At 47.1% G+C, this 144,179-nt stretch overlaps 3 long non-coding RNA genes across 4 annotated transcripts; 1 reads left to right on the top strand and 2 right to left on the bottom strand.

The window, feature by feature from the left end:
* The first annotated feature begins 15,214 nt into the window (after positions 1-15,214).
* On the top strand, positions 15,215-15,840 carry LOC143819199 (uncharacterized). The gene is made up of 3 exons (XR_013224852.1): positions 15,215-15,378; positions 15,498-15,617; positions 15,751-15,840. It is a non-coding gene; the product is annotated as an uncharacterized LOC143819199 (long non-coding RNA).
* A 54,560-nt stretch (positions 15,841-70,400) lies between these two features.
* LOC143819718 (uncharacterized) lies at positions 70,401-92,161 on the bottom strand. Its single transcript, XR_013225059.1, has 3 exons — positions 91,928-92,161; positions 89,731-89,873; positions 70,401-71,051 (listed from the first exon to the last, which is right to left on the bottom strand). It is a non-coding gene; the product is annotated as an uncharacterized LOC143819718 (long non-coding RNA).
* Positions 92,162-104,903: 12,742 nt separating this feature from the next.
* LOC143819988 (uncharacterized) lies at positions 104,904-129,292 on the bottom strand. Of its 2 annotated transcripts, none has more exons than XR_013225190.1 (3): positions 129,198-129,292; positions 113,578-113,675; positions 104,904-105,190 (listed from the first exon to the last, which is right to left on the bottom strand). It is a non-coding gene; the product is annotated as an uncharacterized LOC143819988 (long non-coding RNA). The 2 variants fall into 2 exon arrangements; XR_013225189.1 differs by lacking the exon at positions 129,198-129,292 and adding an exon at positions 114,842-114,945.
* Between the last annotated feature and the right edge of the window lie 14,887 nt (positions 129,293-144,179).

Here is a 144,179-nt window from a genome sequence, read left to right as displayed (position 1 = left end):
GGACGTAGATAAAATTGAATGGGTACAGAGGAGAGCAACGAGAATGATCTGGGCCCAAGGGACCAAGCCCTATGAAGATAGGTTGAGGGACTTGGGAATGTTCAGCCTGGAGAAAAGGAGGTTGAGAGGGGACATGATAGCCCTCTTTAAGTATTTGAAAGGTTGTCACTTGGAGGAGGGCAGGATGCTGTTTCTGTTGGCTGCAGAGGAGAGGACACGCAGTAATGGGTTTAAACTTCAAGTACAACGATATAGGCTAGATATGAGGGAAAAAGTTTTCACAGTCAGAGTAGTTCAGCAGTGGAATAGGCTGCCTAAGGAGGTGGTGAGCTCCCCCTCACTGGCAGTCTTCAAGCAAAGGCTGGATGCACACTTTTCTTGGATGCTTTAGGATGCTCTGGGCTGATCCTGCGTTGAGCAGGGGGTTGGACTAGATGGCCTGTATGGCCTCTTCCAACTCTATGATTCTATGATTCTATCATCTCTACAATTAGATTTATAACAATACACTAGAACTCTGAAATATGACTCTAAAAACTCTAAAATTCCACTTGTAGAATTTATTTTTATTTTTAGGAATGCAGTACCACCTCATGATGTAGCACACATACTTAATAATAATTTAAAAAAAAAACAGCCCATGCCGCTTCAGCACACTGGAATCTCTCAGCCCTGACTGCCTCATGCGGAAGCACTGCCTCATGCGGAAGCACAAATCTGGGGCAGACGAGGTGCAGCAGGTTAATATGTTCCCCTCTGTGGGAGCAGGAAGACTCAGGGTGACCAGCCCTGAACCAGGAACCATGCAGCAGTGCAGTACAGTGCAGTGAGGTGCAGTGCCGTGCCTCCCATGCTGTAACGGTCAGGGTGGGGAGAGGAAGGGCAGGTGACCATAAGCTGCTTTCAGACCACTTTGGCCAGTGAAAAGCGGGGTATAAAAAACAACTCTTCTTCTTGTAGTTGTCAAGTAGAGACAGCATATACTATATAGGTAAATAGTCTGACATATCAAAACAATTCAAGAGAGGAAGGGAAGGCAATTGTAAGCCGCTTTGAGACTCCTTTTGTTAGTGAAAAGCGGGGTACAAAAACCAGCTTTCTGTATTTATTGGCGGGGGGGGGGGGAGGCTGGATGGGAGAGCCTGTGAGGATGGAGCATGGATTAAGCTCTTCGGGCACACTGTAAATTTACCGGTAGCTGCTGCATTTCCCACCCTCGGTTTATATGTGAGTTGATAAATTTGCCCAGATGTTGTGGTGAAATTAGGTGCCTCGGGTTATATGTGGATCGGCTTACGTGTGAGTGTATACTGCAGGGGTAGTCAAACTGCGGCCCTCCAGATGTCCATGAACTACAATTCCCAGGAGCCCCCTGCCAGCGAATGCTGGCAGGGGGCTCCTGGGAATTGTAGTCCATGGACATCTGGAGGGCCGCAGTTTGACTACCCCTGGTATACGGTATATCACAGCACACCAATGTTTTGAAGACCTCTCTAAAAAGAAACGTCTTAAGTAGGTTGGTAGAGAAATCCCAGGAGATTTGGGGTGTGTAGCCTAGAGAGGGTGTGGCTTGGGGAGGGACCTCTGCAGGATGCAGCAGAGATACGATGGTGTCGTGGTTAAGACATGGAGTCTCTAATCCTGGGTTCCCACCCCTCCTCCACATGCAGTCTTGGGCCAATCCCAGTTCTCTCAGAGCTCTCTCAGCCTCCCCTCCCTCACAGGGTGCCTGTGGTGGGGAGAGGAAAGGAAGGTGACTGGTGTTGACAGTCATTTCCACAAGGGAACTGATTTCTATTGTCTTTTTTGATTACTTTATGATGCAGAAATTAACTTCTCAGAATCAGTGTCTTCAGTAGGTTTATTTCTGCATTTCAAGCTGGAGAAAAATGATACAATATATTAAAAGACTCAAGAGTAAATCTGGAAACATCATTAATTCTCACACCTAAGTGAGATGTATGAAGAATTCGGTTTGGCTCAGTGCCTGTTGGGGATAGGGCCTGTATACCGTGCAGCTGCCTTCTCAAGGCAGGAAATCCAGAGTTAATTAATTACAACCTCTCCTTGAAGACCTCAAGTATTGCCTAAGGCAGGGGTCCCCAACCTGAGGCCCCTCTTTCTGTGGGCCCTCCAACCTGTTTGTCTGCTACTATCACTCTCAGGACCTTTTCCCTCAGATCCATAAAGTTCTTCTGCGTCAACAGGTGCCATCTACTGCTGTTCATCCTGCCCCTTTCTTGCCAAAAAAACCAATAGCAACATTGTTTGTTTTGGTCTCCATGGTTCATTCTGTCAGCCCCCCCCCCTCTTGTTCTTATCCTCCATAATAGCATTTTGGCCATTCTAGGTGCTTTGCTAGCCAGCAAAGCTCAGGCACCCAGACCACTCAGCTTTTTAACTCCCCCCCTCCATGAATGACCATGTTGACGCTATATAAAGGAAGGTAAGGTCGCTGTGTGAATGGATTCAGGAGATGTCAGGTCTGCTTTTGCAAAAAAACAAACATACAAAAAACAGGAAAAGGACAGGATGTCATATCAGTTGTGATGTCATATCAGTTGGTCTCCAGGTAGACACTGGAGACCAACTGATATGACATCACAAAGAGCTCACCTGAGTTGCCTGGAGAGGAAGGGATGTTGACACTATGTTGCTAGCAAGAAATGCTAAATGAACTGCATCCAAGGGTACTAAAAGAACTTGTAGATGTCATGTCTGAACCTCTGTCCATTATTTTTTATAATTCTTGGAGAACAGGTGAAGTGCCAGATGATTGGAGGCGGGCAAATGTTGTCCCCATCTTCAAGAAAGGGGAAAAGGAGGATCCAGGTAATTATCGAGCCGTCAGCTTGACATCTGTAGCTGGTAATATTTTGGAAAAAATCATTTTTGTTGCCTGGAGAGGAAGGGAACAAATAATCAAACACTTGGTCCTTAAGCAGCTGGAACTGAGACTCAGCATGGGTTTCACAAGAACAAGTGATGTCAGACCAACCTTATCTCTTTTTTCGAGAAAGTGACTACCTTGCTGGATCAAGGGAATGCGGTGGACATAGTTTATCTGGATTTCAGTAAGGCTTTTGATAAGATTCCACATGATAATCTTGTTCACGTTGGTAAAATGGGGTATGGATCCTAATTCTGTCAGGTGGATCAATAACTGGTTGACAAATCGTACCCAGAGGGTACTTGTTAATGGTTCAGCATCTTCTTGGAAAAGAGTGACAAGTGGAGTACCCCAAGGATCTGTCCTGGGGCCTGTGTTGTTCAACATATTTATAAATCATTTATAAATGATTTGGATGAGGGATTAGAGAGGATACTTATTAAATTTCCAGATGACGCTAAATTGGGAGGGGGTAGCAAACACAACTAAAGACAGCTGAGAAGAAAGTTCCTCATTTAGGTAGGAAAAACCAAATACACCAATGGGGGAGATACATTGAACATGAGTCAGCAGTGACTCAGTGGCTAAAAAGGCAAATGGGATTTTGGGCTGTGTGAAACGGAGTATCATGTCCAGATCACGGGAGGTGATGGTACCGCTTTACTCTGCTCTGGTTCGGCCTCACTTGGAGTACTGTGTTCAGTTTTGGGCATCCCAGTTAAAGAGGGGTCTACAATTACTGGATCAATTAAAGGTAAAGGTAAAGGTAAAGGTTTCCCCTGTGCAAGCACCGAGTCACGTCTGACCCTTGGGGTGGCACCCTCTAGCGTTTTCATGGCAGACTCAATACGGGGTGGTTTGCCAGTGCCTTCCCCGTTCATTACCGTTTACCCCCCAGCAAACTGGGTACTCATTTTACCGACCTCAGAAGGATGGAAGGCTGAATCGACAAATTGTAACCAAAGGGATGACTCTTACTGGCATTGGTGGTGGTGGTGGGGGGATCTCTAAACACAATAGGAGTCAGACAGGGGGCCAACCTCCAGAGAGAAATTGAAGACCAACTGACATGACAGCACAAAGAGCTCACCTGTGTTGGCTGGAGAGGCAGGGACGCCAACTGACATGACATCACAAAGAGCGCACCTGAGTTGCCTGGAGAGGCAGGGATGCCTCGAGAGGAAGGAATGACACTTACTGGCCCTGGCGGGGAGGAGATCGCAAAACACACTAGGAGTCAGACGGGGGGGCAACCTCCAGAGAGACTGGAGACCAACAGTTATGACATCACAAAGAGCTCACCTGAGTTGCCTGGAGAGGCAGGGATGACAACTGACATGACATCACAAAGAGCTCACCTGAGTTGCCTGGAGAGGAAGGGATGACTCTTTCTGGCCTTGGCGGGGTGGTGGTGGTGGATCTCTAAACACAGTAGGAGTCCAGACACAAACTGGAGGCCAAGTGACATGATATCAGAAAGAGCTCACCAGACTTGCCTGGAGAGGAAGGTATACCACTTACTGGCCTTGGGGAGGGGGGAATCTCCAAACACACGGAGTCAGAAAGGGGGACAACCTCCAGAGACAAACTAGAGACCAACTGACATGACATCAGAAAAAACTCACCTGAGTTGCCTGGAGAGGAAGCGATGTCTCTTACTGGCCTTAGCAGGTGGGGGGATCTGTAAACACACTAGGAGTCATACAGGGGGCCAACCTCCAGATAGAAACTGGAGACCAACAGACATGACATCACAAAGAGCACACCTGAGTTGCCTGGAGAGGCAGGGATGCCTATTACTGGCCCTGGTGGGGAGGGGGTTCTCTAAATACACTAGGAGTCAGACTGAGGGCCAACCTCCAGAGAGAAACTGTAGCCCAGCTGACATGGCATCACAAAGAGCTCACCTGAGTTGCCTGGAGAGAGCCTGGAGACTGACATGACATCACAAAGAACTCACCTTAGTTGCCTGAAGACGCAGGGATGCCGCTTACTAAGCTTAGCGGAGAGGGGGGGTATCCCTAAACACAGCAGGAGTCAGACAGGGGGCCAACCTCCAGAGAGAAACTGGAGACCAACTGAAATGACATCACAAAGAGCTCACCAGAGTTGCCTGGAGAGGCAGGGATGCCAACTGACATGACATCACAAAGAGCTCACCTGAGTTGCCTGGAGCGAATGGAATGACTCTTACTGGCCTTGGGGGGGAGGGGGACGACGACTCTAAACACACTAGGAGTAACTGGAGACCAGAAACTGGAGACCAACAGACATGACATCACAAAGAGCTCACCTGAGTTTCCTGGAGAGGAAAAATGACTCTTATTGGCCTTGGTGGAGGGGGGGGGGGGACTCTAAACACACTAGGAGTAAGACAGAAGGCCAACCTCCAGAAAGAAACTGAAGACCAACTGACATGACATAACAAAGAGCTCACCTGAGTTGCCTGGAGAGGAAGGAATGACACGTACTGGCCATGGCGGGACGGGGAGGAGTCTTCTAATACACCTGTGATTGCAGGAGCCGGTGAGTGGCCCCTTGAGTACTCTCTTAGCAGGGAAGTTTATGGGATTCCCCTTCTCACAACTTCCTCTAGCCAAGTTCCCCTCCCTCTGGCTGCCATTTTACTTCTCATGATTGAGACTTGGCTGGCAAGCAGTATGTGCACCCTGCATATAATCTGAAGCCAACTTAATGGCATATCCTCTGTCCCAGGTGGAAGGCTGCCCTCATTCATTCTTTTTGTCTACTTGCTTGTCTATGACAATAATAAAGATCTTTCTGTCATTCTAAGTCTGTCTCCTGCTTTCATAATAAACACTCCATCAGATTTAAAAAATTATCTGTTTTTCAGATATGACATTTATTTAGCCATTACTGTATAATCAGCCATTTATTTTCCCATTCTTAGATGTTTGGACATACAACATAGTTCCATTTTTCCCCATTCACAGATGATTCTAGTCACTGTCACCATATATTCAAATATCTCTTCCAAAACTTTTGGTAATTTGGCAGGAATCATTCCCAATAACATATTCTTGGCTCAGATTCTTGTTGTTGTTGTTGTTAGGTACAAAGTCATGTCCGACCCATCGCGACCCCATGGACAATGATCCTTCAGGCCTTCCTATCCTCTAAATAGTAATGACTGAGGAAGGCACTGGAAAACCACCCCACATTGAGTCTGCCATGAAAACAATAGAGGGTGTCACCCCAAGGGTCAGACATGATTCGGTGCTTGCACAGAGGATACCTTTACCTTTTATCCTCTACGATTCACCTGACAGAATTAGGATCCACACCACATTTTACCAACTTGAATATCATGTGGAATCTGGAAATGTGGAACCTGGGAGCTTTATTCAATACTGGGAGCTTTATTCCTGGGAACCTGGGAGCTTTATTCAATACCTTCCCAACTGCAGCGGCCACCATCTATTTTCTAGTCTCCTATCTGGAGGGAGAGGCCAGTGAATGGAGACTATTGCTCTGGTCTCGGGATAGCCCCTGCTGCTTGGCATGGACTGGTTCTTGACTTATTTTCCAGCATTCCTATGGGAGAAATGAGCAATCAGATTTTCTAAATTGAAGTGCAAAGAACATTTCTGGTGTTGTGCTGCCACCAGGGGCACTTTTGCTAGGGTGTCTGTAAAGGTGGCCACATGCTCCTGCTGCCTGCAGGCATGACATTGGGGTGGCCACCATGGAATTGGAGGGGCTGGATGAGTGTTACCAGGACTTGTCCCTAGCCTTTGCATAAAATGAGTGTAACCAACCCCCCCCCCCAAGTGGCCCACTGACTGGGCCATTGAACTGAAACTGGGGGCTATGCTCCCCAAAGCCAAATTGTACAACATGAGTTCAGTGGAGCTGACAGAGTTCTGAAACCTCACTGAAAAGAACTTGGTGTGTGGGTTCATCCGTCCTGCCACACGGTCCTCTTTACCAAAAAGAAAGATGGGTTTTTGAAACTCTGCACTGACTGTCAAACCATAAATGCGATCTCCAAGATGAATGTCTGCCCTATCCCCCCGTCAGACCTGTTGGGGCTGTTGGGAGAGGGAGTGTTTGCCAAACTGGACCTGAGGGAGGTGTATTTTAGGGTGAGATTTGCCCCTGAGGATGAATAGGAAACTGCTTTTAATACATGGGGCAACCTGAGTATCTGGCCATGCCGTTCGGCTTCATCCCATGCCGTTCAGTTTCACCAGCACCACTGGGATGTTCATGAATGTGATCAACAAGGTCCTACATGACCTACTGTACAAGGTGTTTATCTAGAGTCGTTATCTAATGGCGTGCAAAGGTATATCTGCCCTGGTCCACCTAGGAGCCAGTGCCTTTGACAATTATTGTGCCTGTACAATCCAACACTGAAGAGCAATTAAGGGCAGCGATTGAGTTCTGGGAGCGATTGAGGGCAAAAGAAGAAGGGGACGACAGAGAATGAGGTGGCTGGATGGAGTCACTGAAGCAGTCGGTGCAAACTTAAATGGACTCCGGGGAATGGGAGAGGACAGGAAGGCCTGGAGGATCATTGTTCATGGGGTTGCGATGGGTCGGACACGACTTCGCACCTAACAACAACAAAAATCCAATTCTTCCTTATGCTCCTCATTTTCCTTCAAATAAAGATTAGCTTCAGTTTCATTCCAAATGGCTGGGCTCCTGTCAGTTAATACTGAGGAGAACTGTGGACTGCATTCCTTGGTTTGTGACAATTAATTCCTTCATCTCTAATAGCTTGCTGAGATTTAAATTTCTGAACATTAAGCATATTACCATAGGTTTCAAAATCACTATTATTTCTCATATGCTTAAGATATTTCTTGTATGCTTAAGCTTGTCTTGGGAACATAAGTGGAGAGTTTGGAGGACTCAGTTTTTGTGTAACAACCATGTTCTCACTAATCCATTTCTAATTGTGTGACTTTTTGTCTTGTGCTGAAATAATTTTGCTTGGTTTCTTTATCCATAAATGTAGATCTTCATCTTGGTCTGCTGATTCAAGTTTTACTATTCTTTGTCTTGGCTTTTTAATCCAATCTGCAATCTGGACCAAACCTGCCACTTGATTATATATTTGGAACTGGTAACCCTCCTTGCTTTTTCTCCTGTTGGAATATTTAAAACTTATTCTTAGTTTCTTGTCATTTCAAATAAATGACACTCTTTGCCACTCTGACAACATTTTTTCTTCTACATATATATGTGCGTGTATGTAATATTTGAAATAATAAATTTAATTTGCATTCATTCATTTTGATAGCTGAAATTATATCCAGCAAGGAGATTTTAAAAAATTATTTCCATCTGCATAAACTTGCTTGTATCAATGTCTAAGTCTTCTGATAATTATTTTTGAAAAGATTACAATTTTGTCCAGTCACATTTATCCCCAAGTATTTAATAGAGTCAGTAGCTAATGTGCATTCTTTGCGTTCTCTTTATCAATTCATGCAGACAAATTTCTGATGGCTGCAAGGGATCCTTGAAGGGTCTATTTATGCAGCATTAGTTCAATTAACAATTCTGTCACTTTGGTGGCCCAGGATGTCAATCAAAAGTCTGATTGGGGTGTGAATAATATACATGCCATTTGTGGTGCAATGGACCAGGGAAAAAACTGAAGGAACACATTTGAAATTTACAGTATTTTTATGTCATGCAAGAATAAACAGAAGATAATGGACATTGAAAGCAGACATCATGGGAACTTTTTGACTGCTGTAGCTAACATGGCCATCTCTACCGCGAAGTTACAGGACATTTTTATGTTACACAAATGAGGCAGGGCCATTGAATGCTATTCTCACTTTCCATTTATTTTTGGAAAATCTCGCATGCTTGTCTTCAATGCCAGAAGGTGTTAGCATCCCAGACAAAGGGAGTTGTACATTCATACATTGAGATTCTGGACACACACAAAAAGAGATTCTGGGGCAGACTCTAACTGCCTATCTGAATTTTCTATTAGCAAAGAGAAAAGTTACTAACCCTTAAGGTAGTGAAGATAGATAAGTCACTGCCCTGTAGACAATACTTGATCTGAAGTCCAGTTTTAAATAAATGGGAAACAAGAGGTTTGTGATTTTATCCTTTGCCATCACTATTTCAAAGCAGATGAAATGTGACAGATGCTGAACATGCGCTGAGTTTGCAGAATAGCAGCACGGCAGCATGCTTTTTGTAGGAACAGATAATGCCAGGGCAGAGGCAAGATGGAGGGCTGCTGTTAAAATACATGCAAAGAGCTCAGTTGGGCCTTGTGCAGCCAGCCCTGTGCTCCTGCACCTTTCCCGGAAGGCCAAGTGCTGCTTCCTACGATGCTCTTTGGGCTCAGGAGACGAGGGAGGGAGGCAGCTGCTGCCATGGGGGGGGGGCTGGAGGGGCTGGGTGCTTCTGCCTGGTTGTGACTCAGGTTCTGGGCCGGGTTCCCCAGGCAGTTCTGGTGCTTCTGAGGCGGATACTGTGGGCAGTGGCAGAAGCTCAGGGGCTGATCCCGACAAGACTCTCCGCTCTGCCTCTTCCTCAGAGTCAGGCAGGGTTGCAGCTGGCTGGGGCCTAACTCCTGTTGCCCTGCAAGTGTAGACCAGACCTTCCTACCACTCTGGGGAAACAGAAATTTTAAGACAGGGGAGGGGGAGAAACCAAGAGATGAGTTTAGCCACGGACAGCTTTTGGGAGAGGGGGATAGACAAATGACCAGAACTGGATTGAGCAAGTCAGACCCCAAATAACAGAAAATTTCATCTGAAAGGTTTTACCTTTCTGATTTAAATTAATATCTGGCACAGATTTCAATTAGCTACTTTCTGAAGGCACACCCTTAATTTGTCTAAACTGCTTGCCAATGGGAGTACAACCATTCTTCCATGGTTACTCACCCTAATATATGTGGTAAATCTAGATCAGGGGCAGTCAAACTGTGGCCCTCCAGTTCTCCATGGACTACAATTCCCATGAGCCCCTGCCAGCAAATGCTGGCAGGGGCCCATGGGAATTGTAGTCCATGGACATCTGGAGGGCTGCAGTTTGACTACCCCTGATCTAGATACAACCACAGGAAATGCTTGTTTTAGCTCTCAATTTATGTCTTTCACAGTTACGCCTTGACTTCATTCTTAGGAACGAATTTGGTGAGAACTAATAACTGCAAGAGAATCTGTGGAAAACATAATAGCCATTTGCCCTTGTTCAAACAATCCCACAGGGCTTGTCTAAATGTTACTTTTTCAGGTATGGCAGATGTGAAAATCACTCTCACACGATGGTCCTGCTAATTAATAGAATTGAGAAACTGAAATCTAACCCACAGTTAATTCCATATGCTCAGCCATAGGGATGTGTGATATGTCTCAGATAAGCCTGAAAATACTCAAATCAATGCTGATTCAGGCATTTTTCAGGTCTGCCCAAGTCAGTTGCACATCCTATTAGCTTAAATAAACTGAATCTTTGGGCTTGATTTGGCTGATTTATGACTCACTGGCAGTCTTCAAGCAAAGGTTGGATACACACTTTTCTTGGATGCTTTAGGATGCTTAGGGCTGATCCTGCGTTGAGCAGGGGGTTGGACTAGATGGCCTGTATGGCCCCTTCCAACTCTATGATTCTATGACATTTGTCATAGCTGAAGCATGCAGGAAAAGGAGTATTCCAAGTGTTCCCCTTAGAATTGACTTAATGCTTTCTTCTTGGGGGTGGGAGGGGAGTGGAACCCTCAAAGACATGTTGTCAAGGCCTGTCTGCCCCAATTTATTTCAGTATTTCAAAACAGATCTTGTGGTCCTTTCCTACTGATCCTTCTGTTGCCTAGAAAAATATCCCATACAGCCTGCAGTGGAAAGATGCCAGGGAGAGTTCAGGTGCCTTTCAGGAGCCCATGGGTGGGCATCGCTGAAGAACCAAGACCCATTTGCCTGAGTGTGGCTGGAAGGAGGCCAGCTGGGAGAGGCTGGTTGCTAGGGGCTGATACAGCTCAGTTGGGGACAGTGTACCGCTGGGTTGGCATAGGCAGAGTGAGCACAAGAGCTCCACCCGGCAGAAAAACTCCGAGGTTCAAGAAATATCCTGGATTATAGCCCATGAATCAACATTGTCTGAAATGTGAATCTTCTGGGCCACATGGCCAAAAGATGAAGATACAAAAAGAATAGTGTGAGAATTAGATTCTCACATAATATATACATCTGTAAACATTTTACGCAGCAGCCCTGGATCGTCTGGCCTGTCTGGACAAGGGAGGGTGCCATGGCTGGCCGAGCACCTTGCTCCCTCCTGATCTCCAGGCTCCTTGCTTCCCCCCCCCCCCAAGACATGGGTCTTACAATAACTAGAGCAAGATAGACAGGCAGCCAGACCATCTAATGCCTCTGAAGGGAAGGGAAGGGAAGGAGAAGATTATGCAGATCGATAGACAGACAATTAGACCGTTTAAAGCAGGGGTGGGCAATCTGTGGCCCTCCAGATGCATTTGCTGGCAGGGGCTCATGGGAATTGTAGTCCATGGACATCTTGAGGGCCACAGTTTGCCCACCCCTGATTTAAAGCTTCTTAGGAGAAGGGCAGTAGAAAGATCAGAGGCAGAGAGTCACAGCCACAACCTCACTCCCTAATTTGATTTCTTAATCTTAGCTAGATCAATTTCAGGAAAATTGTACAAAAGCCCCTGGCTTCTTAAAGGCCCAGCAAAATGTATTCCAGCATAAGTTTTTGGGAGACACAGTTTGCCTGGTAACTATTAAGGTGATGTTTGCAGCCAATCTTTGGGCACATTTTCCCAGAAGTCTCATCAAATCCCACAGAAAAGATTGGAAAAACTGGTCGTGCCAATTCAAAGGGAGGGAATGATTACGTCTTAATGTCCTGTTCCCCACCCACAATAATCATTATGGAAAGAAAACTAATCAAGTCTTGCTTAAGGAGACAGAATGAAGTTACACCAACCACAGTTCATTATGCTGTATATTAATATACTCCCAAACTTTGCCTTTAAGTATGAACTGATAATTTTCATTCCACGACACTGTATCTGTTGAAGTGAGTGTGTACATAAAAGCTCATTCCTTGAATAAAACTTCATTGGTCATCAAGGTACGCCTGGATTCTAAACTTGCTTGACCACCACAAAATATGTGGGTTCAAGAACCACATGACACTGGAATTGCTGCATCTCTTTCATTGTGAGAGTGCATGATACAGGAGCACTGAGACTTCACCCTGCAAAATCCCCCTAAGATCGCAACATATAAACATGCAGGGGCCAGCTACTGTGGTGGGCCATTGGCTCAGACTTCTTGATTAATTTAAACTGATTGGCTGTTGTGGTGGTCACAACAGTTAGAGTCCAGGTCTATCCAATCCTACCATGGACCATGTGCTTGGTCCTCTATAGGGTTGCCCATGTGCCCACATGCACAACACTCTTCCCCCCCCTTAAAAAGTCACTGAGCAGATGATGCACAAAGTCCTGCAGGTACCAGGGGGCCATGTGGGGCTCAGGGGGTGCAGTCGGGGCCAGTAAAACAGGGGCAATGGACTGTACCAGTGCAGTGCAGAGGGCTGCTGCTGGGGTTGCAGTGGCTGCACATTAAGCCAGTGGCACCCAGGACATGGCCTCTGTACCTGGTCCATGTGTCTTCACAGCAGGTGGCCTTGTGGAGTCTTTACCTGGTAGGAGATGGTTCTGGTAGCTTGCATGTCCATAGCTAGCATCCATGCAGGACCAGCCCCATAGTTCCAGCCGTAGACTGAGTTGTCTGGGATGAATTGCTGAGGTGCGGTTGCTGGCTCATGCTGGCTGGTATCTCAGATCATGTCATGGTTGAGGTACAGACAGTCCAGGAGGGTACAGAGCCTCCTACCCATGAGTACTCTGCAGGGCTCTTACCTGTTGTCGATGATGGCATAACATGCTGGCATGACAAGACCTGTGAGACTCACAGTTGCCAGTGTTCTTGCATGAGGTGAGAGCGTGAGTCCTTGGTCGGGCAGACCATACATACACCCATGGAAAAATAGAATGGTGCTGAGGTGATGTGGTGGATCAGTCTTTCCTCTAGGAAAGCCTTGAACCCTGTTGAAGCAAACTGTGTCCCGTTGTCCAGTACCAGTGTGTCCAGAAGCCCATGGGTTGCAAATACCCAGGGCCATTTCGCACAGAGCTCAAAGTTGCTATTTGGTTGCCGTTTGTGAAAGCGCTACTTCAAGTAGCGAAATGTAACTAGCCGTGGCCGTAACGCACAGCTGCGGTTTTTGCGGAATTTGGCACTTTCACTTCTCGCCACTTTCGTAACCCACAGGCTTCCGGTTCTCCGTCTAATCGCTACAAAGGAGGTCCCTTTTTAGCGCTTCTGGCCTCCCGTGCCCGTCAATCAAACTGCAGGCACACCTTTGACCTCGACCCTAAAGCCGGACTTGTCGGGGTTCCCTTTTTTTTTAAAAAAACCCAGGAAACCCCGTAGCAACGCGTTATCGTCCAATCATTGGCGCTCTTGGAACGTGTTTTCTATTGTTTTCTATGAACCAGATGCATTGACATGTTTGATTGGTTAATCCCCGCCCACAGTACACGCCCACAGGTTACCTGCTTATATGCACCTGGGCAGACACGCGGTCGGCCTCACTCTTTTGTTTGCGTAGCCTACTGCCCGCAGCACAGGTCAACGTTGCAATGGAGAGGCTTATTTTTCAAATGTTGGCTTACATGCTCGCGGTGGTCCAGCGCATGAATACCGCCTTGTCGCGTCGGACGTCTGCTATCGAGGAGTACCGAGAACGTGTGGCCGGAACGCTGACCAGCCTACCCATTACGACGCTGGCTCATGACTCCCTACAAGCGGCCAAGGACGGACGTGCAGAGCCACTACAACCTCAGTCACTCCCGGGCAAGGAATGTAGTGGAGCGTGCCTTTGGACGTTTGAAGTCACGGTTCCGTTGTTTAATGTCACGACTCCATGTACATATTGACAATGTGACTCCGCTGATAATCGCATGTGTGATTTTGCACAACATATGCGAGGACAAGGGACATAACATCCCCTTCCCTGAGGACGAACCTGAACCTGTAGTCCTTCAGGATACACAGGACATCCCTGAAGCAAGGAGAAAAAGGATATATGCTGAGGGGTGCAAGGTTCGGGACGCCATAGCCACCCACATCTACAGAAACAGGAGGCGTGTTTAATTGTTTTTCCTACTCTGTTGTTGAATAAAGTTTTGTGTTCTTTGTTTAACCTTGTCTTGTGCGGTTTGTGTACTTAGCCAGCAAAAAAACGGGGATTCTCTGGTCCAAAAGCACTTTGACAGCCCTAAATGCTAACTCCCCACTGAAATTGACAAACACAATACGGAAGCGCTGAATGGGGAAAGTTCGGGGAGGCGGGTAGCCAGGAAGTATTGGCGACCCCTGTCAAACCGGAGGATCAATCCACTTATGTTCCAAGTAATAATTTTATTGGTGGGCAGCTTTGATACATTTAAAAAAGGGGTGGTCGATCGGAGCAACGCATGTTCGTTGCTTAACCGTCATTCCGAAGATGCCGAAGCCACGGAAGGGCTCCTTCTGGCAGCGCGCCGAGGCTGAGGCACTTCTGGAGCTTGTGCTCCAATCTAAAAGTGTTGGCCGCCTTATGGCCAGCACCCACTGCCACACCAAGGGTGCTTACCTGGTGTTGGCTTCAAAGCTGAGGGAGAGGGGCTACGTCCGGACCTGGGAGCAGGTCCGGACAAAATTTAAGCGACTTAAGCTGGACTTCCTAAACAGTCTGGAACAGTGGGGGGGGATCCCGCAGCCAAGTGGGAGAACGGTCTTCCACGACCAGATGGTTAAGATATGGGAGAAGGCTGGGAAGCCCCCCCTGGACATGAGGAGGCATATGGGTGAGTGCTGCCCTCGTTGTGTTTTGCCCTTAAACATGCATGGAATGACTAGCTGCCTCTTTCCCCTACTGTCCCCAATGAAATTCGAGAAAGTATTTAGATGCTGTCAACCCCCTCTGACTTGGCCAGCCAGTACTGTAGAACCACTTTGGAGTTTTACCCTTAAACATGCATGGAATGACTAGCTGCCTCTTTCCCCTACTGTCCCCAATGAAATTCGAGAAAGTATTTAGATGCTGTCAACCCCCTCTGACTTGGCCAGCCAGTACTGTAGAACCACTTTGGAGTTTTACCCTTAAACATGCATGGAATGACTAGCTGCCTCTTTCCCCTACTTTCCCCAATGAAATTCGAGAAAGTATTTAGATGCTGTCAACCCCCTCTGACTTGGCCAGCCAGTACTGTAGAACCACTTTGGTTATGCGCTTAGACTCTAACTGTGGTGTGTCCACCAGCTGTGTTTCATCTCTGGTTTGTGTGCTTTTACTTATGATTTGTCTTTTTCTTTGCCCAGCCACACAATCACCATCCAAGCTGGCAAAAGCACCTGAGCGTGAGGAGGGGGAGGAAGAGGGACCTTCCACCTCGGGACAGGCTGCAGGTGAGAGTTTTATGTCTGTGAGGGAGACCCATGTGTGTGTACCCCCATGGAGCCATATGGGAGCCTGATGTGATGCTTCCTTTTGGAGTGTGATCAAATTCTTTGTTTGATTTCTATAGCTGAAACTGTGGAGGCAAGGCTGCGTGCCATGGAGGCAAGAGTGACTTCCCTGGAGGCTCAAGTGGCAGAGCTGAAAGGGGAGATGGAGCAGCAAAGGCAACAGAGGGAGGCGGAAGAACGTAGGTTATGTTCCCCACTGCCCAACTCTTCTCACACTGTGGCTAAGGCCACTTAAAAGTGTATGCATGTAAACTAAAGAAATTTGAAAATATGTGTGGCACTAATGTGTACTTTTTCTCCCTCCCCACACAGTTAAGAAGAAGGAGGATGAGGAACTGTTCCGCCGCAAAGTCCGGGGGTCCGTGGGAAGGTTGAGCAGGAGAGTGAGGGAGATGGAAGGGGCTGGGCAGGGGAGCAGTGGGACCTGAGTTTTGTTTCCTAATATTGTGTTTTGGGGTAGGGGTTGGGGGGGGGCTCCAAGTTTCATTCCCTAATGTTTTTCCCCTGTTAAATTTTTTCCTTTGGTTTAAAAAAAATTGGTTTTCCAGGGGGGTGGGGGGTGGTGGTGCTGGTGGGGCTCCAAGTTTCATTCCCTAATGTTTTTCCCCTGTTAAAATGTTTCTTAAAATAAAATGTTATTGCAAATTTTATTACAAGACTCCAGTGTGACTTCTTAAACTCGCACATATTTCACCCCACACCACACTCCTAAAACTCCTAAAACTAACACCCCTCCAACCTCCAACCCACACAGCAGTACCACAAAATGCACAATCACTAGAGAGGCCGCTTTCGGCCTTGCAGATTCTACAGTAGGGTACACAGAGACAGAGTCCAAAAATATAAACTTTATTCAACAAACAACAAAACACAGATAACATTAAATAGAAAAACTGGGCCAAACTAGGAGGGGGAGTACTTGTCTGCTGGTTTTATTTTTCTCTTTCCGAGAATAGTCCTCCTTCTTGTTTGGGTGGAGGCATTCTGAGAGGGAGTCGGTGGGGTGGGTGCTGGAAGTGGTGGTGTTGGTGTGGGTGGTGGTGGGGGGGTGGGGGCGATTAGTGGAGGGTAGGCCCTTTCCATGACCGCTACAGCCCTCTCCATCAGTCTCCTTATCAGTCGCACCTCCTCCACGCCTTCGCGTAGGATTTGGTTTGTCTCTCTAAGGATTGCCCTCAATTTTCTCCCCTCCTGGGCAATGAGTGTGAGCATTGCTTGGTCAGCGGCCGCGGCACGCCGTGACTCCTCCTGGCAGTGCTCAAGGAGCCTCTCTCCCACGCTTGTCAAGACGGAGACGCGCCTCAGCCTGCCGCGTTCCCTCGTAAGCCTCTCCTCTGCTGGGAGCGCACCTCTAGGTGGTGGGCTGCCTGGAGCCAGGGGTGGTTCCTCCTCCTCATCTGAAAGAACCTCTGTTGGCAAAAAATGAGAAACAAAACTGTTAGTAACATCAATAAAGTCAAAACACACCATGGTGGCCATGGTGTTCTTTTTTGGCCCCGTGTTTTCCTGCCAAGAATTTAAACAATCCCCGGGGAGCACATGGTTATTGTTTGTTTGCCCATGGTGTGCTTTTACTTTTGCCTACTTTCACAGCAAGACTCACAACAATTAAAAGGGAGCACATGGTTAGTGCCTAGCGACATTGTCCTGCAGCTATGGCTCGAAAGGAACAGGTCATGCACGCTCACCATCTTGAATCTGTATCCGCCTGCGCCGGGCAGGAGGTCCAAGCACCCCAGGCTGTTCCTCCTCCTGTGTTCCGGGTATGAAATCTGCAAAAAAAGGAAAAAAAACAGATCTAGGACCAAAGTGTGGCAAAGCCAGCTTCAAAGCCTACACCAGCAACGCAGAGGGACTCTCTCCTTTCTCTTAGCAGTGCTGCTGCCCTGCACAAACAGAAAAGCACAAAGCAGTTAAAACAGGCCCCCCCCCCTATTTTTACTAATACTTACCAATGTTGGTTGATGCCCCCGAATCACTATCCACGTCAGGTGCTGCTGGAGACTCGAGGGGCCCCGTCCCTGGCAACTGTGTCTCTGTGGACAAGAGCAGAAAATAGTGAAAAATGAGCAAGCATACACCATGAACCACAAAGCAAGCTCCCAAAGTAGTGAGCCAAAGTACTGCAGAAGGCCTATGGGCGAGGCATGCAGCAAATATTTTGGGGCTGTTGGTTAAACATGACCGTTTAAAATACTAACCACATCAAGCACTCCACAGCCCACCATCATATAAAATCTTTTAAAAATTAAAATTAAATTATGAAATCAAAACCGTTTCAAATAGTAACCACAGCAAGCACTACACAGCCTACCATGTTATAAAATCTTTTAAAAATTAAAATTAAATTATGAAATCAAAACCGTTTCAAATAGTAACCACAGCAAGCACTACACAGCCTACCATGTTATAAAATCTTTTAAAAATTAAAATTAAATTATAAAATTAAAACCGTTTCAAATAGTAACCGTAGCAAGCACTCCACAGCCTACCATCTTATGCGTTGCAACGAACACACGAGAAAACGATGCCCAAACGTCAGAACACACATTTGCTAAAAAGGAAATATAAAATAAAAAGAAAATTACTTACCGGAGGCAAGGGGCGTTTGCTCAGGATCCTCCTCTGGCTCCCCAGGAACGATGGCGATCAGGTCCAGCGTTACCGATTCCGCGGCTCGTTGCTGGACGGGGGGTGGAGGGCGAAAGCTGGACGAGGTGCCCTCGCCGGGATCCTCCTCAGCGGGTGGTTCCTCGACCTGGGCAGCCGGCTTCCGAACCACCTTAAGGCTCCTCCCGACGCGCTTCGGCCTGCCGGATCCTTCCCCGTCTCCGTACAGCGGGCGCTGCTCCTCAAAGTAGGGGCAGGTCACCTTTTCGTTGCCGGAACCCTTATTATGATTCACGGCACGCATGTACTCCGCCCTCAGTGTTTTGGTTTTGGACCGGCATTCAAGGCCGGTCCTGTTGTGGCCCAGGGCACGCATCCTAATGGCCACTTGTTCGAATACCTCCCTATTCCTGTGCGAGGACTGGAAGGCGTCCTGGATTTTCTCTTCTGAGAAAATCGCGAGCAGGTCCCTGATCTCCGCGTCCCTCCAAGTTGGTCCACGGCCGGTTGCAGGGACGGACGACGCTTGCGAGGAAGATTCCATGGTGCCTTCGCTAGTAGCTGGGCAAAATGGTGGTGCGAGGTGCAGGGTGCAACGGATCATATACCTTCCCGCACACAAAGACCAAGGGACTAGCCGGCTCCTGATTGGTGGAGGGCAGCAGGGGACACGCACATTGGCCACATTAGGTCACATGTCACGTTCAAAACTCCTCGCGCGGGAACAGGATCTGCTCCTAATGGCCAGATTGGCGCCCTTGTTGTTTGACTTCTCGCATGCGCTGATTCGTTTACACGCGAGAAGAGCAGTTTGAACATGCTGCGGGAGCCATTTTAGGAAAATGTCCGCCATTACACAAACGCATGCCGGTGTTCAACCGAGAGCAAGTGCAGCAGTACTCGGCAGTTCCCCAATAATATTCACCAGCCACAGCATAAATCAACCAAACATGACATGTTACTGGCGTACGTTCGTTGGCACGCTCAGAGGAATGTTTTTTAAAATGAACGGGGGACGGCGACTCCGCTTGCCGGAGGTCTACCCGCCAATGGAAGGGGTTGTCCGCACCCAAGCACAACCACGCACCGGGAACCACACAAAGACCCACTACACATAAACCGCCCCTCATGATATCACCTCGAATCATGTCTATTGAACCCCTCTAAGCTAAGCAGGAGACTGCGAGCGGCGACCGTTCGTTGGCACGCTCAGAGGAAAATTTTTTAAAATGAACGGGGGACGGCAACTCCGCTTGCCGGAGGTCTAGCCGCCAATGGAAGGGGTTGTCCGCACCCAAGCACAAGCACGCACCGGGAACCACACAAAGACCCACTACACATAAGCCGCCCCTCATGATATCACCTCGAATCATGTCTATTGAACCCCTCTAAGCTAAGCAGGAGACTGCGAGCGGCGAACGTTCGTTGGCACGCTCAGAGGAAAATTTTTTAAAATGCTCCCTGTACGTTGACTCCGCTAGGACTGGCCGATGGTAGACGGGGTTTTAAGCTTTGGGCAAATTTTGGGAACGTGACGGTGTGTGCCACTGTGCTTGTGAAAAACTCTTGTGGTGTCCGGGCAGAATTTCCGAAAGTGATCGTGCTTGAAAGCCAGTCGCTGTCCCATTGCCTCGTAGATCCCCGCTCGCTCGGAGAAAAAAAAAATGGCGGACAGTTCGCCGGAAGTTTGGAGGACAGGCTCGGGAGGAGGGACTTTGAAGAACCCGCAACAATGGTAACGCACAGGTCTTTAGCGCTACTGTTGCAGATTGGTTGCAGGAGTGTATCGCTATCCGGAGGGTGAATCCAGTTTTCTGGATTCCCCTAAAAGCGCTACAACGAAGCGCTTTTGGCGGGTCGGTTTCAGGATTGTTGCAGATTGTTGACGACGTCGTGCGTTATGGCAAATTAGTAGCGTTTTCAATCGGCAACCATAGTGCTATTTTTAAGCCGTGGGAAATGCCCCTCATAGTACAGCTCTGATGACCGCAGCGGAGGTCACGGTGGAGACAGGAAGCAGCTCTAACCACTTCGAGAGAGTTCATGACCACCAAAAATGTGTGTCCCTGGAACAGCCAGGCAAAATCTATGGGAATCCAGGACCAGGGTTTCTTGGAGGACTGCCATGGCTGCACCAGGGACTGTAGTATTTCCAGCTCCCAGCAAAATTGGCATCCAGGATTCTACCGCCTGATCAATGCCCGGCCACCAAACATCACTACAGGCCAGTGCCTTCATGTGCACAATTCCCAGTTGGCCTTCATGCAGTGCTTCCAAGATTGGCTGGCAAAATTTGAGTGGAACTACCGCTCGATAGAGCCTCTTGTGGCGCAGAGTGGTAAGGCAGCCGTCTGAAAGCTTTGCCCATGAGGCTGGGAGTTCAATCCCAGCAGCCGGCTCAAGGTTGACTCAGCCTTCCATCCTTCCGAGGTCGGTAAAATGAGTACCCAGCTTGAGCTCTGTCTGTTGGGCTATGAAAGATGTAAGATGGAGTCTTGCTTACCCAGTTGAGGATGTGGTTGAAGAGACGGTCTTTCACAGAGTGCGCAACAATGACTGCGGAGCTCAGGAGTGTCTGTGGCAGCAAGTCAATCTGTAGGATGAATGTGGAAGGAGCTGGATCCTCACTGATGTCCAGGCAGCAGCAGGCGGCCAAGAGCATTGGCATGACGAGTTGAGAAGTATAGACCAACGCAACATCATTGGCGACAGGATATGGGGTGTCTGATAGTCGGTCGTGAAGATGCTGAGGAGGGGGTTGTGGTCAGTGATGATAGTAAATCTGTGGTCATACAGATAATCATGGATTTTCTTCCAGATCTCCCAAACTTGCTTAACAGATTATACAAGGGAGCCAACACCTGCTTAGTAATTTCCAGTCTGCTGGTAATTTTTCTGTTTTTATACATATACTAGAAAATAAGCCTGCTGTAAAAAAAAATACAGCAGGCTAGCCATTCCCAACCGCCGTGGCAGAACTCCCCCCCCCCAGAGTGAAGCCGTCCCCCGGCGTTTTTCCATGGGGGGGGGAGAAAAAAGGCTTTCGAGGTGCCAGGCTTTCGCCTCCCCCCAGGGAAAAAGCCTCCCCAGCCCCCCCCCCCCAGGCAAAAAGCCTTTCCAGGGACCTGGGAGCACGATCCCTTCAGATGCTAGTTGCTGATAATGTGCAGCCACTGCAGCCCCCAACAGCAGCCCTCTGCATTGGACTGGTATAGTCCATTGCCCCTGTTTTACTGGCCACAACTGCAGTCCCTGAGCTTCAAGCCCCCCCTCCCCTGCCCAGGGAAAAAGCCTTCCCGGGGCCCAGGGAATGCGACTGCCGAATATGCCGCCCTAGGGAAAAAGCCTTTCCCAGGGCCGGGGAGCGTGATGTGCTCTGTGATGCCTGGGAATGCTCCCCCCAGCCCCCTGGGCCAGGCGATTGGGGGCTGCAGGCCTACCTTCCCGCAAGAGAGGAACGGCCGCCGTGGGGAGAAGGTTTGCCCTCGTGGGGGGTTGGGCGGGTTGGGAGGCGCTTCACACCTCCCAACTCGTCCTTGCCAGGGCAAACAGATTGGCTGTTTGGGGCTGGACTGACAAGCGGAGGGCCTAATCAGGAGGTGCTTCACGCCTCCCGATTGGGCCCTCCGCTTGTCAGTCCAGGGGAAGGGGCCAATGGGCACCCTTCCTCATCCCAGACAGGGCCCGCCCTCAGGGCCCTTACTCTTTTATTTTATCCGCTCCACAGGAGTGGTTAAAGATTAGGAAAAAAACCCACTGCAGTCAGGAATGCAGCAGGCACTAGCGGGGTAGTGAAGTGGGGAGACAAACATACAGAAGGAATGACAGGAAGAAGGACAGAAAGACAGAGAGGCAGGCAGGCGGGTAGAAAGAAAGAAAGAAAGAAAGAAAGAAAGAAAGGAAGGAAGGAAGGAAGGAAGGAAGGAAGGAAGGAAGGAAGGAAGGAAGGAAGGAAGGAAGGAAGGAAGGAAGGAAGGAAGGAAGGAAGGAAGGAAGGAAGCCTCCCTCGTTCCCCCCTTGCCTTCCCAAGGTCTGAAAATAGCGCCACAGCCAGAAGCTGGCACCATTTTAAATTGCCAGGGGAAGCTGGAGAGAGGAGGGAGGACTCCCTCCTCTCCCCCTGCCTCCCTAAGGTCTGAGCGGGGGGGGGGGAGGAGGGAGGCTTTCTTGCCCAAGTGGGAAGACCCCTCCCCCCCGGCTCCCATCGGGCTGGGAAGACCTCATGCCACCTCTGCCCAACGGGAATGGAGGTCCCCACCCCCAGGGCACTTTCATGTGTCCTGGGGATCATCCAGGGACACACTGCTGGCAATGCCTTGCCGGGGTGGAAGGGTGGGGCTGCCAGGACTGTGGGCCCACTGATTTAACAGTGAAGTGCTGTTAAAAGATATATAATTTTATTAAGAAATGCATTAATTATGTTAAAGAGTATATTAATTACACTAAACTATTTAAAAAGAGTATATCACTGCCACATCACAAAAACATTCAATCTGATAACAGAAATAAGTGCTACCAGCCCTCACAGTCCTCCTCAATTGTTTAAAATGAAAGACAACAATACAGATTCTCAGGGCCATTTCGCACGGCTTCAAAATAGCACAATGGTTGCTAATTGGAAACGCTACTAATTTGCCATAACCCACGACGTCGTAGACAATCTGCAACAATCCTGAAACCGACCCGCCAAAAGCGCTTCGTTGTGGCGCTTTCAGGGGAATCCAGAAAAGTGGATTCACCCTCCGGATAGCGATACACTCCTGCAACCAATCTGCAACACTAGCGCTAAAGACCTGTGCGTCACCATTGTTGCTGGTTCTTCAAAGTCCCTCCCCCTGGCTCTCTCCTCCAAACTTCCGGCGAAGCGATCGCCATTTTTTTTTCTCGGAGCGAGAGGGGATAAACGCACCGGCGAGCCTCTTTCTGTTTAGAGGCTTCCCTGGCTTCAGTCCTTCACCTTTAGTCACTAAGCACAAACCACTTAAAAGCCCGTTTGCTGAAATAAAGTCCCTTTATTTTTTACACATAAATTCAGCCGAAAATCGAGCCCGTGAGAAGGGGGGGGGGATTTTTTTTTATCACTCGAGGCAGCGTGCAAACGATCATACAATCAAACGACAGCTCACATTAGGCAGCTGGATGGGTCTCTCCGTAGCAATGAATCTACACAGATTCGTTGCTATGGGTCTGTTTTTTTTTTTAAAAAACCTTTCTTAAAGGGAAAGCGGCTGTTTGGGAGCATGCTAACGGCTGCCCATTGGCTGCTTGACGGCCAGGGGCGGGACGAGCTTGGCAATAGCGCTTCCTTTCTAGCGATTTCTGCCGAGACCGGAAGCCTGTGGGAAACGCTAAAAAACGCAACTGATTCCACTACAAAGCCAGGTGTGCAAAACGACGAATTCCACTATTTTAAATGGCGATTTTTCATTCCGCAAACAATTTGCAACAAAGATCCCCGTGCGAAATGGCCCTCAGAAATTTCTCTTCCAAAACCTGAACTAATTATGTAACAATCTTCCCAATCTGATTTAATTACAATTCGCCTATAATTTAAAGACTGATTTTGTAAATTCCAAATAATTTGATTCTAGAAAGGATATCACTGAGTTCCAAGTGCAAGTAAATGTGTCCAGACTTTGTCCTTTCATTAAGATTGATAGTCTGTCCATTTCCACAAATGAGATTAGTTGAAGCAGCCAGACACCCTGTGAGGTGGGTGAGGCTGAGAGAGCCCTGATGTTCCTGCTTGGTCAGAACAGCTTTCTCAGGCCCAAGGTCACCCAGCCCAAGGTCACCCAGCTGGCTGCATGTGAAGGAGGAGTGGGGAATCAAACCCGGCTTGCCAGATTAGAAGTCAGTGCTCCTAACCACTACACCAAGCTGGGAGAGGCACTTCCCAGCTTCCTGGCCCAGGTGCCACTGCCATGGGGTGCAGATAACTTTCTCTCTGTGGTCTGTGTCAGAGGTGGACTTCTCCTGGCACATGCCAAATATTTGGGAGGCTCCTGGTGGGTGAGTCTCGCTCTGGAGCCATTGAAACGTTCATCACATTGTTGGAAGTAAGAATCAGTATTTATGTATCGAGATTAGTAAGTATATTAGACCAAAATCTTTTAGAATATTTTCATGACCATCACATATGAAAGAAAGAGTCAACCAACTTGGTGTGAGCTTGGTGTGAGTTTGGTGTAAGCCAGCTTGGTATAGTGGTTAGGAGTGCGGACATCTAATCTGGAGAGCTGGGTTTGATTCCGCACTCCCCCACATGCAACCAGTTGGGTGACCTTGGGCTCACCACAGCACTGATAAAGCTGTTCTGACGGAACAGTAATATCAGGGCTCTCTCAGCCTCACCCACCTCACACGGTGTCTGTTGTGGGGAGAGGAAAGGGAAGGCGAATGTAAGCCACTGAGACTCCTTCGGGTAGAGAAAAGAGGCATCTAAGAACCAACTCTTCTTCTTCTTCAGTAATATCAGGGCTATCTCAGCCTCATCTCCCTCACAGGGTGTCTGTTGTGGGGAGACAAAAGGGAAGGTGAATGTAAGCCACTTTGAGACTCAGGTAGAGAAAAGTGGCATATAAGAACCAACCCTTCTTCTTCAGTAATCTCAGGGCTCTCTCAGCCTCACCCACCTCGCAGGGTGTCTGTTGTGGGGAGACGAAAGGGAAAATGAATGTAAGCCGCCTTGAGACTCCTTCGGGCAGAAAAAAGTGGCATCTAAGAACCAACTCTTCTTCTTCAACCTTAAACTTACACTTTCACAATTTGAGGGAAGATTTATACATGTATGACAATATCTTTGGTGTGAAGTATAGTATGTAGAATATTTTGTAATTTTTTTCTTTCAACCTAATACTTAAGAACCTAACTACTGCAACTCAAGTTCTTTCCCAGTCTTCAAAATTAATATTAACTTTAGTTTGTTCAGATTGAGTATCATATTCCTATTTATATATATATTTAATCAAATGCTGTTCTGTACTACAATTTTTTCCCTCCCATACAGTTTCTTGGGCTTCAAACTTTAAAAGTAGCTTATCAATTTTCAATCTTTCTGATAATTGCAAGTATGAATACCAACTACATATTTCTTCTCCCACTGTTATTTCTTCTCTTTTTAATTTTATTTGGTGGCAAATGTAATCTAAAATATCTCCAAAAATTACCCATTCTTTATGTCCAAGAGATTATTTACCAAAGAGAGCCTCATGAAGGGAGAATAAAAAAAAAGTCTTATTTTTCATCCATATCTTATATAGGGCTCCTCTTACATAATGATTCCTAAACTTTCTATTAGCTCTGACTTTCCCATAACCAATATAGCTGTGCCAATCAAGACATAAATTGTGATTTTCCTAATTCATTTAATATTTATCTTTTAATATTACCCAATCTCTCAACCATACAAATGCTGCCACTTTGTAATAAAGTAATAAATTTGGTACTCCTTTTTCTCTATCATCACATACATTTTTAATTTTATCTTTGGTTGCTTTCCTTGCCGAATAAAATTTACCAGTATTTTTTGCCATTCCCCAAATGTGTTTTTGGACATAATAATTGGCAAAGTTTAAAATAGGAAAATCATTTTTGGCAGTATCATCATTTTTACAGCTGCAATTCTACCTAATAAAGAAAGTTGGAGATTCTCCCATTTTTTCATGGAGATCTTAATTTCATTCTAAATTTTAAATAATTTAGCTCAAAAAAGGAGTAGTTTTTATTTGATACACTCCTAATTTTTTAATCTTTTTTTTCAACTTCCATGTTCTAACTATTCAAGTTGTTTCTTAGGCATATTCCAAACCAACATATAAGTTTATTGTTTATTTATTTTGAAAACTGATATTCCCCCAAATAATTTAATTTCTTGAATAAAGGGGGAGTAGATGTTAAAGGGCCTTTTATACAGACCACCTAGTCATCAGCAAATGCATGGATTTTATATTCTTCCAAATTTACTTTCTCTGTTTGTTATTTTTCCCCAATAGTCTAGCCTATCTCCTTGCACACAGCGCTGCTAGACTCTCTCTCTCTGTCTCATTCATTTCTGTCTCCCTTCATCTAATTTTTCCATGTCTCCCACACATACACTTTTCACTGCTTGGTCTCAAGACCTTCTCATCCCTATTCTGCTTGAGGTACAGGTCAAATCTTTGCCTATGTTGACTCTTGGCAGCCCTGGGGATGCCATCCAAAATTAGGTTAGGTGTGTAACTGTGGTTGCAGTAGGTCATTCCCCTCCCCTAGTGGAGAAGCAAGGCTAGCCATCTGTGGGACCCAGATCTCCCTCTGAAATCTTAGCCCCAGTCCAGCATCATCTTGTCAGTTCTTAGAAGCTAAGCAGGGTCAACACAGAGGTAGGCAACATCTCTTGCCTAGAAAACCCTAAGGGGCTGCCATCAATCAGGTGTGACTTAGTAGCCAAAAAAAAAAGAAAGAACAAAAAGAAGAATTAGAGGTGGGGGTATTAAAAAGTTATCTGCTCCAGCACCAAGTAGACAGGTACATCACTGCTGAAGTCCTTTCCCTCTTCAAACCTCACCCTCCTCAGGCTGTAATCTCAAATCTTTGGCATTTCCCAGTCCAGAGTTGGCAATTCCATTAGGAGTACAATTTTTTTAAATGTGTTACTCTGTGACCTGATCCTCAGAGTGTTTGTGTGGGTGCAAAGCAGGATTGTTTCCATCAGGGTTGGGTGCTTCGGCATCCAAAGCGGCTGCTTGTGCCCGAAAGCCAGGGCCGTGTTGGCGCTGGCTGCTTCAGGTGCGAGCGGCCGCTTCCGATGCCGAAGCGCCCAACCCTTGTTCCCATTGCAAGTAACATAGCCGGATGCGCAAAATCTCAGTTTGCAGCCAGCTGTTGTTTTGCCAGTAACCGAAGCTGGAACTCATTTCCACAATAAGTGAGGTGTGGCGCACAACAGTCTCCTTCAGACCAATGAAGCTGCCTTTGCAGCACAACCTCATCTTTTCATCCATGCAGCAGTGAAAATTAAGTGTCACCATCTAATGGTTGGCTTTTCCATTCTCCGGTGTTTTCCTTAGGAAAGGAAACATTATCATAGAATCATAGAATCATAGAGTTGGAAGGGGCCATACAGGCCATCTAGTCCAACCCCCTGCTCAACGCAGGATCAGCCCTAAGCATCCTAAAGCATTTTAACACAGAGATGGAAATAAAGACCACACAATATTTCTGACTCAAGTGGTAGAAGCCAATCTTATTTGCAAAGCTAGCATGGCCTGCTGCATGTCTCTTCCTTGCCTTTGGCATTACAGGCCATGGCTAGGATGGGAAGGACAGTCCCCAAGTGCCCTGATGAAATGATTCCTTCAGATGAGCGGCCGTCCTGGTCTGAAGCAGCAGAACAAAGTTTGAGTGCAGTGGTGTCTGTAAGACCCACACACTTTTCTTCAAACTGTAAGCTTTTTGTGTGCTTTACTTCCGTGCTTTTGGCAGGAAGTGTACGTGCATGTGAAAGCTTACTCCCTTAAATAAAACTTTGTTGGTTTTAAAGGTGCCCCTGGACTCATATTTTGTTCTAAATGATTCCTGTAAGTGTAACCAACCATCTATCCCTTTCAGATGTTTTGTTCTTGCTATATATTGACAACATTACGGATGGCTACAATCAGTCTGTGCCCAGGGAGCAAAAGGTCATGGATTCTTAGCTGTAAGGGACCAGTCATCTGGCCAGCAGCAGGGAGAGGAAGCCTAGAGCAGGGGTAGTCAAACTGCGGCCCTCCAGATGTCCATGGACTACAGTTCCCAGGAGCCCCTGCCAGCATTCGCTGGCAGGGGCTCCTGGGAATTTTAGTCCATGGACATCTGGAGGGCCGCAGTTTGACTACCCCTGGCCTAGAGCCTGCATATTTCTTTGGCAGCCCAAGCAAAAGAGAGAGCTCCAAACACTCGCCCTTCACAGACAAATCCCAGCAGAACACACGGGCAGAAATAGAGGCTCTGCATAGGCTTATTATTATTATTATTTTGATTATTATTATTATTAGATTTATTATTATTATTATTATTATTAGATTTATTATTAGATTTATTTCCCGCCTCTCCCGACAGGCTTGAGGCGGGTCACAATAACTAACCCCATTAAAATTCCCATTAAAACATCAATCTACTAACATGATGGCTAAAAATCCCATCCCTCCCCCAATTATCAAAGAGGTGAAGAGGAAAGGATAGGGGAGTAGCTTACACTCCAACTCCTAGGGGGGGAGCGATGTCCCTGATTCGCTGACCCCAGCCTCAACCATAGACCAGATGGAAGAGCTCCGTTTTACAGGCCCTGCGGAAAGCTGACAAATCCTGCAGGGCCCGCAGATCACCCGGGAGCTCATTCCACCAGGCAGGGGCCAGGCCAGAGAAAGCCCTGGCCCTGGTCGAGGCTAGGCGCGCTTCCTTCAGGCCGGGGACGACCAACAGGTTCTCACCCGCAGAGCGTAAAGCCCTGCGGGGGGCATACATCGGTAGGTGGTCCCTCAGGTATGTGGGTCCCAACCCGCGTATGGCCTTGAAGGTTAAAACCAAAACCTTGAACCGGGTCTGGGCAGCAATTGGCAGCCAATGCAGCTGCCTAAGTACCGGCTGGATGTGGGCCCTCCAAGAGGAGTACCAAGAGGAGTACTTGTTGTTGTTAGGTGCAAAGTCGTGTCCGACCCATCGCGACCCCATGGACAATGATCCTCCAGGCCTTCCTGACCTCTACCATTCCCCGGAGTCCATTTAGCTTGCTCCGATTGCTTCAGTAACTCCATCCAGCCACCTCATTCTCTGTCGTCCCCTTCTTCTTTTGCCCTCGATCGCTCCCAGCATTAGGCTTTTCTCCAGGGAGTCCTTCCTTCTCATGAGGTGGCCAAAGTATTGGAGTTTCATCTTCAGGATCTGGCCTTCTAAAGAGCAGTCAGGGTTGATCTCCTCTAGGACTGACCGGTTTGTTCGCCTTGCAGTCCAAGGGACTCGCAAGAGTCTTCTCCAGCACCAGAGTTCAAAAGCCTCAATTCTTTGACGCTCGGCCTTCCTTATGGTCCAACTTTTGCAGCCATACATTGCAACTGGGAAGATGCCTTGACCAGATGCACTTTTGTTGGCAGGGTGATGTTGGCAGAGGAGCACTACTCTTGGCTAATGAGGATGCCAATCAAGCTAGATAGGTAATCATTGGAGTAGCCTTAGAAACCAAAAGACAAGACTCCCAAGCCCCAGATATGCTTGAATAGAGATTTTTGTGCGCTTCACACATTCATGTGCATTCTCCAAGGGAGGAAACCTTGCCCCTGATCAAGCTTACAAACAAGCACAGAGGGGGTAAGCCCCATATGTGGTCATGTTCAGTTGTCGGGGGCATGGCCATATGAGCCTGGTTCACAACCCATGAACTACCCCATTTTGGCGATTTGCAGAGCCCTATGGGTTGGCTCATGCCAGAGTGGCCTACAGACTTGGACTGAGCTTGAAATGCTGCTCTTCAATTTATTTATTTGTTTGATTGATTGATTTCCAAACCACCCTCTTGGCAAGCTGGCTCAGGGCCGTGTACAAAGTGATATATAAATGCAATGTTTAAAACAAAATGTAAGTTTAAAATTAGTTTAAAAGTAGGTAACACAGAGATTAAAAATTAACAATAAATGTTTCTGCACAACAGTTATTGAGGTTATTCCAAATAGGTCAGGCTGGTCTGGGGATGCATAGACAAATGGGTGACCTTACAGTCTCGCTCACCTTGACTTCCCTCCCAAGGTTAATGTTATGAGGAGAAGGTGGAGAGGAGGGGCCTGATGTGCTAACCCCCCTTAGGTACCGATGGGGTCAAGGCAGAGGAGAGTTGAACTGTTGTGGTAACAATTGACACCCCCCCCAATTCCACTCCCTCCCAGACATGAGAGAAACTAGTGGACCAGGACCACATTGTGACTCCCATAATATCAAGGTTAAATATTATTTTGATATAACTTTAAATACAATAATTACAATATTAGACAAAATGTAATTTTGCTCCCTCCGGGCCGCCAGCAAATCTGCCGCAAAAGTGGCTGATTAGCTTGCGGTTCGGAAAGCCTTCGCGGCCCTCGGGTTGGGGACCACTGCCTCAAGGGACCCTCATCTTTCCTCTGGTGTTTTCATCTGTCTATTAAAATACAATGCTTGTAAGTGTAACCCTGAGTCCACTAGGGGGAGCTAGAGAGTTGGGGCATTCCTTATAAGGAAGAAAAGGCGCAATTTCCCCGGAGAGATCGGAGGCCCTCTCCCCTCAGGAGCACGCCTTTCAAAACCATTAACATTTTAGGCAGGAAAGGTTATTACACTAATTACTGGAAGGGGGGGGTTGTGTTTATATCAACAATTGATTGTTGTTGGGATTATTGGAAATGAATGTTATATGCAATTTCCCCAGAAAGATTGAAGGCCTGAAGCTGTGAGGAGAAGCCCCCTCCCCTCAGAAGCACTCCTTTCAAAACCATCTATTGACATTTTAGGTGAAGAATTCTGCTGCTGTTTGCACCCTGCTGCCTCCCATCTGAATGAAAAGGCCCCGGAGACTTCGGAGAAGACCTTCCAAGACGGCCCAGCTGCCAGTTGGTGCTTCTTCGAGGGACGGCCTGGACCAGGGGTAGTCAAACTGCGGCCCTCCAGATGTCCATGGACTACAATTCCCATGAGCCCCTGCCAGCGAATGGACATCTGGAGGGCCGCAGTTTGACTGCCCCTGGCCTGGACAGAAGTCAGACAGACTGAGGCCCTGATCTGCCCAAAGACAGCAGGCCTGGATGGTTCACTCTTGGTTGCTGTGAGATGTGCTGAATATTGTTCCAAAGGTGGTTGTTGTTAGGTTGTTCCAAAGATGATATCTGTTGAAGTTGGGTTCTAGTTATTTCCATAAATGCAAGTGTCACAAGGTGGGATCACACGGTCATAGATGTGAACTCTCTCCTTTTTGAAATAAAAAAGAAATTATTTTTGATCTTGTTTAAACTGAGGGGGTTACATAAGCATTTTCAGGTTAACATAATTCATAATTCATGCCCAGTTCAAAGCATAAGATGAAAAGAGTATTTGGGGACAAACCAGTTTGCTTCACAGAATGACTACAAGGCAGATCTCCCCAGATCATTTAGATCCTTTGATTTTCATTCTCTGTGAATTGCATGCCAGTCTGAACTATTGGTTCCTCAGGCATTCGTTACAGGGCTATATTTCGCTTAATAATATTCACTTAATAATATGACCTTTCCCCAGAAAGTATTACAATATATATATATTTTATTTTGCCACTGTTTGGTAGTCCTTTGGTGACTTCTTTCTGGAGCTCATTTGCTTTGATTTGGATGATCTGAGAAACATAAAGGAGCTTGTTTTGGTGCTCTTCTTTTTTTCTCAAGGAAAAAGGAGCATTAAATAACTCTGGAGCAGAGCCTACCTCTGTTTAGTCAACACAAAAGGAAGACTTACATTTGAAGTCTATGGGGCAAAAACTCATTCCAAAATAGCAATTAAATTTGGGTTTAAGGTCTGGAATTGTGGGTTACTCCATATTTTGTTTTACTAACTAATTCTCTTTTTCTGACATTTTTGAAGATCAGTGTTTCTGTTTAAGGTCCAGTTGTAGTATAAATAGATGCTCCAACTCTGGTAAGCACTATGCTGCTTCATAAATTATGGAAGGGTACCCAGTAATCTTAGACTATGGCCAATTCTGCATGGGCAGAAAAGGCCAGAAAGAATTGCAAAGAACGCAATTCTTCTAGGAAAACATTGTGTTTCCTGGGGGGACAGATTTCAGTGCCGGAGAAGATCTGGTGCTGAAATGTGTCCCCTGTGAGGACACAGCAAGCTGCGGGCATGCAGCAATGCAGCAACACACCGGTGGCAGCCCGGAGTGGCATTGCTGGTGCTGAATCGGCCTGTGAGAGCTTGTTCTTTCATTTTACTGTGGTTGCTGCTCAGTTGATCCTTGGGAAGTGATGACAAAGTGGGGGTGAGTGGGGAGGTAACGTTGGCCCATGGAGGAGAGGACCCAGTGAAAGTATCTTACTTCCAAAATCTGAAACAAGCATTTCTTTCCTGGGAGCACTGAGGGATTCATTATGGAGATGATAATGAGAAGGCAGCTATCAAAACATCTACATCATTTGCTCAGAAAACCACTTGTGGACTCCCAGGAAAAAAATGTGTTCTCTGATGTCTACACACATAAAACAAGGCTTCAAAGCGAATAAAAATGGTTGGGAAATGAGCCAGTATTGTGAATTACAACATAATGCAGAATTATAGCCAATTAAAGGTATGTTGGTGGCTGTATGTGTCAGCTGTCTCTCTGCTTGGCAGCATCCGGAAAAACAGCTTAGAAGGCCTTTTATTTAGACCGTGTGGGGCTTGGATTGATGTAATGGTTGGGGACAATTTAAAAGCTTTGGCTTATTGAAATAGGTAACATTTTTTAAACTCATAAACCTTCTTTCACTGATATTTTCTTCATATGCCTGTTAGTCTAGACCAGGGGTAGTCAAACTGCGGCCCTCCAGATGTCCATGGATTACAATTCCCATGAGCCCCTGCCAGCGAATGCTAGATCCGCGTTCTACCCCTGGTCTAGACACACCGGGATTGCATTGAGCTGATCCATCAGTACAAAAGGAAAATTGTTGTACATGTTGTTTATTTCTTACTGGCATTTTTGACACTGCAAAGTAAAGACATACCCAGCCAACGTGTTAAGATTTCTGTGTACTGATTAATTTTATGGCAATTCAAAGTACTTCAGTTTTAAATGAATTGTTTGAGTACTAAATTATGCAGTTTTATGATCCGAGAGATAAGCGGGATTCTAAAGATGCCTCTGAGACTCAAGGAAGACCGCAATTGGAGCTCATTATTGCTGGCACATTTAACATGGTTAAAGTAGGGGAAAATAGCCATTAAGTTAATGTAATCGTTAAACTGCATTAATTTGAAAAACTGCTGTGCAAAAATGCTCATATGGAAGGATGGCTTCTTTGTCTTATAATCTCTCTGACACTTCTGAATATTGGGAATGGCTAGGCTTATTACTATTATTATTATTATTATTATTATTTATTCAAGTAATTTAAGGCCTACACCAACTTTATGAAATATACCCTTGATTTGTGCCAGAAGATTAAAAGGGAAGCAGCATTGTATCCTGGAGATTTCATCATAGAGGATTTCTAGATGGCTTCTTCATTCTGGAATAAGATAAACAGAATTGCTGTTTTTATTCTGCTTTCCCCTCCTGCTCTGGTCTTCCTTCACATTTTTAATGGCATCCTTGATAGGGGGTGTCTCATTCCCCCTTTTAATAGCGAAGAAAAATACATAAAGGATTTTTGGAGGGGGGGGAAGGAAGGACCGAGGTTGCTCTTAGGTTACAGTGGAGATTATATTGCAACTTTGGATGCACGCTCACAACGACCTGGCTTGCTAAGTTCTCAGGGTCATCATGGCCTGGTCACATGATTAACATCGGCTATGTTAGAGTTATGTATTACTTTTGTCCTTGCACAGTTGGAGGTATTTATCATGCTAGCACATGCTGAGAATTTATTGAATCACTTAGAGTTCCCAGGCAGCAATCCAGGAATGTGCAAATGTGGTCCAATTAGCACAAACCAAGACAACAACCCTGAAAAGCAGCTCTTGGGTAATCAATGTATGTGTCTTTTAAATGAGGTGAACTCACAGGTGGAGGAAGGCAACAGCTGGGGCAAGGGCATGTGAGAAAATGCACATGCAGAAGATTTGTGACCTTTATGCCACGCTCCTCAGAGCCAGGCAGGCAAATGGCCAGGGCTAGAATAAAGGGACAGTCCATGTAGGCGTCCCTTCCCAGCAGGATTTGCACCATCTCTTTGTAGTTTATAGATGGCTTAACTTTTAGCCAAGTTGTCAGATGAGTTGTAGGGACAGGAGAAACACAGTGAGACTGACCACTGCCCAATGCCCCTAGTTTCCAGCCTCAGTTGTCTGACAGAAACAAATTGTTCCTTTAATTTTGGTGCCATTCACTATTGCAGTCTGAGCAGAAGCATCAGTGCTCACTTTTTACCTGGAGCATCCCCCCCCCACACACACACACACGGAGATACACTGCCCCTAAACGTCATAGTGAGGGGCGGTATATAAATTGAATAAATAAATATATAAATATTGTATCCTGTATTTGTGTTCCTGTATATCACTAGGCTGCCTGTAAGTTTATGCTTCTTATCCAGTTGGGATGACATTCTTGCTAAGGGATCTTCTCTGTGAAATATGGAGATACGGAGTAAATGTCCCCAGTTTAGAGGCAACTGTCAGATTAGAAGCTGCTGCTCTTAACCATTACTTCATGTAGCTCTTTGGACTGTATCAACAGGGGCATCACATCAAAATCACAAGATGTCATAGTCCCATTGTATACGGCACTGGTCAGACCACACTTGGACTACTGTGTGCAGTTCTGGAGGCCTCACTTCAAGAAGGACGTAGAGGAGAGCGACGAAGATGATCTGGAGCCAAGGGACCAAGCCCTATGAAGATAGGTTGAGGGACTTGGGAATGGAGAAAAGGAGGTTGAGAGGGGACATGATAGCCCTCTAAGTATTTGAAAGGTTGTCACTTGGAGGAGGGTAGGATGCTGTTTCTGTTGGCTGCAGAGGAGAGGACACACAGTAATGGGTTTAAACTTCAAGTACAACAATATAGGCTAGATATCAGGAAAAACATTTTCACAGTCAGAGTAGTTCAGCAGTGGAATAGGCTGCCTAAGGAGGTGGTGAGCTCCCCCTCACTGGCAGTCTTCAAGCAAAGGTTGGATACACACTTTTCTTGGATGCTTTAGGATGCTTAGGGCTGATCCTGCGTTGAGCAGGGGGTTGGACTAGATGGCCTGTATGGCCCCTTCCAAATCTGTGATTCTATGATTCTAACCATAATCACTCACCTTACAGTGGGGCTTGTGGTCGACTTTTACAGTCAAGAAAAATAAGAGTCCAGGAGCAGCTTTAAGACCAACAAAGATTTATTCAAGGTGGGAAATTTCAAGTGCAAGCTGTGCATAAATAAATCTTTGTTGGTCTTAAAGGTGCTATTGGACTCTATTTTTGTTGTGCTACTTCAGACCAACACGGCGACCCACTTGAATCTAGTTACAGTCAACTCACTTTAGCATCTGACCATATGCATGGGTGGATTCAAACACTGGACATTGAATGGAATATCCAAAAAGATGATTGCGGATACAAAGATCACTTTCCAGCCACATCACACGCACCCTCCTTCCATTCCTTCTGTCTACTGTTCACGCAGTTTGTCAGTACACGAAACATTAACGTTTCACACTTATTGCAGGCCTTCTCGTCCACAGAACTGACTAGTCAGTAGGAAGCTTATATATTTTTGAAACGGCTTCTCCATTTGATTTATATCATGCTATCATAGCACAACTTTTCTTTTTTATTTTCAGAGGTCCATAGTGTTCATTTTATGTGAAGGAGATAACTGCATATAAGAATTCTTGTAGCTGTTGTATTTTAGGTATGCTGTTTTTATTTGATCGCTGATAAAGGCTGCAACACCAAAACACATCTAGTGATTAGAAGAAAATCAGTTGGTTTTTATATGCCGCTTTTCTATAACTAAAAGAGTTTCAAAGTGGTTTACAATCACCTCTACAATCACCACAACAGACACCTTGTGAGGTAGTTGGGGCTGAGAGAACCCTGATATAACTGAAGAAGAGTTGGTTCTTATATGCCGCTTTTTTCTACCCGAAGGAGTCTCCAAGCGGCTTCCAATTGCCTTCCCTTTCCTCTCCCCACAACAGACACTCTGTGAGAGAGGTGAGGCTGAGAGAGCTCCTGATATTACTGCTCAGTCAGAACAACAAGCTCAAGGTCGCCCAGCTGCATGTGGGGGAGCGGGGAATCAAACCCGGCTTGCCAGATTAGAAGCTGCTGCTCTTAACCACTACTCCATGTAGCTCTTTGTATGCATGTATGCACTGATTTTATTGAGTGTTCCCCCATGTGGGTGCAGGAAGAGGTAGGGCAACCTGCTATGACTAAAACTCCAGCCTGCAGCCTGGCATGAAACCTCCAGTGCATAAACGGTCATCACCAGAATGTAGAGATCAGTTTCCTGGGGAAAAATGGTTTCTTTGGAGGGTGGGCTGTATGGCATTTTACCCAACTGAGGTTCTTCTACCCAAATCCTCCCCTCCCCAGGGCTCAATCCCAAATCTCCAGGAACTTCCTGGTCCATAGTAGGCATCATCACCTTACAACTGTTGTTAAAATTTGGTTGATTCACAAAAGAAATGTCTCATACTTTAGAGAGGGACTTTCATGGATTTCATGCTTCATCCACCCTGTAAAATTGAGTTATCTTGTGTTCCAAATTGTTTATCATGTCTTCCCCTCAAGTACAAGCTTTGGAACTGAAGTTGCTAAAAGAGCTTTTGGTTAAGAAGTCCTCAGGTGAGATCTGATTAAGCCTGTAGCAAAGACTTACTATTTGTCGGCAAACTAGAAGCATCTAGCACTGATTGATTGTTATTTAACAAAAGTACTAAAGTATTTGCATTTTGTCTTTCTCAAGTGCGTGATGCATGAGTTAAGCCAAATGATAATAAATACATGACAGCAAATTCTACAGCCAGTGTCAAAGTAGTCCCTTAATTCAGTCTGTAAAAGCCACTCAATGGATCTTTTGGAAGACCCTAAGGGGAAAAAAATCATGCTGACCCCTTTCCAGACTTCAGGGTCACTGATTGAATTGAGGTTTGGAAATTCCTGGAAATTTCAGAATTTCAGGATGGAACCTGGGGAGGCCAGGAGCCTGAGCACGGTTTAATGCTGTGGAATCCACACTCCAAAGCAGCCATTTTCTCCAGGGAAATAGCTTCCGTCAACTGGAGACTCCAGGAGATCTCTGGGCCCCACTATTCCAGAACCGTGGGAAAGTGCAATAAAGGTGGGGCTCCCATGTATTGATGGTTGTTCCTTAGATTAGTGATCCCCAACCTGTGGGCTGCGGACCACATGTGGTTCGTCGACTAATTGGAGGTGGGCTGCGAAGGTCACCTTCTCCCCCCCCGGCCCTTTACTCCCCCCCCATTTACAACGCACTTCGGGTGTCATCTCATTCCAGAGAAACAAGCTCAGGGTTCCCATTGATTTGTCATTGTCATGAGTTAAAATTTCCATGAAAATAAAATGTTCCTTATGTTCATTGTTGTGGCGTGTCTGAATCTTATTTTGAAGGGATGTTTAGACATTACCATAGCGATCAGAGAGCGTTAGGGCAGTGGTTGAGAGTAGAGGAGTAAACTACCCCCCCTACCGGGCCTCAGTAAAATTGTCAAGCGTTGAGCGGTCTCCGGTGATAAAAAGGTTGGGGACCACTGCCTTAGATAATATGGATAAGTAGAGCAAGTAGTTCAGCAGTGGGGGCCACCCAAGGAGGTGGGGAGCTCCCCCTCACTGACAGTCTTCAAGCAGCTGCTGGACAGATCCTTATCCTGGAAGATTTAGGCTCATTCTGTTTCCAGCAGAGGGTGGGACTAGATGGCCTACACGGTCCCTTCCCACTCTAGGATTCAAAACTAACCAAAAGATATTAACTAGTGAAGGGAGTCATACAAATGGCGTTGATTACTGTGGTATATTTATACGCCACAATATTTTCCTGACTTGGACCTGAAATAACGCAGGAATATGAGTGGAATTAGCATAAAGCTGGTTGACTATATTCTCACCTTCCCCCATTCATCTGGAGGCTTGCAGCATGCTGTTCCAATGTAAGTTAAGAATTGTCTTCAAGAGCAAACCCACATAAAGGCCATAGCAGTAGTCAATCTCTGAGGTTAGGAAAATGTGTGAGGTGAAAGAAGGAGATTTTCATGTACTTTCCTGCTCTCAATGAAAAATAAAGACTTCACAAAGGGGTAACAAATACTGAAAGCTGTATTAAATGTGTAAATATATATTAATGTTGCATTTTCAGTTAAATGGAATTAGAGGGGAAATGGCTGCTAAGCACACCTTGATACAAAAATACATTCCCCCCCCAAAAAAAAAAGTGAATGCAGAACATTTGTATTTTATCACTTACAATTAGGCTTGTCCTCTGCAGCTATATTCAGCATGACAAATGTTCCTCCCCTGGCAGGCTTTTAAGGTCACATTTTGTTCTCTCTGTGCAGAACTGCGATTCAGAAGGGAACGTGCCTCTGAAAGCATCTGCAAAAGACCATTTAGAGAGAAATTTTAAATTGGACATTCAATTAGTGATATGGCAGTGGCAGAAGTGCTTTCAGTATTGGGAAGGAAACATAATGAGAAATAGGGTGCGATTTGCCTCCCGTCTTCACTTCTCTCTCTTTCCCTTTAGGGAGGATAGATAATTACAATGGTCAACCAATGGCTTTCTGTGCAAAACCATCTCTGTGCAACTTAAAAGTGGAGCTTTTCAAAGTGGGGTTGGAGTTCTGGATTTGGCTTTCCCTTTCTTATAAGTTCAACTAGATTTCATCTCTACGCATCCCTATCCCAATGAGCCATTCCAATTACATAATGGGCATTTCAACACAAACTAAAATAACACACTTGGACTGTGTGGCATGGCGGGGTGGTTGAAACTGCCTTCTTTCACCTGTGTGACAGTGCCCCGTAGCTCTCCTTCCTCCCGATCATAGAATCATAGAATCATAGAGTTCAAATACTTAAAGAGGGCTATCATGTCCCCCCTCAACCTCCTTTTCTCCAGGCTGAACGTTCCCAAGTCCCTCAACCTATCTTCATAGGGCTTGGTCCCTTGGCCCCAGATCATCTTCGTCGCTCTCCTCTGTACCCTTTCAATTTTATCTACGTCCTTCTTGAAGTAAGGCCTCCAGAACTGCACACAGTACTCCAAGTGTGGTCTGACCAGTGCCGTATACAATGGGACTATGACATCTTGTGATTTTGATGTGATGCCTCTATTGATACAGCCCAAAATGGCATTTGCCTTTTTTACCGCTGCATCACACTACCTGCTCATGTTTAGTTTACAATCCACAAGTACCCCAAGGTCTCGTTCACACACAGTGTTACCTAGAAGCATATCCCCCATCCAGTAGGTATGCTTTTCATTTTTCTGAACCAGATACAGAACTTTACACATATCTTTATTGCATCTTGTTCTCATTTGCCCATTTTTCCATTGTGTTCAGATCTCGTTGAACTCTGTCTCTATCTTCCGGAGTATTTGCCAGTCCTCCCAATTTGGTGTCATCTGCAAACTTGATGAGTAGTCCCTCCACCCCCTCATCTAGATCATTAATAAATATGTTAAAAAGTACCGGGCCAAGCACCGAGCCCTGAGGTACCCCGCTACTCACCTCTCTCCAGTCTGATGAAAAACCATTGACAACAACTCTTTGAGTGCGTTTCTCTAACCAATTCCCCATCCACTTAACTATCTGAAAATCCAGATTGCAGTCCTTCAATTTATCCATCAGAACATAATGGGGAACCTTGTCAAAAGCTTTACTAAAATCCAAGTAAATGACATCAACCGAATTTCCCCGATCCAGCAAACCTGTTACTTGGTCAAAAAAGGAAACCAGGTTGGTCTGGCAGGACCTGTTGGAGACAAATCCATGCTGACTTCCTTGGATCACCAAATTGTCCTCCAGGTGTTTGCCACTTCCCATCAGGAAGGACAAACCTGGCCTCCCTCTCAGCAAAATATTTCCTAAACAGGGAAGTGGCAGACTTGGATGCTTCAGAGCAAGCTGTAACCCAAGGCTGGGTCTTTGGGATGGGCTGCTGAGTCTCAAGAGGTTGAGGACATTGGTTCCCCTCTGGGAACTCCCTGCAGTTTGCACCTTCCACCAGCAGGGCCCGTTCAGGATCCGGTCTCCGCAAACTCTTTAAAAAAAGCTGATGAAAATGTCCTCTTTTGCGCTCTAAAGTTTGGAATAATCCTAGTTGATGACAATTATGACAGCTTCAGTAGTAGAGGGGTCTTTAAAATGAGATATGTCATAGAGATCATTCGTTTTAAGTAGCCATTTGCGAAATATGTCCTCTTTTTTGCTTTTTGAAATATAATAAAACCCTGTTTATTATGCTTATTATATTATATTATCATCTCTTTTACCTTTTGAGCCCACTATGAGCGCTATGAATAATAGTCTGGGAGCCAATGTGCTACATATGACAGCTAGAAAGGCTCTCAAATCTGCTACAGTTTCCAGAGCGATCAAGGTCCAATCATTATCTTTCTACCTATTGTGTCTCACAGCTGAGGATAAAATGGGAAACAGAGCCTTCCAGAGTCCTTGGAGGAAGCGAGGGGCAAAAATATAATATGTAGCAGTACATGTCCTTCTTTGAAGCAACAGTGTTTTCAGAAGGAAGTGTGTGTGTGTGTGTGTATACACATATACATACATACTTTATGCTTTAATTTATACCCCGACACTCTCGATAGTGTTGCCTTGTGGCGGCTTACAATATAAAACATGATCACAAAATCCCCATAAAACATTAAAACCATATGTTGTGTGTGTGTGCGTGTTTAGATTACGCTTTGCTTATTTCCAGCAGTGTGCATCTGGTTTTATAGGCAAACTAGTAAAAAAGCCCATTGTATGAAGAAGACAATGGGCACTAGCAGGTGGGGACCAGAGCGAGCGGCAGGCGAGGGACAGAGCGAGGGACAGGCTACCTGAAAGAGGAGGCGGGCGGCGGCTCCTCGGCGTCTCGTAGTTTTTGCCGGGGAGTCCCAGGTGTGGTGCGCTGGGCTGTGGCGGCTCCTCTGCATTTTTTTGTTCTTCTGCGGCTTTCCCGGCGGCTCCATTGTGTTCTGGGGCCATGAGGGCAGGGAGCACCCAGCAGCTGCGCTGTGGGCGGCTGCCGGGGCTCCCAGGGCGCCGGCTTGAAGCGGCGAAAGGCTCCTCCAGGGGTTTTTTTTTTCCTGCTGCCTCTCGGCTTGGAGCTGCGAAAGGCTCCTACAGGGTTTTTTTTTCTGCTGGCTCTCGGCTTGGAGCTGCGAAAGGCTCCTACAGGGTTTTTTTTTCTGCGGGCTCTCGGCTTGGAGCTGCGAAAGGCTCCTACAGGGTTTTTCTTTCTGCTGGCTCTCGGCTTGGGGCTGCGAAAGGCTCCTACAGGGTTTTTTTTCCTGCTGGCTCTCGGCTTGGAGCTGGGAAAGGCTCCTACAGGGTTTTTTTTCCTGCTGGCTCTCGGCTTGGAGCTGGGAAAGGCTCCTACAGGGTTAATGTTTTTCTGCTGGCTCTCGTGGGCGTGCCGGCTTGGAGCTGCGAAAGGCTCCTACAGGGTTTTTTTTCCTGCTGCCTCTCGGCTTGGAGCTGCGAAAGGCTCCTACAGGGTTTTTCTTTCTGCTGGCTCTCGGCTTGGGGCTGCGAAAGGCTCCTACAGGGTTTTTTTTCCTGCTGGCTCTCGGCTTGGAGCTGCGAAAGGCTCCTACAGGGTTTTTTTTCCTGCTGCCTCTCGGCTTGGAGCTGCGAAAGGCTCCTACAGGGTTTTTTTTTCTGCTGCCTCTCGGCTTGGAGCTCCGAAAGACTCCTACAGGGTCTGGCCGGCTGCGGCGGCCATTTTCGGCGGCAGCCAGCTGGCGGCGGCGGAGGCGGCGGCTGCTGGCTGTCGGGGGCGGCGGCCATTTTGAGAGGTCCGTTGGAAGAACGGACGGGAGTCCCCGGCAGCCGCGTCAGTCCGCCGGGCAGGGAGCACCCGCCAGCCGCGCATAGCGCGGCTGGTGGGTGCTCCCTTGCCAGTGAAGCAGGGAATGGGGAGCCGCGCTTCGCGCGGCTCCCCATTGCCTGCTTGGGCTGGGATGGACACTTGGAGGGGCCAATTGGACCCCTCCGAGTTTTTATCCCGGACCGGTCCCGCCCTAACTCCTCCCCACCACCCCTTACTCCTTTATACAGTCCGTGGCGCCCGTGGCGCCACGGGCTGTGTACAGATCTTGCTAGTTTTGATAGAAACAACAAAGGGGGGGGGGAACAGCACTTCCGTATAGACCAACCACTACTAAGAACAATCTGTCAGGAGGAATTAGAGCCAAATGTCAATTAAAACTCCTACAAATCAACATGTGCAAAACCTTCCAAAACGTGTTAATGCCAAAGAGTGTCAATAAGGGTTGGAAAAGAAAAGGTTCTTCGTTACCTATGGCAGACCAGCAGATACTGAAAACGTAACTGTCTCTCTGTAAAGCAGGGATAGTCAACCTGTGGTCCTCCAGATGTTCATGGACTACAATTCCCATGAGCCCCTGCCAGTATTTGCTGCTGTAAAGGATAACCGCACAGTGGAGAAAATGCCAACAGATTTAAGCAGCCATCTGCTATAATTACTCACATTGTCTAAAAATAGTTTGCCTGTGAAAGAAACACCACAATTCACAGTTTGATTTTATGGTTTGTTAAAAGAGGAAACTACAGAAACCTTCCTTTGCGTGGGGGGGGGGGAGATAATTATTCTTGAACAGGTAACTGCTTCCTTCTGACTCACAAGGAAGTGATCCAAGGGCTGAGAGATTGCAGGTGAGGAGAGAAATGTAGCAACAGTGACTCATTAATGGATAATTAAGCACAAATTTAACTGTATCGGGTGTGACATCGTGAGGGAATGATTTCATGCTTGGATTTCAGGCCACATTGACTGTGACTGGGGAGAAACATGATCAGATCTCCTCCCGTTCAAAGGCGTCACTGTGGGGATTAATCTTTCCTCTATATTTCCCTGATTAAAATAATTTTCCCAGCCACAATGCCTTTAGGTGGGGTAAGAAAAGAAACAGGCTTTGAGTGACATCCTATAGGGTATCAATGAAATAGCATGGAAGGGTTGAATTAAGTCCTCCCCCTGCGCTCTGGGGTGCCACCTAAACAGCTGCGTTTAAAGTGAAAAGTGTCACAAAATCCAGTCATGGATCTCCTATGTAAATATTGGCAATCCTGACGCTGACCTCAGGACTGTAGATCAAAGAGGCCAGACCAACCTAGTTTCTTTTTTTGACCAAGTAACAGGTTTGCTGGATCGGGGAAATTCGGTTGCTGTCATTTACTTGGATTTTAGTAAAGCTATTGACAAGGTTCCCCATGATGTTCTGATGGATAAACTGAAGGACTGCAATCCGGATTTTCAGATAGTTAAGTGGATAGGGAATTGGCTAGAGAACCGCACTCAAAGCGTTCTTGTCAATGGTGTTTCATCAGACTGGAGAGAGGTGAGTAGTGGGGTACCTCAGGGCTCGGTGCTCGGCCCGGTACTTTTTAACATATTTATTAATGATCTAGATGAGGGGGTGGAGGGACTACTCATCAAGTTTGCAGATGACACCAAATTGGGAGGACAAATTGGCAAATACTCCGGAAGATAGAGACAGAGTTCAACGAGATCTGAACACAATGGAAAAATGGGCAAATGAGAACAAGATGCAATTTAATAAAGATAAGTGTAAAGTTCTGCATCTGGGTCAGAAAAATGAAAAGCATGCCTACTGGATGGGGGATACGCTTCTAGGTAACACTGTGTGTGAATGAGACCTTGGGGTACTTGTGAACTAAACATGAGCAGGCAGTGTGATGCAGCGGTAAAAAAGGCAAATGCCATTTTGGGCTGTATCAACAGAGGCATCACATCAAAATCACAAGATGTCATAGTCCCATTGTATACGGCACTGGTCAGACCACACCTGGAGTACTGTGTGCAGTTCTGGAGGCCTCACTTCAAGAAGGACGTAGAAAAAATTGAAAGGTACAGAGGAGAGCGACGAAGATGATCTGGGGCCAAGGGACCAAGCCCTATGAAGATAGGTTGAGGGACTTGGGAATGTTCAGCCTGGAGAAAAGGTTTGAGTGGATGTGGAGAAGCTTCAGATTGCTGCTGAGATCTTGTGTGATAGACTCCAATACAAAATGGAAAGTTGTTTAATGAGGGAAAGGAGGAATGGGGATGCATGAAGACCAAGGGGGAGGAGGCAATGTAAAAGAAGAACCAGGGAGGAAGGAAAGTGGACCAAGACTCAGAAAGGGGGTCCAAGTTTGGGGAAGAAATTTTCTTCTTCCACAAATCTCTTATTCTGTGATTTGGCCCTTTGTCAAGGGGGGCCCAAAATGACCCCAGTCACTCATGTAATACTAAACATGGCTCCCATCAAAAATAAACTTCCTGCTTTCCTTAAATAAGACTCTTTATTTACATTCTCCTTCTTACAAGGAACTTGCAATTTTCAATCTAAACAACTGCTAATATTTTATTTCCAAAGGGAGAGCAGCCATTTTTCCTCCCGCATGCCTTGAACTGGTTTGTTGGGATTGCAATAGTTGAACGCCTGGACCAGCCTGGGTGCCTACTAACCAGATTCTCATCATGTCTCTGATTTTATTGAAGTCTGCGCTATGAAAATCTTAATACATCTGACTATGAACTTCCTTGGCCCAAAATCTTATAAGGAATTCTAGGAGGACTTGGTCACTCCCCCCAGGATCCCCATCTCCTTCACCCCATCCATCAGCTCTTGCCTGTTGGTCAGTATTGAGTATGGCCGAGCCTCTCATAGGTTCTTCCACTATTTGATAAATGAAATTGTTCACCAGACAAGTCAGAAACTTGCCCTACTCAGGACACTTAGCAGGGTTTGTTTCCCAGCACACATCAGGGACACTGAAGTCGCCCATAATTACATGGTTCTGTTGCCTGGATAGTCTATCAAGCTGCTTAAGGAGGGCAGTGTCCATATCTTCCCCCTAGTTAGGTGGTCTGTAGCAGATGCCAACCACTAAACCCTTTGCTTTTCCCTCCCTTATCTTCACCCAGATACTCTCCAACAAAATGTCACTCTCTTCCTCTAGTATCTCTTGAGAGGCAAGCCCTCTCCTCACATACAGTGCCACTCCACCTCCTCTGCAACCTTTTCTGTTTCTTTTGAACAATTCATATCCATCCACTACTGTATTGCAGTCATGGGAATAATTTCACCAAGTGTCTATAATGCTTACTAAATCATATCTCTCTGCTTGTATGAGAAGTTCAAGCTCTTCCATGCCATGGGCATTGCCTTATAGGCACCTGAAACCTCTTACTCTCATTTCTATTTGACCCATCCTTCCCACTTGGGTCATCGGGATTTGCTTTCCTATATTAGAACCCCTACATTGGACATCTACTTCCCCTTGTGGCTTCAGTTTAATGCACTGTTTATTAATCTCCCCAGGTTCCTGCCAATTGCATTCCTCTCCCATCCTGTGTTAGCAGGCCTTCTTCTAGAAAACCTGTCCCATAGTCCCAGAATCCAAACCCCACCTGCTGGGACCACTAATGTACCCAGCAGTTGACCCCCATTATCTTCAGCTCCCAACACATTCCTCTCCCCCTGACAGGCAGGATTGAAGAGAAAACCACTTGGGCCCCCATTCAATTCAGCTGCCTTTCAAGATCTTCGTAGTCAGTCTTAATATGCACAATTGTGTACATGGAGGTGCCATTTGTTCCCACATGGACCATCACAAACATATAGGGATTCATAGGTTTTATCAGTTTTGGCATCCTGTCTATAATATCTTTAATCTTTGCCCCTGGCAAACAACACACCTCTCAAACTCGGGGGTCAGGCCTTGTCACATCCCATTACATGCCTCTCAGCAGGGAATCACCAATGACCAACACTTTCTTTTTCCTTTGAATGCCTTCTCCTCCTGTCCCCACGCCCTCTTAGGTTTGTCTTTGAATTTGTTTAGGTTCTTTACTCTCGATGCTGCTTCCATCTCCTCTGACAGGGCTTGAAATCTGTTCTTGAGCTCCAATGGCTCAGAGTGCTGTCTCACTCAACGCCTTTGGGCTTGTGTTATAGCAGTGAAGAGGGGCTCCATAGGGAAGTAAATTCCCCCATTCTCCTTTAAACTATTCTCCTCCGCCTTATGCAGGTTTGCACTGCTTCTATCAATGAAATCCTCTCCTTTGCTTGGTATCATGCAGTGTTTTAATCCTCTCCTCCAGGCCCCTAATCTTCTCCTCCAAAAGCCTAACAATTTACACTTATGACAAGTGTAGTCCATCTTGTCTTCCAGGAGGAAAACAAACTGCACACTCCTTGCAGGTGACTGGGCCTTGGATATCCATGTCTTCCAAAAAATAGATTTCTTAACTCTAGAACTCTAGATCAGGGGTAGTCAAACTGCGGCCCTCCAGATGTCCATGGACTACAATTCCCAGGAGCCCTTGCCAGCATTCGCCAGCGAATGCTGGCAAGGGCTCCTGGGAATTGTAGTCCATGGACATCTGGAGGGCCGCAGTTTGACTACCCCTGCTCTAGATCTTCAGGATAAAGTAGTTAGGGTGATCCCCAGGCAAAGAGCCACAGGAGAAGTGTCCTTTGGTTCACACCAAAGGCTTGCACCTCTAACGCACAGGGTCACAGCCCAGCACAGGGCAGGGCTTGTAATCACTCTTTGGCTCACCACCCCCCAGCACATACTTGCTCAGTCTTAACAATACTTAACACAACAAAGCCCACTCTAGCAGGCTACAGAAGCAACCACTCACTTACAAATACTGTCCTCCCTCTCTCCTCCCTCTCTCTCTCACACACACACACACACACAAACAGACACACACACAGAGCTGCCTCAGTTGCAGGAGACAAAAGAAGGGGGGAGGCCCCTTATAATGCTACATCTCTCTACAGACTCCTCTGGCGAGGAGGAGCCATAAGCTGCTTCGCATCCTATTAAAATCACCCCTCATACTAATATGTCTTTGATGTTTAGTACTGCAACACGTCTGTGCTTTTTCATTAACGCCTGTACAAGGTCATTGAAGGACGGTGACAGGAAATACCAAGCTAATGTTGAGGAGAGCCAAAGGAAACCGGATGGGCATATTCATCCAGCTCCCAGCCCTGGCTTCTGTAGCAGGTGTGGCCTGCTAATCCTTGCTTATTCAGGGAAAGTTCCATCCTGTTGGGTAGACTCTTGCCTAGAAACCTGTGGAATATTATTTCCCCTCTCCTGAAAGTTGCCTATAGAAAGGCAAAGAAAAAAATATCTGCAGCTGCCTTCTCTGCTCTCCTCCCCCGCCCAATATATCAACAATAGTTTTCAACAATAAGGAACTGGGAGAAGCAGCTATTTTTTAAGGAATCCGAAAGAAAATGTGCACAGTGGTTTCTATAATGAAAACAAACACAATCAGGAATCTTTGTGTGCAACAAGTCAGCCTTTTCTTATTTGACTACATCAATTGCACATATGCCAGCTGAGCAGTGAGGCGTATGTGTTTTTTCCTTTCCCTTTTCCAAAAATCAGACTTACGGCATGCATAAGCCTTCCAATTAGTTGAAGAGAAGAGGAGAGAAGTGTAGTATTGCTTTAGGTTCTTTCTAGTATCTGCAAAATCGCTTAGGCACTTTGTCGTAATTAGAAACGTGGGTTCCCAGAACATCAGTGCAGTCAGACAAAGGAAATTAAAAAAGTAACAGGGGTGAAAAATTTCAAGATCAGCAATGATCAGAAACTTTTTCAACGTCTAACTTAGCTCTGTTAAAATCAGTAGGTTGTTTCTGAGGCTGCTTTGCTTTGCCTTTAGGAGAAAAGATCCTTGAGCTGGGATCAAAGAGTTCTGTGGGTGGAGTTTGTATGCATCCCACTTTGGAACTTCGCCTAAGAGCCCAAGCACAGGATGCACTTGATACACATCGGGACACGGCTGCCCGGCCCGCCTTATAGTCACCCATTCATCTGGTGGGACTTGCCTGGAAAGCCCTGGGCTGCTCTGAATGGACCCAAACACTTGCAATGGGGCAAAGGGCTTCAGGCCCCCTGCCGTGCTTTTTTCATGTTGTGCAGGAGGAAAGCCTGACATCCTTCCACTCCCCTCACAGCTTCCAAGTGTGTGTGAGTACATGTTGGATCTGGCGGCCAGGTCCCGACTCGCGTGGCATCCAAACTGCAAGCTGTCATAGTCCCCAGAATTCTGCACGGCTCAGGCCACACCTGGAGGGCTGTGGGCAGTTCTGTAGGCTGCAGTTCACAAAGGATGTGGACAGAATTGAGAGGGCACAAAAGAGAGCAACAAGGACCACTTTGGCAAAGAGGAAGCTGAGTGGGGACATGACTGAATTCTTGAAGTATTTAAAAAGAGGGGTCAAGGGGCAATGCCTGTTATTAGCAGAGGATATGACTTACAATAATTGGTTTAAATTAAGGGTGGAAATGTAATAGCTGGATCTTAGGACAAAGTTTCTTACAGTCAGAGTAGTCCAGCAGCAGAATTGGCTGCCTTGGGGTATGGAGAGCTCCCCCTCACTGTCAGTGTTTAAGCAGTGGCTGGATGAGCACATGCAAGCACATAGTCAGTGAAGATATGCATTGTAAGCTGGGCATAGTGACAGGTTTTCAGACACTGCACCAGCTAAAGAAAAAAATTTGGGAGTGTCATTTGCACTTATCACTTTAATTGCTTATTCATTGTTGATTGTATTTGTGTGTTGAATATGAATGTGCGGCTTTTGATAGATGAAATCTGTATTGAGACTGGTAGCATTTATGAGTGTTATTGGCCTTACATACACTGTGAATTTTTGTATGGGGGCGGGGGCAGGGATTGACCAGTTTAGGGTCACTGAAACGAAAGCAAACTGTGCCTTCACAAACATTCATACCTCTTACCCCTTAGCCTAGGGAGATTGTCACTCTCATATATGGGTTCTTAGGGTCCCCAGATTCCAAGCTGCATGAAAATGTGACTCTTTAAGAGAGGAGAATATTTCATAAGCACAATGGGATTATTTGTGCAACGCCAAGGCTTGTTAAGGCTTTCTACAATTCTGCTCCTCAGGTTAGTACGTCAGGTCATTGATTGCCGTCAGATGAACAGAGTTGTCATGTCCCCCCTAGCCACTGGTGGGGCATGAGGGGGGGAGTAGGGGCTGCCAGATTGGCAAACGCTGGCAGGGGCTCATGGGAATTGTAGTCCATGGGCATCTGGAGGGCCACAGGTTGACTACCCCTTCACTAAGGAACCACTCATTCAATCAAGCACACCAGTGACCACCTCTCCTACATAGATGGGACAGGATAGAGTCTTCCACACAAAGCATTCAGAGCTTGGCAGTTGTTAGCTTGGCAGGAATCTCAGGGCTCTCTCAGCCTCCCCTCCCTCACAGGGGGTCTGTTGTGGGGAGAGGAAAGGGAAGGTGACTGGAAGCCGCTTTGAGCATCCTTTGGGTAGAGAAAAGCGGCATATAAGAACCAACTCTTCTTCTTCTTCAGTGATATCAGGGCTTTCTCGGCCTCACCCACCTCACAGGGTGTCTGTTGTGGGGGAGAGGAAGGGAAGGTGACTGGAAGCCGCTTTGAGCCTCCTTCAGGTAGGGAAAAGTGGCATCTAAGAACCAACTCTTCTTCTTTTTCAGTAATCTCAGAGCTCTCTCAGCCTCCTCTCCCTCACAGGGTGTTTGTTGTGGGGAGAGGAAAGGGAAGGTGACTGGAAGCCGCTTTGAGCATCCTTTGGGTAGAGAAAAGCGGCATATAAGAACCAACTCTTCTTATTCTTCAGTAATTTCAGGGCTCTCTCAGCCACACCTCCCTCACAAGGTGTCTGTTGTAGGGAGAGGAAAGGAAGGGATTGTAAGCCACTTTGTGACTCCTTTGGGTAGAGAAAAGCAGCATATAAGAACCAACTCTTCTTATTCTTCAGTAATTTCAGGGCTCTCTCAGCCTCACCTCCCTCACAAGGTGTCTGTTGTAGGGAGAGGAAGGGAAGGGATTGTAAGCCACTTTGTGACTCCTTTGGGTAGAGAAAAGCAGCATATAAGAACCAACTCTTCTTATTCAGTAATTTCAGGGCTCTCTCAGCCTCACCTCCCTCACAAGGTGTCTGTTGTAGGGAGAGGAAGGGAAGGGATTGTAAGCCACTTTGTGACTCCTTTGGGTAGAGAAAAGCAGCATATAAGAACCAACTCTTCTTATTCTTCAGTAATATCAGGGCTCTCTCAGCCTCCCCTCCCTCACAGGGGGTCTGTTGTGGGGAGAGGAAAAGGAAGGTGACTGGAAGCCGCTTTGAGACTCCTTCGGGTAGGGAAAAGCGGCATAGAAGAATCAATTCTTCTTATTATTATTGTTGTTGTTGTTGTTGTTATTATTTCTGAAATATATTTCTATCCAGAGAATGAGGGACCAAAAGAGGTGAGGGTACCAGAACTGCAGAAAGAAATCCAGCTAATTCCCAAAACAAGAATAATTGAAAGCTGAAACAAAGAAGGACTGCACTTTTTAAAAGCTTCGAAGTGCTGTACAAACTGACTGTACAAAGTGCTGTACAAAGGACTGTGAAGGGTCGATTCTTCATAGAAACAGAAAGCCTTGAATGACAGGCTGCTCCAAACAATCTACTTATTTTGCAGTGGCGAAGCAGAGAAAGACTTGAGAGTGTCACGACCCACAGAATGCAGTCCAGAAGCTCACCTTCAGAACTAACAGAACAAAGTCCACGGCAGTAGGGACATAGCTAAAGTTAGTCTTTATTGAACACTCATTACAGGAACAAGCATCATAGGTAGGCACTAATAGAACCAAGGATTGTCGAAGATGGGGAACAAAGGGAAACTGGGACTTTTATAGACTCAGGCTTCTACCTCCCAATACTGTGTGGGAAAACCTTTTACCAGGACAGAACTGTTTTATGAACAAATGTGTTAAAGTTGGAGAGGAGCAGTCTCACAAGGAGGCCAGATTGCCTCAGCTGCCTCTAGCACCTAGTCCAGATGTTTACACCTCAAAGCAAGGATAGAGGGATAATTATTTGCATTTCACAGTGCCTGGGTGAAAGTACAAACGGAACAAGAAGAGAGAAATGAATTGGAGGCTCCCACCCCCAGCCAGGGAGAATATAGGAAAGATTGACATGGCACATGGTAGAGAGTTGCATGTGGAAGAGACAGTCAGATTTCTGTCTTGACTGAAGAGGTTCTGGTTTCAGTCACTTAACTAAGAGTGGTTTAACACAGATAGAGAGTGGGGAAAGTTGGCAAAGAAGTTTGGGAAGTAGATGAAGACGCCCATTCAACCCAAGGAAAGAGGATAGCTCTAGAAATAAAAGAGAATCCTCTACCCAGTTATAAAGGGAGTCTAAAGAGTGCAGAGATCCCTGGTCTGGTGAGGGACTTTAGGGATTTTATTTTATTTTTATTTATTTAATTTATATACCAGTCTCCCAAGAAACCAGCTCAGCAGACTGACCCAAATTTCCATGGCAAAGTGGGTATTCGAACCTGGGTCTCTCAGATCCAACTCCACCAAACCAATCAATACATAGAATCATAGACTCATAGAGTTGGAAGGGACCTCATGTTGGCAAATATGCCATAGAAACAGCTAGCAGAATTGGGGCATGCTAAACTGGCCTTGTTTTGCATGTTTGAGCATTATTAGCAATGTGCTATGTATACAGAACCAAAATCTGAAACTGGTACCTTAAAGACAGCTACAGTCCAGGAATTCCTTAGATCAGATCTCAGCCACTGTGCGGCTTCCTCCATTGCTGGTCCTTTCCACCACTCCCAGCCAGTCCCTCTCTACCATAGCTACCATAGCTACAGATTTATACAGACATGCTATATTTGTGTATGAGCAGACAAGTGCATCCACTCAATGAATAATAAATTAGGATAGTGCTCACCAGTACATGTCAAAACCACATCTGGTTTGCCATTTGTCCATTTATTGGTCATTCATTTTGCTCTTACATCTTTTATTGCTTGTTCTGTTTTCTGTCTATTCAATTGACTACCTTAGAAGTCTTAAGTGTGAATTATCACAGGAGAGGGTTAGTTGGGGGGGGGGGAGACTTTCTGCTCTGCCCCATTGCTATGGTTAAGACTAAACCTGGTCTTGGAGGGTGGTTGTGTCTCTCTGGCTGGTGGAGGAACATTCCAAAATCTTCATGCCCAAATGGACTGGTGGGGGCAGCAAGGGGGAACTGGGAGTTAAAGCAGAGCAGTGGTCGCCTGATGTTAGTCTTAACAAGGATCTCAGTAAGTAAACATCATTGTATTCTACAATAAAGACATTTTTTTGCAAATGGATTCAAATGAGTAGCCATGTTGGTCTGAAGTAGCACAATAAAATCAGAGTCCAGTAGCACCTTTAAGACCAACAAAGATTTATTCAGGGAAGAAGCTTTCGAGTGCAAACACCCTTCGTCAGCCTATGATCTTCTTACATGACAGGGAATATATAGCAAAAATCAGGTCTGTTACATCTGTGTCACAACCAGATACAGCCAATGATAATCCTTTGTCAAAACAGCCAATGAATCCCCTAGAATTCAGTGTACTTTACAGAGAGAAACCAAAGTGTTGCTGGTAGAGAGATCAAAGGCTATCACCTCTCCATATGTTGCTTGCTCCATAGGTAAAGGTAAAGGTAAAGGTATCCCCTGTGCAAGCACCGAGTCATGTCTGACCCTTGGGGTGACGCCCTCTGCTTGCTCCATACAACTGTGCAAATTGCAAATGGAGTGTTCTTATTGAAAGCAATTAGCTGAACTCTCACAGTACCACTGTCATGTCATCAGAGCTTCTATACACATGTAAGTTAAAGCCATTCCGCACAGTGTTAATGTTGCTGAAGTGTTACCATTGTGTAACGCTATTTATTTTTCGTTATTCACGATGTCGTATACAATCTGCAACACTCCTGCAACACTCCCACAAAAATCGCTTCGTTGTAGCGCTTTTCGGGGAATCCACAAAAGAATCCACTTTTGTGGATTCCCCCTTTAAAAACCGCTTTAAAAAAACGCTAGACTCTTGAGAAAAACCTGCAACACATCCGAAAATGACATGTGCAATGCTTCTTTGGCTGAAATCCCTCCACAAGCAATTGTCTGTAAAGTTGCCAAGCACAATACAGCCCCCCATTCAACACTGCCCGTAATTTCAGCCAGAAATAGCACGGGGGGGGGGTACTTTAAGAGCATGTAAATGATTAAGCGCCAGTTCCTATGCCAGCGAAAAAGGTCTTTCTGATACAGCGAATGAACGAATATGCGTTGCTACTGGTGTTTTCGGGTTTTTAAAACACAGTTTTTAAAGGACAGCATGAACACAACAGTTAATTGGCTGTTCTGTTTGATTGACAGCCAGGGGCGGGAGGTAGTGCGGAAAAATAGTGCCTCCTTTGTCACGATTTTGGCGAGACCGGAAACTTGTGCGTTATGAGAACAGTGCTAGTGGGAGAGCCTTTTTTTCGATAGAAATGGCTGTGTGCGTTACCAAGACCTGCCACTATTGATTGCAGTGCTTTTCAATAGCGACCAGATTTAGTAACATTGCCCGTTGTGCGGACTGGCCCACTTGGGTTTCCAGTATTTCCCCTTCTAGAGCTTCTAATTGCTGTGGTTTCCATTGAGTACAAGATTTTGGGAGCTTTGAGTGGATTGCAAATGAAAGAAACAGAATGCAGAGAAGTGAAGAAAACAACAACCCATGGGATGAATTAGTTTTACTTTTGTAGCCCAAAGAAATTTGAGATAATATTCCCAAAATAGATGTTACAGAAGGAAAATATGTGCTCTGCATAAGTGGTGTAAAGATGATTCAGTGGAAACACTGTTTATATTGTTGCCTCTGATGTTTTTGGGCACAGGTTTGTTGCTGAATAGCAGCCAATAAATTATCAAGATGACTAACAAAGAGCCATAGATCTCTATTCAGCTCGTGTTCATAAGGTGAGGTGTATTTTTTCCTTAAAGAACGAAAGAAGTGTGTATGAAGTTTCAGAAAAAAATGGTTCCACCCTGTAACAGACACATGCTGAAAAGCAGCAATTATGTTTCATGAGTCTCTTAAATTGCACGGCAATTTTCAAGTACAATTAACATTTAAAATGAACAATTGAAAGGAAAATTGTACCTCATTGTCTCAACTGGGTTACTCAGATGAGCATTGTCTACGGTGAGACACAGAATGAGGTGGAGTTCTGGCAATGATGTGATACGGTTTGCAAAACCAAGATTACTTGGCGGGGGGAAAGTTCTAAAAAGGGAAGCCAATTGGTTTCTCATTCAGATTAAACTACCCGGTTTAAAAAGAGGAACCGGAGAAGTGTGTGAGCAGGAACATTTCGGAAGGATTCTGCTCAAAGCGTTTCCTGCCACATCATAGCCATTCTCTGCTGAGAAACAAATGGCCAAGGTCTTCGATGGCCCAGACTGGGAAGGATTTCCCAGAGCTCAGGCCAGGCCATTATTTTGCTGTCACATAGGATTGCAGAAACGTTATTGTGATGCTGTACACACAATTCAGTTGAGCCAAGAGGTCTTCCCCCACCCATGGGTGAACGGCACCATTTTTATGTGTGATGAACAGGCACAGTACTAACCGCTACACCAAGCGGGCTCACGAGCCGGTGAACTTTCAGATTCCTTAGAAGCGTATGAGGAGTTCCTCAGTAAGAATATCACAATTGGTGCACAAACTTGTCTTAAAATACTGTCCCTGCTGCCCAATGTATTACCTGCCCCTGGAATGCACACCTGCCAGAACTTTTCATGTGTTGTGGCAGCAACCATTCCTCTCGCCTGCATGCAGCACCACAAGGATGGCCAACAAGCCTGATGGGCACGTCCCTTGAACTGGAGGGGTTCCAAGTGCTCTCTTCGAAGACATCAACCCAAAAAGGCAGAGTGTTTTAAAATAACTGATGTGTGGAATATTCTCTGTTTTGTTCACTGGTTTCTGGAAAATAAATATTATACTAAAAAAAAAACCCTCTAAAGATAATTTTTTTGCATTACCTTCCTGAGATCCTCATCTAGAATATGGATGGGAATTTTTTTCCAGTTGGATTCAGATGTGAGTTATTTTTAACTAGGGGCCAAGCCCATTGCATTCAGGAAAACAACAGGGGCTAGATTGGTGTGCACGCGCGTGTATGTGTGTAAAAGAACTTTGTGGACAGCTTACCCCTCCCCCCAAGACCTGGAAAGGCTGCAGGCTGCAGGCTGGAGTCCCCAGGGAAGGAAACTCATTGGCAAGGGGAAGCTCTCACACAGAAGGTTCTGCAGCCTCCAAGCCTCGGAGGGAAGTGGAAGGAGGAAGGGGAAGCCAGGGGTGGGGGAAAGAAGGCGATTGGTTGGCCACTGGACAGACAGGCAAGCCGGCTGGAGGAGGAGGCACTCAGGAGTGGGGAAGACACCCTGATTGGGTGTTAAGCATATAATCATAGAATCATAGAGTTGGAAGGGGCCATACAGGCCATCTAGTCCAACCCCCTGCTCAACACAGGATTAGCCCTAGCATCCTAAAGCATCCAAGAAAAGTGTGTATCCAACCTTTGCTTGAAGAGTGCCAGTGAGGGGGAGCTCACCACCTCCTTAGGCAGCCTATTCCACTGCTGAACTACTCTGACTGTGAAAAACTTTTTCCTGATATCTAGCCTATATCGTTGTACTTGAAGTTTAAACCCATTACTGCGTGTCCTCTCCTCTGCAGCCAACAGAAACATCATCCTGCCCTCCTCCACGTGACAACCTTTCACATACTTAAAGAGGGCTATCATGTCCCCTCTCAACCTCCTTTTCTCCAGGTTGAACATTCCCAAGTCCCTCAACCTATCTTCATAGGTCCCTTGGCCCCAGATTATCCTCATTGCTCTCCTCTGTACCCTTTCAATTTTATCTACGTCCTTCTTGAAGTGAGGCCTCCAGAACTGCACACAGTACTCCAGGTGTGGTCTGACCAGTGCCGTATACAATGGGACTATGACATCTTGTGATTTTGATGTGATGCCTCTGTTGATACAGCCCAAAATGGCATTTGCCTTTTTTACCGCTGCATCACACTGCCTGCTCATGTTTAGCTTACAATCCACAAGTACCCCAAGGTCTCGTTCACACACACTGTTACCTAGAAGCGTATCCCCCATCCAGTAGGCATGCTTTTCATTTTTCTGACCCAGATGCAGAACTTTACACTTATCTTTATTAAATTGCATCTTGTTCTCATTTGCCCATTTTTCCATTGTGTTCAGATCTCGTTGAATTCTGTCTCTATCTTCCGGAGTATTTGCCAATTTGTCCTCCCAATTTGGTGGCATCTGCAAACTTGATGAGTAGTCCCTCCACCCCCTCATCTAGATCATTAATAAATATGTTAAAAAGTACCGGGCCGAGCACCGAGCCCTGAGGTACCCCGCTACTCACCTCTCTCCAGTCTGATGAAACACCATTGACAACAACTCTTTGAGTGCGGTTCTCTAACCAATTCCCTATCCACCTAACTATCTGAAAATCCAGATTGCAGTCATTCAACTTATCCATCAGAACATCATGGGGAACCTTGTCAAAAGCTTTACTAAAATCCAAGTAAATGACATCAACCAAATTTCCCCGATCCAGCAAACCTGTTACTTGGTCAAAAAAGGAAACTAGGTTGGTCTGGCAGGACCTGTTGGAGACAAATCCATGCTGACTTCCTTGGATCACCAAATTGTCCACCAGATGTTTGCAGATCGCTCCCTTTAATATATGCTCCATTATCTTCCCCACAACAGAGGTCAGACTCACTGGTCTGTAGTTTCCCAGGTAATCTTTCCTCCCTTTTTTGAAGATCGGAATAACGTTTGCTCTCTTCCAGCCCTCCGGGACATCTCCAGTCCTTAAAGGGTTTCTGAAGATGATGGACAACGGCTGTGCAAGTTCTCTGGAAAGTTCTTTGAGTACTCTCGGGTGCATCCGGACCAGGGGATTTGAACTCATCCAGTGCAGCTAAATGCCTCTCGACAACCTCTATATCCATGTTAACCTGCCACCCAGACACTAACCTTTCGCTACGGCCATCTCTAGATGTGCCTAAACACTTTGACCTGTGGGAAAAAACAGATGTAAAATAGGCACTAAGCCTTTCTGCTTTCTCTGCATCTTCCATTAGAGTTTGTCCATCCGCACCCAACAGTGGACCTATTGCCTCCTTTACTTTACGTTTGCTCCTCACATAACTGAAAAATCTTTTCTTGTTACAATGGGCTTCCCTGGCCAATCTTAGCTCACTCTCAGCTTTGGCCTTTCTGATGATTGATCTACAGTGCCTAGTAACCTGTAGGTACTCTTCTTTAGAGCTCTGTCCTTCCCTCCATTTCCTGAACATTTCCCTTTTCTTTTTTAGTTCCTCTTGAAGTTCTCTGTTCATCCAAATAGGCTTCTTAGAGCTCCTGCAGTGTTTTCATCTTTCTGGGATAGTCACTGATTGAGCATGCAATAGCTCTTGTTTGAGTAGCGCCCACCCTTCACATGCTCCCTTCCCTTCCAGCATTCTCATCCATGGTATGACACTCATCATGTCTCTGAGTTTATTAAAGTTTGCCCTATGAAAATCCAACATCCGTGTCTGGCTACAAGCTTCCTTGGCTCCCCATCTCAAAAGGAATTCTATGAGGACATGGTCACTTCCCCCTAGGGTCCCCACCTCCTTCACCTCATCCACCAACTCTTGCCTGTTGGTCAGTATTAAGTCCAGTATGGCTGAACCTCTTGTGGTTCATCTACCATTTGATAAATGAAATTGTCAGCCAGGCAGGTCAGAAACTTGCATGACTGAGGACGCTTTGCAGAGTTTGTTTCCCAGCACACATCTGGGAAATTGAAGTCACCCATGATGACAAGGTCCTGCCGCTTGGATATTTTCTCAAGCTGCTCACAAAGTGCAGCATCCACATCCTCTCGTTGGTCAGGCGGTCGGTAGCAGACACCAACCACCACACTGTTTGTTTTCCCCTCGCTTATTTTCACCCAGATGCTTTCCACTGTAGATATGCTCTCCTTCACTAGAATTTCCTGACAGGTAAGCCCTTTCCTCACATACAGTGCCACTCCTCCACCTCTTCGATCTATTCTGTTTTTTCTGAACAGTTCATATCCATCCACCATTACATTCCAGTCATGAGAATCATTCCACCAAGTTTCTGTGATGCTTACTAGATCATACCTTTCCATCAGCATGAGAAGTTCCAGCTCTTCCTTTTTATTGCCCATGCTTCGGGCGTTAGTATAAAGACATCTGAATCCTTTTACTTTTGGTTCCCTATGAGCTGGCCTTGCCGGTTGGGCTGCCCCCGATCGTTTTCCTTCCATACACTCCCTATGTTGATCGTCTCCTTCCCCTTGTGGCTTCAGTTTAAAGCTCTCCTGATGAATCTCCCCAGGTTCCTGCCAAACACATTCTTCCCCAGTTTCAATAAGTGCAGTCCATCAGGTGCTAGTAGGCCTTCCTCAAGAAAGCCTATCCCATGGTCCCAGAAACCAAATCTCTCCTGCCGGCACCAACTACGCAGCCAGTGATTCACCTCCATTATCTTCCTCTCCCGACGCATTCCTCTTCCCTTGACAGGCAAGATTGAAGAGAATACCATTTGTGCCCCCATTTGCTTGAGCTTCCTCCCTAGATCTTGATAGTCTGTTTTAATAGGAGCTGAGTGGCACTTAAGCCGTGAGACACATTCCTCCTCCAAGGCCTTACCAGAAATATATGGGGAACAGAAGTTTTAAAAACCTTATTCCAATTCTTTAATACAGAATTAACTCTGCCCTGCCATTATGTGGGAGCAAAGCCTCTGTCTTTGCCCTGTCCCTTTTTCGGCCTTCAGAAAGGCCTAGCGTCCTCTGTATTTTAATTTATCTCTTTATTGGAATAATTGATTTGTAGATTTTACTGTAACTTAAGAAAGGTATTGGTTTCTTAACCTCACCACCTCTGCTAACCTACAGTCTCAACAATCTTTCAAAAGGCCAAATGTCTTTTGTATTTTAATTTATCTCTTAAGTGGAATAATTTATTTGAACAAGTAGATTGTATGCAACCATGACTAGTATAATGCAATGTAGTTTGGAATACTATATCTACATATGCTTTTCTCTGGTCTGTGAACAGAAACAGCCAAATGCTCTACTTCAAAGAAGATAATGCGCCAAGATGCGTCCTGCTTGAGAGGACAGGCAGAGGCAGAAGGGCAACTGCTGCTGGCAATTAATTATCTATTTGCCCATTGTCCTCTTAATGTGGCAGATCTATTGCATGGCAAATGTTTCCCCTGCAGTTCAATCTCAAGTGAACACAAACAAATCCCAATAAAATCAGAGTCCAGGAGCACCTTTAAGACCAACAAAGATTTATTCAGGGCGTGAGCTTTCGAGTGCAAGCACCCTTCCTCAGACTATGAACTGACCATCATGACAGTGGGAATATAATGATGGTCAGCTCATAGTCTGATGAAGAGTGCTTGCACTCGAAAGCTCATGCCCTGAATAAATCTTTGCTGGTCTTAAAGGTGCCACTGGATTCTGATTTTGTAGTGCTACTTCAGACCAACACGGCGACCCATTTGAAACAAACAAATCCCAATTGATTTTTCCTATTTATCACTGGAACCATTTTCATCATGCTGTATGTTAATTTACGCTCACACTCTACTTAGAAGTCTGAACTGATTTGTTCCATTCTGTTATATTTTATATGAGGAAGTCTGTGGGCACACGAAAGCTGATATCTGGACTAAAATGTTGGTCTTAAAGGTGCCCCTGGACTTTAAATTTCTTCCCATTCAAGTCAGTTAGCAGGCTACACCAGCTTTGTTTTCGTGAACTGCTGTTATTCCCATGACCCCTCAGTAAAAGCCCTCCCTGCTACTGATTGTCACCACCAACTTTTACTTCATTTGCAAAATATTCCCAAGTTGCATCGGAAAAAAATCACACCGGTGGTGTTTATTAGACACTGACATTTAACAACTCAGTTTGTCAACATTCCCACTTCTTACATGCCCCAGAGACTGCCTAGAGGTCAAATGGATCAAGATCTTCTACAGTTATATAGCAGTTATAAAGCAAAACCAGAAATAAGTTATGTTGTTTTATAAAAATATTCAGAAATCCTGGAAGACAGTCCTATCACAACAGAGGAGCCAATCTTAGAATAACTCGCCTCAAGGTGCTTCAGCATGAAAAAAAATAATGTAGCTCCTGCTTTTGCTGGACATCTTTAGTGTGTCACATACAACGTTTCACTAATAACATCCCCTTTCCAATTAAATTTATATTTGCATTTCCATTGTCCGTTTAATTATATCAGCATGCTGCATCTTCTGCCGCAGTAGTTAATAATCCCCGAGAATCCAGCATCTTTCTTTCTTCTAAGGGCTAAGCATGGTGGGAACTTCAGTGAATCTAGAGGGTGCTTCTGCACAAGGACCAATGTTGCTAATTGGTCCCACAAAGCGGAAACACTATTTTTAAAAGTGCAAACTTGGCATTACGCATACCTGCTTTTTTAGTGGAATCCAGTAGCGTTTCATTCGTTTCCCACAGGTTTACGGTCTCGCAAAAATCGCTAGACAGGAAGCGATTTTTTCTGTGCTTTGTCCCGCCCCTGGCCGTCAATCAAACGAACAGTCAATGGGCGGTTGTTATCATGCTCTGGGAAAGCCCCTTTCCCCTTTAAGCACAGGTTAAAAAAAAAAACACGTTGCAACAAATATGTGTTAATTCGTTGCAACAGAGAGATCCATCTAGCTGGCAGCTGGCGTGTGAGCTGGCGATTCATCATTACCACGCTCCCCCGAGTGAAAAGAAAAATCCTCCCCCCAGCGGGTGCGATTTTCGGCCGAAAATAAAGGGAACTTGCAAACGGGGCTGTGTTGTGCTTGGGGACTTAGGGGAGCTTTAAAGCACTTCTGTGGAGGGACTGTAGCCAGAGAAGCCTCGCTGGGTGAAAGAAGCCTCGCTGGTTTGTTGCTTTCTGCTCGCTCCGAGAAAAAAAAAATGGTGATCGCTTTGCCAGAAGTTCGAAGGAGAGAGCCAGGGGGAGGGACTTTGTTGGAACCACAACAATGGGAACGCACAGGTCTTTTTCGCTAGTGTTGCAGATTGTTTACAAGAGTGTAGCACTTTTCGGAGGGTGAATCCACTTTTCCTGATTTCCCTTTAAGCGCTACAATGGATCGCTTTTCACAGAACTGTTTCAGGAGTGTGGCAGATTGTGTGCAACGTCTTGCGGAACTGCAAATCAGTAGCGTTTACAATTTGCAAGCCTTCTGCTACATTAAAGTTGTGCGGAATGGCCCTCAGTTTTCACAGACACAGTCATGAATTGAGCCTCAAATGGGCATCTTTGACCTTAAGCACGGCGCTGTGCTGATGCCATCTTGTCCTATGTTGTCGGCATTTACTTTGGAATTCCAACTATGCAGTGTGTGCCAGATCACCCTTGCCTTCATGTTTATTACATTGCAGGGTAATTGGGAGGGCAAAATGGAAGCAAAGAGCACTATACAGTTCCTTAGAAGAAGACCAAGATTAAAATGTAATAGGAGTGTTGGAATTCCAGCTCAAGAAGAAAACCCCCTACTGCTGATTTTGAAGTTACCACGATCTAGATTATTACAGTGTCCTCCAAGGGCTAGAAATATGTGCAGGCAATAGGTCTGTATTCTGTTTAAAGGTGGGTCAGGGTGTACTCAGAGAGAGAGAGAGAGAGAGAGAGAGAGAGAGAGAGAGAGAGAAAGAGAGAGAGAGAGAGAGATCTATTAATGAATTCCACCACTTAAATGATTGCCTCGTTCCACCCAAATAAATAATTTCTAAGGCCAAGCCCCTGGCAAGCCCTCAACCATGATGCGTCCACAACAAAGTTTCTCATTTTGAAAGTTAAGACTTCACTGTGCTTGGCAAGATAAATTAGGTGATTAGTGTGTGTAATTTACTGTGTTTAATTGGGGTCCATTATTGGGGGGGATAGAAATCTAGCCATTTTTTGCTGTTGGTGACTCTGAGAATAGTCTAGCTGAATGATGGGTGGTTCGTCAAGTTTAAGGCAACATGCACAGCCTACTAGTTTTCTCTGAAACAGGCTCTTGTGAGGAATGCAGTCGGAGGGGCATCTGGCCAATCATCCATCAGGAGATAGAGCTGGGTGTCATCCACATATTGGTGACATCACAGCCCAAAGGTCTGGACTAGCCAGGCTAGAAGGCACACAAAGATGCTAAATAACATCGGGGAGAGAATTGCATCCTGCGTAACCCCACAAAGGAGTTGGCAGTAGGGCAACTGATCCTCCCTGATTGCAACCCTCTACCATTGACCCCAGAGAAAGGAGGTAAGCCCCTGAAGGGCAGTCCCTCAAACCCCAACACTGATGAGGTGGCAAGAAAGAATCTCACGGTCTACCACATCAGACGCTGCTGTAAGGTTAGGCAGTACCAGAAGCGCTGACCTGCCTTAGTCCAGCTGTTGCAAGAGATCATCCATCAGGGCAACCAGAGCCAGGGCAGAAACCTGACTGAATTGAGTGCAGGACTGATGCTTCCTTCAGGAATGTTGGCAGTTGGTCCACAGTGGCTTTTTCAATCCCCCTGAAACACGAGATGTGAAACAAGGTGGTAGCTGGCTTGGTCCTGTGGATCCAGTGATGTTTCTTCAATAGAGGGTTAACCACGGCCTCCTTCATACCACCCAGGAAAGTCCCATTAGAAAGGGGCAGATCTATTACCTCACGGGGTGGCCCTCCCACCCTCTTGTGGCTCATTTTCAGGAGCCACAAGGGACATGTGGTTGACCTCACTGAAGCTCATTTGCAGAGTGTCCAGAAGCTACAGCTGACACTGAATGCTGTGGCCAGAATTCTGGCTGGCGGGAATCACAGGGACCGTATCACTCCCACCTGGGTCATCCACATTGGCTCCCAGTTTTCTTCTGAGCTCAATTCAAGGTGCTGGCACTGACCTTTCAAGCTCTGTCTGCCTTGAGGCCAGAGAAGCCCTGCTTCGGTTGCCCCCCCCCCCCAATCTGATGCTAGAAGGGTGGGAACCCAAGAAAAGCTATTTTCAGTCCCTCCCCAGGGATATTAGTCAACCCCTTTTTTGCATATAAATTTTGTAATTACAAAAAAGTGATTACATAGTAAAGATTTTTAAAAGAGAGAGATTACATGTTTGTAATAATTGATCTGTTTAAGTATTTGAAAGGTTGTCACTTGGAGGAGAGCAAGTAGTTCCTGTTGGCAGCAGAGGAGAGGATCCACAATAATGTCTTTAAACTTGTAGAACGATACCAGCTAGATATCAGGAAACAAATTCAGTCAGAAAAGTAGAATTGACTGCCTAAGGAGGTGGGGAGCTCCCCCTCACTGGTGCTCTTCACACAGCAGCTGAGCAGATCCTTATCCTGGATGCTGGAGGCTGGTCCTGCATTAAGCAGAGGTTGGGACTAGATGGCCTCTTCCCACTCTAGGATTCTGGGAGTCTAGTTCAGCAGTGGGATGACTGCCTAAGGAGGTGGGGAGCTCCCCCTCCCTTTAAGAAGTGGCTGAACAGATACTTATCATGTATGTTTTAGGCTGATCCTGCATTGAGGAGGGGGTTGGACTAGATGCCCTGTATGGCCCCTTCCATGAGCCTCTTGTGGTGCAGAGTGGTAAGGCAGCAGACATGCAGTCTGAAAGCTCTGCCCACGAGGCTGGGAGTTCAATCCCAGCAGCCGGCTCAAGGTTGACTCAGCCTTCCATCCTTCCGAGGTCGGTAAAATGAGTACCCAGCTTGCTGGGGAGTAAGCGGTAATGACAGGAAGGCACTGGTAAACCACCCCGTATTGAGTCTGCCATGAAAACGCTAGAGGGCATCACCCCAAGGGTCAGACATGACTCAGTGCTTGCACAGGAGATACCTTTACCTTTACCTTTATGGCCCCTTCCAGTTCTGTGAGTCTACAGAACTATAAAGATTAAGCTGACGTCACAATAGATCTTATACATTTTTCCAAGGAACCTATTGTTTTTTCCCCATCTCATTTTATCAATCGGTATATTCTAATATTGGACTCCATTTTCAATTAAAATGTGATATTGATCTGATTTGTATCAAATATGTAAGTTTTGCCATTTACCCATTGTCTGCCCATTCTGTTGCCAATGGGGGAAAACTTAATTCAGGCTTTCTAAACCAGGGTTTTTTAACAACCCTGGAAGCATTTCCTGAATGGTTGTAAATTAAATAATTTTAATATATTTCAAAAATGTGTTAAACATTTATTGGATGATATGACTATATATGGTCATGTCAACCCACCCACTCCTCCCAAAATGGCCAATGCTGGGCCTGGAAGCGATGGAAAGGGGAGGGGCCCCGAGTGGGTGTGTCCACAGCTCTGCTTCCTAACCGTATTAGGCACAATCACGCCACTTCTGGAGTTTCTCAATGTCAGAAGAATAATTCAGGGGTTTATCAATGGTGAAAAAATTAAGAAAGGCTGACTTAATTGCTTTGTTTGGTATTCTCGCATTAATTATTAACCCTCTTGTTATATTTTTTATGTTTAGATTTAACACCTTGGAGACCAATAAGAGTTTAAGCTTTTCAAATTCAAAACCTTTAATGGCATATAAAAAGTAGTGTTTGTGCAGAAATGAGTAATGATAGTTACATAGACTGAAGTAAAACAGATAATAGATAAAAGATGAAGATAAGTAATAACCGGTTATACATTTCTCCATAATATGCTCAATAAGTAATAATTTGCACCAACAACAAATGCCAGTGGCTCAGAATCATTTCTTACATATCCAGTTTCTCTTTTGTATCCCAGTAGCCAAATTCGGCTACTGGTTCTGTTCTATCCAGGGACTTATCAGCTAGTAGATGTTGAGTAATTCTATCCATAGGGCCAATGAAATTTACAATAATAGGATCAATAAATTGCTGTCTGAGCATAGACTGCAACAGGCAATTAAGTAAAACATGTGACATTGAGTCAGGCTGCAATTGGCAAAATTTGCATGACCCACTCTCCATCAGTATATTATATTATAAAATCTACCTGAGAGTCCTGCTGAGGGGGAGATGTTTAATCTGGTGAGCATAAATGCACAACTGTGGAGCAAATTAATAAGATTTTGCATGTAAGTAGCTCCACGACCTGAACTGGGGGTCAGGCCAAAAAAGGGGGGGACTAGTCTGATTAATTCCTGCTTCAATAGTCTCTCAGTACCCCAGATTCTTTGCCTGACAATGCAGAATGTTTCAGACTCGTCATAATTAACCAATTTAGGCTGGATCTGCTGGTACCATAGTGGAAACAAAAGGATCTCTTAGCAAGTCATACAAAAGATGCGGCAGAGATGGGCACCATACTGAGCCAATTAACACCTACAAAGGGTTAAGAAAGGTTGCTTGCTGGTCCCAATATATTATGTTACAAGAAGAAGAAAAAGAAGAAGAAGAAGAAGAAGAGTTGGTTCTTATATGCCGCTTTTCTCTACCCAAAGGAGGCTCAAAGCGGTTTACAGTCGCCTTCCCATTCCTCTCCCCACAACAGGCACCCTGTGAGGTGGGTGAGGCTGAGAGAGCCCTGATATCACTGCGCGGTCAGAACAGCTTTATCAGTACTGTGGCGAGCCCAAGGTCACCCCGCCGGCTGCATGTGGAAGAGGAGCGGGGAATCAAACCCGGCTCGCCAGATTAGAAGTCCGCACTCCTAATCACTACACCAAACAAGTCTGTGATTCTATGATCCTTGGCATCTCTCAATACGTACTGTGAAATATGCCATTATTTCAGATACAGTTTATGGTTTATTAAAGCTTACAAATATTCCTAATGTTTTAATAAATCTTGCATTCGGAGAACATCTAAACAGAGCTATCTTATGAATTGTAGCAACTTCGTAGGGGATTTTGGTTTCCTATGGCCAGTTACAGCTCCAGACTTTAGACCAGGGGTGGGCAAACTGTGGCCCTCCAGATGTCCATGGACTACAATTCTCATGGAAATTGTAGTCCATGGACATCTGGAGGGCCACAGTTTGCCCACCCCTGCTTTAGATGGTGGCTCTACTGCAGTGGTCCCCAACCCCTGGTCTGGAGACCGGTGCCGGTTCGTGGATCAGTGGGTACCGGGCCATGGCTCCTCCTCGTCCTCCTCCCCGGCTGCTGCCTCTGGGGCTGCTCTGCCACTCTGCCGCCGGCTCACCTTTGGTGCTCTCCAGCAGCTGCCATGGCTGGGGCTCTCCCTCGGCGTGGCACTGAGCAGCTGCTGCTGGCAGCACCCCCAGTGGGCAGCAGGAAGTCAGGGGCACCGGTGGGAAAGCAAGTGGAGCAGGGGCTCAGGTGGAGGCGGCAATGTCCCTCGGCAAAAGACTACCCCCCCTCCCCGGGCCTCACTAAAATTGTCAAGAATTGACCGGTCCCCGGTGATAAAAAGGTTGGGGACCACTGCTCTACTGTTGTGTTTTCATTACCCCGGGGTGCCCAAAGATATTAGGTGCCCTTGGAGTAAATGAATGAAATTTAATGCAGCTCTGAATTTTCATGATAATTTTGGATTGGGAGGGGGCAAAAATTAATGAAAGTGGGAGTTTTAAAATTACCCAAACAATTTATAGCTGCCATTTCACTGAAAACTGACTGCTTAATATGTATGCAAATAAGAGGCCCATTTGCAATTAAACCTTCAAGGAGGTTATTGGAACCACGCAGGCAGGCCTAAGAATATAAACCAGCAACATGCAGCTGGGTTATCGCTTTGAATTCTAGTAGCACATTTCACTTAAAAACAGGGATTGGCCCCAATCCATTGCATGCAAAGAGCGTTAAGGAAGACCATTTATATGATCTTCTGGATATTCATGTTTCTTTTCTCATCTAACAGCACTACTCCAGAAACATAAAATAGAAATAGCTAGCAGGACCTCTAGCAGGACTTGTGTGATGCATCTCATGTTCCTCTCTCCTGCTATTTCTTTTCTTAGAAAGCCCCCACAGCCTCTCCCACTTTCCTGCCTTCTTCCCATCCCCCCGCTGGCCAACCTTTATCCCCACCCCCCATTTACCCCACCCCCTCTGCACTTCCCTACCTCAGGAAAACCCAAATGAATTCTCAGTGGGCAACAGCAGCTAGAATCAAGAATCATAGAGTTGGAAGGGATCACCTGGGTCATCTAGTCCAACCCCCTGCACTAAGCTGTTGGAACTGAGGAAATCACCACTATATCTTTTTTTAAAAACTGTAAGAGCCCTTAAATTTTCAGAGCAGCATGCTTGGTGCAAGCCAATAGTTTCAACAGATGGGAATAATTGCTGTTGATAGGATAGATCCAAGGAAGAGAGGTCATACGCAGATGACACCCAGCTCTTCCTCCTGATGGATGACTGCCCTGACTCCCTCCCAGAATCTGTAGCCAGATGCCTGGAAGCAGTGACAAAATGGATCAAGCAGAGTCATCTGAAGCTCAATCCTGCAAAGACGGAGGTCCTGTGTTTGGGTAGGAAGGGACCATGGGAGGAAGCAGGCCTGCCCATCCTGGACGGTGTGCAGCTCCTAGTGACTCACTCCGCCAGGAACCTGGGCGTGATCCTGGATGCTTCCCTTACAATGGAAGCCCAGGTCACAAAGGTAGCACGGCTGGCATTCTACCACCTCCGCCAAGCCAAGCTACTAGCGCCCTACCTGGACCCAGAACACCTGGCCACAGTGATCCATGCGATGGTCACCTCCAGACTGGACTTCTGCAACTCGCTCTACGCAGGCCTACCCTTATCCTTGATCCGGAAACTACAACTGGTGCAGAATGCCGTGGCCAGGATTCTCACTAAGACATCATGGAGATCACATATCCGGCCGGTACTTCAAGAACTTGGTTGGCTCCCAGTTGAATTCCGGATTAAGCTTGGTAATCACCTTTAAGGCCATACGCGGTCTGGGCCCAGTGTATCTGAGAGACCGCCTCCCTGCCTATACCCCATAAGAGCTCTACGCTCTACCACCTCCAACTGGCTATGGATCCCTGGCCCTAAAGAGGCAAGTCGGGCCTCAACAAGGGCCAGAGCCTTCTCGGTCCTGGCCCCCCCCCCCCTGGTGGAATGAGCTCCCCGAAGAGATCAGGGCCCTGCCGGAACTTCCACAATTCCGCAGGGCCTGCAAAAAGGAGCTCTCCCACCAGGCATTTGGTGGGGCCGACTGAGCCAGAACACCTACAGGTGCCCCCCAGACTGAGGGAACGAACCGACTGAGGGATTGTCAAGTTATTGTTGAAGTGCCATTCTAATTGTTCCAGTTGATATGTTGTTGTTATTGTTATACTGTTATATTGGTGCACTGCCACCACCCCCCTTCTCCGTGCCGTGGCACTGGCTGCTTCAGGCTTTGGTGATCGCCAAGGCGGCTGGACCGAGCCAAAGGGCACCCTCCCTACTTCCGGCTGCACTGAGGAGCTAGAAAAAAGGTGGCTAAGATGTATTGCTGGTATCAGTTGAACCGCCTGACAAAATTAGCATGATTGGAGATGAGGTACAGTCCTTGTTGGTATAATAAGTTTCAAAAGAACGTGGCTTTTCAACTTAAAAAAAAAAGAAATGTCATCAATAAAGTCTAATTTTAAAATTAATCCAGCACATCCCACACATTCCACTTGACCCCTGTTCCTTGGTTCCTTCCTGTCCAAACGGGTACGTGGCAAACGACTCTTTTTTGTCTAATATGTTGGCTAAATGCATTCTGTCAGGCCTTTTGTCAGGTCGGAAACATATTTTATCAAACAAAACCATCTGTTTGCGGGAGAGAAGGATGGATTCTGCCCATCACCATAAACACTGAGAGGCAATAATGACATGATCTAGCTAGGAGGAGGGACAAAATGCAGGATTGTGGATACAGCAATATTAATTACGAACTTCCCTGAGCTGACAGTGCAACACAAAATGGAGGAAAGGCGTCTAACGCCATGGAGATCAATGGGCTACAGGCCAAACTACATGAGATGCCATCCCTGAATTCACCACTGCCATTTTAGACTGAGTTTCCCCTGCAGTGCAGGCCAAAGCGGGACACTTGTCCTCAGTCTTCCAGCCCCAAATTTGTTTGTTTGTTCATTAAAATTTTGGGCCACTCTCTCGGCAAGCTGGCTCAGGGTGGTGTACAACATTATATAAGATACTAAATTAAAACAGAGAAAATTAAGTTTTAAAAACGGTTTAAATAAATAATGTCAGGCTAAAACAGCAGCAATTCTTCCACCAAGTGTCTCTTATAATGGTGGGAATTCTCCCATGATGCAGGCTGGTCAGGGAGTGAATCCATCAATAAATAGATGGATAGATGAGTGGGCCCATGAATACCGTATATACTCATGTATAATCCTAGTTTCCAGCACAGTATTCACACTGAAAAGTGCTCTATGGCTTATACGCAGGTATATGCGGTAATTGAAATAAAAGCCTGCTCTAGCCAGCCAATCGTTACATTGCTTCTGCAAACCTCCTGCAAGCTGAAGCTTCCTTGCTGTGGCTGCTTGTAGGCCAGCAACGGGTGGAGTGAAGGACTCTGATCTTTCCTTTCCTTCTCTTCTTCCAAACTATTCTTTTGGTTTCTGTGGGTGGGGCGGGTTGGGTTTTGGGGGTGCTTTGGGATTTCCCGTTTCTCCTAATGTTTATTTCTTCTTTTTCCTGAGGGAATCATAGAATCATTGAATCATAGAGTTGGAAGGGGCCATACAGGCCATCTAGTCCAACCCCCTACTCAACGCAGGATCAGCAACATCAGCAACATCAGGGGCAACATTGTTTGCCTTTTCTTCTTGGGGAAAAGTTGATTTTTACAGTTCTTTATTTCAGTGTTTTGTTCTAGGGGGAGGGGGGCACTGTAGCTGCAGTGAGAGTAGTCCGTTCTCCCAGTTTGGTAGCTGTTGTACTTGTTGTAATAGGACAGGTTGCCAACTTTGGATACTGTTGTTCTGCTCTGGTTTGCTGGCCCTCTTTTGCACTGACAGAGCTAGTTTGGCTGTGCTTGGCTCCCCCCCCCCTTCTGAACTCCCCTAACCACGTGCAGAACACTTTTCTGTTTCAAGGGGGGGGGGTAGAGGAAGAGCTGAGCTCAAATCGATCTGGATTCAGCAGGATCCACAATGGAATAAAGAAAGTGAGTGCAGATTCAGCCCTGGATGCTCATTGGACTTTGAATGGTAAGAGTGAGGTCTGTGTCCAGCCCTTCTCTCTCCTGCCTCCGCAGCCTGGCCTGGCAAAGCAGCAGACGCCCATTGGGGCCAAGGCCACAGAAGCCCCCCTCTAGCCATCCATTTTCTCCAGCGCAGCTGATCTCTGTGGACTGGGGAGGAGCTGTAATTCTGAGACTGATATCAATAAAAGGTTGCTGCAGAGAGAGAGAGTTTCTATATCTTTGCCTTTGAAACATTAGGTCCACGGTGTCAGACGTTGCAAGAACTCACAACCAACTTCTTGGAAATAGAAAGTTTAATTGAGAAGTACTTCATACATCTAGACTGGCAAAGTCAAATCTGGCCTGAGGACAGATTTGCTTCTTTTTATCAATACAATTCTCCCGCCCAAAACTTGAAAGTTCCCAAGGGAGGGGAGAGTGAGAGAGAAGACACATGCAATTAAAAACAGTGTTACTTTCACATGGCCTTGGCTGCCTTGGCTGTCTCAGATAAGATGGTATTTGCAGTAGAACCAGACCCAGCCGAGAGGCCCCACGAAGGAGATAATGGTTACAATAACATACATTTCACTTTCCACTAGTTAGCAAGATATAGGGCCTGGAGCTCCCAGGCACCAAGCAATAAAACTGACATGGAAGAACTCAGGCTAATTAATGACAGGGTTTTCTAATCCTGACATCCTTCTACCCCAAAATAGACTCCCCCCACTAGCCCGCATCCACTGGTCGAGGACACTCTGGGAAGGCACGGTGGAACGCTCTGAGAAGGCGGGGGGCCTTCACATTCCCCGCATCGACCCACTCCCTTTCCCCCGAAGGGAAATCTTTCCAATCCACCAAGTACTGGAGCCGGCCCTTGTGCAAACGAGAGTCCAAGATCTGGTTGACTTCGTAGTGGGTGTCCTTGTCAATAAAGACAGGTACAGGCGTTGAGAGCGGAGGGTGCCACACGTCCGGCAAAGGGGCTCGCCGCAGCAGGCTGGAATGAAAAACCGGATGCACATTCCTGTAAGTCTTTGGCAAACCCAATTCGACAGTCACATCATTGATCAGCTTTACACACGGGGTCAATGCCCCTTGGGACCTTCCATGCTTTCTGTGAGGCTGTGGCTTCAAGCACTGGATGCATCTGCTGTTTAGCCGGAACATTGAAAAAAGTTGATCCTGAGGCCCGTCTTTGGGGAATTGCTTCTTGTGAGCTTCTGTGGATTCCTCCATGAAATTTTGAGCCAGCAGCCAATTTATACTGTGCGGCAACATTTTGTAACATTTATGTAGAATAATTTGTGTGCTTACTGATGAAAACTGCATGAGTATATTTATTCTTTATATATTTTATGTTGTTTAGTACAGATAAATGAGGGCACTTCGATGCAATCTGAGAAAGGAGGCCATGACAGCCCTTTGTTAGAGAAAGGGGTCCCGGATCCAGCCGCATTAGCTGCGTTGCAGGTGAGCTTGGCTGGGGAAGGTTTGTGGGGGGGATGCAAGTGGGAGGTGGGTTGGTTTCGGGGAGGGGGGTGGAGGGAGGAGGCCTTCCTCTCCTCATAGCAGACATCCTGGAGCTGGGAGAGCTCTCCAGTTTAGAAGGCTCCGTTCTTTAACTGTTGGCAGGGGCTGGCAGGGGGATTGTAGCCCATGGACATCTGGAGAGCCACAGTTTGGCCACCCAAGCCCTAGAACAGCGAGGAGGACACTGGGGCAAGGATGCACCCCAAAATAATCTTGAGACAGACGTCAGCCTTTTTTACCACTAAGCCATGGGTAATTCCCCCCTCAGAGAAGACACAGGGCCATTTCGCACGGCTTCAAAATAGCACAATGGTTGCTAATTGAAAACGCTACTAATTTGCCTTAACGCACGACGTTGCTGAAATAAAGTCCCTTTATTTTTTACACATTAATTCAGCCGAAAATCGGGCCCGTGAGAGGGGGGGGGGATTTTTTTTTATCACTCGAGGCAGCGTGCCAACGATCATACAATCAAACGACAGCTCACATTAGGCAGCTGGATGGGTCTCTCCGTTGCAACGAATCTACCTAGATTCGTTGCTATGGGTCTGTTTTTTTTTTTTAAAAAAAACCTTTCTTAAAGGGAAAGGGGCTGTTTGGGAGCATGCTAACAGCTGCCCATTGGCTGCTTGACGGCCAGGGGCGGGACGAGCTTGGCAATAGCGCTTCCTTTCTAGCGATTTCTGCCGAGACCGGAAGCCTGTGGGAAACGCTAAAAAACGCAACTGATTCCACTACAAAGGCAGGTATGCATAACGACGAATTCCACTATTTTAAATGGCGATTTTTCATTCCGCAAACAATTTGCAACAAAGATCCCCGTGCGTAAAGGCCCACAGGCTGGCTTGCCTAAACTCTTCCCTAAACTCCATTGCCTCAGGAGAGCGAAGCCAAAGGGCCCCCAGGCACCCCTGGCAGCTCACTCACCTCAAGAGCGGTGTCTGAGGGGCCAGAAAGAAGCAGCAAAATTGTGGGAAGATGGTTAGGGGCAGGAGTTCTAATCTGATTGGACAGCCAGTGGGTAGACAGCCAATCAGAGGTGTACAGGGGCCAATGATGGGCCTGATTGGCTCATAACCAAACTCCTCCCATTAAATTTTGTGCGCATGTGCTTAGCACACGGGAAAGACAACTTAAGCTTAAGTGAAGATTTTTAGAGGTATTTTAATATGCATTTTTTTATAATGTGCGCATCAATTATACAATTTTATATATTTTAAATTTTGTACTGGCTCCCTGATTTTGCAATTTTTTACTGTGAAATGTTTTTTCTCATTATCTGTTTTATCTGGCCACAGTGCTGTATCAAATAAATTTGATTTTGAATATCCGGAACCCATTTTGACTATATATCCTTTTGTATATAAACATATGGACATATAAATATATGGACAAGGCTTCAAACAAATGGATTAAATATATCTTTATTGAGAAGCCACCATGCCAATTTTTTTCCTGCTTCTTTGGCTCTGCAAAATCAACCAGCCTTCTTTAGCTCTCCCGCAGAGGCTGGTATCTCTAGCCAGCTTCCAGAAAAGACACAACTGTTTTTTTTCCCCCCTGTGATTTATTAAAGTCTCTCTCTCAAACTGGTGTAGCAAAATTACTGACACACTTCCTTCTTGTGCTTCAGTGTACTTCATTTATTTAAAGAACTTTAAAAACAACACCTATGTCTGCATCAAAAAGCAGTTTACATGTTATGAGAACATAGCCAACCAACGCACCACTAAAAAAATCACGACAATAAACTACACAAAGCAAAAATAAGGAAAACATTCAATGAATAACAGGGATGCCAACTTCCAGGTGGAGCCTTTGGATCTCCGGGAATTGCAGGTCATCTGTAGATTACAGAGTGTGGCCTGTATCTGCCTAATACCTCCCATACCGTCTCTTAGCTATGGCAGGGAAGCATCACAGCAGACAAGCTGCAGCTGTTTAGAAATGCTTTTCCTTCAAAGGCCCACTGGGATATTCAGTCAATAAAACTGTCGTGTGTTGCTTGTTTGGTGTAGTGGTTAGGAGTGCGGACTTCTAATCTGGCATGCCGGGTTTGATTCTGCGCTCCCCCACATGCAACCAGCTGGGTGACCTTGGGCTCGCCACGGCACTGATAAAACTGTTCTGACCGGGCAGTGATATCAGCGCTCTCTCAGCCTCACCCACCCCACAGGATGTCTGTTGTGGGGAGAGGAAAGGGAGGGCGACTGTAAGCCGCTTTGAGCCTCCTTCGGGTAGGGAAAAGCGGCATATAAGAACCAACTCTTTTTCTTCTTCTTCAGTAATCTCAGGGCTCTCTCAGCCTCACCCACCTCACAGGGTGTCTGTTGTGGGGAGAGGAAAGGGAAGGCGACTGTAAGCCGCTTTGAGCCTCCTTCGGGTAGGGAAAAGCGGCATATAAGAACCAACTCTTCTTCTTCTTCTTCTTCTTCTTCTTCTTCTTCTTCTTCTTCTTCTTCTTCTTCTTCTTCTTCTTCTTCTTCTTCTTCTTCTTCTTGCCTGTCCTGGGCCTGATGGCTGCTCTTCAGAAGATAAGGATGACACGATGGATGTGCAGACCCTGAGACTCCTGGGCCTTTAGGCTCTCAAGGGCAGTTGTAAAGAACGTGGCCAGCCATGCGTGCTGGACAAGAAGCCCTGGGGGCTCCTGAGGGCTTAGAGACTGAGAGGGCAAAGGGACTGGTGGGTTGAGGGGTGACCGATTTATGTTGCTCACCTAGTAGAAACTGGTTAAGATTTTTGTATCCAGAATTGTTTTCTGAATCAGCAGACCAAGTTTGCATAAAGCACTTTGCTGTCTTTCTGGAATGCAGCTTTCGATAAGCTTGAGGAAGGAGGCTCCCAGTAGCTAGTCTTTATGTTATGTTTATGTCAAATTGACCTAATGCCAGGCTTGAGGAAAAATGGAAGAAGTGTTTGTTGTTACTGCCCATGTAAACAATTGAGGCGGGGGGGGGGGGCATGGAAGTAGTTTTTTGGCCCCTGTCATCAACTTTGGACAGTTGACTCGGTCGCTACAGGGTGGTCCCATGAGATGACCAAGGGGAGTGGAGACGCCAGCTTATTGGCTCGACCCGTAGGGGCATCATCTCTCCCAGCCTCCAAGGGTACAGTATTTAACAGCATTTGATTGTATTGTTCTCTGCATAGGTACCTTTTGGGGATCAATCCCACCTGTGTCAATTTGTGTTTCTATTCTTCTGCAGTTGGATAAAAATCATAGAAGGTTTTCCAGCCTAGGGCTCATTCTAATTGGGCATTTCATGCTAGGCTAGCAACCCTAAAAGGCCCAGAGAAGGCCCTGGGCCAATGGAGGGTTTCCGCCTCTTGCCATGAAGCATTACAGGCTCAAACGTCACCTTGAGGCTTTCTAGGAATCTGGGTAAGAGTCCTGCTAAAAGTGCCTCCATACTAGGATTGCACGTTCTGGCAGGTTTCGGCACACTTTGGTGATTGCCAAAGCGGCCAAAGTATACTGAAACACGCAACCCTACTCCACTCGTCAGACACTGACTCTTATCACTAGCCTCTGTTCTCCGCTGGCTGGCATAAGTCCAACCGTTCTGATATTGTCTGCCTGCTAGATTTCATCCCACCTTCTACCTGCCTCTGAGTACAAGAAGGCCACCCGCACATCCCCAGTGTGAGTCAGTCTACTGACTGGCTTGCCTCATGATCCTGTCTTTCTCTGAAGCCTCTCTCTTTTTCTCTTATTTCTCTGAAGTCTACCAACACTCTCCAAGCCTAGCCCTCCACAAGAGGGGCACTCCATACTAGAAAGCCACTACACCAGCATGATCGGACACTGGGTGGGAACGGACTTCCACTAATACTTAGTACCTCTATAGTAATTTTCTAATTGCTCCAAGAGTTGCATATGTATTGCTCTGATCAGTACTCCTTACAACTGTGCAGTGCAGAAGAGGGGTGTGACACCCATATTGTGAATGGGGGACGGGGAGACTGAAAGAGTATCAGCTTGTCCAAGCCCACGTCATGAGTTTGCGGCCGAGGTGAAAGGCCATGTTGGATCAGGCCAATGGCCCTTCCAGTCGAATGTTGTGTGATATACAGTAGCCAAAATCCAAATTCCATAAGGTGGTCCACCAGCCGGGCCATAACTCCAGAAGCCCTTCCCCTGCCCCCCCCCCCCCAAACACCAAAAGTACAGGCCTCGCCATCCCAGACATAAGAATATAAGAGAAGCTACACTGGATCAGGCCAATGGCCCATCCAGTGTCATCCAGTAGTCAAGACTCAGGGAACATCAGGAGGTCCATAAGCAAGGCTAGAAGTCCTCCCACTACCCCCCCCAGCACCAAGGGTCAAGAGCATCACTGCCTTCAACAGAGTGTTCCATCTATACCTTGTGAGTAGTAGCTACTAATGAATCTCTGCTCCACACGTTTATCAATCCTCTCTTGAAGTTGTCTCTGCTTCTAGCCACCACCACTTCCTGCGGCTGTGAATCCCACATGTTCATTACTCTTTGAGTGAAGAAGTATTTGATGGGCTCCTTGCTTTACAAATACCTCTGTTGTTTGGAAGTTCCATCAAACTTAAGGGAGACTAAGACCTGCGTCATGCACTATAAGGAAAAGTTAATGCTTGTTCATTTGCAATTCAATTAGGCAGCAGAGTGAAGTGTTTTCAAACAGTGGCACTAATCTACCTCTCCACAATCCCACACTTCCAGATGCGCTTACAGCAAAGAGCATTTCTTTTCAGATTATAGCCGAAACAGTGCTTGAAGTCAGATATGTGCTGCCTTGGGGGGGGGGGAACATGACTCTGCTATTAAGTGGGGGGGGGGGCAGGGATAAGGAATACATTAAGAAGTGCCAGGAGGTGTCTGGCAAAGAAGTTGTCTTGGCAGCTTAGGTATGTAATACTGAAGAGCTCCTCCCACCCTAAGATGGCTACCATCAGTTGCCCTCATATTTGCTGTAATATAAGCTACTTTCTGCTCCTACACATGCATCATTGTGGCTACAGTAACAGATAAACGCATACAGTAAACATTTTTATGTTGTTAAAGCTTTTTATTGCAATTACACTGGCCTTCCGCACATTCATAGAAGCCCTGCAGAACTGCCCTTACCCAATTCTCTCACGAACTGGCTCACGGTGTGGCCTGCATGCTTGACACTGTTATTGCTTTAACCTGAAATGAGCAGAGGCCTACCTCTGCTTTTCAACAAAGGACGTGTAGATGCGTGTCCATAACAGACACTCGCTTGGGCAAGGGCTAACTCTTGATTATTCCCAACAGGGCAACTTTGAGGCCATTTCTGAGTGCCTGTCAACTTATTTTATTGCCCTACTGCTCTTGCTACCCCTTGGTTTCCCTGAACAATGCCCACTCTCAAGATGGTCTTCCTTGTCCTGACCTTCCACCGCCTCAGTTGCCTTGGTTCAGCTCTGTCACGGAAGTTACAGTTGAAATCCTGTTGTTAGGTTTTGCTGCAGGCTGCAAGGTAAAAAGGGTAGAGGGGGGCCTTTCCCTAGGGTTGCCTGCTCCAGTTTGGGGAATTCCTGGGAGCCTGGGGAGGCAGCAGGGCATAATGCTATTGAGTCTAGTTTCCAAAACATCCATTTTCTCCAGGAGAATGGAAATTAGTGAGAATTCTGGGAGATCTCCAGCCAACCCCTGGAACTTGGCACCCCTATCTTTACCTTCTGAAAGCGTGCACCTATCTGGGAGAAGAAGTTGCTTGTTGAAAGGTACACCAGCATTTACCAATGGGGCCCCCTGTTGTGAGCACTGTGGCTAGTGTGTGTGTGTGTGTGTGTGTTTGAATCTCTTTCACAATATTTCATGTATTGTTCTGCAAACCATAGGATTGGGGTCAGTGAAGCCACAAATTCCTTAGGCTGCTCTCTTCCAGTGGAAGATAAGAGTTGCAGCAACCTCTCAAAATCCCAAATCTAATTCAATGATGCAAACTCTTGTTCATGCTGTGGTTGCACAAATGTGATTGTAATCCAGCATTAAAAAAATCACTATTTTTTGCTAACTTTGAAGAATATAAAAATGTTCCTTCCTGAGGACTCCCGGGCAGAGCTCTGTTCTCTGTTGGTTACCTTTAATCTGTAGCATTTTAAAAACATCATTGATGCTGACTTAAGTCTATCATGGTCTATAAAATATGATTCCAATCCCATCTTGTTCACCCTCCGCTGCCCCTGTTCATTTAGCAGTGACCCCGTGTCTGGCATCCCATGACTTCTGTCTTTTAGCTAGTTGTTTTGCCAGAGCCTGGGTGTGAACAAGCAGCTGAGCATTCTGGCACTGGCCACGCAAAGAGGTCAGTAAATTAAAGTAAACCTTTTGGAGTCAGGGGGCTTGGACTGAAAAAAGAGTAAGAACATGTTTAATGCAACCCCAGTATTATACAATATTGTAGTTTAAGGTATTAATTCCACTAATTTATTTATTTTATTCATTTAGATTTTTATACCGCCCTTCCCTAAGGCTCTGGGCAGTATAAAAATAAAATATTATATTTTACATAAAATATTTTAGAACATTTACATAGAGCAATATCAATATAACAATAACATACTAACTAGAATAAGTAGAACATTTCAAAAGCAATAACTTTGGCACTGCCTCGGTAGGTTCGCCCTCTTAGTCTGGGGGTGGGGGGGGGGACCTGTAGATGTTTTGGGTCAGTCGGCCTCAAGCAGGCCTTTTGTTGGCCCTGCAAAATATTGGGAGTTCAGGCAGGGCCCTGATCTCTTCAGGGAGCTCATTCCACCAGGTGGGGGCCAGGTCCGAGTAGGGCGCTAGTAGTTTGGCTTGGCACAGGTGGTAAAATGCCAGCCACGCTACCCTTGTGACCTGGGTTTCCATTGTAAGGGAAGCATCCAGAATCACACCCAGGTTCCTGGTGGAGTGCATTGCTGAGAGCTGCTCATTGTCCAGGGTGGGCAGACATGGTTCCTCCCATGGTCCCTTCCTACCCAAACACAGGACCTCCGTCTTTGCAGGGTTGAGCTTCAGACAACTCTGCTTGATCCATTTTGCCACTGCTTCCAGGCATCTGGCTAATGCTGGGGGAAAGTCAGGGCAGTCATCCATCAGGAGGAAGAGCTGGGTGTCATCCGCATATTGGTGTCAACCTAGCTCAAACCTCCGCACCAATGGGCAAGAGGGCGCACGAATATATTAAATAGGATAGGAGAGAGGATTGCTCCTTGTGGGACTCCACATGTGAGCTGGTGGCGGCTAGATACTCCTATTGCTACCCTCTGTCTGTGACCCTGGAGGAAGGAGATCAGCCATTTGAGGGCTGTCCCCCATATCCCAGCATCGGCGAGGTGATGAGCTAGGAGCTCATGATCGACTGGGTCAAACGGTGCTGACGGGTCTAATAGTATCAGCAGCCCTGACCCACTTCAGTCCAGTTGGCAGCGGAGACCGTCTGTCAGGGCGACTAGCGCTGTTTCCACCCCATGGCCAGGCCAGAAACCGGACTGAAATGGGGTAAGGGCTGAAGTTTCTTCCAGGAATGTTGTCATGAGGGACCTCATGGGCCATCTATCCCAACTTTCACCCAAAGTGGCTTCCATCATTCTCCACCCCTCCATTTTATCATCACAACTACCTTGTGAGGTAGCTAGGCTGAGAATGTATCCATGCTTTACTTCCTGAAACCAAAAGTGCATATTTATTGGCTGTGGATAAATGTCCTGAATGTAATAATAAGTTCCTGGGCATGATTCATAAAATGGGGGCAGCAGGGAGAGGTATTGTAATTGGGGAAGAGAGTAATGAAAGACAGAAAGATATGAAGAGAGAGAGAGAGGGGGGGATTTCTTCTAAGAAAGTAGAAAAGAGAGGGAAAAGAGAGTGGGAAAAAGAAATATAGGCAGAAAGAAGCAGGAAAGAGAAACAGTAGAAAGAAGAATGGAGAGAAAGAATGGACAGAAAGAGAGGGAGAAAAAGAGATGAAAGGAGAGAGAACCAGAGGCCTTCCCGGCCCTTGGGGCAAGGGAGGCCTCCCTCTCCCCACCCAGCCCTGCATGACCAAGGGGCCAGGAAGGCTCTCCGCAGCCTCTGCGAGCAGGGAACACTGGTCAATGCTAATCCACACGCTCTATTCAGTGGGGGTCTATGGCCGCATTTCTGCTCCACAAATCTCAATTTGTGGACATGATAGGGGACATGATAGCCCTCTTTAAGTATTTGAAAGGTTGTCACTTGGAGGAGGGCAGGATGCTGTTTCTGTTGGCTGCGGAGGAGAGGACGCGCAGTAATGGGTTTAAACTTCAAGTACAACGATATAGGCTAGATATCAGGAAAAAGTTTTTCTCAGTCAGAGTAGTTCAGCAGTGGAATAGGCTGCCTAAGGAGGTGGTGAGCTCCCCCTCACTGGCAGTCTTCAAGCAAAGGTTGGATACACACTTTTCTTGGATGCTTTAGGATGCTTGGGGCTGATCCTGCATTGAGCAGGGGGTTGGACTAGATGGCCTGTATGGCCCCTTCCAACTCTATGATTCTATGATTCTATGATTCAATAGTAATTTCTATGGGAGCAGAAATGCACATTAATTGTTCAGGAAGAGGATTGGGCACTACTAGGATTATGCTATAACTAGAGGCAAAAGAGCCTCTTGTGGCGCAGAGTGGTAAGGCAGCTGTCTGAAAGCTCTGCCCATGAGGCTGGGAGTTCGATCCCAGCAGCCGGCTCAAGGTTGACTCAGCCTTCCATCCTTCCGAGATCGGTAAAATGAGTACCCAGCTTGCTGGGGGGTAAACGGTAATGACTGGGGAAGGCACTGGCAAACCACCCCGTATTGAGTCTGCCATGAAAACGCTGGAGGGCGTCACCCCAAGGGTCAGACATGACTCGGTGCTTGCACAGGGGATACCTTTACCTTTAGAGGCAAAACCCGTTGTATCCAGGAAGACAACGGGCGCTAGAGCTTGGCAATGGGAAGAGGAAGGGGAGTAGCTGTCCAGTCTGTAGGGGCATGGGGCTGAATATGTGTGTTGTGTGGGAGGTTGTGGTGACGTGGTGACAAATGAGGACGTGGGTGTGGAGATATGGGTGTCAACAACCTGTGGTGTGGAATGTTCACTGAGTGTGGGAGAGGACTGACCTTTGGGAATTGTGGCATAGTGGTTACAGATGAGCTTTCCAGAGCCATGTCCTCAGATATGTGAAGGGAAAATCAGACTGGAGACTCTTCTTAAGGGGAAATTACATGGCAACCAATTCCCCCCAGTTCTGCATTCAGCATCATTTCCCTTCTTGTCCCCCTGCCCTAATACACATGGGGTAGTCACAGTACACAGGTGTCCACCCGGCTTCTTCTGTCTCCATTTTTTTACTGTTGATAAAATGTTATGTGGCCAAATGCTTCTTTCCCGGCTGCTCCTTAGAAGTATAAGATGGATTTTTGTACCCTGCTGTTTACTACCCAAAGGAGTCTCAAAGTGGTTTACAAACACCTTTTCCCTTCGTCTCCCCACAATAGACAACCTGTGAGGGATGTGGGGCTGCGAGAGGTCTGAGAGAACTGGGAATGGGCTACAGTGGCCCAGCAGGCTTCAGGTGTCTCAAAGCAGTTTCCAATCGCCTTCTGTGAGGGAGGTGGGGTAGAGAGCCTCACTTGGGAGATGGCAACCCTAAGAGGAGGTCCCTCTGTGCACAGCAGCCTTGACCTTAGTCAGATTTATGCACACCTAGGTAATGTGGAATTCCAGAAGATGAATCTACACCAATCTGGCAACCTTACCTCCTCTCTGCAATGTTTTCTTGACCTAAAATAGGTCAGGGGGTACTAGGTAGCTGTGGGGGCATTACACACTTTGTGGCCCCACTTTCAGACTTCAAGGAATATGTTCAGACCAGGGACTGCCAACCTCCAGGTGGGGCCTGGAATTGCTGCTCATCTCCAGACTATACAGACCAGCTCTGCAGGCAAAAATGGCTACTTTGGAGGGGTGACTGTGTAGCATTGTGTCCCCCTGAGGTTTAGGGAAGCCAGCCTCCAGGTGGGGTCTGAGAATCCCCTGGAAGTACAGCTCATCTCTAGGCAGGCTGAAGGGAAAGCTCTCCCCCCTCTCAAGCACCCCTTCAAAAGGAATGCACATGGCCCCAGAATCCACTTGGTTGCTTCGCTGGTGATGTCTGCCCTTCTGAAAATCACGCCCATGCACGGGGGGGGGGATTTTTTTTTCAGTCGGGGGAGCGTGGCAACGATGAAACAGCAGCTCACACGCCAGCTGCCAGCTAGATGGGTCTCTACGTTAGGAGGAATCAAGGCATATTCATTGCAACATGTGCTTTTCTTTTTTTAAAAACATGTTCTTAAAGGCAAAGGGGCTTTTCCGGAGCATGGTAACAACCGCCCATTAGCTGCTCGTTTGATTGAAGGCCAGGGGCGGGACAAAGCACAGCAAATATCGCTTCCTTTCTAGCGATTTTTGGCGAGACCGGAAACCTGTGGGAAATGATTGAAACGCAACTGGATTCCACTACAAAGGCAGGTATGCGTTACGCTGAATTCCACTATTTTAAATTGCGTTTTTTCTTTCCGTAATGAATTTGCCACATTGATCCTGGTGCGGAATGGGCCCTAGTTTTCCCCAAAGTCTCACTGTCTACTTTATGTAAAGCTAACTACACTTGAAATTCTGGGCCACATTTCTTTGAGTTCATAGGAGATTTTATTTACCAGGCCAAGCTTGAAAACAGTCACTTAAGAGAAGGGGCTTTTCTGCGGCCTCCCTGTCAGGCAACTGTTTGGCAGAAGGGGAAAGTCCCCCCCCCCCTCAAAAGGAAGGCCCTCAGGCTCCCCTGCGTTGCTCTTGGAAAGGCCTCCCTCCCCTCAGTCAGGGCCTGTCAGAGGCTCCTTCGCAGCAGGCCTGAAGGGGGGGAGGAGGAGGGGAGCACTCTGCAGCCTCCTGCCAGCTCTGTCGGGGCTCTGAGGCCATTTGCAGTTGGACATGGCAGTTAGGACAGCCTTGGGGTGAAAAGGGCTGGCACAGCCTCTCCAAGCCTCTGTTCTCATCCCCCTTGGCAGCCCTGCTGACCTCCTCTCCCTGCGGTGGTCAGGAGCAGACTGGCAGCCATGTCTCCAGATTGCCCCTGGGTGGGCTTAGCGCCTCCTGTCGGGATGGAACTCCGCTCTATCCTGGTGAGGGCCCAATCGGATTGGCCCCTTGGCCCCGGTCTGACAAGCGGAGGGGCCAATCGGAAGGCGCGAAGCAAAGCGCCTTCCGATTGGCCCCTCCGCTTGTCAGTCCAGGGCCAAGGGGCCAATTGTTGCCCCCCCATCCCGGACTGAGCCTATCCATACACCCCTTAGTCTTTTATTTGTACTGCGGAATGCAGTTTACAGATGGAATTGTGCCCCAAATGGGATGAGTTTATATATATATTAAAATGTTCTCCTGTGTTTATTTTATACTATAATTGGTGCCATTATGCTTTTGGCATCTGACTCAACAAAGGATTAGATGAGGGGGAGGATACAATTTGAGCAAAGTAATGAGACATTCCAAAGAAAAACTCTTTCTGGCTGTTTAGCTTTGAAGGAAACTGGTAATTCAAACATTTAATGTGACATTGAAACACTAAATCTATTTTTGCCAGCCATGGAACTATAATTTACCTAATGATTTTATTTTTATGTCAGCAACACTTTTGACTGCATTACGCTTGCACTCTTTGTCTTTAAGACAGGATCCTATCTTTGTACAGTTAGAAACATCCCAGTATCTACCAACTCCTTGTGCCAAAGCTATTAAGGCCCCATTAAGTGTAAGTCTTTCAGCAATATCTACTAGCATTCAATTGCTCAGGAAATAGTACTAAAGAAGCTTATTGGCTTGGTACTGAATAAATCATGACATATAGACTCCTGGTGAGTTTTATGGCATTCTCATGCATCTTTAGTAAAGAACTATAATGTGCATTTAGATACCTGCTTCCACTCTAAGGAATCTCAAGCCACAGAAATGAGATTTAGGCCCCCCACATTCTGCCTCTTGATAGTATAAGACTCACTGTCAGGAATAGCAAGAATTTTCCTAGTTCCTTTGAACTAGCAATTTACACTTAGGAAAAAAAAGATCTATTTTTTAAAATTTAGATTTCAGGAATGTGTTATGGATTATTTGTGTTTCCCAGCACCATTTCAGGATTTGGGTTCAGGTTTTTGTTTTTGAGGAGGGACAGAGGTTGGAATTCCCCATTGCTACTGAACTTACTTCACAGGGCAATGAGTGGCAAAACTGTTTTTCCATACTTAAAAAAATATCTTGGCATTTGTACTAGAACAGAAGGTCAAGAAAACAGCTGTGACATTTCTAAGGAAAATGGATTTAGGTGTGTGGAAGAAAGGCTTACCATGCTGATTCTGTGGAGGTCCAAGGGGGTGGCAGGTGACAGTAGGTGTAGGGTTGTGCGCGGCGGCTTCTGAGTTGGCCGTTCCAGGCCGATGCAGCCAGCACCATACTGCAGGGGGAGAAGGGGAGGCATGGGCACCGGTGCATAATGTGGTGCACACACGCAGGCTGCGTCGGCCTGGAACGGCCAATTTGCATGTCGCCATGTACAACCCTAGTTGCGAGTGACCTGCATAGTGCAGGGGGCTGGACTAGATGACCCAGGAGATCCCTTCCAACTCTGTTATTCTCTATTTCTATGATTCATGCATTGCCAGAACATTGGTCAGGTAATTGTTCTCTTCCTAGACTGATACTTCCCATTCAAGTTAGAGACAAGCTACCAGAAGGAAAAATCCAAAATTATAGGGAGGCGGCCTAAACCCAGAGAGATGAATGACTGGACTGTAGATGGTGTTCTTTTTATTCTTTGTGCAACCTCCACCTGTGTGCCGGGAAAGGCTGTCATTCCACTTCATGGAATTTTTAAAATGATGGCTAACAGTACTGAGAGGGCAATTCTAAATTTGGCCCAAGAGCAAAATGAGATAAGGCAACTGGCCATCCACAAGAGATTGGCTTTAGAGATTATTGTAGACTCAAAGGAGGAACCCTGTGTCTTAATTGGTCAAGAATGTTATGTTAATGACATTGATGGTAATACTTTTGGTACAGCTTGGTATATCGGGAGAATTGCTCACTCAGAGACAGGACACCCCAGCGATGGATTCTTCAGAAGGTTTGATCCTTGGGAAGGTTCTCAAATGCTTCTGGATCCCAGGCACCCTCCAGGGAGGGTGGATGGAGCCTTTTATTGCAATTGCTCCTAGGTATGTATTTTATGCTGCTGCCGAAGACAAAGAAGAGGTTTTCTATCCTGTTTGTCATTGCCTGAAGGAGTCTCAAAGCGGCTTCCAATTGCCTTCCCTTCCTCTTCCCACAGCAGACACCCTGCGAGGGAGGGGAGGCTGAGAGAGTTCTGAGAGAACCGTGACAGGCCCAAGGTCACCCAGCTGGCTGCAGGTGGAGGAAGAATGGGAAATCAAGCCCAGCTCTCCAGATTAGAGGTTTTAACTGCTACACCAAGCATAAGTATGTTTAGAAAGTATGTTTATTCCCTGTCATGTAAGAAGATCATAGTCTGACGAAGGGTGCTTGCACTCAAAAGCTCGCGCCTTGAATAAATTTTTGTTGGTCTTAAAGGTGCCCCTGGACTCTGATTTTATTGGGCTACTTCAGACCAACACGGCTGCCCATTTGAATCTATGTTTAGAAAGAAAGCTGCAATCCCGTTGTCTTTGAGAGAAAGAAGGATGGCTGGGAGCCAGAAGGAGGAGGCATGAGAATGTTGTGATAATTCAAAGAGACTACCATGGGAGTTGTGGGGAAAACAAGCAGACAAAATGGAGCCTGATCTCAATTAGAGTAAAGTGGACAGGTCACGTCTGCTCTGTGCCAGGCTAAAGCCCCAAGGCCAGAGCCTTCTGATTTCTTACCAGGGAAGGGGCAGATGTTTCTTTCTTAGGAGCTGTCATTCTCAGATCCCTGCCTCTGATGTCATCTAGACTGGTAACATTTCTTTTGGGCAACTAGACATTCAGCTGATTCCCCGACACATGTTCAGAGAGCCACGGAGAGCTGTGAGAGAATCATTCCATCCACCAAAACCTTTAACTGCACGTAGTGAGAGAATCATTGTAACTGGGGGGTCCTGGTGCTCTATTAACATGGGCCTATTTGCCTGCCTGCCTCTCCTCCCCTCCCACCTGTTGCCCAGGGACCTTGTTAAATGGCTCAGAGAAACAGGCTCAGAGCCTTAAAATGCCAGCCCTGGACATTCCTGGATACGTAGTAAGAATGGGCACAAGGTTCACTTTCCAACATTTGGTACAAACCTTGGCCTGGTTCTGAGCCCCTGAGTGGATGTTCTGGGAAGGTGCCTTCCCTGAACATTGACCAGTCTTTTGTCTGGTCTGATTTGGTTGTTTGGACCATTTAAACCTAACAGCTGAACAGGGCAGGTCTACAACTGCCTGTTCCTTTCAAATGGCAGACAGGCATTTCACCAGTCATTTTTGCTTCCCCCCACCTAACAGCTGATAATAAGTGGGTTATGAGCCATTTCACCAGTCAGTTTAAAGTGTCCTTGCTTGGAAGTGGGGGTGGAGGGAGAGCAAAACCAACTAGTGAAGTAGCTTCCACTCATCAGCTATTAGGTTTAAATGGCCATGAGCCATTAGAATCATAGAATCATAGAGTTGGAAGGGGCCATACTGACCAGTGCCGTATACAATGGGACTATGACATCTTGTGATTTTGATGTGATGCCCATGTTGATACAGCCCAAAATGGCATTCGCCTTTTTTACCGCTGCATCACACTACCTGCTCATGTTTAGTTTACAATCCACAAGTACCCCAAGGTCACGTTCACACACAGTGCTACCTAGAAGCGTATCCCCCATCCAGTAGGCATGCTTTTCATTTTTACGACCCAGATACAGAACTTTACACTTATCTTTATTAAATTGCATCTTGTTCTCATTTGCCCATTTTTCCATTGTGTTCAGATCTCGTTGAACTCTGTCTCTATTTATCCATCAGAACATCTTGGGGAACCTTATCAAAAGCTTTACTAAAATCCAAGTAAACAACATTAAACCCATCTCTTTCACTCCCACCGCTTCCAAGCAGGAGGAAGCCAAAAAACCAGTGAAATGGCTCACAGCCATTTCAGCCTAACAGCTGAAAGCCACACCTACTCCTGAAATGGCTATTCATGAGTCAGGTGAATACTCCCAATCACATCAAAATCACAAGATGTCATAGTCCCATTGTATACGGCAGTGGTCAGACCACACCTGGAGTACTGTGTGCAGTTCTGGAGGCCTCACTTCAAGAAGGACGTGGATAAAATTGAAAGGGTACAGAGGAGAGCGACGAGGATGATCTGGGGCCAAGGGACCAAGCCCTATGAAGATAGGTTGAGGGACTTGGGAATGTTCAGCCTGGAGAAAAGGAGGCTGAGAGGGGACATGATAGCCCTCTTTAAGTATTTGAAAGGTTGTCACTTGGAGGAGGGCAGGATGCTGTTTCCGTTGGCTGCAAAGGACACGCAGTAATGGGTTTAAACTTCAAGTACAACGATATAGGCTAGATATCAGGAAAGAATTTTCCACAGTCAGAGTAGTTCAGCAGTGGAATAGGCTGCCTAAGGAGGTGGTGAGCTCCCCCTCACTGGCAGTCTTCAAGCAAAGGATGGATACACACTTTTCTTGGATGCTTTAGGATGCTTTGGGCTGATCCTGCGTTGAGCAGGGGGTTGGACTACATGGCCTGTATGGCCCCATCCAACTCTATGATTCTATGATTCCCAATTAGGCCAAAGTGTGAGGTGAAACCTTCTTGGGAAGAGAAGGTGGAACCCTGCTTAGTTGGTGAGGGGGGATAAGGGATGTTTTTCTCAAGGTACAGGTGTATGAATTGCTGCTCTATTCACCTCAGAAGGGAGTGCAGGACTAGTTTGTGCAGGAAAGGAGAAAGTTGTCGCACATGCTGAGAGTGTCCACTTTCTATGAACCAGAGGGTGGTTCAGTAGAACTCACTAAGATCAAAGTAAAACCAAGGTGTTTAGGGAAAACACAAAGAAGAACAATGTTCAAATAGGAAAAGTCTGTTAAAACCAATAAGAAAATCCTGTGAACTGATTTGTGCATAGAAGTGTGATTCCTCATCCCAGCTCCCCTTTCCTCTTTGTAAATGAAATATTTGGTTAGTTTATTAGTACAAGTGTCTTCTCAGTGTCACTCTGACAAAGGATTTGTTAAGAAAAGGTGGCTCTACACCTTCCAGAAGCTCCCAGGGCCAAGTGAAGCCCCCAAAAGTTCTACTAGTGATAGGGTAGAACAGTGAGCTTCATTTTGGAAGGGAAATTTACCTGTGTGGGGAAAGGTCTCTGTCATACCCTCACTCTGCCTAACATATCACAAGGTTATGGTAAGGATCAAAGAAGGAGAGAAGAATGTGTAAGATACTTGGGCTCTACATTAGGCAGAAAGTTGAGATACCAATGAAATAAATAACTATGTGAATATAATCGATTTGACAAACTATTGTAAGGAGTACTTGAGAATGTGAAGTTGCAAGTGTCAGAAAAAGCCCTTTACAATGCTTTCATTTCCCAATTCAATTTGAATTTGAAATATCACCAGATGGTTATTGTTTCAAAATTTCATTTCAGCCCAGCATACTAGAGGTTTTTCCCCCAAGGCAATTGCAGAACTTGTTTCTAGCAGGAACAGTGGCCCTCTTTAGATTCCTGAGAATTAAGGTAAAGGTATCCCCTGTGCAAGCACCAGGTCATGTCTGACCCTTGGGGTGACGCCCTCCAGCGTTTTCATGGCAGACTCAATACGGGGTGGTTTGCCAGTGCCTTCCCCAGTCATTACCGTTTACCCCCCAGCAAGCAAGCTGGGTCCTCATTTTACCGACCTCGGAAGGATGGAAGGCTGAGTCAACCTTGAGCCGGCTGCTGGGATCGAACTCCCAGCCTCATGGGCAGAGCTTCAGACTGCATGTCTGTTGCCTTACCACTCTGCGCCACAAGAAGGTGATTACCAGAACCCTAAGCCTGATCCAGTATTCAACTGGTAGCCAGTGCAGCTGTTGGAGCACGAGCTGGATGTGAGTCCTCCATGGGGTTCCTATAAGAACTCTGGCTGCTGCATTCTGCGCCAGCTGTAGTTTCTGGATCAAAGATAAGAATAAGAAGAGCTGGTTTTTATATGCCGCTTTTCTCTCCCTGAAGGAGTCTCAAAGCAGCTTCCAGTCAGCTTCCCATTCCTCTCCCCACAACAGACACCCTGTGAGGGAGGGCTGAGAGAGTCTTGATTTTTCTGCTTGGCTGGAACAGCTTTATCAGTGCTGTGGTGAGCCCAGAATCACTCAGCTGGCTGCATGTGGAGGAGGAGCTGGCTTGGCAGATTAGAAGTCTGCACACCAACACAGGGGTAGGAGAAATCCATCCTAGAGGTGACCATTGCTTGGATCACTGTGGCCAGGGGTTCTGGGGCCTGGTAGGGCCAGTAGCTTAGTTTGGCAGAATGCGAGCCATGCTACTCTTGTGTCCTGTTCCTCCATGGAAAGGGAGGTGTCAGAGGTCACACCCAGGTTCCTGGCTGAGTATGCTACTAGTAGGTATGCCCCATCCAGGTAGGACAGTTGTGCTTCCTCGCAAGGTCCCTTCCTACTGAGCCATAAGGTAAAGGTAAAGGTATCCCCTGTGCAAGCACCGGGTCATGTCTGACCCTTGGGGTGATGCCCTCCAGCGTTTTCATGGCAGACTCAATAAGGGGTGGTTTGCCAGTGCCTTCCCCAGTCATTACCATTTACCCCCCAGCAAGCTGGGTACTCATTTTACCGACCTCGGAAGGATGGAAGGCTGAGTCAACCTTGAGCTGGCTGCTGGGATTGAACTCCCAGCCTCATGGGCAGAGCTTTCAGACTGCATGTCTGCTGCCTTAGCACCCTGCGCCACAAGAGGCTCTTCTTCCTGAGAATTACAGATACATAAATTACAGTTGTTGCTTTTCAAAAGAAAAGAGGGACAGAAGCTTGTTTGGGTAGAGGAAGAAGAAACCCTCATTACAGTCATGTTGGAGAATGCAGTATTGTTTGTTTTCCTGGGAAATAATAGACTTCAAGGCAAACACTTGAGAGACCAGGGCTGGTTCTGCACTTACTTTGTTTTTTCCGGTGTTGATCCTGCTGAATTCAGATCAATTTGAACCCGGGTCTCCCCCCAAAAAAAATTGAAACAGAAAGTATTCTGCACTTGATTGAGGAAGCTCAGGGCAGGGAGGGGAGCCAAGTGCAGCAGGAGCACCTAAAATCAAAACGGAGATCGAATTCAGTGCAGATAGGAGGGATTTATTCAGGCTGGGAGTGGATAAAAAGCCCCATGCAGACTCAACCCAGAATGTTGGCAAAGCTGGAGAAAACAGCTCTGCTCTTCTGGTCAATTAAGTATTCTATGAAACACCAGAGCAAGTGAAATTAGTTTTGCAAGTCCTCTAACCCCGCATAATAAGAGATGCATAACCCATATAATAAAAGAAGAGATGTTTCTGAAGGCTAGGAAACTTTAACACTTTCTCTTCCTGATTCTTAAACTAATGAGAGTTTTTCAAAAAAGTTAACCATAAAACAGACATAAACGCCTTTTGCATTTAAGCCCCAGGCAGTAATTATATTTTCAGGAATGGTGACTTCAAAATGGATGTTTCACAAATTCTGTTAGTCTCTGTACTTGCTTCATACCAAAGCTGTTTCTTTTAAAATATTTCGGTGTACTCTGTGCAAGGAACAGATTTTTGTGTCGCATTAAATGTTTGGATGTCTTTGTTTCATTGTTGTTTTTAATTGTTTTATACCTGTTTTTATAAAACTGATTTTATTGTTTTTTATTTACCACCATGGGGAGCCTGGCCCAGTGGAAATGTGGCATAAAATATCTTTAAACCGCTCAGGGAGCAATATAAATAATTGGTTAAGGGCTATTGTGCTCTCACTGGGAAAGGCCAGAGTTCTAGCCAGGCACGACAGCGTGAGTGCAGAGGGAGGCCTTCCCCCCAGGCCCAGAAGCACATCCGGGGCCTATTCGAGGTGGAGAGGCCTTCCCGCCTTCTAGGCCTGGTGGGAAGGCCGCGCCACTGCCAGGGGGAAGGGGGGGGGGAAGGAGGCCTTCCCACCGGGCCCAGAAGCACATACGGGGCCTTGATTTCTGAGTATAGCCCTCATTTCTGAGTATAGCCCCTAAGTGACAATTGGTAACTCTAGGAACTTTCTTCTTCTTCTATAGCTTTGTCATAGAGTTCCCAGTGACTCCTAGGACTACACATTGTCACGCCCAGGTTGCATCCAGAGGTGTCATCATTTTACTTGTCACACTAGTGAGTTTTTAATATTTCAATTTATTTTAATTTTTGATCTCCTGTTGCTCCCAAATCTCCAAGTTCCCATTACCCACTTGGGGTGGAGGATCCCCTGCTTTGCCGGGTACTTCACAGCCCTGAAACCTCAATGGCAGCACATCCTGGTTGAGCTCCTTCCCTTCCTTGGGCTCAACCCCACAGTTGCCCAATTCCTGACAATTTTGAAGCAGTGCCGGAGGGGGTCAAATTGGGGAGAAGAGGCCACCATCACAGAGCCTCTCCATTGCTGGTCCCTTGGATCTGGGGCCAGGTATAACAGGCAGCATTCACTGCCATCAAGGGCCTCCTACCATCCTCCAGCATCTTGGCTCACGTGAACGAGTTGCAGCCAGTGTCCGCAGCAAATCCACAGCCAGCGGTTCCAGAGCCAATGTCTCCAAAACCTTCCCTGGCTTCCCTGACTGTGGACCTTCCAGAACTGGTGGAGACATCTGCTATGCCCAAGCCTCCCACGCCAGTCATCCCAGTGACTCCAACTTCTGCAGAACTGCTCTGTTCCCAGTGAACAGGACTTGCAGGACTCTATTTGCCACTTGGTGGAAGAGTACTTAAGGGGGTAATAAAAACGAACTTAAGGGGGAGGATTAATAAAATAATGACCGACACAACAAGCAGGACACATATACTTTAAGGAGAATGCTGAACCATGATTGCTAGTACAGAGACGCTTGAGTAAAAGGTAAAAGTAAAGGTACCCCCTGTGCAAGCACCAAATCATGTCTGCATGAACTTGGGGTGACGCCCTCCAGCGTTTTCATGGCAGACTCAATACGGGATGGTTTGCCAGTGCCTTCCCCAGTCATTACCGTTTACCCCCCAGCAAGCTGGGTCCTCATTTTACCGACCTCGGAAGGATGGAAGGCTGAGTCAACCTTGAGCCGGCTGCTGGGATCGAACTCCCAGCCTCATGGGCAGACAGCTTCATACAGCATTTCTGCTGACTTACCACTCTGCGCCAGAAGAGACGCTTGAGTTATGTCCTCCTTTGACACATCATTCTGCTACGTGTGTGAAGCCATCCTTCGCTGGGCCATGATTAAGGTGCAGGGATTGCATTCTGCCGGTCATTCTTCTTCACCATGAACCTCCAGGACTGGCCCTAAGCCGAGCTGTTCAAAGGGAGGCTGTGTGCCTAACCTTCCCCTGCATCTCATTGCAGACCCAGAACTAGGTCAATTCCCATTGCATTCAGCACATGTAAAGAAAGGCACTGAGCTTGTAATTGTCATTGGGAGGAAGATTACCAACACTTGCCAACCAAAGTGCAATTGGATCAAATATTAAATCCCAAAGAGAATACAATAAGGCTTTTATATGACATTTCTCCCAAGGCTAAGAAGCGCTTTTGAAACAAAGGAACAATGAAAACTAACAATCCATGCAAGTTACTGAAGACAAAGTGTTTTAAATCCAGAAGGAAGCTGGACTGTCACCGATCCCTGCACCGAAGCATTAAAAGCTGCCTCATCATAATTCAAGGCAGGAAACTGGAAAGAATCTTACTAAGCCGAAGCAGGAAACCAAACAGGCAAAAATATTCCTCAAAGGAAAGGTATGCTGGGATTATGTGAAAGTCTTTTGGAACTTACACGGACTAGTGAACAGAGAGCTGGCTTTCAATCTGGTAGTGCTGGGTTCAAATTCCACAACCACCAGTTACTTATCAAGTAGTTTTGGTTAGATCAACTCCTGCATAGGACAAAAACACCCATTTCTGGGGCCCACCAAGCATTTTCAGTAAGTGGCTATCATTGGGCAGGGCTTTTGCCCAGCAAGACTTCTTTCTGGTTAGCGGTTGGAAATTTGGTTTCTTAAAACAGATTTTTTAAAATGTGGACCTGGCAACTGCTGCCACCTCCACAGAAGGATCTCTACAGTGTGACTGTGGCAGTCGTGTTGTGGCGGGCTCTGCATCCTGTATCATGTCCCCACACCCTGTCAGAATTCCAGAAGTGCCCGTAAGCTCAAAAAGGTTGGAGAGCCCTGGGAAAGAGTCCTGCAAGAAAGAGTCCTTCTTGCAGTCCTGTTCACCAGGGGTTTGGGGGGACACATACATTGAGCTGCTGTACTCTGAATTCCGGAGCTCCAGACATAAAACCATAACCTCTCGGTCTGGATTTTTGCAAGAAAGCTCACATCCATATACAGTTTCTCTGGCTTTCCCAAGCACACTGCTGGGGCATTGATGTGCATCCACCCAGCTCTGGATGAGACATAAGGCAGCCTGTATAGACTTCATCTATATTGCAGGCTGGGGGGGGGGGGAGAGAATGTGTTCAGGACACCTATGGGGGTTTGTTTAAATGAAGCTGTCAGCTTGCGAAGTAAGAAATGGAGACAACTGACAAAAGGCTACTGGCAGGTCAAACAGCGTGTCTCCTCGTGCTTTCAGAGTTGGGTCCTTATCTGGCCCCAGATGGTCTGGCCACCATGATCCACACAACAGCCACCTCAGGGCTTGGCTACCACAACACACTTTATGAAGGCCTACCCTTGAGCCAACTCCGGAGGCTCCAACTGGTAAAGAATGCAGCAGCAAAGCTATTGACAAAAGCACCTCGTTGTGTCTGCATCTCTCCTGTGCTCCACCAGCTGCACTGGTTGCTGGTGGAGCACCAGATCTGGTTCAAGCTCTTTAATAATCCGGGACCATCATATTTGTGAGACTGTCTCTCTCATTATATCCCTGGGAAGGAGTTGTGTTTCCAAAATGGGAATCTACTGGTAGACCAAGGCAGGTGCTCCTATTGTCAACCGAGACCAGGGCCTTTTCTGCCTCCCTTCCAGTCCGGTAGAACAAGCTTCCGGTCACGATCCGGGCCCTGCGGGACTTGCTTCAGTTTTGCAAAGCCTGTTAAATGGAGCTGCTCTGCCAGGCCTTTGGCTGCCGACGGGTACTGAAATTCAGTTGTCAGCCCCCTCCGATGGTCCAGCTGACTATATATCACTGCCTTTAATGTTTTAATTTGTAATTTAATTTGACAGTTGTGAACCACTCAGAGCCTGCTCGAAAAAAGCAGGAAGGGTGGTCTAAAAACCTAATAAATAAATCATTTAAAACCAGATAGACAGAGGGTCTTCTTTGTACATCAGACATTACCTATTGCAACAATCCAAAGGCCACTGTCAGCTTGTTCAAGCCTTCAAAGTTGCATGCACTGCACATGCCAGGAAAGGAGCAGGAACAGACCTGATGCAATCATGGACAGAGTCCCAGCTCAGCTGCGAGCCCTGGGCACATGGAAGGGTGGGCTTTGCAGGAACACTGTCCTCAGGGGAGTCCCTTAGTGTGTACCAAGCATATGTGCAAACATCAAGGGCCCACGACTGACATTTGGTTGTAGATGGAGACATCTCAGGAATGAGTGATGAGCAGGTGCAGTTCCTGCTCTGGTTCTGATTAATTTCCACGGGGCAAATGAATGGGGTGGTGGGAGGAGTTCTTCTCCCAGATGAAACCTCACCGTGAAAAGCGGGATATAAAAAAACGACTCTTCTTCTTACACCATATTGGCTCAATCTAAACAGTTTGGGCTGAACATGCGCTAGGACTGGTCAATGCTTGACAATTTTTCTGAGGCCCGGGGAGGTAGTTTTTTGCTGAGGGATGTCGCCGCCGCTGCCTGAGCCCTTGCTCCACTTGCTTTTCTGCCGGTGCCCCTGACTTCCCGGCGCCTGCTCGGGGGCTCTGCCAGCAGCAGCTGCACAGTACCACACTGAGGGGGAGCCCAGCCATATCGGCCATCAGAGAGCACCAAAGGTGAGCCAGTGGCAGAGTGGCAGGGCAGCCCCCAAGGCAGCAGCCAGGGAGGAGGACGAGGAGGAGCCGTGGCCCGGTACTGACTGATCCATGGACTGCTACCGGTCCCTGGACCGGGGGTTGGGGACCACTGCGCTAGGAAATATTTCTGTGCTCTGCCAAGGACATCTTCATAAAGCTAATCCCTGTGCATACAGTTGAGTCAACAGAGAGCCAGCCCTCCTAAGCCCATGATGGAGCTTCTCCCCCATCAGGCTCCCTACAATTCCAGACTGCTTAAGAAGTGCTATCAATTTAGGCTTTCCATTGGAGTCAGGGTGAGGTTAGATAAAAGAATGGTTAAACAAACACTTAGCTTAAACAGTTTTTGCTGATCCCTTTTCTTCTGGTTTAATTTCTGCCTTTAGCCTTCTGAGAAATTTTCTAATAACCAACCAGAAAGTCAAAGTCCAACTGAAAGGCACGCCCAAACCTGAGCATACTAATCATTACTCACTTCACAGCTAAGACTTTCACATCTAACCACACCTCCTAGGAGAATGAATACCTGAAAGGGGTGGTCCTTGGCTGTTGTTTCTCATCAGGGCATTTTGCAACTGGGTGATAACAGCCAGAAGAGTGATGTGTCCAGGGTGTCAGGATTGTAGAATCTCTGTCATAAATTAGCCTGAGTTCCTCCATGTCAGTTATATTGCTTGATTGGGCCTGGCGCCTGCTTGCCCCGGCCTTGTAGTTTGTAAGCTATAAAATAGAATAGTGGTGTTATGTTAACCTTATCTTGTTGTGGGCTCACAGGGTTGTTGTCACCTCTCTCAAGGCTGGGAGAATGAAATCCTGTTTTTGTAACACATATGTCTTTTCTCTCCTACCCCCCCCCCCCTTTGGGAACTGTCAAGTTTTGGGCGGGAGAAATGTATTGATAAGCTGGGGCAAATCTGGCCTCTGGTCAGATTTGACTTTCAGTCTAATGCGTATAGTGCTAATCAATAAAACTCTTTTCTTTCAAAGAAGTTTTGTTGTGAGTTTCCTGTGCGTCTGACATCAAGTCAAATCTCACAACTCCTTTCACCTGCCAAGATGCAGGGCGAAGGACATACTTTTTCTGAGCAGGGAGAGGGCCTGGATTGGGACCTCTCCCAGGGCGACGGCGCTGGTGCAGGGCCGTACAGCTCGGGCATGCTCCGGGCCGTCTCGGGGACAACTCCGGGGCCCGAGGAATTTTTGGAACGACACGTCACCCAACGTAGGCGATTGTCAAAGTACGACCGCCCAACTGGGGATGAACTGTGGCCGGAGCACCTGGCACTGCCTAGCTACGGACTGGAGCCCGTCGGTGAGACACAGGACTTGCAGTACAAGCTGGACAGGGTGACTAACTGGCTGCAGGACCTCTCGGGTCGGTTGGATCCGGAGGAGCAACGCCGAACACAGCGCCTGCTGAAGGAGGTGCTCGGTGGTGGTGCGCACGACACCAGTGGACGAAGGTCGGGCGGTGTGCTCGCCCTGCGGGAACACGGCATGGCGGACACGCAATCAGCGGCGGAGGCCGAAGCAGCGGCCAGGGCCAGAGCGCAGATGGAGATCGAGGCGGAAGCGGCGGCTCGGGCGAGAGCGCAGAGGGAAAGGGAGAACGGAGACGAGGAGCGTGAGGACGCCGGCGGCGGCGGCAATGGCAATGGAGCCGGAGGTGACGGCGCGGAAGGAGAGGATGGAGCAGCAGCGGCGGCGGCAGCGGCGGCGGCGAACGTTGCGGGAGCTGAAGCGGCAGCGGCAGCGGCGGCACGAGAGGCGGCGGCGGCGGCCGCGCGGGCAGCGGAGGCAGCAAGGGCGGCAGCGCAAGCAAGAGCGGCGGCGGGGAGAGGACGAGGCATCGGCCGTGATGCGAGACCCCTGGTCCCAGCCCCGGCACCGGCAGATTGGGGCCCAGGATGCCTACCCCCCCACCTCCGTGGAGTGGAAATGCGGAGCACCTACAAATTCAAGGCTAAATTTTCGGGGAACCCCGCAGATTTTCCTACGTTCCTGGTGCATCTCCAGGCCTACATGATGGACATGGGTTTCACTTTCCATGACGATGCCGAGCGGGTGCGATTCGTGGGGGAAGCCCTGGAAGGCAAGGCTGCTAAATGGTTCCTGGACTTGTACCGTTACCATCCCCAAGCCATCCGTAACTACAACCACTTTCTGCGTGCTATGCGCCAGATGTACGTGGAACCATTCGAACGGGAGACAGCGGAGAAGAAACTCAGAGCTCACCGGCAAGGGAAATTGTCAGTGGTCGAGTACGCCAGGGAATTTAAGGAGCTGGCGTCCTCGGTGCCGGACTGGACCGAACCCCAACGCGTGCTTGCGTTCGTGGGGGGCCTCTCACCCACTCTGGCTGACAAATGCCTCCTTTTAGACGACCCGCTTACAGTCGACGGGTGGGTCCAATTGGCTGGGGAGATGGAGAACCGGTTGGAACGGGCCTCGATGGTTCAGGTCCTGGCAGGTAAAACAGGGGCGAAGACTTCCACCCCGGCGAAAGTCAAGCCTAGAGCGAAATTGGAACCGACAGAGCGTACCCGGCGCATGGAGAAGGGGCTGTGTTTGGGCTGTGGCCAAGCTGGGCATTTTCTTGCACAATGCCCATCGAAAGCAGTGTCAACCCCGAGGGCCGTGAGCAGCCCCTCGCCGAAAACCCAACCCGCCAAGAAAACCGCTCCGAAGAAAAGTGCCAAGTCTCTTCTGGTGCCGGTTGCTGCCGTACCGGCAGTGGACGACTCGGAGGAAGGTAGCGGGCTGGATGACGAGGATCAAGCTGAGGAGCAGTCGGGAAACGAAGACGGTCTGCTGTAAAGGCGCCCCGCCAGCAGGCCGCCAACAGGGGCAAACGCGCGGTGAGTGATTCCCCCTTACTGCTCCTACCCGCCAATCTCTCCAACCCTAAGTCTGGGAAAACGGTGGGGGTCCGATGCATCGTGGACTCAGGGTGCACCCAATCCTTGGTGAGCCCGGCACTGGCCGAGACTTTGGGGGTGGGAAAGGTGCCGTTGGGGGAACCTTTGCCAATTACCCAACTAGATGGGAAATGTGCTCCTGGAGGGGAAGCCACAGCGATAACGCGTCCCATGGACCTGGACATAAAAAAACATTGGGAGCAGATCCAACCTTTGGTAGCTCCTCACTCTGCTTTCCCATGCGTGTTGGGGCTGGATTGGCTAAGGGAGCATGATCCCCTGGTGAAGTGGAAAGAAGGGACCGTGGAGTTCACCTCTCCCGTTTGCGAGCAGCACGCTCGACCACGGGGCCCTCCGAGCACAGGGGTTGTGGCTGCGTTAGGATCCGGGGGGGGGAGCGCTCCCTCCCGAGTACCGAGACTTTGCAGACGTGTTCGTGGAGGCGGAGTGCAACCAGCTCCCTCCTCATCGTAAAACTGACTGTGCCATCGAATTGAAGAAAGGGGAACCCCTCCCCAAAGCCAAACTTTATTCCATGAGTCCGCGGGAAATGGCGGAGCTCAGGGAATTTCTGGATAAGAACCTGGCAAGGGGCTTTATTAGACCAGCCACTTCGTCCTTGGCGGCCCCGGTCCTTTTTGTGAAAAAGAAAGACGGTTCGCTGCGCTTGTGCACCGACTACCGTGGCTTGAACGCTGTCTCAACCTGTAACGCCTACCCGCTCCCCCTGATAAAGGACTTATTGGGCCACTTGGGGAAGGCGCGAATTTTCACGAAACTGGACTTGAGAGAGGCATACTACCGGGTCCGGATAAAAAAGGGGCACGAATATTTGACAGCTTTTAACACTCCCCTGGGGCAGTTCGAGTACACGGTAATGCCGTTCGGCCTCGCCGGCGCTCCGGGCGTGTTCATGAATATGATCAATGAAATTATGCATGATTTATTGTATCAGGGGGTGTTGGTGTACATTGATGATATTTTAGTGTATTCAGAAACTGTTGAGAGTCATGCTAACTTGGTCCGCGAAGTACTCCGCCGCTTGCGGAAGCACCAATTGTTCGCCAAACTATCAAAATGTGAGTTCCACCGGGATGCAGTGGAGTTTCTGGGCTTCCGAGTCTCCCAGGCTGGGATTGAGATGGACCCAGGCAAGGTGCGGGACCTGTTAGCTTGGGAACCCCCCCGCACTAGGAGGCAGCTGCAAAGTTTCTTGGGGTTCGCTAATTTCTACAGAACGTTCATCCCCAATTTTGCCAAAGTGGCCTTGCCTCTTACTGACCTGTTGAAAACCAAACAAGGGGGGAAGACGGCGAGCCGTCCGGGGGCGCCCCTCCAGTGGACTCCCCCATGCCAGGACGCGTTCGACAGACTAAAATTGTTGTTTACGTCCGAACCGGTGCTGGCCCATGCTGACCCAACTAGGCAATTCACTGTGCAAGTAGACTCCTCGGACGTGGCAATGGGGGCCGTGATCCTCCAAGAGGGGGAGGATGGGAAATTGCATCCGTTGGCCTATCTTTCTAAGAAATTTTCTGGGGCTGAGAGGAACTGGGCAATTTGGGAAAAAGAGGCAGCTGCAGTAAAATTAGCCCTATCCACCTGGAGGCATTGGTTAGAGGGGTCCGCAGTTCCTTTTGTAGTCTGGACGGATCACAAAAACCTCCAGGCACTCAAGCAGCCCCGCTCGCTTTCGGCGAAGCAGATGAGATGGGCAGAGTTTTTCGCTCGTTTCAACTTCTCCCTTAAACATCTACCAGGCAAAATGAACTTTTTGGCAGACGCCCTGTCGCGCCTCCCCCAGTACAACAGCAAACGAGACCCATTGGTGGATACAGTATTTACCCCCGCCCAACTGGGGATGGCCGCGGTGACGCGAAGCCACACGAAGTCTGGAACGTCCATTCCAGGGGGTTGGGTCCAGAAGGAGGTGGCACAGGACTCGGAGTTTCACTCCCTCCGCCCCGATCTAACTGAGAAGGGGGGACTATTTTTCAAAGGCGAGCGGCTTTTCGTTCCAGCGGCGGCGAGGGGGGACGTTTTAAAACTTTGTCACGACGCAAAAACCGCTGGACATTTTGGGTTTGTGAAAACTCTGCACCTGGTCAGGAGACATTATTGGTGGCCATCTCTGCGCAAGGATGTGGAAAAATATGTGCAGGGGTGCCCCATTTGCATCGCCTCAAAACCTGCTGGGGGAAAGAAGAAAGGGCTGTTGCAGCCCCAGCCCACCCCCTCCCGTCCATGGACAGATGTTACTATGGACTTTATCACAGACCTACCCCCCAGTCAAGGGAAAACCGTCATTTGGGTGGTAGTGGACGCTTTTTCAAAACAGGCTCATTTCATTCCCTGTGCAGGCTTGCCCACAGCAGCAAAATTGGCTTCATTGTTCATAAACCACGTGGTACGTCTGCACGGGATCCCGACACGTGTATTGACGGATCGGGGCCCCCAGTTCGTTGCCAAGTTCTGGCGGGAGCTCCTAAGACTGTTAGGCGTGGAGCAAGCCCTTACTTCGGGCTATCACCCTGAGTCGAATGGCCAGACCGAGAGGGTAAACCAGATCCTGGAGCAATATTTACGCTGTTTCATCAACCATCAGCAAGATGATTGGGTCACCTTATTGCCACTCGCTGAATTTGCCTACAACAATGGGGCCCATGCCTCAACGGGGGTATCTCCCTTTAAAGTGGTGTATGGAACTGATTTAGTGGCAGCACCCACCTGGGAGCTCAACTCCACCGAAGCTCCTGAAATTAACAAGTGGGCAGAGACTATCAGTGCAGGGTGGCCAGAAATAGTTGCTAGCCTCAAAGGGGCGAAACAAGCCTATAAGGCCCAGGCAGATAAGAAACGAGTACCTGCACCTGATTGGAAAATGGGAGATCTGGCCTATTTGTCCACAAAGAATTTGAGGTGCCAACAGAAATCCAAGAAGCTTGGCCCAAAATATGTGGGTCCATTTAAAGTGGTTAAACTGATTAATGCTGTAACTGTGGAGCTAGCTTTACCAAAAACTTATAGGAATGTGCATCCGGTTTTTCATTCCAGCCTGCTGCAGAGAGCTCCTGTCCCGGATGAATGGCACCCTCCTCCAACTACGCCTGTGCCGATATACATCGACAAAGACACCCACTATGAAGTCAACCAAATTTTAGACTCTCGTTTGCATAAGGGTCGCCTTCAGTATTTGGTCGATTGGAAGGATTTTCCCTCAGGGGACAAGGAGTGGGTTGAGGCTGGGAATGTGAAGGCACCCCGCCTTCTCCGGGCTTTCCACCGAGCATTCCCTGATTGTCCTCGCCCGGTAGATGCCGGCTAGGTGGGGGAGTGAAGATAGTTTTAATGCGGAGGGATGTCAGGATTGTAGAATCTCTGTCATAAATTAGCCTGAGTTCCTCCATGTCAGTTATATTGCTTGATTGGGCCTGGCACCTGCTTGCCCCGGCCTTGTAGTTTGTAAGCTATAAAATAGAATAGCGGTGTTATGTTAACCTTATCTTGTTGTGGGCTCACAGGGTTGTTGTCACCTCTCTCAAGGCTGGGAGAATGAAATCCTGTTTTTGTAACACATATGTCTTTTCTCTCCTACCCCCCCCCTTGGGAACTGTCAAGTTTTGGGCGGGAGAAATGTATTGATAAGCTGGGGCAAATCTGGCCTCTGGTCAGATTTGACTTTCAGTCTAATGCGTATAGTGCTAATCAATAAAACTCTTTTCTTTCAAAGAAGTTTTGTTGTGAGCTTCCTGTGCGTCTGACACAGGGTAACTCAGAAAATGAAAGGAACACACAAGCAAGATTGCTCTGCAATTTATTGTAATCTGAATTCTGCCCAGATTTTGCAGCTCCAACTGCCTGATCTTCTTGAGAGATCAAGATGGCTAGCTGTCTCAGTCTGTATGTAGCAAGAGTGCAGCCGTCCCTTAAAGACTATCAAAATTCATGGCGCTGACTCCCAAAAGCTCCTGCCCTGCTCTTTTCTACTGGTCTTCTGAACAGATCCAAAACGTGGCATTTTCCTTTTCCATTCATCTCTGTATTATTTTTTAACCCTGAAAGGAGCTCAGGATGGTGCACCTCATAAGGATGGCACACCCTCTATTTCAATTTATCCCCTGTGAGAGAGGCTGGCCTGAGAAAGAAGGACAGCGCCTGATAACCCGTGAGCTGCATAGCAGAATGTGGATGATCCAACTGCAAATCCAACACTCCGACAATTCCACCACACCCCTGCGCTTGTTTTCTTGTTTGTACATTCCACAATGCATGCATGGTTTGCCATAACTTTGAGTTCCTTCCATTCATTTGCATGTCCCCAACGATGTTACTGCTATACCCATGTCCTCTGATCAAACAGTGACAAAACACACACACTCTGGCTGTACTTGTCCATGTGATAGTTCTTTTCCAAATGTGCCTGTTTCAGTTCAGGAATTAATTTTATTAACTATACAGTTAAACCAGAATTCAGAAGGAGTAAACAAAGGGTGGAGGGTATCATGTCCTCTCTAGCAAGGCTCTAACTGCTGCTCTCAAAGGGCACAACGGAGGTGCTCCCTCGAGGACAATAGGAATGGGCCCATTTCAATTAAAACCTTTAAATTCATTTCTTTTGCTTGTGGTTGTTGCAGTGGGATGACACATCAGGCAAAGTGCATGAAATTGCTTATTTTAAATATATAAACACATAAATTATTACAGCACACTTGAATATCAATGTTAGCTTTACAACTAAAAATACAGGAGTATAGATGTAAGAAATTCTTAGAACATATCTGCAGTGTTTGCGGTGAAATTTTAGGATTCTGTGGTGGAATAGAGCACTATGGCATGCAGGCCTATTCCACAGGGCCCTCCGAGTGGCTTCCCAAGGTCTCTGCTTGGCAAATACTACCCATCTGGTTACTCCAACACCTGGAGGCTTTTCTCTCTCTCTCTGTTCAATCACCATTGTAGAAATGGCCCACTGAGCGGATTGGGGCCCCCACTCCCTCACCCTGTTCAGAGGCCTAGTCTCTGCATTTCCCACTATCCAGTGTCCAGTTTCCACATGGGCAGATTACTACCTTGTGTGCCACTGAGAGAGTAGCCCCTCGCCAACTGACCACCCTTCCTTCTTTGTGCTCTTTTTAAAAAATAGGATGCCCAGAATACTGGGGGTCTAAGTTGGTACAGAGACCTGCTTCCAACATTAAAAGTCATAAAACATTTATTTAAAAAGAACATCAACATGCATACTTTCAGTACAGCATGGGACTGAGCAAGGGATCTAAATTAGAAGGGTAAAATATAGTTCCTTTGTCCCTCCCTCTGTAAGTGCCCAATCTTAGTATAAGGAGGGCTTCTTAGCTTAAAATGCCACGTTGTAAAGTGTTACCATTACTTTGATGGTGTATGGGCCAGCTGCCACCACCACTCTGGCCACTGCCACCGCCGCTCCTGTGACACTGGTGTCCTCTAAGCTAGCGATCCCCAACCTGTGGGCAGCGGACCACATGTGGTCCTTCGACTAATTGGAGGTGGGCCCCGAAGGACGCCTCTCCCCCCCCCCGGCCCTTTACTTCACCCCCCCCCGGCCCTTTACAACACACTCCGGGTGTCCTTGTCTCCCATCACTCCCAGATGGGACTATCTCATTGCAGAGAAACAAGCTCAGGGTTCCCATTGATTTGTCATTGTCATGAGTTAAAATTTCCATGAAAATAAAATGTTCCTTATGTTCATTGTTGTGGCATGTCTGTATCTTATTTTGAAGGGATGTTTAAACATTACCATAGCGATCAGGGAGCATTAGGGCAGTGGTTGAGAGTAGAGGAGTAAACTATCCCCCCCCCACGGGCCTCAGTAAAAGGCGTTGAGTGGTCCCCGGTGAGTGGTCCCCGGCGCTGAGTGGTCCCCGGTGATAAAAAGTTTGGGGACCACTGCTCTAAGGCACCTTGGTTAGTTCTGAGGTGGCATAGAGGAGGCCAGTGCCATGCTGCTGCTGCTCTGGCCACTGCTGCTCCGTCGCAGAAGCAACGGTGGCGTGTGTGCATGTGCATCACCACGTCTGCCATGTGTGCCACATCCCACAGACTTCAGATAAGTGTTCTGTTAGCCTCCATGGAGATTGTCCTCATTGCTCCAGGAAGGTCTACCATTTCTTTCTCCTTCCACTGACCAGTCAGACCAGGTAAAAGAAGGATTCCTGAAGTCTCCATGATTTTTTCCAAAACTCTTTCTAGCTCCTTAATAGAGATAGGCACAAACTGGCTCACAAGTTCATCATGAATGTTGGCGAGTTCATGGTTCCTGGAGTCAAATTCATGGCAGGGCAACTATCATGAATTTCCCACGAACTTTGGTGCTATTTGTGGGATCATGTCTTGGGGGTAGATATCAGCAAGTATAGCCCCTCTCGTTCATCTATACATCAATTGTTTAAGGCAGATATGATTTCGGGATTAAAAAACTGGTGTGGAGAGGTAGGAAAAACATTCCAGTTGTGTGTTGCATATTGTGCCAGAAATGGGACTCCGCAGATGGCATGAGGAGAATCCAGGGTGTAAACTGCATGAAGCTTTTATTCCAATCCCAGGTTAATTCAGTCCCTGCCATCTCCACTGAATGCAATTTCCATTTTGATTTTGTCCAATTTAAAATCTCATTCTGCAACAAGCATGATTGATCCAGAGTTGACCCTACCTTTATCCTAGAATATTTAAGAGTGGAAATAACCCTCAATATTTTCAGAATTTGATTGAGTAAGCATGAGCTTTTTGGTAAAGCCCTGATTGGACAGGGCTGACTCTGTGGTAGAGGAGCCCTGATTGGCCAAGGCTGCCCAGGTGACAAGCTTGCTTTAAAGGGGAAGCCCCTAATTTCTCAGCTTCTGTCCTAGAGATTTACATCTTGTATTTTTTTTTGGGGGGGGGAAGATTTTTTATTTCCTTCTCTGCTGTCTGCAATCCTCCCCCCCCCCCCTCTTCAAGAAAAGAAAGAAAGAGGCTTGGCTGTGCTTGGCTCCTCCAATCCTCTCCCCCTCTTCAAGAAAACAACGAAAGAGGCTGTGCTTGCCTCCCCCCTCCCCTTCTGAGCCTCCCTAAGCACGTGCAGAACACTTTTCTGTTTCAATGGGGAAAGGGGGGAAGAGGAAGACCCGAGTTCAAATCCATATGAATTCAACAGGATTGACAATGGAATAAACAATTTATTTGTTTATTATATTTACAAAGTGCAGATTCAGCCCAGGACTGGGTGGCAGAACTGGAGAAACCAGATTAAAACCAGATCCAGGAGCCAGGGAGTGCCACAGTGAGATTTCTCCTTGGTTATCGGTGGGGGGAAAGTTTGGTGAGAAGTGGCCATGGTCCCCCAGAGGGCCTGTGGAGAGGGGTGAATCAGGTCGTTTCCTTCCATGTCATTTTTTTCAGTGGGGTCGGAATGGTGGGAGGAGGTGGAATCTTCGTCTGAGGGTGGGTCTTGGCAGCTTTGGCAGCCTACGATGTTGGCCAGCAATTTGGCATTTCTGTTGGCAGAATTCAAATATACAAAGAGGGGTAAAGCACCAAGCTGCTTAAAAGAATAAAATCGTTTTATTCAGAAGAGAAACAAACTTTGTATAGAAAGAGGGGAGAGAGACCTAAGAACAAAACAGACTCACTGAATAAGAGAATAAACTGCACAGGAAAGACGCCGGTTTGTCTGCTCCAGCTGGAGAGAGAGAAAGACTCAACCGTTGTTTTGCAATCGTTCAGTCTTTCTGGAGGTTGGGGGGGGGGGGGCTAGAAGATGCAGAAAGTCTCCAAAGAGCCAATCACAACACAGGAGGGAATCATTTGAAAAATATCAGGAAGTTCCTATTCTAACTCTGCTAAATGCACATCTCCTCTGATGATACTCTTCATATGTTTTTAAATCATACACACAGATCTTGCATATTCCAACAATTTCAAGGTAGGGCAAATGTGCCTGTCCAAAGGGAAGGAGGCCTCAGTTCAAAAGCGGAACTCCATCATCCTGTTCTGCGAGACCCGTGTTCCTGGGGTCAGGGTAGGCACAGGAAGAGTAGCTCCAGAAGGCAATTCTAAACAAGGATTGGTCAATATGCATAAAACTGAAGCTAGACGAGCCGGATGAAAAACAGGTCCTTCTTGTATTATGCTTGGCAGCAGGAGGGAGCTATTGATTGCCTTGACGATCACAGTAAAGTCACTGAAAAGCTTCCACACAAAGGTAGCCTTGGAGAAAAATGGGGGGGGGGGGGCAGGCCGGGAAGTATTGTCTGAGGTATTAGGAAAAAGGCGGGTGAAAAATGGTTAGTTGTAACCAAGTTATGAAAACATTTCTATATTTCCAAGAGTTCAAATAACTCACGGGCAGTATATAAGACAGAATTGTTGGGAATATAAACAATTCCAAGGCAGGCCATGGAGAGACTGCAATCCATTGAGGGAGACGAACGGGAGTCCTGTCTTGGACTCTCAGGTTCAAAGTATTCAGCAACTACTTGGATTATAGTTTTGTCACGTGTACAAAGAAGAAAATGAAAGAACATCCTGAGGGGAGCAGCAAGCTCTAACTAGACAGGATCATAACAGCCTTCTTTCTACAGGGACTTCTCCCTGTCTGTCGGCCGAATGCTGATCTTAAGCTTTTCTTCTAGAAAAGTCTCTGGCCCATTCCACACACGTTGGTTAATGCTCTTTCCATGCACTATAGAAGTTGATTTTCCTGTTCTGCACTAGAAAATCCAGCTTCAAAAACACATTGAAAGTTTGTTATCCTACATGTGCGGAATGAACCTCTCTCTCTCTCTCTCTCTCTCTCTCTCTCTCTCTCTCTCTCTCTCTCTCAAAATAACACGATGCACCCTGTGATCTTGCTGTGGGGCAGAAAGCTGGCCGGTGCTGAACTCTGCCTTTCCTTCCTGTGTCAGAACACCTGCCACCAGTAGGCCTTAAAACATGACATTTCTGGGTCAAGACACAGGGAGGGTTCTGCTCCTGCACTATTCAACCTCTCCCCCCCCCAATTGTTTCCATTAATCTCTTCATTTATGTCAAACTGCATTTCAGCAAAGCAAAAAGTCCCAGATTTGCAGATGGATAGATGTTTGCTGTGCGACTCATGCAGTATTTATCAGCCTGAACAATCTGTAGATTTATTCATCCTTCTCTTTTGAAAAGTGTTGTGGTTTTAAAATGACAAAAGGGTTTGTTAGTGCTCTAGAAATGCATCACAGTAGGAAGCTGACAGCCGTCGTTTGATGAAGCATATGAATGTAAAAGAAATATGTAAATTTGTGTCATCATACATTTTCTTTTTCTTTAAGAAAGTATGCCAGGTGTAAATTAAGTTTGTCCCATGTGTAATCCCCCAAACACTAATGAAATGGAATACATAAAGTCGAGTTTATTCTGTTGAATCCTTCCCTGTTACCTTCTCTCTCAATTTTACCAGATGGGCTAAGAGGAGATGAAAGGAATAAAAATAACCTGTCAAACATTGTATTCTTTCCTTGTGTATTTATATCCCAAGCCTGCAAAAGCAGAGAAAAGAAGATGAGAGGGTAGGGACCGCCATCTATTTCAGCTAACCAAGGGTGTGGCAAATAAGCACTGTGCTGGATCCAGATTTTAATTTTATTCCTCTTTTCATCCATTTCATTCATACTGTATGTATTTAAGCAGGTCTGGTCAGAGAAAATGTGCTTTAAAAAAACAAACCTGCTGCAGCCCAGACAATCTCCTGAGTTTCTCAAACAAGGTAACTCCTAACTTGGGCCCATTCCGCACAAGGTTCAATGTGGCAACTTGCTTTCGGAAAGAAGAAACGGAATTTTAAATAGTGGAATTCGTCGTTATGCATACCTGCCTTTGTAGTGGAATCGAGTTGCGTTTCAATCGTTTCCCACAGGTTTCCGGACTCGGCAAAAATCGCTAGAAAGGAAGCGATTTTTTGGGGGCTTTGTCCCGCCTCTGGCCGTCAATCAAATGAGCAGCCAATGGGCGGTTGTTACCATGCTCCGGAAAAGGCCCTTTGCCTTTAAGAACAGGTTTTTTAAAAAAAAAAGAAAAATAAACGTTGCAATGAATATGCCTTGATTCCTTGATTCCTTGCTTCGTCCTAACGTAGAGACCCATCTAGCTGGCAGCTGGCGTGTGAGCTGCCGATTCATCGTTGCCATGCTCCCCCGAGTGAAAAGAAAAATCCCCCCCCCCCGTGCACGGGCGCGATTTTCGGCCGAAAATAAAGGGAACTTGCAAACGGGGCTGTGTTGTGCTTGGTGACTTGAGGGGAGCTTTGAAGCAGCTCTGTGGAGGGACTGCAGCCGGAGAAGCGTCGCTGGGTGAATGAAGGCTCGCCGGTTCGTTGCTCTCCGCTCGCTCCGAGAAAAAAAAATGGCAATCGCTTCGCCGGAAGTTCAGAGGAGAAAGCCAGGGGGAGGGACTTTGCGCAAACTGCAACAATGGTAACTCACAGAACTTTTTTGAGACTGTTGCAGATTGTTTGCAAGATTGTTTGCTCACCACCTCCTTAGGCAGCCTATTCCACTGCTGAACTACTCTGACTATGAAAAATTTTTTCCTGATATCTAGCCTATATCATTATACTTGTAGTTTAAACCCATTACTGCGTGTCCTCTCCTCTGCAGCCAACGTAAACAGCATCCTGCCCTCCTCCAAGTGACAACCTTTCAAATACTTAAAGAGGGCTATCATGTCCCCTCTCAACCTCCTTTTCTCCATGCTGAACATTCCCAATCTTTTCTTGTTACAATGGCCAATCTTAGCTCACTGTCAGCTTTGGCCTTTCTGATGATTGATCTACAGTGCCTATTAACCTGTAGGTACTCTTCTTTAGAGCTCCGTCCTTCCCTCCATTTCCTGAACATTTTCATTTTCTTTCTTAGTTCCTCTTGAAGTTCTCTGTTCATCCAAATAGGCTTCTTAGAGCTCCTGCAGTGTTTTCTTCTTTCTGGGATAGTCATTGATTGAGCATGCAATAGCTCTTGTTTGAGTAGCGCCCATCCTTCCCTTCCAGCATTCTCGTCCATGGTATGACACTCAGCATGTCTCTGAGTTTATTAAAGTTTGCCCTACGAAACATCCGCGTCTGGCTACATGCTTCCTTGCCTCCCCATCTCAAAAGGAATTCTATGAGGACATGGTAACTTCCCTCTAGGGTCCCCACCTCCTTCACCTCATCCACCAACTCTTGCCTGTTGGTCAGTATTAAATCCAGTATGGCTGAACCTCTTGTGGGTTCATCTACCATTTGATAAATGAAATTGTCAGCCAGGCAGGTCAGAAAGTTGCGTGACTGAGGATGCTTTGCAGAGTTTGTTTCCCAGCACACATCTGGGAAATTGAAGTCACCCATGATGACAAGGTCCTGACGCTTGGATATTTTCTCAAGCTGCTCACAAAGTGCAGCATCCACATCCTCTCGTTGGTCAGGCGGTCGGTAGCAGACACCAACCACCACACTGTTTGTTTTCCCCTCGCTTATTTTCACCCAGATGCTTTCCACTGTAGATATGCTCTCCTTCACTAGAATTTCCTGACAGGTAAGCCCTTTCCTCACATACAGTGCCACTCCTCCACCTCTTTGATCTATTCTGTTTTTTCTGAACAGTTCATATCCATCCACCATTACATTCCAGTCATGAGAATCATTCCACCAAGTTTCTGTGATGCCTACTAGATCATACCTTTCCATCAGCATGAGAAGTTCCAGCTCTTCCTTTTTATTGCCCATGCTTCGGGCAATAAAATACACTCCCTATGTTGATCACCTCCTTCTCCTTGTGGCTTCAGTTTAAAGCTCTCCTGATGAATCTCCCCAGGTTCCTGCCAAACACATTCTTCCACAGTTTCGATCAGTCCATCAGGTGCTAGTAGGCCTTCCTCAAGAAAGCCTATCCCATGGTCCCAGAAACCAAATCTCTCCTGCCGGCACCAACTACGCAGCCACTGATTCACCTCCATTATCTTCCTCTCCTGATGCATTTCTCTTCCCTTGACAGGCAAGATTGAAGAGAATACCACTTGTGCCCCCATTTGCTTCAGCTTCCTCCCCAGATCTTGATAGTCTTTTTTAATAGGAGCGATGGTATTCAGGGACATGTCATTCATTCCCACATGGACCATCACAAATGGGTAACGATCCGTCTTTAATTTTCGCCCCTGGCAAGCAACACACCTCTCGGGTTAGGGGGTCGGGCCCAGCCACATGGCGATCCATTCCTCTTAGCAGGGAGTCTCCAATTACCAGTACGCTCCTTTTTTTCCCCTTCTCAACTCCATTTCCTTCTGTCCCTATGGCCTTCTGTCCCCATGGCCTCTTCACTTTGCGGGATTTGCCATCCTTCTGCAGGGCCTGCAAAACGGAGTTCTTCCACCAGGCTTATGGTTGAGGCCGGCTCCTCTTTTTAGATCAGTCCCCCCCCCTACATCTACATCAGCAGTGACCCCTGGTTTCCGGATAGTTCTGCCACCATCAGGTGGGGTGGGTTCGGTGGGCTGGGGATTGTTTTTTGGTGTTTTATGTATTAAGAGTTTTATGGGGGTTTTACATGTTGTTATCCACCGCAAGCCTCGGGGGGCGGCGGGCTAGAAATCCAGTGATGATGATGATGATGATGTATTTTAATTGTATTTTTCATTGATTTAGTGCTACATCTCCCTACCATTATTAAATGTTTTTTCCACCAAGAATTCCTTGCATTTATTAAAATTCCAAAAACTGTTTTATTGGATTATTGTGCTGACTGATGCATGCTAAGGAATCATTTTGTTTTCAAAATGCTTCTATTTGCCTCTGGAAGAAAATGGGGATTCTTGCCCCCCTGTTTCCCAACCGTTCACCCAGTTTGAGACTCTCAGTGCCCGTTCACTTTCTCTGGTCACCTTTTGCCACAGTTGTACCCTCATAGGGCTTGTTTCCTATGTGCCTCAGCTTCTTGGAGAGGAGAGAAGTTCATTGCACAAACATCCCTTCACATGAGATGTCAGTGCTGCAGAACAGACCAAAATTCATTTGAGTATGGTTGTTCTTTCCCATCCCTAAGATTAAAGATGGAAGCCTTTGTTTACCCAAATAAAATCAACAGGCCATCTTCCAATGATGTCTAGGTGGTAAGCTGTCTGAGACATTTATTAACGTAGCCTCTGAGTAGTTTGGGTTAGGGATGGGCGCTTCGGCGTGGCAGCCTCCGTGATCACTGAAGTCCGAGGCAGTGTGTAGGAGGCCAGCGCCATGGCACGGAGAGGAGGGGTGGCACCTGCAGGGCTCTCCCAGCATTATTGATCCCTGAAGTGAAAGTACTCTGGACTGGTAAACAGGGAGGAGGATTGTTGCTGGGATTTGTGCTGCCCAAGTAGTGGGGTGTTTTATTCATTGTTTTATTGGGGGTATTGTAAACTGCCATAAGCCAGCTTGGTCCAGGAGTGGCAGTCAAGAGAATAAATAAATTATTGAGGATAGGCTTTCTTGAGGAAGGCCTCCGAGTGCCACTCCAGGGCCAAGTGTCCAATTGACACTTGGCCCAACTCCCGGAGCCCACACCACTAACTCTTCACTCCTCCCGAGCCACCATCCTACCCAGATGGCTGCCAGGGAGGAGGCTCGCCCAAAGCGACTTTCCTGCCGCCCTGCGACTGCCCTCGACCGCCGAGGGGCCTCCCCGCTACACCACCCCCCTCCCCGCACAACGCTGCCCGCCTACCTCGGCCAACGAACCTGACCCGCCATCCCCGACGGCCCCACCACATGCCTTTGCCGCACCCGACACAAGAGTCCATCCACGCCCGACCCCGCCCACCCCCTTCCCACCCCCACCCCACAACTCACCCATCGCCGCTTCCCCGATCCCTGCCTCTCCCCGGCCGTCGCCGCCACTGACGCGTCCAGGCCCCAAACAGAGCCCTGCCCAGCCGCTCCGCCATCCTTGGCCCGCCGCCGTATGCGCTGCCGCTGCAACGCTGGCGGAGACGCCGCTGCTGGCCCGCCCGCACTGCCGCTGCAACAGCGGGGCCGCAACGCCACCATCCGCCCCGCACCTCCAACGCCACTGACACCGCCACTGCAGCTGGGCCGCCCGCGCCGCCGCTGGAACGCCCCCGCTCCAACGCCGCGGCCACCGCCGCCGCTGGCCCGCCACTCCCCCACGCGCCACGTCGTCGCCCACCCGGAACAAGTGTCCCCGCAGCTCCCGGCCGCTGAGGACCCGATGCCGCCGGACGCAGGTAGGCCGCTTCCCCCAGATGCAGCCCCAGCCGCGCTTCAGCCTTCCATGGTCCGCTGGGGGGAGGAGGATAAAGGCTTCTGCAGCCCCACTGACCCCATCCACACCTACGCAGAAGCCTTTGGGAGTCGGGGGGTGGGGTCCTACGGCCTCTAGCGCCCATTTTATGGTCACTTAAAATGGGCTTTAAATCTAGTAAATAAATAAATAAATAAATCTTAATCCCTGCCCACGGTGCCACGGGCGCCGCGGACTAAATAAAGATGCAAAGCGCCTGCCGATTGGCCTCTCTGATTGCTGCCCCGCCGCCAAGGAAGCACCTGCCAGCTGCGCGCACCGCGGCTGGCGGGTGCTTCCTGACCGCCATGTCCCGCATGCCGGCGGCCTGCCGACACGCCAGCTGTGAGATCATTATCTAGCGCCCGCTGTATTGTAAGTACAGCGGGCTTGATTACTAGTAAATAAATAAATAAATATGGTTTTCAGGTGAATCTGCCATGTGAAATGGGAGCTATTATGGGAGCTATTATAGAGAGCCTCTTGTGGTGCAGGGTGGTAAGGCAGCTGACATGCTGTCTGAAGCCTTGACCATGAGACTCGGAGTTCAATCCCAGCAGCCAGCTCAAGGTTGACTACTATGATATACTGGACTTTTTTTTTGCTGATTTTTCTTTTGTTAGGGGGAAATAGTTTGAAAATGTGTAGATTTGAAGATTGTAGGTTTTTGAGTTTATATAATAATAAAAAGTGTCTAATTATTAGTTGAGCCTCTTGTGGCGCAGAGTGGTAAGGCAGCTGTCTGAAAACTTTGCCCATGAGGCTGGGAGTTCAATCCCAGCAGCCGGATCAAGGTTGACTCAGCCTTCCATCCTTCCGAGGTCGGTAAAATGAGTACCCATCTTGCTGGGGGGTAACCGGTAATGACTGGGGAAGGCACTGGCAAACCACCCCTTATTGAGTCTGCCATGAAAACGCTGGAGGGCGTCACCCCAAGGGTCAGACATGACTCGGTGCTTGCACAGGGGATACCTTTACCTTTTTACAACGATGTAGGCTAGATATCAGGGGGGGGGAATTTCATAGTCAAGAGTAGTTCAGCAGTGGAATAGGCTGCCTAAGGAGGTGGTGAGCTCCCCCTCACTGACAGTCTTCAAGCAAAGGTTGGATACACACTTTTCTTGGATGCTTTATTTATTTATTTGTTTGTTTGTTTGTTTGTTTGTTTATTTATTTATTTATTTATTTTCTAGATTGATATACCGCCCTCCCCGAAGGCTCAGGGGATGCTTTAGAATGCTTAGGGCTGATCCTGCGTAGAGCAGGGGGTTGGACTAGATGGCCTGTATGGCCCCTTCCAACTCTATGATTCTACGATTCTAATTATGGGAAGAGGGGGGAAAGAAGGATACTATTGTTAACAAGTGACATGGGAAAAATACAATCAGTTCCCAGGGCCCTTTGCAAAACCAAGTGTGCATTGCTGAGCTCACATGCACCCAGGCCACTTGTACATGCCTGGTGATGTGCTGGACAGGTAGCTACCTGTCAAACTCTGCTGAATGGCTCAGTAAGCACTAATTCTGATCATCAATCAGTGTTCGTGACTGGCGATTGTGATGTGAACCCAAAGATATTCAGGCATCTGTACTGCCCAGTATACAAACCTTCATCTTTCCCCAGCCAATACCATCTCCTTTTCTGGGAGCAAAATAACAGTTTCTAGGACAAAGACGGAGCTCTCTCTTCTCAGGAAAAGGCAGCCCTGTGAAAAACAATTAGAAGTTATTGTGACAAATCTGTTTTCTTGTTTGGTCATTTTGTCCATACTTCGGCATAGGCCACAATCCATCAAACTCATTGAAATTATATGCTTTTGGAATTGAATCATCCATGTGCAATGGGTCCACTCAAAGGATTGTCTCCTGGAGTTCTTAGTTTATGCAGAAAAAATCATCCACACGTGGAACATCCACATAAGGGGCGAGAATCCTTGCCCCCTGCCCCCTCCCTGCTCCCCCATCCCCTCCTTACTCGCTGGCATGTCTGCAGGCAGGGGCGGGGCCAGGCCAGGGGGACCCAGCACTGTACATCACTGTGCTGCCCCCACCCTCGCCAGTCTCCCAAGGCAGCCCCTGCTCTCCAGAGGGTGGGAGCAGCCTTCGAAGACTGGCAGCGGCAGTGACGCCAGGGCACTGAGTGTTCTTCAGTGCTCTGGCACTGCTGCTGCGGTCCATCTACTGCTGCAGTCCCTGCCCATAGACTTCCGTGCCCATAGACTTCCGTTGGAGGGACCGCGCCGGTAGATGTTCCACATCAAAACTTTTTCATACTACTTTTTAAGCTGGAAAAATATTTAAAATATATACACGTAACAATTGACCCCCATGGTTAGGGTTCAGTGACAAAGATATGGAGATCATAAAGCAAATAAAGCCATCAGTACTGAATTTGGATGCAACAAGTACCTCATTGAAGGCACAGTGTAGATCAGGGGTAGTCAAACTGTGGCCAGCAAACGCTGGCAGGGGCTCATGGGAATAGTAGTCCATGGACATCTGGAGGGCCGCAGTTTGACTAGATGTTCTCCAGAGTTCTTTGGGGTCTTTCCCCCTGTGTTATCCTAAACTACATGAAAGCCCCAATGACCTGTCCTTATAGAAGAGCATTTATGTTCACTCAGTTAAATTCTTTTCTCTCAGCCATGCTGGAAGGCTGATTCAGTGCTTCTAAGTGTGGATCTGATCGGCTTGAGTTCTTCTCATGAGTCAGCCAGCTGCCTTCTCCTCTGAGGATGAGGAGATAGAGGAATCAAGAGCTGCACCAATGGAATGCCTGTCTGAACAGCTGGATTTAGAGTCAGAACCAAAGGAGATGAGGGCTGCTTGTTCTGGTAGGGGACAGAAAGGCATAAATCAGTTTTTCTCTCACCTCTAGGGTCTCCTGAGCTGGCAAAGCATCAACGATGAAAGCAGAGATTGGTAGCTGCTCAAGAGAGGAGTAGGAGTGCTAGGTTAGCATGGCATTGATTGGTCTTGGCTTCTGATACAGAGATGATGTAGGGCCAAGAATTCACCTGGGTTTCAGGCATAAGCCAGTTAATCAGGCTGATAAAAGGAAGAGTCTGTAGTCCAAGCCTCATGGTAAACAGTGTATGCTAACTTTGTGCTTGTTTTTCAGAGAGGAGCCTGTATCTTAATTCCCTGCCTAGCCTATGGACTTTGCTTCCCAGTCCTTCTTGCTTCCTTGACCATGGATGGAACAATCGGATCTTTTGCAGAATGGTTTACTAAGCCTGATTTATTTATTGCCCAACTACCCTATAATTCTGGAACGCCCAGGAAGAGTAAAAGCTTCAGACCTTGAATGTACATGACATTTGATTAATTGCCATTGTCTGTGTGTGCCCCTGTCTGTGCTGGCAAACACCAGGCTTAGCATGACACCTGACAGTTCTTATATTATATCAGAATATGAAATCTGGTGTGATTTGAGAGAAAGCTATTGGTCCTTCCTCTTTATAGGCTATCCCAAAAAATCATCCAGTTTTTCATTATAGGTGAGGATTGGAAAACTACTTTAGCAGTTGGCTAAATATTCCAATATTGCCTGTATTGTCTTTTCAATGAGTCAAAAGAACAGTAAGATAAGAAAGAGTGTATAGATGCCTCTTGCTTGTTCTTTAGATTATTAAATGTAAAAAAAGTGAATTGAATGAAAGGATAGTAAATGACCTAAATAATAAGCAGTTTTGAATGTTATGGAAATCATACACTGCTTTTAAATAACAAGAATTGTTTGGAAAATGTTTTGCTGTTATTCTGTCTTAAAAACAGAAATTAACAGTGGGTGAAATCTTTCATTACTTTATTCAGAATCTCAGTTTAAATGGATACTGCTTTATGGCGGGGAGCATGCTGATTTCTGTTGCAGGTTGTGGAAGTATTTCATATTTAAACGAACTGTATCTGTGGTAGCGTTTCTTTTTGGCACAAAGAACTCACAAGAGCTGATGCAATAAAATAAAGATGATAAGAAACATGGTTTAAGTTGCTGTTTCCTCTCCACCTTTTCCTTCTCACCACATTCTTCCCAGCCTCTTAAGCTCAGCCGTCCTGAACTACTTCTTCTCTTCCTGGAGACAGCCAAATAGGCATCCCTGATAACGTGATCATTGCCTGGCACTTGGGTAGTCAAACTGCGGCCCTCCAGATGTCCATGGACTACAATTCCCATGAGCCCCTGCCAGCGAATGCTGGCAGGGGCTCATGGGAATTGTAGTCCATGGACATCTGGAGGGCCGCAGTTTGACTACCCCCCTGGCAGCTACTTGATGTTACCTTTCATGCCCTGAGAAGTGTCTGTGTTGAAGCAGCTTTGATGACCACGAACACAGAGTGTTGGAGTGTCCTATTTCTCCTCTCTTTTCAGCAGTTCAGCCCCACAGAACTCCCTCCGTTCTTCTATCTGCACAGAGCTCCAGAAGATCTCAGCACAGAGTAAGCAGCCAGCATGCCTGGCTTCCCTCCACCTGGGCGCCTCTCTTTTTCTAGAAGCATTCTCGTTTCCTGGTTATGCATTACATCATCAAGCCGAACACAGGCCATCCGACGAATGCTGGAACCAAGCCCAGAAACAGCTTCTAATAGCCCTAAAGGGGAGCTCAGAGATCTGTAGCATTAGCAAAACGATCCTCTGCCCAAGAACTTCCAGGAACTGCCCACTTTGTGGGAAACCAATTCTCTGGCAATTTGAAAGCCACTGAACCGCTCTTTTGTTCAGCTGATTCATACACGGTTTATTGTGTGTTGCTAATATAATGCTTACCCTAAGGACTTCAGCTGGAACGAACCGACATTCCAGATGCCCATTCAGAAATGCACCTGGCTGGCACCCTATTTTGGATTTGGCCTGAGGCTTAAGGGTATCTCTTATTTTTTACCATGATAATAGAAACCTGGTTGTTCCTGGCCCAAATGAACACCTGCAAATGAACCCAGGAAACTGCCTTATACTGAATCCAACCCTTGGTGCATCCTAAGAGTATTGCCCGGGTATCCAGGGTCTCAGGTGGAGAGCCTTCCCATCACCTACCGCATGATCCTTAACTGGAGATGCCAGGGATTGAACCTGGGAACTTATGTATACCAAGCAGATGACTTGCTGGACTGCCTGCTTTTCTAGTACTATTTATCTGTTCATTGTTTGATGTATTTACTAATATCCTGTCTTTCTGCCTAATGAAGACCTAGTCTCCTCTCCTCAGCCCTGTGAAGCAGGTTAGGGCAGGGGTAGTCAACCTGTGGTCCTTCAGATGTCATAGAATCATAGAATCATAGAGTTGGAAGGGGCCATACAGGCCATCTAATCCAACCCCCTGCTCAACGCAGGATTAGCCCTAAGCATCCTAAAGCATCCAAGAAAAGTGTGTATCCAACCTTTGCTTGAAGACTGCCAGTGAGGGGGAGCTCACCGCCTCCTTAGGCAGCCTATTCCACTGCTGAACTACTCTGACTGTGAAAATTTTTTTCCTGATATCTAGCCTATATCGTTGTACTTGAAGTTTAAACCCATTACTACGTGTCCTTTCCTCTGCAGCCAATGGGAACAGTATCCTGCCCTCCTCCAAGTGACAACCTTTCAAATACTTAAAGAGGGCTATCATGTCCCCTCTCAACCTCCTTTTCTCCAGGCTGAACATTCCCAAGTCCCTCAACCTATCTTCATAGGGCTTGGTCCCTTGGCCCCAGATCATCCTTGTTGCTCTCCTCTGTACCCTTTCAATTGTATCGACGTCCTTCTTGAAGTGAGGCCTCCAGAACTGCACACAGTACTCCAGGTGTGGTCTGACCAGTGCCGTATACAATGGGACTATGACATCTTGTGATTTTGATGTGATGCCCCTGTTGATACAGCCCAAAATGGCATTTGCCTTTTTTACCGCTGCATCACACTGCCTGCTCATGTTTAGTTTACAATCCACAAGTACCCCAAGGTCTCGTTCACACACAGTGCTACCTAGAAGCGTATCCCCCATCCAGTAGGCATGCTTTTCATTTTTCTGACCCAGATGCAGAACTTTACACTTATCTTTATTAAATTGCATCTTGTTCTCATTTGCCCATTTTTCCATTGTGTTCAGATCTCGTTGAACTCTGTCTCTATCTTCCGGAGTATTTGCCATGGACTACAATTTGTCCATGTCCGTGGACTACAATTTGCTGGCAGGGGCTCATGGGAACTGTAGTCCATGAGCACCTGGAGGACCATAGATTGACTACGCCTGGGTTAGGGTGAAAGGGTGTGAGAGGCTCATGGTCACCTGGAAACTGCTATGGCAGAGCAGGGATTCAAATCAAGGCTAGATTCAAATCAGATCCTGGCCTGAGACTCTAACCAGGCCACTGAGCAAGGGATGGATGACGGACATGCTACGTGCAGAAGCCTCCCTGACTGTCTTTTCTCAAGCCTGCTTTTTAATCTCCGGGTCGATCTGTGCAATTAGAGGAGTGGAACCTTCTGCTCCTTATCAAAGACAGCCTGCAGGTGTAGATCCCCCTTCCCTCTTGCTCTCTCGGCCCCTCTCTGCCACAGGGAGAGCCCAGGGAATATATGCTTGAACAACACAGCAGTGCTCTCAAAACTGACTTTTAGGAAGTTTGGAGTTCAAGCGTTTATGTCCCTTGATCTTGACTAGCCTCCTTTTCAGCTGGATACCTTATTTCCTTGTATGTTGGAGCGGTTCTGCTTTCTAGCAATAAATCCCTCTTCCACTTCATTTCTGTGCCTCTGAATTTAAGCCCTCTATTTCCAGCCACACTTAAATCCCTCTGTTGTACTCTGTTACTGACAAATAGGTAGAATTTTTAAAAAAACATCCGAACAGAGACACCTCTAAATGCCCATGAGGAAGCTAGGAAAGCATTGTGAAAGAGGTGGCAGTGCTTACTACAATTCCGGGAATGGATATGTTGGTGGAGGGTGAAAGAGGAGAAGGTACGTCAAAACAGGGCTTGTCTGCGAAACAATCAGACTCCTGACCACGTCTGGGATGAAATTCTATGGAGAGAGAGACGAGTGCTCCCAGCATGCTGCCGGGGTGGCTCTCATGCCTTAACGGTGTGAATCCTGAATAGGCCTGCTTGTCTGGAGAGGTGTGCTTTCATGCAAAAGCTGATACCTTAAACAAAACTTCATTGGTCTTTGAAGACTTGAACTTTGTTCTGCTGTTTGGGATTGTATTTCCCATTCCCAGAATGTGCCAAGCAGAAAAGATGTCACAAACCCCAATGTATTCATTAAGTATTACTGTCAGAAATCAGTGGTTCTCTCACATATTCATGCAATCTGTTTCTTGGAAGCCTCGGCTTTGATATGCCTCTAACCATTTCTCTAGCCTTTGATCAAACCCTGTACCTGTCCCCATTTGTCACACTAAGCCAGGTCGGTGCATTCTTGGGAGGAGGCACAGGCCGCCTGCAGCCCCTGCGGTTCCGTCTCCCGGGGTTATGCGGCTCTTCGCACTGAGTTGTTTTGCCCTAGATCCCACCGAGTCTGTTTTTCCCGCTCAAACTGCGACTCAGGGGAGCTGGTCAGTGGGAAGGAATATAAGCGACCAGATGCTGTTGTTCCTTAGCTTTGGCAACGTCTCAGTAAGGTTCACTCATGATTCTTCCAATACATGGATCTTTGCACCAAGTCAAGGTCTCTTATTGTGGCTATCAGTAGGAATCTCACAATTACCAAGCCACCACTTTGGGACACAAATAGCAGCTCATTACTACGGTCCAGGTATTCAGGCCCTGCCTGCCTGCTGCGAAGACCCCTAGTTCCCAGCTCCTTGATACGAACCCAGTGAACCCACGCTGGATCAGGCCAGTGACCAAAAATCCAGATGACATCAAGAGGTCCACCATTCGGGCCAGAACTCCCAATGCCCTCCCACTCCTGCCCCCCAAGCATCAGCATCATTGCCTCAGACATCTTGGTCTAGTGGTTAGGAGGAGTGTGGACTTCTAATCTGGCGAGCCGGGTTTGATTCTGCGCTCCCCTACATGCAGCCAGCTGGGTGACCCTGGGCTCACCATGGCACTGATAAGGCTGTTCTCACTGAGTATTAATATCAGGGCTCTCTCAGCCTCACCCACCCCACAGGGTGTCTGTGGTGGGGAGAGGAAAGGGAAGGCGATTGGAAGCCGCTTGGAGACTCCTTTGGGTAGAGAAAAGCAGCATGTAAGAACCGACTCTTCTTCATTATCTATCCCTTGTGGCTAAGAGCCACACATGGACCTCTGCTCCTGTGGGAACATTCTCTGTTTCCCTTGACCCTCATGGTACCAGACAGTGGCAGGGCTCCCGTTTTCAAAGTGGGACCCCAATCTGTGTGTCTAGCTGACTGTCTGGCCTCGAGTATGCAAACTCATTCCTTGAGATGCAGCAGCTCCTTGCACTGAACACATGTCCTACCTGCCTGCCTGTTGTGAAGATCCCTAGTCTCTAGCTCCTGCTTTGATAATTGTATCCTGCCCTGTTCTCTCTTCCTTGCCTGTTTGCCTGTGACCCTTGAGCCTTACAGCCCATATCGTAATGTGAATGGTGCACAGAATTCCCCTTGCTTCTTTGTATTCTTACAACGATCCTGTGAGGTATGCTCCATTGAGATATAGCGAATGGCCTCTAGTCCCCTCCCTGCTACACCTGTATGAGAAGCCAGGCAATCTCTCCACTGTGGTTGAAGCTCACTTCCAAGGTTCTGCAGGCATCAGTGACACACGGGAGATTTCTTTGCATGCCTCTGCTCTGAATCTCAGCCCTATTTCGGAGGACTGCCAGAATGAAAACCAGGATGTGACTCATGCATCTTGCCACACACGGGGATAGGCAGGTAAAGCTGGGTAAACTAGCTGGCTTACCTGTCCTCTTTATGCTTAGCTATTCAGCAATTCCAGTTGCATTTTTAAAAATTCCCACTTTGTCTTTTGTAGAATCAGTGTGCCAATTCTCCCAATCTCCCACAAACTGCTTTCCAGTGGGCAGGTGGCTCAGGTGCCTCCCAGTCAGCGTTAATGTTTCAGCTTCATTTCCCTTTGTAACTCCCCCCCCCCGCCCCTTGCTCCTACACAGCAATGGAGAGTTGGGTAAGACACCCCCCCCCCCCCGTAGCTTTATACCTCTCTGGCCATGCACAGAAAATTTTCAAAAAGGGAAAACTTTCTGTGATTGGCAAGAGCTGTCCCCCCCCCCAAACCTGCCTCCCTATAGGCTAGCACCCCCCCCCCCCAGCCTCCCACACACACACTTGCCTTGCATTGCAGCCAGCTTAGCATGCTGCAAGACCAAAATGTGTTGCAATCATTGCCTAGGCTCCTCTAGGGAGCTCAGCCCCTTCCCCTCCCCCTTTGCCCTGGGACCAAAGGCGGGAAGCAGAGAACGGGGGAGCTACAGGGCAGTTCCCATTGTCTCTTGTCTCTTTGACGTTTCAGTGGTCATCTGAAATACCCAAATTGCACCAAATCATGATTTGGCTGTTTCAAACAGCTGTAATTCAGCCAAACAAATCTCTGACTTTTCCCAAAACAGCTAATCCACACCCAAATCAAGCCTGATTTGCGTACTTTTTGGCCAAAAACAGTCCAAAGCACACATGCCTATCTTTCACATCTTCTGCTGCCTGTTTCTTTCTTCACTGGTGATGTTACACATGGCAGGACTCCTGCCTTATACGTTGGCACACTACTCCATAACCCATGGTACACCACAACAGTCAAGGCTTGAGACCAAACCAGACAAGCCAGAATCCATCTTGGAAACCAGGACATTCCTCGGCTTGCCCTTTGCTACAGGTTGGAATTTCAGGTGCCTCTGGACTCTGATCCCCCCCCCCCAATAGTTTTGCTGAAAGCGTGGTCGGGCCAGAACTGGTTTGGCCAGGGGCTCTTGGACAATTACTTTGTCTTCTCACACTTGGCTGCTCTGCCAGGGGTTAAGCCCATCATCCAGTCAATAGATAGCACCATCTCTAGGATGACTCCTTTTGTCTAAGGCCATCAACAGCCATCTCTGGCTTGGGCCAGCACCTGGTTCAGTGGAAATTTCCACTTGCCTTATGCCTGGCTTGCATCACATAGGCCAGCCCCCCCCCCCATATAAACAGCGGCTTTAGCAAGCCCCCTTCGTGTATTTCAGATATGGGACTCCTCTGAATCACCCTGCACATTCCCCATGCAGCCTGCTTTCTCTTCCCTGTCTGCTCTACAGGAGAGGGAATTATACTGGACCCTCTTTCCCCAGCCGATTCTACTCTATATGACTGCTTCTTAGTGTGTTAGATATATTTCTGTTTTTATTATTTTATTTACAATAAAGACTGTCACTATTTTTATAATTTACCAACAGTGTCTGCCTTGAGTTCTTAAGGGTTCAATTACCTGGTAAACTCTGGCATTCGATCCTTTAATGCTACGTTACCTCCCTCTCATTCTGCTAGTTCCCCACAGCTTAATACATGTCCAGCAGATCAGGGGTAGTCAACCTGTGGTCCTCCAGATGTTCATGAACTACAATTCCCATGAGCCCCTGCCAGCAAACGCTGGCAGGGGCTCATGGGAATTGTAGTCCAGGAACACCTGGAGAACCACAAGTTGACTACCCCTGCAGCAGATGTTCTGTTACTGAACCATATCCCCCTTTCTTGCAAACTAATTGTCCTCCTAATTGTCATAAAAGTATTCATCAAAATCAGACATGTAACTCATTGTTAGTTGAGTAAATGCCACTTTTTAAGTCACTGGATAACCTGAACCATCACCAGGAAACCAGAAGCATTTGGGCTCTCTGTTTAAGGTGCAGACTCATTTACGGATAGCTCTTGCTATTTGTAAATGAGTCTGCATTATTTGCTGTCAAGGTCTTGCTGTACAGTGGAAAGTAATTTCTCCCTGCTTTCTCCATAGAAACTCTTACGTAGCAATTTGATCCAGCGGAATGTGCTTGCCAGTAAACTCTTCTGCTTGCAGGAAACCGTCCATATTGCCAAGAGCAGAAAGCAAAATTTGATTGTTTTTTTATAAAGTAATTGGCTTTAAATTTTAATTATCCAGTCCTATGGAAACATCTTTGGACTTTGCAAATATGAAATTCTTCCTCTTTTGCAGTGCTAGAACTCAGAGTTTCCCAGACTGATTCTGCACAAGGAATCTGCCCCTGGACAGCCTCTGGTTGCTGGCAGGTTTCAGTGCTGCTTCCATATCATGTCAGCAATCTGAGGCTGTCCAGGGGCTGGCTCGAGTTCTGGCCAGATTTGCCTCAAGATGAGGGAAATAGCCAAAATTGGATTTGCCACCTAGTATCACACTTCATATCAGGGAGCAACTAGGGGCAAGCTTGTGTGGCATGACAGTCCCTGCAGTGTTTTGCCCACCCTTATACCTGTCCTCCCCTCTCCATTTCCTGCTCAAGAACTATTTTTTTTAAAAAAAAATGGTGCAGTGTGCATTGCTGCGGGACCACAAAGCTACTTTGCCTAAGTTAAAATAAAATGTTCCCTTAAGTGTCCATGGTCTTTTTGAGATTGGACAGGCACAGTCCCATTTGTGTTTTCTGGCTTTGGGGAATGAACAGGAAAATAAAGTGTGTGTGTGATGAAGCAGCCCTCTCCTCATCAATTAGATGTCTGTGCTCTGTGTTTTTAAGCCTTACTGTTTACACACAATCCCTCTTCGGAGTCCAGTCACAATGTTCAGCCCCTCACAATCGTGTTCTACAATGTAATTTGCTCCTCCTTCCCTGCTCGGCTCTTTGATTCCTATTTTCTGTGAGCTCCTCCAGGCAGACCTTTGAAGCTCCCCGCCGGCTAGTGTCACGCTTATTTGGAAAGCATTAAGGCCCAGAACTCCCAGCCATTTTGCAGCTGTGTAAGAACCTGGGAACTAGAAGCCAGTCTCTGGGTTTGGGTTAGGGGTGGGACCCCCCAAGTCTATACGTATAGCCCCTGTTACCCCACTGTTCCCCATCTTCACCAATTACTCTGTTCTATGGACCTCCTGAAGATGCCTGCTCTGCTGTAATCCCCAATAAAGACTGTACTGCTTTTGGACTAAATGGAGTCGTCGTGTTTCTGTCTTAAAAAGGGATTTTTCTGCGGGCTACTTCCTTAGGATCCTGACACTGCCTTCATGTTGGTAAGAGTATGCTGGCTACAATGAGAAGATAGCACTCTGTTTTCAAGTTTCTTTACTTTTGAGTTTCCTTCACCCCAGATCTGAGAAACAACGTTAGTAAAGCAGTAAGGTTGAGGTGCCCTGCCTTCCTTATCTGCGTTAATGGGCAAGGGTGAGAACTGGCACAGAGTGGCATCTCTCTCCTCACCTTCATTCAGCTGCTGGAAAGTCGTAGAGGAGCTCTGAGAGAGTACCGTCCAGCCCAGGGGTAGTCAAACTGCGGCCCTCCAGATGTCCATGGACTACAATTCCCAGGAGCCCCCTGCCAGCATTCGCTGGCAGGGGGCTCCTGGGAATTGTAGTCCATGGACATCTGGAGGGCCGCAGTTTGACTACCCCTGGTCCAGCCTGTGCCATTGTACCTGGAATCAGTGGATCGTATAAAAATCATATAAAGGAAACGCAGTTCATATTTACAGCTCATCTAGAGAACCTGTAGATGGGAAACCCAGTCTGCAGATAAGCATGCATTTTTTCCACTGCATTGTTTCTAGGGAGTATCAGTGGTGAAGACCTGGCAGGGAAGCAAGAACTTAATTGAACGATATTTTGACCAGCTGTGTGTTCACTTGTATGAGCCAGTAGGAAAACTCTAGCTGGTGTGTCTGTGTGTGTGGGAGAAACGGGAAAGAAGAACAATAGGGCATAGAAAATGCCCAGTAACAAGGTGTTCTTGCATATGAGTGTCTTCTATAGCAAGCAATTTCCAAGAACTCATCTATTATAGCATAATATGCTGTAAAAATAGCTTCGAGAGTTAGCGCTTTCAGCTTACTAAAAATACTTCCAGAAATGAGTTGGCCACTTCTGATATTCCAGTTTTTGTAAAACTTTGTTTTAAAAGAATTTGCTTTGGGGAAGTAAAATGGGCAGTTGGAATTCAAGCAGGCTTTAAATAAAGTGAATATAAAGTGAATATCAGCCTAATTTTTTAATGTAAAGAAGAAGGGTTGGTTTTTATATGCCGCTTTTCTCTACCCGAAGGAGGCTCAAAGTGGCTTACAGTCGCCTTCCCTTTCCTCTCCCCACAACAGACACCCAGTGAGGGAGGGGAGGCTGAGAGAGCCCCAGTATTACTGAAGAAGAGGAAGAGTTGGTTCTTAGATGCCGCTTTTAGATGCTCCTAAAACTCAGTAATCATGTCAGGTGATTAACAATAGTAATAGTGACAACAATAAATGAGAGAACAGTAATTAATAACCTCAACATTCTAACAGTCCCATGGTTGGTCAGTTCAGGGCGTTTAAATTTATGAGAGGGAGGCCCAGGGGCCCAATATATGTTGCTAGTTTCGGTCAACCTCAACCAAATGCCACAATCCTAAGCACTACACCAAGCTGGCTATTTCAATATTCATTTGAGAAGCCCAAATATCTAAAGAATAAACAAATGAGCCCTTGGTAATTCTTACCTTTGTGTTGTGAACTTAAAATGTGCTACTCATGGAGCAATGGGAGATCCATGATCCAATTTCCCCTGGGTAAATTCCTGTCAAAGTTACTTTCCCCAGGGTGGAGAAGGAGAAATCACATAGCTGGATGTGGTTTCCATTCTAAACTCCCCATAACAATTAGGTTAAGGAAGCAATTGCATCCAGAAACCAGTGTCTTCATGGGGGGAAGGGGGATTCTTTTATCAGTATCATGGCTCAGGTGCATATTCTCCTCCATCTTTCACAGTACATTTAACTTCACTTGAAACCAGAACCTGTGACAGCACTGGTCACCTTATTTGATTGGATTTCAAGTAGGTGCGTTGGCACCACCCCTCGCCGCTGGCCGTTTTGGGCCTGAATGGCCGCTTCAGTCAGTGTGATCAGTTCTTTTCTGAAAGCCCCAGCTCACCCCGTCCTTCCCATTTCCAAACTGTCTTGGGGCTGAAATTTCTCTGGCGACCCTGTCATCCACTCCGGAAGCTTCTTACTGCGGAGGTGACGGCTTGAGCAGAGGTGACCGCTTCACGCAGCTCGCAGTTACTTCCTTGAGCGGCGGCTTGACGCGGCATGGGCGCAAACGCGCGTGCGTGGCAGTCCGCGCAGGCGCGTCTGTGCCGCCGCCATGCCAGTGGCCGCGGCTCCCCCTCCCGGCCCCTCCGGGCCGCGAGCAAATTGGCCACCAAGGCGGCCGATTAGCTTGCGGCTCAGCAAGCTTCTCTTCCCTCCCCTCCCGAAGCGAGAAGCTTGCTAGGCCGCGAGCTAATCAGCCACTTTGGCGGCCGATTTGCTCGCGGCCTGGCGAGCTTCTCGCTTCGGGGGGGAGGGAAGAAGGAGCCACGGCCCGGCACCAAGGCCTTCATGGCCCGGCACCGAGCCGCGGCCAGCGGGTTGGGGACCACTGATCTAGTCCAACCACTGATCTAATCCAACCAACGATCTAGTCCAACCACTGGTCTACTCCAACCCCCTGCACTATGCAGAACACTCACATCTCAATTGCTCATCTACTGTAACCTGCCACCCCTTTGCCTTCACAGAATCAGCCTCTCTGTCAGATGGCTATCTAGCCTCCTTTTAAAAATCTCAAAAGATGGAGAACCCACCACCTCCCGAGGAAGCCTGTTCCACTGAGAAACCGCTCTAACTGTCAGGAACTTCTTCCGGATGTTTAGATGGAATTTCTTTTGAATTAATTTCATCCCATTGGTTCTGGACTGTCCCTCTGGGGCAAGAGAGAACAATTCTGCTCCAGCCTTTTAAATACTTGAAGATGGTTATCAAATCCCCTCTCAGTCATCTCCTCTCTAGGCTAACCAGACCAAGCTCCCCCAACCTTTCTTCATGTCTTGATCTCCAAACCCCTCACCATCTTTGTTGTCCTCCTCTGGACACGTTTGAACATGACTCGAATTGAACCAATAAATGTTAAGATTTATTGTATATCTGCACATTATCCATTGGACCTCTTGTACCTGTTCTGATGGATTTGTGACAGGGACACAGTCATGTGTTTGCTGGGACTGGCATCTGTCCATGTACAAGGCTGTGTGTGTGGTCCCATGATATACAAAATACAGCTTTATGCTACACATACCCAGGAGCACCCTGTAGATATCAATCCAGAAAACTGCCTATTTTCACAATCAGCCCTGGCACTGTTACTGTTGCACATCCTGCCGTCTAGTCACAGCTCTCATGTGGGCTGAGGCTGCCACATGAAGTCCCACAGCTCCAAAGAATGGCAAAAACATTAGCATTTCTGTGCCTTTGTGCTGGCTCAAAAAGCTAATCTACATATATCTCTGTACATGGTGTTTGGGGTTTACAATGTCCTTCTTATGCAGTATTAGCATGTAACAGCAAAGGGTTATTTTACAGAACATGAAGTCTTTAATACAGCAAATATAATGTGTGGATAACTGTCAAGTCTGTGAGTTTGGTAGACACAGGTTCAGGCTTCTTTAGAACATCAGCTCTTTATTAGCTGCAGCACCAATAAGAACACCAAACAGCAAACACTAGAAAACATCAAACTTATACATACTTCAGGAAGCCCGATAAGTAACAGATTGGTCCGTAACAGAGCCCAACAATTGGTCCATGGGGAGCGTCTCTTGGAGATCAGCGGCCGGCTACTTCTTTTGCGTGTCACTTTAGCAAGGGTCAGTGAATCCTAGAATCATAGAGTTGGAAGGGGCCATACAGGCCATCTAGTCCAACCCTCTGCTCAGAATCAGAATCACAGAACCATAGAATTGGAAGGGGCCATACAGGCCATCTAGTCCAACCCCCTGCTCAACGCAGGATCAGCCCTAAGCATCCTAAAGCATCCAAGAAAAGTGTGTATCCAGCCTTTGCTTGAAGACTGCCAGTGAGGGGGAGCTCACCACCTCCTTAGGCAGCCTGCACAGTGCCCTGCATGCCTCCCCCCTAAGGGTGCAAACAAAGTCCTCTAAAGACTGAGGAGGAGTCTGAGTGCATCAGAAGGCCCCTTTCAGCTTCGCCTTTGAGTAGGAAAGCATCAGTGACAAAAAAACAAATTAGGCTGTGTGGCAAAGTCAGCAGGATTATTGCCCTTGCATTTTGTCAAAACAGCAACAGCACTTTTTGCCATAAGTTTCACTGCCCCCCCCCCACTTCCACCCACCCATTTCTGTTCTACCATGTTATGGGCTGCAGTAGCATCCCATATGCTTGAACCAGTCACAGGAGCTTGCAAATGTGGCAGCCAATAAGGAATCAGTACCCAACTTCAGCCTCCTTCTATCGGAGTCTCCTCCTTCCTCACAGCCGTTCAACGAGAGGCATACATGGGGTTAATCCATTATTATCTTCCGAGTGACAGGTGAGGAGAAGCCACCTGTCATGGCTCTGGTGAGTCCCCCCCCCCCCACACACACACAAAGCTCCCTGCTGTGTTGTGACTGGAAATTGGTGGGAAGTGACATTCCTTAGGAGGAAATGCTTGCTAACTTGACCACCCCCTAGGCCTCCCCCTGACCAGCCCGGAGCAAGGAATTATCAGCCTTCTCACTCCTGAGGAACTGCAAGAATAAGAGAAACATGGAGTCCATATAATGGCAAAGCCCTAGCGTAGCAGCCTAGCAACCTGGAAGTGACCTTTGCCCCATCCTCTGCCCTTCCTCCCTCCAGTCTCCCAGTATTTGCCAAGGCACCAGATGGTGGGACCAGCCAACACTGGCAGTGTGCAACATAAGCTTCACCCCAAAAGGGCACACAACATGCACTCCTGTCACTACAGTCAGGACTGCAATAACTGAGCCAGAATTTTCCATATTTTTAATTTTGTATTACACCACAATTTTGCTCTAAGACTAATCAAAAATGTATAAGGAAGACTACACATTGAACTACTTGTAGAAAACAGAATGATAAAGCAGAAGCAATGCAGAACGCAGAAGCTGGCTGCTCAGACATGGTCAAGACTCAGGCAAGACTGTTATAATATCAGCATCCTACTCTGAAGGGGTTGCTGATTAGTGCTAAGAGGAAGGGACTAGAACAATTCCAAAAACAGAGTTCCCATAAAATTTCAAGCAGGTATCCAGGCAGAAAAGGCTCCTCCCTTCAAGTGGAGAGGATAGGTTTGAGGTTGTCTGAGCAAATGACTAACCTGGATTTTACTGAAGGGCAAACGGTCTCCCGCTGACAGCATTCTCGCAGGGGGGCACCGTTAGAATCCTGTTGGTGTCACTGCATCCCCCAGAAGCATCTCTGAAGAGCTGCAGACAGGATGGATCAATTCACGTTACCACTTACCTCCATGTGGTGTGTTAGCATCCTCCTTCCTAGTAGAGCATGTGATCAAATGCTGTTCGTATCCATCCAAGCAACCAGATGGCTTTCCACACTGGTCCCATACCCAGTAAAGGAAACAGTTTTCTGAATCTACTGGCAAAAGTAACAATTGCTACATGGAATCGCATGGATTCTGTTTTCAGGCTAAATTATCACTCACACTTAAAAAAAAAAACAATGCATACTTCCTGAACATCGACATTTATTTCAACACAATTCAAGATGGCAGCATACTTACAATATTATCTAAATAACTTGATACATAAGACATCAGGGAAAATCTGGACAAAGGGGGAAGAGAGTGAGCGGAAAAAGAAGAAATAGAAACTTATAAAAGGAACAAAAAATGAAAAAGACCTAGCAAAATAGAAAGGGAGGGGAGATGTAAGGGGAAGGAGGGGAAGAGAGACAGGAAAAGGGAGAGAGAGAAAAAGGAGAATTTTCAAAAACCATTCTCCCCTCATCAGAATTGGTTATCCATAAAATGGAAATATTAATAGCCTGGAAAATGTTCAATCCTTAAGACCAACATGACAACCCGTTGGATTTAAAATTTAAAGGTACTCTTATGCTAAATCATAGTCATAGAAACACCACCTAATTGTCTAGTTCCACAGAAAAATGCAGCTCTTTGTGGCTAAGTCATTAAAAAAAAAGCCAGCTCTCTGAAGGTTTCAAAGCCTGTCCATCCCTTAATTGGGCTAGTGCAGTTAATTTCAAGAACTTTGCCGTTTATTGATCCTAGACATCCACATTTTAATATCCAGGGGCACTTTGCATTCTTTCAGTTACTGGCTGCCATCGTAGCTCTGGGACACTTGAACCCAACCCTTTCTCCAAGTATCTCGAGGCAGGCTTACGTGAGTTTTCCCCTCCTCTTTTTTATGCTCACAGCAACCTTGTCAACACACTATCATTCCAACCATTACACTACACTGGCTCCCTAGAGAAAGATTTGTGAGTTTTCCTGAGTTTTGTGATCTCGGAATCAAAAGGGTTTTCTTATTAAATCACTTTTCTCGTTAAATTGCTGACTCCAGGGGCTGGAAAGTAGAAGAACAGAAGAAGAACTGGATTCTGTTTAAAAGAGACTCCTTTTTAAAAGGAGCTCCCTCATGAGGGACCTAGATCAGGGGTAGTCAAACTGCGGCCCTCCAGATGTCCATGGACTACAATTCCCAGGAGCCCTTGCCAGCATTCGCCAGCGAATGCTGGCAAGGGCTCCTGGGAATTGTAGTCCATGGACATCTGGAGGGCTGCAGTTTGACTACCCCTGACCTAGATAATTCAGAATGAAATAGATGACCAGATGACATATGAGTGGCTGAGATTCGTTACCAGGCAGAACTAGATATGGTGAGAAAGTGACTGGCATTTAGTCATATTTCTGCCCCTTTCACAACATGGAAAGTGAGAGCCCGGCTGGAGGCCTGCTGTACAAGAGAAAGGACACACGGGTAACACAAATTAAACCCTCCTCTTCTTAAATGTCTCAGTGGATCGACATAAATGTAATAAAGGTACATGTAATAAAGGTAATAAAGGTTTATTCCGCATATAAGGAAATGTAGAAATCAAATAGATGTTGAATGGACTCTGGCTGCATAGAAATTCCCAGGCCTGCTCCATAAGTTGATGTCCCAATTCTTTTCATTCCTATTCTTTACATCCTTATATGAATGAGAGTTTATTGTACCAACCAGAAGAAGTAGATACTTAGAGTACCAGTATAATCCTCAACATGGCTCTATATGTGGATACTTACATCTGGAGACTGGGGTCATAGACAGATCAGACAAGCCATTCAATAAACCTTTAAAAGTCCCAGGTTTGCAGAAAAATCTGGTTTAAAAAAATGAGTTTTTAAAATTCTCCAGAATGATATACTTTTAGTTTTAAGAGAAGAATGTCCTCAGTTACCACATATAGTCACCTACAACAGTATTGACAGCTAGGACAGACAAACCCTGATTCTCTTACATCCTCTGTGTTGAATAACCTTGGCCTTGAATAAGCCTAGTATTTGGCTTATTCAAGCTTGGCTTTTGAATAAGCCTGGTATTTAGAATCATAGAATCATAGAGTTGGAAGGGGCCATACAGGCCATCTATTCCAACCCCCTGCTCAATGCAGGATTAGCCCTAAGCATCCTAAAGCATCCAAGAAAAGTGTGTATCCAACCTTTGCTTGAAGACTGCCAGTGAGGGGGAGCTCACCACCTCCTTAGGCAGCCTATTCCACTGCTGAACTAAGTGACTGCTGAACAGTCAGTGAACATTTTTTTCCTGATCTCTAGCCTATATCGTTGTACTTGTAGTTTAAACCCATTACTGCTCGTCCTTTCCTCTGCAGCCAATGGGAACAGCATGATGTCTTCACATCTTGGTGTCCCTGCTTCTGAAACATCTGATTCAGCTACTCGTACTGATCACCACTGTGCACTTCTTCATCTTTCCCAAGCTGTCAAACTCTCACAGTGTCTCCTGCACTCAACTGGTTCAGGAGATGATGGTGGTAACTGACACTCTGAGGTCCATTCTACCTCTTTTGTCTCCTACCAGAATGAGCAACCCTCATTTCCTGCCTCCTCTTTTGCTGGCTCTGCTTCTAACTCCCGTTGTTCAGCCAGGTGTTCTATTGGTATGGGACCAAATTCTCCCTTTTTCTTAGTAGAGGAGGCAGCTGGCTAGCTCATGACACCCTCAGAGGCAAGACTTTCCCTCCATTTTTCTTGTCCTTGTGTGACTGAGACACCCTAGCTATGTTTTCACCTTTCCTGAAGAATTCTGGCTTTCCTACCCTATCAAACTATATTTTGGCTGTTTACCTGAGAGATCATACCTTATGACTTAAATGACTCTCAAGAAGATTTTATATCCCAAATTAACAAAATATTTTATTCAACATAGAGGGGAAAGGTCAGGAGTAAAATTCCTGAGGTAACTCAAGAAAGATAACTCTGAGATAAAACTGGTGTATGCACAGGCTTTAGTTCTTGTATTTCAGACTAATAAGAGTTTCTAAAGCCATTGTTGTTGTTGTTATGTGCGAAGTAGTGTCTGACCCATCGTGACCCCATGGACAATGATCCTCCAGGCCTTCCTGTCCTCTACCATTCCCCAGAGTCCATTTAAGTTTGCACCTACTGCTTCAGTGACTCCATCCAGCCACCTCATTCTCTTAAGCCATTAATGGTTACATAAATCTTTATGTTGAAAGACTTTAGTTCCAGTGTTTTCCCCAAACACCCCGGTACACTTTAAGTATTCTCTGACTCTCTTGATTTCCAGAAAGCCGGTACACTCTTTCCAGTGCCCTAACCTCTTCTCTTGAAACACTAGTACACTTCTTCAGTTCTGATTTTCTAAAAGCAGTTTCTAACCACACCAAACCCAGGATATCTGCACTCTTCAGAGTTAACTCCCTGTTTCACTAGGTAGGGTAATTCTCCTTTCATTAGAATATCTATCCCCTTTCTTTGGCCCAAGTGAGGGTCATCTAACTACCCACTCCGCTTTTTCAAAACCCCCTCCCCACAGTTCTCCAGTCTGTGTTAAACTTCCCTCAGTCAGGGCTTAATTCTAAAACTGTCAGTACTGGACTGTTCTCAGCTGGGGTTTAAAAGCTAACAAGCTGAGTAATGCACACGTTTTCCTTGCAGATAATGTAATAATAATGCATCCCTTCTCCTCAATATTAAATATTATGGAGATTGTGTGTGTGTGTGTGGATTAAATTAAATCACATAAATCCCTACTTTCAGTGTGAAGCAGTCTAGCCCTGGTTACAACCTCCGTGAGATCTTCTCCCTAGTCTGGGAATTGTCTTCGGGACTGCACTGTCAAGAGACCTCTCTAAGCTGTTCTGAGGTGCTTGGAGAAAGAGGGGTATAAAAATGTGAGCAATAGCTTAGCCTGCTTCTTTCTGAAAATTACGGTGTCGGCTGAGACATGGATAGACAGCTAAGAAGTTTGACGGCATGGCTTTTTTGACATTAAGGAAATAAGATCCATTGAATGCCACGGTGGTTATGTGCAGATCGTTAATCATACCAGGATGGCAATAGAGAAACCACAAGTGAACTGTGATAGATTCTTTGTCAATTGTTGCCGTCCAAAGATACCAAAGCATTGAGTCATCCCACACCTAAATGCCGTGGGAACTTCTCTAAGAGAAGGAACTCAATCCCAAGACTCACACCTCTTCTGCACAGCATTAATCATCAGGGGTTGCCACTCAACAGTTGGCTTCCTTGACCCTGGTGTCCCATTTCCATTGTGGACAGGCTCACTTGCCTTGTGATCATAGCAGGACCACCTAGAAGACAAACTGGCAGAGCTGTTTGCTCAGCTGATTATTATCCCACTAAGCATATACTGTGTGAGCTCTGCTTTTCATTCAAAAACCAACTCTAAGTTAGGAGTCAGGAGACAAGTTGTGATTTCTTCACTGACATGGATGGGAGCTCCTTAAATGTTTGCATTGGATGCCATCGTGGATCGTGTGCAAGACATGAAAGCACATGCCTGTGGAAAACAAAACTCCCAAAGAGCAATGGATTCAAATTATGGGAAAGCAGGTTCCACTTAAACATTAGAAAGCATTCTCTAATTTTGAGGGTTGCTCATAAATGGACTATGCTGCCTCAGAGACTATGCTTCATTGGAGGTTTCTAGGAGATTGGATGAGTACCTGTCAGGAGAGTGTGATTTTTAAGTCCCCAAGAGGGGGGGGGGTGAACTGGTCTCTTTATGGTCTCTTCCAGCTCTGTGTGATTCTGATACTGAAAGAGCATATGGAATTGCACATTCTGGCACCCATCCAGCCCATTCTGGGTCCAGGTATGTGCTCAAGTGGCTTTCTACTCAGAATTTACTTCATTATGTCATTTATCTTTTATCTCCAGTGGGGACTCAAAGCATCTTATGCTGTTCTCCTTTATGCGGCTGCAGTAGTGACAGTAAAGTGGAGTTCCTAATTGTCAGCATTGTTCTGCTATAATGCCTGAAAATTCTATTCACTGCAAAATCAAGATAAGTTGTTTCATCCTTTGGAAATCACACACCAAATCCACCTGGAAAGAATTGCAGTCTGGCCATATTTCAGAAAAATCTGATTTACACTGAACCTCCAAATCCAGAGGCATCAGTGCCAGAAGACAATATCAGGGAAAGGCCTCAGCCTTTATACCCTATTGTTGACCTTCCAGGGCCGCTGGTTGGCCACTATGAGAGACAGGATGCTGGACTACATGGACCACTGCTCTGATCCAGCAGAGCTCCTCGTATGTTCTTAAACTGACTTGTTATTTAAAAATTCCTTAATCTTGAAGGTTCACAAATTTGTGACCAGTATTTTGCGTGCCCAAAATATTCCCCGCGGCCGCCTGAGAGCCGCCTGGGGCTGGGAAGCTTTGGGGCCGGCAAAGGGACAGCCTTGCTGTGTCACTGACGCAGCAGCCCTGTCCCTTTCTCCCCCCCCCAAAAAAAAAAAAACACTGCAGCCACCCAGGACCTGCCTAGCGCCCGCTGTATTACTCATACAGCGGGCTTGATTTCTAGTACTAAAATAATTCTTATCCTTATCCATTGTTGTTCCTCTATATATTTGTGAAACAGCCCTGGTGTCAGGATTGTTAGAAAACCCTGCCATAAATTGGCCTGAGTTTCTCCATGACAGTTAGATTGACCTTTTTTAGCTTGGTGCCTGGGAGCTCCAGGCCCATATATTATGCATGCCTGCTTAAAGTCGAAACTATGTTATTGTAGCCATTATCTCTGGGAGCTGTGAAAGTTCTTTTCTTTGAAGTCTCTTGGCCGGGCCTGGTTCTTGTAACCATAACATCTTATCTGAGCCTGAAGACAGCCAAGGACATGTGAAAGTAACACTGTTTTTAATTGTACCTGTCTCTTCTTCTTTCCTCCCCTCCCTTGGGAACTTTCAAGTTTTGGGCGGGAGAACTGTATTGATAAGGAGAGGCAAATCTGTCCTCAGGCAGATTTGACTTCTCTAATCTAGGTGTATGAAGTACTTTTCAATAAATGCTTTCTTTTTAAAGAAGTTGGTTGTGAGTCCTTGCAACGTCTGACACCTGGGAGTGGAACGTGTCCGGCTGTCCAAGTGTCCGGCTGTCCACTGCAGCTCCCACCCTCCATCCCTGGACTCTAGCCTCTTTGCTTTCAGATGTGCCTCAGTGCTTGTCATGAACCCCAGCAGTAAGATGCAGTCACGGTCCCCTACTCGATATCCAAGTCTAGTGACGACCGACACTCAGCACTTCACCAGAAACCTGGTTTACTGAAAGCAGGGACGCATAGGCAGTTCACTCAGCCAAGGGAACACATATACGGGAAGATTGACGGCGGCATCACTCTTAGATCAGATCCAGGTTTTTATATGCACGGGAGTAGACCTCCCCCCCCCCCTTTCAACAGGAGTGCCAGAAGCGACCCTTTCCGGAGAGTTTTTGAAGTCAGCAGGGTGTGAGACTGTTGGAGCCAGCAAAGCTCCTGCTTTTACGTTTCAAGGGGAGCGCCGGATCCCACCGCCCGGAGACGGGGGAAAGGAAGGCGGTGATCAGAGTGACCGGGGGGGGGGGGGAGACAGTGATCAGAGCGACAATGTTTTTGACACCTCTACAAGGGGCAAGCGGAGCCTGCCCTGAGAAAGAGAAAACAGAGAAGGGGGGGGGGGGACAGAGACACCTGACAGGGCCTCAGTGCTCAGTGCCTGGAGCCAGCAGCAGGTAAGAGGAGAGGGCCCTGGGCAAAGGATCGTGGTGGAGGGCCTGCTAACGAGGGCCTCCCGGCCTGCTCACTTCCCGCTAAGGAGCTCTGTCCTGGCCCTGCTAACCAGCTGCCCAGCCCCCACCCAACTGGCTCCGATCTGCTGCCCAAGGCCACCTTAAGCTGCCTGGGGCCAGGGGAGGGGACCCTTTCAAGGCCCGTTCCTAGGAACAGGCTTTGCAGCTAGTATTAGTTATAAGTAGAACCATGGAGAATGTGTTTTTGTTTGTTCTTGTTTTCTTACCACACATACACACTACGCATGCTGCACTTATCAGCCAAACCAGGCACTCTGCTAACTTTCAGGATATTAAGACTTTACCACTAGTCTACGATTAGTATCCTTCAGGGCTCCCATAGAATCATAGACTTGGAAGGGACCTCCAGGGTCATCTAGTCCAACCCCCTGCAGAAAGCAGGACATTCACAACTACCTGCCTACCTGCAGTGCCCCCAATTCCATGTCCAGATGATTCTCTCCCTAAACCAGAATCCCTGGCCAGTCTGGCCTGGAGGAAATTCGCCTCCTAATCCCAAAGTGATAATTGGCATTTCCCTGGGCATGCAAGAGCCAAGCATTGACACAATCCCTTCTGCCCACCCACTCACAATCTGTCAAAATTCACAGAATCATCATTTCTGTCAGACGACTATCCAGCCTCTGTTTAAAAATTTCCAAGAAGGAGAACCCACCACCTCCTGAAGAAGCCTGTTCCACTGAGGACCCACTCTAACTGTCAGGAAATTCTTCTGGATGTTTAGTTGAAAATTCTTTTGAATCAATTCCATCCTGTTGGTTCTGGTCCTACCCTCTGGGGCAACAGAAAACAACCCTGCTCTGTCCTCAGTCTATATGACAGCCCTTCAAGTACTTGAAGATGGCTATCATCTTACCTCTTAGTCACCTTCTATATGACTAAACAGACCAAGCTCTTTCCTCATTTGGTCTCCAAACCCCTCAGCAACTTCATTGCCCTCCTGTGGAAATGCTCCAATTGGTCCACATCATTCTTCAATTGTGGTGCCTAAAACTGAACACAGTGAGGTCTAACCAAAGTAGAGTAAAGTAGTACCATTGCCTCATGTGGTCTGGACACTATTCTATTTTTGCTACAGCCCAAAATCCCATTTGCTTTTTTAGCCACCAAGTCACACTGCTGACTTAACTTCAGTGTTTGGTCTACTAAGACCCTTAGATCCTTTTTGCACATGCTACTGCCAAGACAAGTCTCCCCTGTCCTATAATGATGCATCCTATAATGATGGCAAGGGAGAGCTTGGCCTGCCAATCGCCTGGGCAGCCCCACCATGGCCTTGGCGGGTCTTTTTGGGGCAAGGGGCGGGGAGCAGTTTTTCTACTTAAATGCAGAACTAGATAGCATAATGAAAAGCCATTACACATTAATGAAATTATATTTCAGGTTCCCCTTTCAAAAATACTTTGAAGGGTAGCTTATGAACACCTCAGCATTCGGTGAAGTAAACCTTTTATGTGAGAGGGGCAGGGGCGACCTTGGCCGGGCACTCTCTGCCTCCTTCACCAGCTGCCCAGGAAGCCCCACTGTGGTTTCGGCAGGCCTTTTGGGGCAGGCGGGAAGCATTTGAAGGGCCTCTGTTCCTCCCGGCGCTGCCCCAGGCAGCCCTGCCCAGACTGGCAAGGCCTCGACCAAAGCTGCTTGGGGTGGCGGGAGCGCTGGTGATGCTCCCCCCTCCTGTCCCCCCTCCGCCCCGCTCAGCCGCAGTCCCTGGCTCCTGCCCTCCCTCCCAGCTCCAGCCGCCTGCCTCCCTCCCTCACCAGTGGCCGGCACTTCTTTCATGTGGAAGAAATTGGAGAGGGACGCGGCCAGGGGTGGGACACGACCTGATTGGCCACCCATTGGATGGACAGCCAATCAGGTTGGAGGAGGAGGCAGTCAGGAGCGGGACAGCCAACCAGATTGGCCGATAAACGATGTGGCCCAACTCCTCCGAGGACCCGTTACCGGCTTTCTTATAATGGCGACAGATGGGATTTTTTGGCCGCCTCTCTCCAATAACAGTCTCGGGGTGGCTGAGGTCATTAAAGTAATATACTTTTTTTTCCTAAAGACAAATTAAATCAGTTCCAAATTTCTTAAACATTTCTAAAAAGGTGAGGCAAATAGCTCTGTAATGAACCTGGGTCAAGTAGGCCCAAATTAAAATTATCGCCCCCGGGTTCAGATGGAGGGGGTAAGGTGCAGTCAAGGGTGCCCATTTATTGATGTCCCCAAGTCCTGGCACAGGCCTCAACCATGCGGCTGGTGGGAGAGAGCCATTTTACAGGCCCCTGAGAGCTTTATATCAGTGGTCCCCAACCTGCGGGCCGCGGCCTGGTGCCTGGCCGCGAAGGTGCCTGGCCGCGAAGGTGCCTGGCCGCGAAGGTGCCTGGCCGCGAAGGTGCCTGGCCGCGAAGTCCATGGCCCAGCCGCGGCTCCCTCTCCCCGCCCCCCCCGCACAGTAAAAAACTTCCCAGGCCGCAAGCCTGCGGGAGGGCGGGGAGAGGGAATCTGGGCCGGGCCATGTGGGTGCGGGCATGGCCTGCGCGGGCGCGGCCCACGGGCATGGTCCGCGCGGGCGTGGCCCGCTGCCCTGCCAGTCCCCAGCCTCAGAAAGGTTGGGGACCACTGCTTTATATGCTAAATAACAATGGGAACTCCAAACATGATCTAACATGGAGGACTGGCCCAGCTGAAATGAAGTAAGCCCAGGAAGAGTCGGGTAGAACTCAGTAGAAACCTTTGCGTATTTTTTAAAATCTTCTTTTCATTACCCAGTGACCCAAAGCAGAATGTGGAAAGATACATTTGGAGAACAAATTTGTTTTTAGAGGGATTTTTCTTTTCCTGTTTGTTCTTTTCCCTGACATAACAGCATGACATTGTCATTACATGACTCAGATTTTTCAAAAAATAAAATCTTCACAGTCAACCCATTTGGAATTTTAAAAAGCACTCAAATACCTTTCCCATAAATGCAAGATGCGAGACAGGGGAGTAGCTGGCCTGGTCCTGTGGATCCAGTGATGGTTTCTTGCCCATAAGGGACGAATCCCCCCATCCCATCAGTGCCTCTGGGAGCTCCCCCGAAGACCAAGGGAGGTTGACAATTTCCCTCAGAGGGCCTTCTGTCCACTGGTCACATCTTGAGCAGCCATGGCAGGCAGGGAGCCAGGGGGCAAGTGGTCAACAAGCAACATAATAAGACTAAGAATTGTAAGAACAAAGCTGTTGTCTGAAAAAAGCAAAAACGTTAAACACAACATGTTTAAAACTGCAGTACATAGTATTCCATAAGCAGGAATACTAAGCATTTCTGGGACAAGTCTTTTATAATATTGACCTATTTCCTTTATAAAACTGCCCTCCCAAACAATTCTGTTTTACATTGATTGTGACATGCCAGGAGCCATCCTGACCTCTGCAGGCAGGCCATTCAACAGGGCGGGCACCACTACAGAGAAGGCACATGTACAGGCAGTTGTTGACCTTGCCCATTTGCTGGGTGGCACCTGGAGAAGGTCCTGGTCAAATGGGTGAAGTTGTAGTGGGATATAGGTGGAGAGGTGGACTGGCAGATATGAAGCCAAACTACTAGCACCCTACTTGGCCCCAGAACACCTAGCCACAGTGATCCATGTGATGGTAACCTATAGACTGGACTTCTGCAACTCACTCTATGCAGGCCTGTCCTTAAGCTTGATCCAGAAACTACAGCTGGCCCAGAATGCAGCAGCCAGGGTCCTCACAGCGACACCATGGAAGTCTCACATTTGGCCTACTCTCCAACAACTGCACTGATTACCGGTCAAATTCCAGATCAAACTTAAGGTTCTGGTAATCACTTCTAAGGCCATACACTGTCTTGGCCCAGTGTGGACCACCTCTCTGCCTACACCCCTGAAAGAGCATCACCTTCAACTGGCTGCTGATCCCTCGCCCCAAAGAAGCTCACTCGACCTCCACCAGGGCCAGAGCTTTCTCTGCTAGTGTGTGAGGAGGCCTTTGGTTTCATGCCAACGTCCAAGGAACTTTCTTCCAGCTTATGTTGCTCTTCTGCTGCTGTAAGTTGATTGGAAAGGCAGGAAACAAATGTTTCAAATAAAGTTGGGAAATACCTGGAGAATGGGGGGGGGGGGGGCTAAAGCCTGCGGAGTGTGTGGTCTGGGGAAGAAGGGGACCTCAGCAGGGCACAGTGCCCTACTGCCCACCCCCCAAAGCAGCTATTTCCTCCAGGAGAGCTAATCTCTGTTGTCTGGAGATCAGTTGTAATAGCAAGATATCTCCAAGTCCCACCAGGAGGCTGGCAATCTTACTGGCATCCCAGTATTGCAAGCAGGATGTTTAGTATATCTCACCTAAACTAAAGCAAGAACATTTTGTCTCTTTGAGCCTTGAGCTCTAATGGTCCACAATGCATCTGGGCCTTAGAGCAAAAGGAAGGAAGTCGTTTCGGAGACCTTACATAACTGAGCAGGGCAGGGCCACTTCGGTCCACGGCTGTTTCTTTTCCTGCATGAGCTTTTTGCTCATGTTTATTTCTCAAGCTCCTGGGATGCGGATTCTGTCCCTGTCTGTTCCTGAAACCGCTCAAGTCAAAATGTAATTCTTAGAGACCAAGAATCAAGGTTAGAATTAGCACTAATCAAGAGGAGAAGGAAATCCCTTCCCCCCCCCTTTATTTTTACAAAACGTGTTACTTAAAGTCAAAATAATAACAGGACCATATTAGTCACCTCAACATGTTTGATATTCTCCACCCAAAAAGAAAAATAAACCCCACAGCAGTGTGTATATTAAAATGTTAAGCAAGACGGAGAATTATTTATGATTTGAAGTACTGTCGTTTTTTAATGCATGCAAAGAAGGAATCAGAATCCCACCCGTGCTGCTGATCAGCAGTCCTCCGTTTTAAATACCAGGAATACACAAAGTCAGTAAGAAAAAGGGGTGGAAGTTTAGTATGAACTATGGGGTGTATTTTGAGATATTAAGAGAATAAAGCTTTGTTGCTCTTAAAGGTGCTGCAGGACTCTCAATATTTTAAGACAGCAGCTATAGTGAAGAGCGTGAAATGGGCCACCAAAATGGGATGAAATTAATTCAAAAGAAATTCCATCTAAACATCCGGAAGAAGTTCCTGACAGTCAGAGCGGTTCCTCAGTGGAACAGGCTTCCTCGGGAGGTGGTGGGTTCTCCATCTTTGGAAATTTTAAAACAGAGGCTGGATAGCTATCTGACGGAGAGGCTGATTCTGTGAAGGCTCAAGGGGGTGGCAGGTGACAGTGGGTGAGTGAGAGGGATGTGAGTGTCCTGCATTGTGCAGGGCCAGTTTGGTGTAGTGGTTAGGAGTACGGATTTCTAATCTGGCATGCCGGGTTCGATTCTGCGCTCCCCCACATGCAGCCAGCTGGGTGACCTTGGACTCGCCACGGCATTGATAAAACTGTTCTGACCGAGCAGTGATATCAGGGCTCTCTCAGCCTCACCCATCCCATTCAGGGGTTTGGACTAGATGACCCAGGAGGTCCCTTCCAACTTTGTTATTCTATGATTCTGTGTGTGTGAGAGAATTCTGCTGTCTGCAATTGTAAGGTTTTCCCCCCATCAAGCTGGCAACCAACATATTCCTGTGAGTCTTACAGTATGTTAAGATCTTGCCTGCTACGTTCTTCTCTGTCTGGCTTCCGTTATGAGTCTGGCATATCTAGCCATACTTCCTTCATGAAAAGAGGTGACTGCTACCAGGAAAGGGCACAGAGGGAGGAGTGAAAACAGAAGGAAAGGCCTCGGCTTCCTTGGCAGGCCCACGGAAATAAGAGAAAAGCTGTGCTTGGTGTTGGGTTTCCGTTCTCAGCATAGAATAATAAGCCACTAAAAGCAGAAATGTCTTTTGCTCAATCTGCCGCTCTCTCCATGCTGGATCTGCTTCGGGTTCTTTTTAAGCAGAGGGGGGGGTGAATCTCCAGCCTGATCCACCCCCTCCCCACTTGGCATTTTGGCGGATGTTTCTGCTCTGTAGGAAACCTCCATTTTGTTGCCTCTCAAGCGTGTTTTCCTCACCAGCCCAGATTCCCAATAGGAGGTTTGGGAATTAGGTTTGTGGGGGGAATTAGCAACCACACAGCATTCAGTGAGTTGCCAACAGTGGTGCGCAGGAGTTAAACAGAAACACTTCTTTTTTTGCCTACTTTGAAATACCTTGGGGGTAGGGTTGGGCGCTTCGGTGCTGGCTGCGTTGGGAGCGAACGGCCACTTCGGACGCCGAAGCACCCAACCCTACTTAGCAGTCTCTCTCTCTTTCTCTCTCGCATAAATCTCCAAATTTGTAGCAGAAGCCGAAGGCAAAGTTATGTTGCAACTCTTGTTTAGCATTTTTTTAAAGTTATACCTCACCTTTCACCCTTTCCACGGGTACTCAAAGTGGCTTACATTGTTCTCCTCTGTTTTATCCTCACCACAACCCTGTGAGGTAAGCTCAGCTGTGAGAGTGTGACGTGCCCAAGGTTGCCCTGGCACAAGTTTCCATGGCACAAGTGGGAATTCTGACCTGGATTTCCCAGATTCTGGTCCAGAACTGCACCAGCTGTCGGAAGATGAAGGCTGCAGATCCAGCACAGTCAGTGCTCCTGCTCAACTTGATTTATTAATTCAAGGGATGTTCAGTCTCATTGTGGACCCCAGATATTGTTTCTTTCAACATTGGATAACTAAGAAAAGGACTCCATGCCACCAAATTGTATCGGAAATGAATTGGCACTGCTGTGACACTGCTTGCTTCTGCCCAGTGACCTCGTTTTGGAAAGGAATGCCCTGTGCTTCCTCTTGCTAACTGAGGAACTGGAGTGCGACGTTTCTCATATAGCCTTCCCTGCCTGTGACCAACATGGCGTATGGTGCTAGATTTCATTTCATTTTCTCACACACTTGCTTCAGAAGCACCAGAGTCACTACTAGAAAGTCAGCCTGGGGCCAGCGTCACCCTTAGGTCAGGACTCTTCTGTCAATATAAATGCCAGATTATAAAATCAAGGCTACTGAAGTAAACTCAAGGCCTCCAGATCATGTTCTGGCTCAGAAATATCTGGCCATAGACCTCCAATTAGTCAGCCACAAGCTTTTAAACTGAGAAATGTCCTGCTGAGGTCCCTGCAGCCCACCTGAAGAATTCACTCTCAGCCAGCTTCTGCTGTGTTGTGGAGGAGAAAGGAGGAGGAGAAGCCACAGCTGTACCCTGCTCTCGTGTCCTCAGGGGCAGTGGGAGTACCTTGGTCAGTCGAATCCATATTTTCTGTGGCTACAAACAGGAGTGCTGGGAACTCCCAGGTCTCACTGTCAACATGAGAGAGAACATTAGACTCCCCAGGTTGATTCCTTTGATTCAGAACTCCTCTTCTTCCCTCCCTTCACTTTTCTTCATTCTCACCCAGCCGCACTTTATGCAACCAGCCAATGGGAATCCCACCTCCCTTCTTGTCCTGTGCCTCCAGTACTGATCCTGACATACCTCGATGCACCTCAGAAATGGTCTGGGCAACAAGGCATGCTGTCGTAGGAACAGAGCAGACCTCTACATGGGCAAATGAGAACAAGATGCAATTTAATAAAGATAAGTGTAAAGTTCTGCATCTGGGTCAGAAAAATGAAAAGCATGCCTACTGGATGGGGGATACGCTTCTAGGTAGCACTGTGTGTGAACGAGACCTTGGGGTACTTGTGGATTGTAAACTAAACATGAGCAGGCAGTGTGATGCAGCGGTTAAAAAGGCAAATGCCATTTTGGGCTGTATCAACAGAGGCATCACATCAAAATCACAAGATGTCATAGTCCCATTGTATACGGCACTGGTCAGACCACACTTGGAGTACTGTGTGCAGTTCTGGAGGCCTCACTTCAAGAAGGACGTAGATAAAATTGAAAGGGTACAGAGGAGAGCGACGAAGATGATCTGGGGCCAAGGGACCAAGCCCTATGAAGATAGGTTGAGGGACTTG

The sequence above is a fragment of the Paroedura picta genome, chromosome 10 (genome assembly GCF_049243985.1).
Source record: "Paroedura picta isolate Pp20150507F chromosome 10, Ppicta_v3.0, whole genome shotgun sequence".
Lineage (NCBI taxonomy): Eukaryota > Metazoa > Chordata > Lepidosauria > Squamata > Gekkonidae > Paroedura > Paroedura picta.
Note: the sequence above shows the minus strand (reverse complement) of the source record. Positions and strands in the feature narration are given on the sequence as shown.